The following is a 129,493-nucleotide window of genomic DNA, read 5'->3' as shown; positions in this document are numbered from 1 at the left end:
AGGCTACAGACCTTGTGAGTGACCATTAATAGGCAATATTATTTCTTGTTTTATTTCTGATGGAATAGATGATAAAAGATCCAAGTAGATGGCTCTGGGTTTTTCATTACTTCTGTTTAGTTTTGGAATTCCCTAATTTTGTTAACTATTCTGTAAAACTGCTTGGAGGCAGATATTTTGGGATGTCAAATACAAATACATTTTAACCTGAGGCTTGTAAAAGCAAGCAGCAGATGGGCCAGAGGTGCCCTGGCTCTGTCAGCGCCGCCGTCCCGAGCTCTGGAGCTCTGCAGGCTGCAGAGGGCAGCAGCCTCTCACCAACCCCAGCAGGGCAGGACAAACCAGGAGCTGCCGTGTGTGCCCCTGGGCTGGATCCACTCCTGCACACCGGCTGCTGGGCAGGCTGAACGATTCCAGCCAGAGCTTTCCATCTTAGCACAACCTGCTCATGGAACACTCACGTGCATCCTAGTTTTTGATTTTATGACATTGCTGTCTACATATCACACTCACAATCTCAACAACTGGAGTTGTACATAGTTAAATTTACATGGAACTTGTGTAAATTGCTCTTTGGCCAGCACCATCCTCATCAAGACACCAGGCACACAGAAAAGCTGCTTTATCCTTTGTGCAAGTCAGAGCACAGGGAATGCTCTTTCTCTAAGTGCAACCTCTTTTCTGGCAGATTCTTTGTTAAGTGCTCTAGAAGTTCAATGAAGGAAAAGAGGTAAGAAAAGACACGATTGTGAACTATAAAAGAGGAATATATGTTCTCTTATAAAATGTAATTCTTTACCTACCAGGCAGGTGAAGCGATCTTCCAAGAAAATCTCAGTGTATAAATTCCAAGAACACTTTGCATTTCCAGGGATTTACTGGCTGGGATTTGTATGGCAGTAATTCAGCCATTAACCTGCCACAACTACCAGCAGCTGTGCTGAGCTCTTTCCATCCTTTCTCTCACAGGAACGATGCTCTACCCAGCTGCTCCTTTCAAATGAGGAAATTGAAGCAAGGTCCAGATGCTCAAGATTTAAATTTAATTCTCTTGGAAAGAAAAAGAAAAAAGCCTAATTTTCAGATAATTTTGTTTGCTTCCAGAAGCTGACACAAAATATTGCAGGTTGGAAGTGAACTATGAGGATCATCAAATCCAGCTCTCTGCTCTTCACAGGACTGCCTAAAATTAAACCTAGGAATCACAGACGTAAAAAAAAATCAAACCAAAAAAGTCCATCTCAACTCATAAACTATGGATGCTCAAAATAAACAAAAGGGTGCATTTGCCATTGCAGAGCCCCACGCAGGGACTAAGGTTAATTACTGCCCCAGTTAATTAGAGCCCTCCAGAGTCTTTGGGAGCCTCCCCCAGGCTGAACCCGCTGCAGCTCCCTTAGCTCAGGCTCCTCCTGGCTGCAGGAACTTGCAGCCCCTCTGCTGAGAGGGATCAGGCACTGGCACTCTGTGGTTTGAGCCTTTTGCATCCTTAGACCTTGTGGTGGAAGAGAGGAGAGCACTCACCCCTCTGTGTACAGCAGCATTCCCTGGGGGAAGCAGCTTTTAAAACATTTGGATTGCACTTGCAAAGGCTGTGCAAAGTCAGCACAGTCACATCTTGGCCTGTTTAAACTGTGCTCAATCTCCTTTCCACGTTGTCCACTTGTATAATTAAAATAAAACAGAGTTCTAGGGACAGCTGGAATCCTGAGATTCTTATTCCTGTGGTGCACCATAGTGTGCAATTAGACAATAATTCAGGCCTCTGACCACACACTGTTTCTTACATCAGAAACATCCCACACTTGCAAGCCAGCTGTGCTGATCAGCTCCTTCCAGCATCTCAGCCCTCACCACTGAAGTTAATTAGCTGGATGTGGATAATGAACTTCCCAAATGACCCTGAGGGTTAAGGGTCCACTGCTCTTCCTTCCCAGATCAGCATGATGATCTAGAAGGTGTTTTTTTCATGTGCACCATGCAGGTGGCAATCCTGTTGATTCCCATTGTTAGAGAAATCTGAAATCCCTTTAATTCAAGCAGAAAATGTGACACCTCTTGGACATGCCAGGCACAGCCCAGCTGTATAATCAGCACTGTCAGCACCACAGTCACGTCAGCAGAGCAGCCTTTGTTCTCCCTGCATGAAATTTCACAATTCCCCTTTTTTTTCCAGTCTGTGAGTCTAATCCTTCATGATTCTGGCTCTAGCAGTTGTTAAGGTGTGATAATAACCAGGAGATGCAATCCCAGGCTGTGGCAGGGTGGCTGCTGGGGTTTCACACTGTGCTCCATCACCCCAGGGCTCAGCAGTGACCTCGCAGCTCCCACTGCAGCTCTGCCTGCCCTGCCCACACCAAACTCTGCTCCAGGCTGAAAGCACAAGAATTTCTCTCAGTGGCAGGGGTGTATTTGCAGAAAATTAGAATTTGTTATGAGTGCAAGGGCTTCTCACCTAACAGAACAGTCTCCACTTGAAAACCATTAACAGCCACGGTGGTCAAAAAGAGCAAAAAATTTTTTTAAATGAATAAATTTTGTAATGTTCTCACTGACTTTTCCCATGTATTGTTTCAAAACTTTTCAAATACCAAGATAGGATTGTGGATTTTTTTCAAAATCCAAAATAAAAATAAGAAAACAATACTTTTTATAAAGGTATTCCTTGCAAACCAAGAGGGACATTCACTCATTTCCCTTTGATTCAATCATTAATTTTGAATTAAACTGTTAAGTGTTTTCTGCCTCACATAATCAATGAGCAAGACTACATGGATGTATAACCATCCTCTGACACCAAGCTCAGAGCTTTTAGAACTGTTATTTTAAAAGGAACCAAAAAAAAAAAAAAAAGAAGGAACCCATGACAATGTGCTGTTAAGAAAACTGGCCAATGGCTGAGGTCTCAGATCAGATGAGTTGCAGAGGGTACAGTGATTTTTCAGATTCCTGCATGATGTCATGATGTGCTGTAGGTGCTCTTTCTACATCTTATTTCAGTAAGCAAATTACCAGAAGAAGCCAGCACCCCATTTGTCATGCTGGAGATAATTTTTCATGTGGAAAGCATTGCACAGAAGTGGTTTCTGCTTTAAGCTCTGTGCCACGTGTCACCCAAATATTTACTTTGCACATTAAAGTGACTCATCTCTAGATCTTATCAGAGAAGAATAGTGTTTCATATTTGAGTCACTCTTACCCTTCTTGTGTAATCAGTGCTCCAAGAAAATGCTGCATTCAGATCCTGAGCAGGACAGGTGAGTTCCAGCCAGGGGCAGCTGGGTTCACCTGTACTGAACTGCATTTTACCAGGGAAAGGAATTCTTCCTCCCTGCACTGTATTTATGGCAGACAATAGCAGGGATATTCACAGACACTGAATTTCTTGAATTACAACACACAGCTCCAGATCCCACTGGCTGCACACAAATACCTGCTGGTGTAAGCAGGGGGGAATTGCACAAGGGTTCTGCTTTCTGTAACTGGAAAAGTGGTTCAGATTTTTCTCCAAGCTTTATTAGCTGAAGACCTGTACCCATTGTTAGTTTTCCAGTAACAGAGAAGCCTTATCAAAACATGAGTTATCTGTAATAAGATCTCTATTCAACTTTATTTTTGTCATGCTTTAACACAAGATGCAGTCAGCTGGGCTAGACCTGAGCACAAAACAGCAAGAAAGAGGCAATCTCACTTCAAAGAATATATGAACTATTTAATGGGATCAAAGAGAGAATTAAATCTCAGTTTCACCCACCTACAAGTCAGAAGCACAGCATGAGCCACTTGTCTGAGGCCCCCCTTAAAGTCAATGGAGAGCCACAAAAATCTCCTTTGTGAGGAGATTTTTGCACAGGTTTTGCACAGATTTCTGCACAGGTGGGTGATCAGGCCCTGTCCTGCCCTGGGCCAGGTTCCAAACCTCCCAGAGCCTCCCCAGGGGCAGCTTCCCCTCCCTGGGTTGGGTAGGGGTTGATATCCAGCCGTGCTCTGCAGCAATCCCCAGGTGAGAATTGACAATTGTCAGTCTTTATCTCACACTGAGATCCTTCTATCTTAACTCCACAGTTACAATATCCACAGTCAGAAACAGGGCTACCAACTTCATGCAAGAAAACAAACAAACAAACATAAAAAATCTCGAATCCAGTTTTCCCATCCTATGAGAAACTGTAAGCAAAAAAGGGAAAGAAGCCACCAATAATGGTGAACAGCTCCTAGATGCAGTGGTTTTGGGTTTTTTTACAAGGATAGGAAAAGCAGTCATCACCTGATGGACTAATTTATAATGATCATTGCACCCTGGTTTGTCCCTGATAGCACACATGATATTCAGGGGGCTGATAGCATCTCTCCCCTCCCAAGCCTCACAGTGTTTCTCCCAGAGCAAGCACTGTAATCAGGGTTGGGAAACAAAGCCAGTGATACACATGTAAACCAAAGTTTAAAACCCCCACTTCCCCCACAGGCTGGGGCATCACTGGCAGGGCAGCACAGAGGGACAAAAGCAGCTTGGCAGGAGGCAGGAGGATCTCTGCACCCTCCAGCTCAGCTGCACCAAAGGCTGGGGGTGACAGAGCAGCCAGGGCCAGCAGGAGCAGGGCACAGAGCTGGCACTGCCCTGCACCAAAGGCTGGGGGTGACAGAGCAGCCAGGGCCACCAGGGGCAGGGCACAGAGCTGGCACTGCCCCTGCACCAAAGGCTGGGGGTGACAGAGCAGCCAGGGCCAGCAGGAGCAGGGCACAGAGCTGGCACTGCCCTGCACCAAAGGCTGGGGGTGACAGAGCAGCCAGGGCCAGCAGGAGCAGGGCACAGAGCTGGCACTGCCCCTGCAGCAAAGGCTGGGGGTGACAGAGCAGCCAGGGCCACCAGGAGCAGGGCACAGAGCTGGCACTGCCCCTGCACAGAGCCCTGGGAGCTGCAGCCAGGGCAGGGCCTTGCCCAGGTGCCAGCTGGGCAGCAGACTGAGGGAATTAAAGCTGCTGGAAATATTTAAGCACTTAAACCATCCTACATCAGAGCCAGAATTTCTTGTGCATGAGTACTTCTGGATGCACTCATGGTTTCATCATTTCTTCTCCTCTGCTGTTCAAGGACAAGGAAAGACACCCAACCCCTAAGAAATGGCCCCTTTCCCCCACACTGATTTCCTGATAAATAAATATATAAAAGGACTCTTCTTAAATCCATTTTTTTCTACAGATATTACTATTTTGACACTTCTCCCTTTTTTTTTTCTTCCTGTTTTCCCTAGACCTTAAAGCACCTCTTTAAGAAATTGTAGTATGAACATGCAGTGACTTTCCTAAGAAAATATTGTCAAAATAAAGCCTTTCCACAAAGTGTTTGAGTTTCAATAAAGCAGCATCTTAACACTTCTACCGAAATTGATTTATTACAATCAGTCTATTATTTTTCTTTCTATGAAGACAACACAGAGGAGTGAATAACTTTCCCAATATCACATAAGAAACCTATGAAAGAGCAAAGATCTGAAAGGCAGAAATGGGATCAGCCACAGCTACTGTCAGCCATGCTTTCATATTTTTGGTTTAGCCTGGAGATGTGACTCTTGGGAGGTGAGTCTGCAGCTGCTCTGATGATGTGTGCTGTGCACTGAGCCTCCTCTTTGGCAGGGAAGCAAATCTGAGTAAGGGCTCTGTACCTGTCCTTCGTGTCTGGGGAGAGGCAGGTGATGTGCTGTCACCATCAGCAGCCTCCAAACCCACCAAAACTTCCACAACAACAACAAAAAATCTGTTTCCAGAGTGCCCAAGTTGTGGTGATAAAAGGGACATGAAAACTTGGAGTCCACAGCAGTTCCCTCTCTTCCTCCTGTTCCCATGGCAGTTTCCCAGCTGTACTGGGAAATATAAAATTCTATTTTGCTAATTATTGTGCAATCCTGACTTTCCAAGCTCAGGGGCTTCCTGCACTGCTGCAGCCCTTTCTTAAACAGGATTTTACCCATGTTCTGTGCTGGAGATGTGAGTCTGCCAGACAAACCCAGGGCATCCTGCTCCATCCTTGCAGGGAGCTCTGGGGATGGGCTCCTGCTGTGGAGGAAGATCTTGTGCAAAACAGTTCTGCAGGAGGTTCAGATGAATAAAAACAATTCTTACTGAGAGGGTCACAGGGCCACTTTATACTTGGAGGTGCCAGATGTGTGGCATCTGAGGGAGATGGTTTTGTCTCTGTTTCTTGCTTTTCAAATCTATTTTAACTGGTAATAAATTCAATTAGTTTTCCTCAAGTCAAGTCTGCTTTGCCTGGGATGGGGATTGGTATGTGACTTCATCTCACCTGAAGAGCATTTCTATCTTATTTTCACTGAAGAACATTTCCATCTTATTTTCACTGTTGAAGAGGAGAACAAGAGCATCTGGGTGGGCATCTGGCAACCTACCACAAAGCATCTATTTAACAAAAACCCAGTTCAGCCACAGACCTGGTTACCAGGAATATCCCAGCTAAAATATCAATATTTACCAGCCTGCCCAGAGATCCTTGCTGATCTAAGCACACTTAATTGGTCAGAAATTTAAAGTGATCACTGATCTCAGTAATAAAATACCAGAGCCCCAGATCCACCTGTACCTGTGGTTTTTCATCCTTCTTTTCTCATAGAGATGTACACACTTGGGTGGGACACACACTTTTCTCTCCCATTCCCTCAAGTTATTTCTGTGCTGCTTCTCAGCACGTCCTTCAGCTTAGCACAAAGGGAAATTTCTGGGATATTGGGAATAAAACCAACCAACAAAAACAACCTCTGGTGGAAGCCAGTCCCACAGCATTCCTTGTGTGACAGAGCAGGTGTGAGCAGAGGCTGGGGCAGTGACAAACTGGGCTAATTACAGCCTGTGCAGGGCTGGCTGTCACAGCACAGTGGGGCCATGTCCCTGCCCTGCTGTGGCTCTGTCCCCACGCACAGCCAGGCACAGACATGGCTGGAGTGAGCCCCTTCTGAAGCTTTCCCCTCCCTGGATTTGCCAGAGCTGCAGAAAGGTAAGAGCTGCCAGATGGGCTGGGATCATCCTGTGCTTGCTCCTGGGGAGGCAGAGGAGGGGAGGGACAGGGCTGGGGCAGGCACTGAGCTGGGCACTGCGGCACCTCTGGCTCTCCCTTGACACTGTTCACTTTTCCTGATTAAATTGGCAAGCTCTCTGAAAATCTACAATCTCTTGTTCCTAAAATCTGGAGGCAAAGATTTTTCTCAGGATATTGTCTCTTTCTCCTAGAACAGATCAGAGATGGAAGGGAGGAAAAGGAGCTTTTCTGAGAAGGTGGAAATGAGCAGTAATAAGGATAGAAATTCAAACTAATGCACCATAGGAAAGATCTTAGCTCACACCTAAAAGCAGGGCACACACCTGCTTGCTTTAAGTGAATTTATTCATAATAACTTTGTAAGAGTTGCTAAACCAGCTCCAGATGCTGTAGGACACATGACTTGGGCTGCTCTATCAGCTTTCATTTGAAGGACAGGTTATGGACATTATTTTTAAAAGGGTGTAAATGAAATGCTGGCTGCCCATGAGTCAATGCTGCTGGTAAGGGAATGTTCATCTATAAAGGAATTAAATTAAAAGTTGGCAAACATCAAGTTTTAAAGTAATGATGAAGTGCTGGAAACAACTGTGTGAGGCTGCCCTCAACTTTGAAAGCTAAAAGGGAACGTGAAAGACAAAATCGTGTTCATAGAGGACAAAGGCTGAATCTAAACTCAGCATTTCCCATCTTCTGTTGGGTCCAGCTTTAAGGCATAATCAAATGTGACCATGTCACAGCAGAATTGATGTAATATCTCCCCAAAACAGCATTTCTGTCCCCAACAGAGCTAAGGAAAACCAGGATTAATTAACTGTTAAACGTCACTGTGGCAGAACAGGAACTGAGCCCATTTTTTTTTCTCCAGTCCAGGTTAATGCACAAACCATTGGACAATACTTCCCTTTGGTGGTTATTACTCTATTTTTGGAATGGTAATTAGGGAGGGACCAGTTCTAATGCAATCCCAGAGCTCAGCTGCGCTCACCCTTCACAGCAAGTGCCCTTTAAATGTGAATAAAGTTGGTCATCTCAAGGGAACAAGGGATTATACTTCAAACAGTAAACTAAGGAACAAGGTTTAATAGATAAACCTGGTTGGCATCAAAGGTTAGCACAGGAAGCAGTGATGGATCTTATTCAGTATTTTAATTAATAACCTTGGCAGAAATACAGGAGTGGCTAATAAAATGTATGACTTGAGAAACAAATTATGGAAGCAGAAAATCTATAACACAGAACAAGAAAAGTCAGAGACCTGCTGTGGCAGTATTTGTGTGCATTATAATGCAACAAAGCAGCCCACTTAAAAAACTACCCCAAATTTCAGCTGCAAGCTGGGAGTTCATTAGTACAGAATGACATTGGAGGAGAAGGACCTGCTGCTGGTTAATGACAACTTAAATACAAACGACCAGCGTGAGGTGGCTGGGAAAAGGAAATAAGTGCTGTTGGGTTATTCTGCAGACAACTTTTCCATTAAACACAAGATGACATTCATGCCATTCCATGGGCTGAGGACAGAGGTCACCAATCACTCATGGACAAGAAGGATGAATTCACTGTACAGAAATGAAAAGGACTCAAACCTTGCTCATTCCTGTGAGGGACAGGAATGTTCTCTGAGCAGGCTCGAGGGGAGGAGGTTTTCTGTAAAAGCATGATGCTGGCACAAAAGCACACAGCAAGAAACTACTATTAATAATTCCAGACTAGAAGGCTTGTGAAAGTTTACAGTGGTTTGAATTGCTTTAAGGAGAGAGCAACAGGAGCAGTAAATGTGCTGAATTATAGACCAGGGCTCCCTTTGTGAGGGACTAACATAACACAAACATCTGATGTGGGACAGGACTGGAAAACCCAGGCAGTGCCTGCCTTTGCAGAGCCCTGGGAGTGCACATAGCAGGGAGAGAGCCAAGGCAGTCAGCAGACAAGGACAGGGAAGCAGGTGAAGGGTTTGCACCAGGAGATATGGTGCATATTCAGCCAGTCCCCCTCAGCTACATCCTCTCCATTTGAAGAGGCTGGTAACCTGATTCAGGCTTAAAAGCCAGAATAAATGTAATATTAAAAAATTAATTTCATGAGTAAAGAATGGGGAATTGGCAGAGTGTTCATCTCCTTGAAAAGCTTGTCTACTCCAGATACAATGAATGCTTTCTAAAGTCAAAATTCTCATTTGCTGCCAGCAGTCCTCTCTTTTAGCTTCTATTTAAGAAAGAAAATAGGCAAATACCTGAGTCCTGCTCCCCAATTATGTTTGTCTGTATGAGAGCTGGAACTATTCCTTTTTGAACATCTGAAAACCCTCAGCACATTGTGAATGTTACCTGAAATGACCAACTCTGGACTAAAGGGAAAAGAACTCTCCACTGAGGAATTCAGTGTTTCATTGCTAGCCAAAAACTGGAATTATCTGCTTCAATCAGGTGAAACAGGCCCTTGATATTGTTCAAGCCCTGAATGCAATTGCATGCCAGCAATGGCATTTTATGGCCACTCTTCAAAATAGCAGAAATTTAAATTGCCTCATAAACACAGCTGGAAGGGCTAAATGCCCAGGAAAACATTAAACTAGTGAGGGCAGGAGAACCAGAACACACTCAGCAAACTGAAAGCCTTTGGGCCAGTGTCCTGGAAGCCAACAGGAGAAAACTGCTATTCCTCCACACGTCCATGAAATGTGGAGATCATTTACTATAATCTTTTAATGCTAATCTTCCAAAATACCAAACTTTTGAATGTAGCACCCTATATCCTTCAAACACCCGAATGTTAGAGTTTCCTCCCAAATTCCATGCTCCCTTTTTTCTGTCTCTGAACACTGAACACCAAATCCCACACTGACAGCAGATGAAGCTGGAATGGAGATCAAACCCTTCTGATAAAGCCACTGATGGCTGAGATGCCATCCTGGCCAGCCAGGTATGACCCTGGAAGAAGGATGAGCACTGCAGGGAACTTTGGTTTTCAAATGAAACCCCTTTCCAAGCAGAGATGAGTCTGAGTGAATCCCGTGCGGGGTCATTGAGCCAGCAGGGGCATCCAGGGGGGACTGCAGAGCTGCGGGTGGAGGCAGAGCGGGGCTGAGACCTGGAATTTCACAGCCCATCAGCCTCGCCTGCCTGCACTAGGCTGCTCCCCACACCCCACACCAGATCCTGGAGCAAATCAGAGGAAGGTGATGGAAACTGCCCGCCCATCCTTCCCTGGGGTCTCTCCTTCCCGAACAGAGAGGAGAGATCGGCGCTTGCTTGCTCTGAGCTGGCTCTGTGCACATCCCTCAGGCTGTGAGTTACTTCTTGTTTTAAATACTGATTTGCACAGGACTTAAAGTCAGCTTCATTTTCCCGTGCAAACCGGTTTATATCCATGTGTAGACAAGATTAAAACTTGAGAGAACACCGGGAACTGTTTGAGTGCCCCTGGACGATGCAGCTCTGCCGCAAATCGAGCAGTTTGCAGGAGTTTGAGTCAATCTGTTGGACAAACCCAGGCCCACGCCAGGAGAGCCCCAGGGGCTCTGCCCTTGCTCTGTTTGCTCAGGGTGACTGCAGAGAGGGAGCTCACATCACCCTGAGCCGTCCATTGTGACCCTCCTGGCTGTCACTGCAGGCCAGTTTAGAGGGCATTTTCCTGCTCTTCAGGAACTGCTACCTGGTATTTCCCCTTATGAGCTTTTTTCTGGGGCTACTCACACTGCTCTCTCCCGTATCTTCCTCTCCAACATCTGAAAAAGAGGGAAATCCCTTTCTCTAATTTATGGCAACAACAGCTGCAGGTCTGGGAGTCGCAGCCCTGAAGGGGCTCTCGGGCACTTTGTGCACGGCTGGGGCCAAGAGCTGTGAGTGAGCGCTTCTATAGCGAATCAAAGGGTCTGCAGAGCTGCATAAACAACCCTAAAAATGCCTTTCCCGATCTCTGGACGCTCAGCATTCAGGCCCAGAGGGTGCCCGAGCCCCTGGTGCTGTCTGAGCCCTCCCAGCTCACAGAGCTGCTGCAGGGGAACAAGGCAGCGAAAGGAGCGAATTCAAATACAGCCTCAGCCCCCGTCCCTGTGCTCGGCAGCTCCAACAGATCCAACACAAACCCGGCACCCCCAGCATTCCCCGCTCTGCTGCCGGCTCCTTTTGCACCTCGTGTCCTGCACATTCCCCCGTGGTGTTGTCCCATCCCTGCCGGGTGGAGCCGGGATTGCTCCGAGTTGTGCTTGCCAGGCTCTCACCGTGTGAGCCGTCATTACTGCCTCCTACCCCTGCCTCTTGCAGGCTCCTGCCTGGGCTCACAGGCACTGGATGCAATTCAAAAGCTCTTCCCTCTTTTTCCTGTTTCGCAGCGAGAGGAATTCTGCAAAAGTGTCACCCAAATGGACACCACCCAGTATTTAGTGCACCAAGATAGGAATAAGACAAAAACTTGGAGACTCCCTGTAATTTTCCCCACTAATCCCTGTCCCAGGGGAGCAGCTCTTGGCCAACACCGGATAATGTAACATTCATTATCTATCGCTGCTGACAAACTCCTTCTCTTCTCCCTTGCTTCTCTCAGCTTCATCCTACCCAAATTCTCTTGACTCGCCTCTTTTCTTCTCGGTGGGATCCTCACGAAGCTTCATCAATGGCCTGTTAACACCTCTGCCATTCCCAACGCCCTGGTTTAGCTCCTTTGTAACAATTATAATGAGATGCACCTTTGTCCAGCCATCCTCTCCAGTCCATGTATTTACAATTTCCTTTGGTATCTTTGGCCTTATCATGGCCAATGCTTTATTTCTGATTTTTTCTCCACACCATCCTACCTATTCCCTCGGTGATTCATTCTGCTACCATTTTTCATATCACCTGCAATTCACTCAGATTTGTGAAAATTGGGGCACATCTTCCCTGGTGATATTTTCAAATCCCTTTTTGTTTGTTTTTTTTCTTCTCCCTGAGGGGCTGATGCTTTAACTCAGCACTACTGATCCTCCCTGTTTTGTCCTGCCCCTCCAACACCCCTTGCAAACAGACCTGTTGGCACCATCCTGCCTTGCCCAGCCATTCCTCTGCTGCTTTTCTTTGATCTCACACATTCGGGCAGTTTGTGCATCTGTGCTCCTTTTTCTCCCCAAAACTTCCCTTTTCCCCCAGAACACTCACTGACTTGTGCAAAAAGGCTGTCCCTTTTTTCTGCAAAGGACTCTTCCAGTAAATATTGATTAGTAGGAAATCAACCAGTTAATACTGCTTGAAGGGGCAGCTAGGAATAATTATCGCCTTTCCGCTGGCAGGGATACAAACACACATCTCTGTCCCTGTCCTCTTCCTCCCACCCGCATTTATTGCGAGGATCAGCTCCTGCTAACACCTGCAAAACACACATTTTGTGGTTTCATCCTGCTCAGAGCCTCAGGCAGCGCAGTCACCCATAATAAGGATGTTTCCCAACAAAAGCCTGTCACCTACCGATGAGCCAATAGTTTCACAGGACAAAACTGGTCACGATAACAGCGCTGATAAGTTTGCACAACAACCCGAAGAAAGACGGATCCAAATTGCCGCTGATTGCGCTGACTTAATCACACGTGAAGGTTTTTCACAGGGGCTCCAAGTGTGCTCTTCCCTTTTTTTGATTACTTGAAAAAAAAAAAAAAGCTTCTTTTCTGCACAGGTAACTCTTTCAGTCCCGAGTTTGCACTCTTTGAATAGCGTTTTCTGGGGAAACACCCTTAGCTTCCCAGCACAAAGAAATGCTGGTATTTCTTTTATTAAGATGGTATTTTCTGCCTTCCACCTTCCTCATCACGAAGTGTTACAGGAGCTGACTGCTCTCTCTCCACCCTACAAAAAACCAGTGTGAGAACTGCTAATTCCCCTCTGAGCAGCACCCCAGTGTGAGAAGCAGGAGCTACAGGAGCACTGGCAAACCTAGAGCAGGGAGAATCAGGCAGGGAAGGTTTTCTTTTGCCCTTCTCTCAGCAGGTGAGCCTCAGGGAAGGTTTTCTTTTGCCCTTCTCTGGCAGGTGAGCCTCAGGGGAGGTTTTCTTTTGCCCTTCTCTGGCAGGTGAGCCGCGGGATGGCGGCGGAGAAGCAGCAGCCGCAGGTGCCCGTGGTGATGTACGAGCCGCACCCCGAGCGGTACCCGGAGCCCTCGGCGCCACCGCTGGGCCAGGACGGTGAGCGGGGCTGGGAGGGCATCCCGGGGGCTCCCTGGGGTTGGTGTCCAGTGTTGGCATTCCATTGCAAGGGTTCTATTGTCATTCCATTGCAAGGGTTCCATATTGCTGGGGTTTTGTACCTCTGTGATGTTTCTTGTAGGCAGCTCCTCCAGGCACTGACTTCCTCATCCTCACAGCACCCAACTGGCTCCAGTTCCCCCTTGGCCAACCAATCCACTCTTTTACAACACTCTTCTTATTGGCTACAGCTGTGGCCTGTTAATATCAGGCCTGCTCCTAATCTTTAGTAATTGGTTCAGCTGCAACTCTTTAGGGATAAGATTACATTTTTACATATTGCTAACATTTTTTTCACCTTTGCCACTATATTTTATCCCACTCTGGAAAATCCTGGTTTTATATTCCACTGTATCCCTGTGGGCTCATTCATTCCCTGGTTGCACCCACATCCTTTGTGAAAGGTTTGAGCATAGGCTGGATTTAGGGCTGCTCTGCCTTGGGGTGAGAGTTTCTCCAATGCTGTCCAGGCTTGACCAACCAAGATTTCTCTCAGATTTTGTCCTCCTGTCCCAGAGCAGCCCTGTTTGGTACCACATCCACGCCAGCTGGCTGTAAAGCTTTTTACTTAGATTTATTTTGAATGTATTCATGAATGTATTTTTTTAATACAGTCATTTATTTCACCTCAGGTAGGCTGATTGCATTCTTAATTTGAAAGATTAGCAAAAGAACTGAAAAAGCTTGAGGTGTCTTAGTCACCAGCTTCCCTTCTCCCAAACCAAAAGGAAAAAGATATTTTAACATTTTTTTTCTTTCTAGAACAGAGTGTGAGGAAATATCTTTGTTGAAAGCTGATAAAGTTTCAACTAGTAAAAAGGCTCTAAATACTAAATAAGGGTAATTACCACTGAAGGTAGAAGTGGTAATTCTACCACTAGAAGGTAGGCTGTGGGTCCTTTATCAGTGGAATCCTTAAATTAAGATTGAGTATCATGACAGTGTTATGCTGCAATGATGGAGTTGCTGCCTTTCATAAGAAATCATTTGGTTTCTCAGCTTTTATAAAAGTGAGGCCAGCAGCCACTGCAGCTCTTCTGTGGCTGCTTCCCCCTGTGCTGGACTTGGCACTCCCTGCAGGCCCCTCTTGTCTCACCCCAAGGGTTTTTGGGAGCCAGAAGCTGCTGTTCCTTACACATTTTGCCCTGTTTTTCTTTGCACAGGGAGCTATGAGTATCCTTCTCCCCCACCTTACTCCTACCGAGAAACCACCATCGTGGAGGAGCCGGGTAAGGCCAGGGCTGTGCTCTGACAGGGCAGGACAGCAGGGAAATGGGCTTGGTGTGAACATCCACACACAGGGTGGGACTTTGCTGACACAACCACAACCTCACAAGCTGGAAAATTTCCACAGAAATGTCAAAATATAAGCTAAGGATAATAATGCAAGGAATTCAGACTTGATTGTCCAGCATTAGCCAATCTACACAAGTACCCAAAAACCCCAAAAACAAACCAAACCAAAAAGGCCAGAAGCCAGGGCTCTCAGAACAAATAATTTTAAGGCCAATGTTCCTGTTCTAGTCACTTTTATGAAGTGGAGAATCTCAAAGGATTTGCTGAGGAGAGGCTTTGAAGAACAGTCAGTAACACCTCATACAGGAGGAAAGGAGACACATTTTTAAATATCCCTAAAACCAGAAGGCACTTGAACTCAGACATGCTCTATCCTATCTATCTAACAGATACCTTCCCACTCCTCACATTTTGCCTCAGGCTACAGTGTGAAGTTGTACCCTAAACATGATTTAGGATCCTTAAAATGGTATTTTTTTACTGAAAACATTTCTGAAAAAAATATCCTTCATGTATCTACAAGGGGTGTGCCCCTCAGGGAATAAGACAGTCAAGTCTAGACTGCAAAAACATGAGCTAGAGACTAAGTGAGAACAGCACCAGCAGCTGTAGCTACAAACACCTACAGCTGTTTTGTAGGTGTAAGAGAAACTGCTTTGATGACTTTCTCATAACTACTGAAAAGCTGATCCAGAAAGTTCTCCAACCTCCTTCAAATCTCTTCTTCAGGGAGAACAAGGATTTTCATTTCATTTTAAATATCAGAAGAGAAACCCTCAGAGTCAGAGTACATCCACAGAGGGTGGTGGGGACACACAAAAACAGCACAGTGGTTCTTAGAAATACACCTGAAATCAACAATAATAACATGCATGCCAAGTTAAGAACCCACATTCTCTGAATTTAGGCTTTTTAACTTGCAAAATATTTCCCGTGCTTCTAATTTGGCTGCTTCTCCTCTCCTCCTGAACTCAGTTTATTTGGTGCCCCAGCCTCCCATCATCGTGGCAGGGATCTTCTCCAGCAAACCAACATCCACAATCTGTCCTTCCTGCCGCCAGCACATCACCACCCAGGTCACCTACAGACTGGGCAAGCTCTCCTACCTCCTGTGCACCAGCCTCTGCATGGTTGGGTAAGTTTTCACGGTCACTGTGCAGATTCAGCACAGCAGAAGGTTAAAAATGAGTAATTAAAAATCAAAGTTCTAGTTAGTGCCTATACAGACTGCCCTTCTCCACTTGATGAGAAGCCATCCTGTCCTTTCTAGATACAGTGATCATGGCTACAGGGGATGCAAACTTGCTAAATTTATCCCAGTATGTTTCACTTTCCATAAAACAAGCAGAAATTAGTACAACACTGTCTCTTTCCCAACTGTAATTTAGAATCAGGAACAGACTCATGAATACGTCAGAAGCGAAGATAAATTTTTTGGAAGATATTTTAAACCTTAATAGACTTGGGAAAGAAGAGGATTCACACAGTGAAAAGGCAGACAGAACAAGGCAGGGGGAAATCACAGCTGTGGCCAGCAGGAAAGGGAAGGCAGAAATCATTCTGTGCATGTCCATCTCCCCTTTGGCTCCAGGTGCTGCTTCGGATGCTGCTTCGTCCCTCTCTTCATCAAGATCTTCAAGGATGCAGATCATTACTGCCCATACTGCCAATTTCACATTTATAGATACAAAAGACTATAGAAACAAACTTTATGCAACCAGATGCTGTAAAGCCTCTATTTCCTAATGGCATAAGATTCTGCACATAAAACTACTGCTAGGAAACTCCCAGGACTATGCTTAGGTTCTGCAGCTCCCTTGCTGGTGAACCCACCTGGTAAACTCCAGTTTAGCACCATATGGTTGGACTGGCTATAAAACAAAAAAACACTTCAAGACTAATTTGCACTATCATTTAATTTATGCTCTGTTTGATTCGCTGCCCTGTGCTGTGAAGTTTCCAGCTGGTGAGTTCTTCAGATCCTCTCAAATCTCCCACCCAGCTGGGACACAGACTCCTCTGGACCTCCCAGCCCACCACTACCCAAGGTTTGGACATGGATGTTTCAGAGAAGCTTTTACCTTCTTTGCACTGGAACTGACTGGCTGGGATTTCATTTCTCTCTGCTCTTCTCCCTGCAGGATCTACCCCTGCAGGGCTGTGGGTGGTACAGTGTAGCTGATTATTTATTAACAAAACACTAAGTTATGAGACTGTCTTTACTCTGTTATGTATGAGGTAAGAAAATAAACCTGTTATTGTTCACAAGACTGGCAAATCTGCTGTGTGCATTGCTGCCATGCCCTGTTGCACCCAGAGCAGAGATGCAGGTCACTGGGACACCCCCTTCACATTAACAAGGTACAATGCAAAAGGCAAACACACAAAGAAGAAAAATCAGCAAGCACAGCTTGAAAAAAGTCATCACAACACAAGGCCTTTATTTTACCTCTCAGCCTTCTCACTGCAGTGCATCATCTCCCAAAGCAGGATTTATTAGACTTCACCTTCACACAGAACTTCACAGTCCCTTACCTTGTGCAATCAAATACCTGCAATTACAATGCCCAGGAGGTGCCCAGACCCTTCTCAACACTGACAGCAGCAGCAGCTTATTGCTGGCTGGAAAAATAAACAGAGGAAGAGAAGAAACTCGTGCATTTCCATGTTATAACATCATCAGTGCTTTCACATTGGCACATGTGAGGGCAGGGGCATGTGGGGCAGCAGCACCGGGGCTGCTCCCCAACCCTGCACTACGGGCACCTAAAGAGCTGAAAGAGATCCTAATCCAAACTGTGCAGGTGTGTGACCACGCTCCCTGTGCTGTGATCGGCGCCCTGTCCCTGGTGTGACCAGTGTCCCTGTCCCTGTGCTGTGATCAGTGCCCTGTCCCTGGTGTGACCAGTGTCCCTGCAATGGCCAGTGTCCCTGTCCCTGCGCAGTGTCGCTGTCCCTGTGCACTGCCCCTGTCCCTGCGCAGTGTCCCTGTGCAGTGCCCCTGTTCCTGTGCAGTGTCCCTGTGCAGTGTCCCTGTGGAGTGACCAGTGCCCCTGTCCCTGTGCAGTGCCCCTGTCCCTGCGCAGTGCCCCTGTCCCTGTCCGGTCACTCACTGGCCGTGGCCGCCGTCCCGGGGCACCGCCCGCCATCGCCCCCTGCCGGGCACGGGGCGCACTGCGCGCTCCACCCGCGGGACACCGGGACAGGAACACCGGGACAGGGACACCGGGACAGGGACACCGGGACAGGGACACCGGGACAGGGACACCGGGACAGGGGCAGGAACACCGAGTCAGGTCAGAGCCCCCAGCGGCTCCTCCGGCGGCTGGCACAGGACACAGCAAAGGCAAGTCCTGGCTGCTGGACTGGGGTTGAAGGCAACTGTTAGAAAAGAGCTTCAGGAACGGCGCTGCCACCGGTCCTGCGACCCTAAGCCATCTGTCACAGCCTGCACCACAAACTGCCCCTACTGAGCTGATCCCAGCTCAGTTAAGCTAGGCTGGGCATATGCACGATTTTTATTTCAACACCTGCACCACTGCAGCCTTTAGACCACAGAAACCCCAGACTTCAGACAGTGAGAGGTGAAAAACCATAATCAATACATGTAAAAACTGTTTAACAACGTTTTCCCAGCCCTACATGAAACCCAGAGCCAACATTCCACAGCCCCCTCAACACCCAGCCATCCCCAGAGCAGCTGCCACAGATTTCCCTCCTCTGTACCAAGGTCAGGGACTGTCCCCCCCAGCCACCCAACCTGCTGTGACCTGATGGAACACAAACCCTCAAGGATGGAAGGCACACAGATGGCAGCACAACAGGTTTTACCAATTCACACATTTTTTTAGGATGTTAAGATTTTTCTCTATTTTAAAATGTGGCTGTGAAACCACAAGTGTTGCTGTTAATTAGTGGTAAATAATGCACCAAGTCAGTGACATAATCAGGAAAGGTGCAAACCCCAAATCCACACGTAGATACATACAGCAAAGAAATTACATAAATATATGACTTGAGATGTGCAAGAGGTATTTAACAGAAGTAGCCAGGACATTTTTACACCACTATTTATAAGTACAATAGTTTTACACAACTATTTAATAAAAAATAAAAGTTTCCAGCATAGCAAATTTAATTTCCTGCTGTGCTTGGTATACAGCTAACTTCAACATCACCTGGGACAGAAATTAAATAGAACACAGATTTGGAGCTAGATTAGGACATATCACATGTGAACATTTCCCCCTTTTTCTGATCCCTAAGACCAGGCAGGTTTAACAGCCAACAATCAATGACACTTGCTGCTCTCACACCAAACAGTGGCACTCTGCACCTCAGTACCAAAATGCTTCAGGAAAAACACAGGCTCAAAATGTGGAAGCTGAAGTACAAGTCAGAATTTACCTTCTTGTAGGGGCATAGAATATAAGTAAATAAAGGTAATACAGCAAGTAATCTTACCTGCTAAAGAGTTGCAGCTGGGTTAATTATTAAAGATTAGGAGGCCTGACTTTAACAGGCCACAGCTGTAGCCAATAAGAAGAGTGTTATAAAAGAGTGGGGATTGGTGGGTTGAGGGGAACTGGAGTCAGTTGGATACTGTGAGAAGAAGGAAGAGTCAGTGCCCAGAGCTGCCTACAAGAAACATCACAGAGGTATGAAACTCCAGCAATATGGAACCTCTGCAATAAAATGACAATAGAACCCTTGCAATAGAATGACAACACCTTCTGGCCAGCACACCTTACATTATTAATGCCACTCCTAACACACAATTGAGCTGAATTTTGTAAACGTCATCTACTCGATCTAACCAAAATCTCCCTGAGTTCTGAGCGACCCAAGAGCTGTAACTCCCACTCCTGTCCAGAACGAAGAGCCGAGACACCAAAGCAGTGCTTACCCCGGGCTATTTTATTTACAATATGTACAGTTCCTACAGAAAACGATTGCTCACAGAGGATTTCACACAGCAACCCCCCGGCGTGGCTCCGATGGGCGCTGCCGCCAGCGCAGCCCCGCGCTCCGGGGCCGGGTGGGGACACTGCTGGCACAGGTGGGGACGCTGCTGGCACGGGTGGGGACGCCGCTGGCACGGGTGGGGACGCCGCTGGCACGGGTGGGGACGCCGCTGGCACGGGGATCCTGGAGGAGCTGGAGGGCAGCAGCTGAGGTAGATCCGGGGTGCGGGAGGCGCTCGCTCTGCTCGTCCTGCCCGGGTGGCTGTGCCAGCCTGGGCCAGCCTGGGCGGGTGAAGGGGCTGGGGCTGGCAGCACTCTCTGGTCAGCAACTCTCACTGGTGTGATCTGCTCAGATTGCACAGAATGCTTTGGACTCCTTTAGGATAAAAGGCACTATGTAAATCTACAGGAACCACGCTCTGTTTTGCTAGGGAGAATTTGGATGGGCTGTTAACATGTTGCTCTGATGTTGTGTACCATGAAATTACATCCTTATTGCTTAATACTTATATTACCATTACCTTAATTTAATGCATTCACTGTCTACTATCCAGATAATTCCAAAATCTAAATAAAGAAATGGAAAGCATGGCAATTTTGAAGAATGTATTCTTGTAAATTTTTTTCAATGAACTAAACAAACATACTGCACCTGAGAAACCTTCCTGTCCTCCTCTTCATAGGTATTTCCACATTTCAGTAACCAGTTACTTGTGCTCCAAAACATTTTTTTTTCCAGAAAATCCTTCAGTAATTGAAAACTGCATATGGAATGCCTCAAAGTATGGACATCACCAAACTAGTGTAGGAATAGCACAAATACTGAAGCACATAAAATCCAGTCATCTAAAACCCAAAAGGCACCCAAAATCTACTGTTAGCGGCTTTTTCTTCTGAAACAGGAAGGATTACGTTTCTTAAGATAGTCCCTAAAAACTGCCACCATCCCATAAATGAATGTGAAAACTTAGTGACATTCAGATACAAGCTCAATTTCCTATCAGTCTAAACAATGCTGAATAGAATTAGGGCTTACTACTGCTGACCAGAGCCTCTGATTCACAGGAACAGTTTGGAAACCAATCCTGACATTTACTGAAAGCCTGCAGAGACAATCCAAGTACCAGTAAAACCAGCCCTGGGATGGTGCAGTTGTCACCAGCCTGTGGAAATGCAAAGCAAAGAAAGCTTTCTCACTTAAGGCATGCCAGATAAGCACTTCCCTCTATGCTAACCTACACACACAGACAGCAAAACAAAAGTAAACAACTAGTTTGCCTTGACTGGAAATAAGAGACAGTTAAAAGCACTGCAAGAAACAAACTAAAACAAGAATCAAACATTCCTAGAACTTGCACCTTCTGTTTTGGTTATGAATACAGGGAACACGTTACAGAGGGAATCTATTACTCTATGAAGTGACCTTACCTTTAGAGACTCCAGATTTCACTTTACACCATTTATAATATTAGACTTGAGAATCTGGACCACAAAATTTTTTACAGGCAGGCAGAGTCCAGTCTACCACAAAGACTCTACTACAAGCTTTACAAACAAACTAGTAAAATAATTTTTCCATTTGTCTTTTTTGTACATGGCTCCTTTCCTGGAAAACCTTTTATTTGTTAAGCTCAAATGTGACTAGTTAGGATGTAAAAAAACCAAACCCCACAAAAACCTCCAAACCCCAAAACTATTAAACAGAAACCCCCACAAAGTTTCCCCAAAACAACAAATGAGAATTATACAATTGTCAACACTTAAGGAAAAAGAAAACCACACCTTTAGCAAAATCTCATTAATGAAAACATTTCCCAAAACTCTATTTCCACGGAAAGGAGAAATCTTCTTCAATGTCCATGTCATCACTCATCAAAAAAAATTTTATAGAAAATTTTATTCAACATACAACATTTTCCAGCAAAAAAAGGCAATATACAGGAAGAGGAGTTGTACACTGCGGCTACAGAAACAAAATAAAATACTGGAAAAGAATGTAAAATTAAGTGTGAATTGCTGATTCTATCTTTACTGCACTCAAAACTAGACACGCGGCTGGCATTAGCTCCAAAGAAAAGGAAGCAGTCTGGGGACTGAAATAAAACTACACACAATGAATATCAACATCAGTGAAATTCACTTGCAGACTCACCCAATAAAATTAACCTCCAAGTGTTAAATTGTACATGTTCATTCATTAAATATACAATTGCTTTTTTCAGTTTTTTTTTCTTCTTTTTTCATTTTTTTTCCTCCTTTTTTATACAAAGTCAACAGCTTACTAAACACTAGTGAGCATGCCCTCTGTGCTAAAAGGCTAGTTCTTGTGTTTTCCCCATCTCTTCCCATGGTAACTAAATTAATGATATTTATAATCTTTTCACTTGCTTTTGCCAACTTTTGAGTGTCATTCTATTTGCCAGGAGATGGCATAATCAATCACAACGGTATTTCTCAGTGGTTGGAAATTTCATAAAAAGACCCAAATATCTCTTTTTAGGACTCGGGGCATCCACTTGGTAAAACGGGATGCACAGTATTGACTAAATTAAATGAAAACTAGTTTATTAAAAAAGATTCTATGAAGCTGGAGGAGACAAAAATCCCGAATAAGTGCCAACAATGTACACAATAAAGTAGAGATTGCTATTTATTGATGATGTGAGTTTTTCTTTTGCATTTACAAATGCACAAAAATGTCATTTAAAGTATAACTGAAGGAAATAAATCTGATGTGAGTCTAAACATAAGACTTACTAGCTGCAGTGATGGTGAACACCACATGGGAAGGGCAGCCAGTCAGCTTATGCCATCTATAAACGTACTACAGACAAATAATTTTGCCAATGTCAACTGTTCTACTAAACTCTTCCCTCATTATGCTGACAATTGCCTTGCATTACGTTTACCATAAAATAACTCTCATTGGCATCCAAGCTTTTATAAAAACACCTTCATTTTGCTCAAAAAGGGCAGTCAATAGATACAGAGAAGCCAAACTGAACAGCCTCAACAAAATAAAATTAACATCAGCAGCAAATCCTCTTGCTGAAGACTTCAGATATAGTGCACGTGTACCAAAGTTCTACAGTTGTTAAAAAGGTGCACACACACACTTATTTTTGTCCCTTGCCTTGACAATCTGGTTAAGTAAGTCAGTTATGGATTTTAATAGCTTTTTCAAGGTAAGTGTAGCGACTTCTCTTTGGGGCTTTATTGAAATGGTCAAGCCCTAGCCATGGCCTTGGATGAGACATGTTGCCTAGAAAAGAAAAGAGAAAAAAATAATGAAGTTTTAAGACTAAATTGGAAAAATGTTTCCATTACACAACCTAGTCCTGTGTGCCCTGCCCACAGTGTCCACAGGGAGCGCAGAGGAGTGCACAGCCAGAGGGGCAGGGTTTTCCTTCCAGCAGCACATTCACAGCTCCTTCTGCAGCAGGTACCTGCTTTTTGTCTTCTTCAGCCACCTACAGGACTTCACAGCAGTGAAGGCTGTGCTAAAGCAAGATAAGCACTGTTATGGCCAGAGGCACATCACAGTACCAGCTCTCACCGAAGTGCTGAGCCTGTTTCAAACAGGGAGGATCTGCCATTGAAACAGTATTTGACAACCAACAGTATTTGCCATAATCTCTGCTATCCCTATCACCTGGTTTTACTGGAAATATCTGTTTAATTCATGTAAAATGCAAATAATGCTAATTAAGAAATCATGAAACTGACCCTCCTCTTTATTTTCTAAGAAAAAACCCTAGTCACTTAGATTGCAAAGAAAATATACAGATTTTTTTTTCATTTGTTCAACCCAATATTATTTATTCTACTGCTAATTTTAATGAAAAACCACAGTCTACATACTTCTTGCAAATGGGAGAAATTCTCTTTTAAGATGTTCTCAATGCAGAGCATCAATATTCTTTGAAGTGAAATGATAAAGGCAGAAACTAAAGAGGCCCCCAGCAAGGAAAGTACATTCTACATTCAAAGCCATCAGCTGCAACCACTAAAGCATAAAACATGTGACCTTGTTGGTTGCCTGCATCTGCATTTTGTGATATATTTTCTTCAATCAAAATTATTTTGGGTTTTTTTTTTCTTGTTTGACATAATGGTCAATATCAAATTAAAAGAGAACTGCCAATCTTAGTGGGAGAATTTGAATGTTTCTGAAGAAAGAAATGAGATCCTACATGGCTGGTGCCAGCACAGTCACAGCTATACTTGATGTACCTTGGCAACAGCAGAGGGACACTACTGACATCAGCTACACCAATCAAACTGTGCAGTGCCCCAGCTTTGGTTCCATCAGTCCAGTGTGTGCTAAAAGCTGGCATTTGTAGAAATTAATTCTATCAAAGCAATATTTTCTCACAGGGGTGAATTCCATGAACTCTCAAATAAAAACCTTTTGCTCTCACATTCCTTACAATTCCTACAAACAGTTCAAGTTCTCCCTTCTCCACATTCTGTGCCTCTGACCTGGTCACTGGTTGGTTTTTCAAGCTGTTTTGGCACCACTGGCTCTGCCTTGCTCACCAAGGCCAGCAGCTCATTCCAGACTATTGCCTTTCCCTCCCTGACCCATGAGGGATGGATAAAATCAGGACTCTGCCTGCTCTGACCACAGCAGAGAGAGTTTGTCTGTCTGTGGAGAAATGCCCACCTCCAAGGTGACCATCCAGAGAGCCTCCACCAGCAGTGCCCAGAGGTGACTGTGACACACTCCTGGGCTCTGGGGTGACTTGTGCAGCTGCAGACACTCAGCTCTGGCAAGCCAAAGCCTGCCTGTGCTACCCACACAACAAAAGGACTGTTTGCTAGGCTCCTGCAAGTAATAACACACGTCTAACTCTCTGCAGGTTTTGAAATAAATGGACAGTTACAGGATTTCTTTACAGCTGTTACACCAAACCAGAGCACAGCTGGGGAAAAATGGAGAAAGCTCAACCCTAGCAAAACCTGCCAATAAAAAATCAGAATTCCTAATTGTCAGAAAAACAGAACTGCAGAGAGTCAGTGCAACTCACAGAGAGGAACACTCAGCTAAGCTGGCAGAAGAAACCCCAGTGAATTCAAGGGTTTCAATGGATCCCTGATTGTGGATGCAAAGGTGCCATTCCCAAATAGAACTCTCCAAAGAGGAACAGGAGAGATTTGGATTTAGAAGCACTGCTGCAGGTTGCCCAGAGGAGCTGCAGCTGTCCCAGCCCTGGAAGTGTCCAAGGCCAGGTTTGATGGGGCCCTGTGTGACTGGTCTGGTGTGTGGCATCTTGCAGCAGGCTGGAATGGGATGATCTTTAAGGCACCTCCCAGCCCAACCCATGCTATGGCTATGAAAACACTCCTGTGGTGGAACACCTGAAGGATTAACCTGGTTTCTCCCATGTGTAAATATCTAAGAAAACAGAGGTTTAAATGTCAGTCAAGTAAACTAGATGACAGCCAATCCAGAGACAAATTTAGAATGGAGCTGAATTTGTACCTTGGTGACTCATTTCTTATGGAAAAAAAATCTAAACAGCATCTAATTGACATATTTAATGTTCTTATTAGAATCTTCAGATTCATTGAGGATACAAAGAATAAACAAGAATCAAATATGCAAGGGGGCAGATGAACAATAAAGACAAGGTGCAACTGATGCTGTATAAGTGTGTTATACTGACACTGGACCCATTTGGTGATGCACATGCAATCTCTGAACTCAAAAGGAAACAGATTATTTATCTATATGCCTATAAAATACATTTTCTTGGACTAACACATTCATGTAACACTGCTCAGTGTGCACACTGGTGTATATAAATACTTGCTTGGTCACTACATCTCATGTAATTCATGCTAAAAGAACAAACTCTTCCTGCATCCTGAGTTAAGGATGAACACATTATAACAAGTGGCAGAGCAGCTTCAGCAGACCAAAAGAAAAGTGAGGTTGTTTGACAACTTACCAGGTTGGGACTCAAAATCTTTCAAGTTCACTTCATACTCATCTTCATTGAGATACTGGTGTCGGCCCATCATTACAATGGCAAATTTAAACTGTGCAAAGAAAAAAAATACTCAAAAACCAAGTGGTAGGATATGACACTAAAATTAAGTCTTCAAGCCTAAGTTCACAGTCTAACTTGCAGCTGGTTATAAGTAGAAAACTTGTAACTTCAATTTATAACTTTCAGCTTCAGGAATTGAAAAAGGCCAATCCTGGTTAAAACCCTCATCAACAACCTGGATAATGGGACAAAATAAATGCTCAGGAAATCATGAACCCACATCCTGGAATACTGTGTCCAGGTTCAAGCCCTCCAGGGAAAAAGACAGGGCAACAAACTGCAGCAAGTGCAGCAACAGTCCAGTGAGGCTGTGAGAGGACTGGGGGGAACCTGGCATTCAGGAATCTCTGGGAAATGGCTTCTGCTCAGCCCAGAGAAGAAAAGGCTGACAGGCTATCTACAGTTTTCCACCACCTGGAGGATGGTGCACAGGAGCAGGCTCTTCTCAAAAAACTGCACAGAGGTGACCTCCACAAGTTGCAAAATGAAACATTCTGATTATTTGCATTTCCTTTGCAAGGAAAGCAAAGGCTTCCCAGTGATAGTGGAATACTCTAAAACACAGTGTCCAGAACAGGGCAGAATTCCCACCCTTGGGAGTTTGCAAATTGCAACTAAAAAGCCCTGCACAACCTGACTGAGTCACGTTCTGCTCTGAACAGGAATGTGATCTGGGGGTGGCTTCTAAAGGTCCCACACCAGCTACACTTTTCTGGGTTACTTTGTTTTGCAGAATATTTCTCTTGATGCAGTACAGAAATACTGATCCTACCCATTCTAACTAATTAGTCCTAGAAAAAGCATTATTTCAGTCAGGCAGCTGTTCTATCCCACAAAATCTACACTTATCCCAAGTCTGGGGTGTTCCAACCTACTACAATAAACTCATTTAGGGTTTACAGTCAGCAATAAAAACTCTCCCAGTTTGAAATTACCTTCTCAAATTCTTTTTCTTGTATGTCCAGCATTGTTTGAATCCGCTTCATAACCTCTCTGAAGTGTTCACCCTAATAATTACAACAAGATTTTTAATGTCAAAAAAATCTAGGAAAAAGAAAGGAAGCTGTTAGTATCTCCTGCTTTAAACTTCATTGAAATAGACTGCCTCAATGTCTCTGCTATTTACAAAATTACACAAGTGTCAACATCATTCTCTACAATATGGAACAACAGCAGGCAACTTGCTCTACATTCAGAAACTTTAAGTTTATTGATCTATCATTATGCAAACTGCCCCATAAACTGGTCAGGCACTGCCACTGATATGTGCAAGTCAGGTTAAAGTAAAGTAGCAAAATCAGAAAATTAGCAGCAAAATAGGAATTTGTAAAAAAACCCCATATTCTTGCTAAACTTGTTGCTACTTTTTGTATGTTTCTGCTCCCTGTCTATGTAAAGTGCCCAAAAAAGTGACAGATACTGTCAACTTAAAGATGAACAAAATATATTAACTGTTGGAACAAGGAAATGCAGAACAAATGGTTTTCACCAAAAATCACCAAACAACTGTTACTCTCTGATCAAAAATATGGAAATTAGTAAAATTATAATTTTAGAGATAGAGAAATATGGACACAGTTCTCATTCCCAAATTTTTAAAGTACGTAATTTTCATACAAAGTAACACACATGAACCAGAAAAAGCTTAGAAGGAAATGGTAACTGCTCCCAGAAATACACTTTGATATTAAGAGAATCAGGGTGACATTCAGCTGGAGCAGCACCACAGGAAAAACTTGAGAATTTAAATTAAGCTTTCAAAATTAGCTTTTGTTCTTGTACCAACTTTCAGCCCTAGAAGATAAAGCACATCAAATTACAGAAGGGATGAAATGCAAAGTCATCTCAGAAAGTGATGGAGAAAGCGACCCCATTTTCCATAACCCTGTCTCAGTGAGAGGAACCATGGCAGGGCCACTTTTGCCAACAACTCTGCACTGCAGATACTCAGGTGCTGTTGGAAATAGGGTTCTGCTTTGTTGGGGGATTCTGCAGGGGGCAGGGGATGGCAGCTGCTGCCAAGTGACAGCTTTCTAGGTGTTCACAGGCTCCCTGAAACACTGAACAACCTGGATATGCAAAGGGAACTGAGCTGGGAAATGACTGAACCATAAAAAGGCACAGATTGGGCAGAACCTTTGTGTTTTCCTACTCACTTCATACATTAATGCATTTCTTCAACAGTATTTATAGAAAACATCATCAGTATAATCCCACAGAGGAAAAAGGGAGGGATACTGCACCTGGTGTATCCTCAGCAAGAATGGAATTCCAAATGTCCCGAAAACCTCTTTGTGGAAATGTGCCACTGTGATTAGCATCTCATTTTCTTTATCTATATCTACCTGGTCCAGAGGAATTTCCTAGATCCAGACAGAGAATTGTGACTCCAATCAGCTAAACTTGCACAAAAAGAAACTAATGCTTGAAGTTATTTTTCTAGTTATTAAGAAACTGAAAGCATTATTGATGTACAGTTACTGATTTCAAACAATTCTATTCAAAAACAATTAAAAGAGCCATGTTGTTTGACAGTGTTTTACCAGAGTCCCTCATCCCTGGCATGACAGCACTTCAGCTTCCCCTACTCAGGAAATATTTTCCTGGCTTCCCTGAATGGCTTTTTTGACAAGAAATCTTCTATCAGTGCAGAACTAGCTGACAGTAACACAGGCCTCTTGCCAGCTCCTCATTACAGTTTACACTGGAAACTTTTTTTTTCATTTCTGATCTTTGAAGCAAGTTAGTAGATCTAAATGATGAGATGTTTAGAAAAAACAAATCACATGTTAAGTATCAAATTTGCTTCAAGAACCTCAAGTGTAACAGAAATGGAAACAAAACCTTCTAGAATATTACAGCACAAAAGTGGGTTCTAAGCATAAACACTTCTATCATTAACTCTCAAACAAACCTTGGAATTACTGCCAAGACATTAAATGTCCTTTGGACAGGCTCTTGCAAAGTCTTCACGTATTGTTATAAAAACATTTGTAAAAATGAAATAATGAAACCATTATAGGGAAACAGATGGAACAAAGGACGATCTCTTTAAAAGCATTATCTTAAAATAAATAAATAAATATATATATATATAATATTATCATGTAATCTTAATACAAACATCACAGTATTTGAAGAAAAAGAAAATTACCAGTTGAAAGAGTTTTCTCTCTCCAAGTCAGGTTTTAAAGCTTCTCTAAGACAAGCACAACTTACCTCTATTCGAAACGTTCGACTTGTTGCAGGTGACAAACACTCTAACAGCTCATCCTCCTGATGGACACCAATTATTTTGTAACTTACAATTTCTAGCAGCCTTAAAGATAAACAGAAAAGTATTTTTTAAAAAGTGAATTTAAAAAATTCAATGCAACATTTCTTTCTCAAATCTTAAGAGAGATTAGTGTAGAATGTACACGGATGCTGCTATTGTATTTATAAAATTCTAAATTCAATCTTTAGTAAAAATTAAGCAGTAAAGTCATAAGAGGGTAAATTATTTCTGGCTCATGGCAAAAAGCTAGGATGTGCCATTACAAAATATAGGTTTCTAGTGGAGATTATTTTATATATCCTCTTTAAATGACCTCACTTTTAACCCCTGTAACTCCTGAGAAGTGAATAGCATGAAATGCTTGGATTTGAAACAATTAATAAGTCATGACTAAAAAAATGCAACTGATGAAACTCAAGGATGTAACTTTATTAAATACAGAATAAATAACTGTGTAAAATCATATTTATAGTTAAGAAGAACTCTTAACAGTGACAATCTGGAAGATTTTAACACAATATTACACTTCATCTGTTAATAATGGTATCTACAGTATTTTAAATTCTACAGACACTTTGCTGCATAAAATCTACACGTTGACATAGAAGAAATCAGAGTCTTCCAGCTTTACCTTAATTTCCCTGAACCTTTTTCAGAGAGTTCTACAACTTTTTTACATTCTTCTAACAGGTCCCGCACACACCCATGCTTATCTGGATATACTGTTATTTCCTGTGGAATTTGAAACACAAAAATCATTAGAAAAGCTGAAAAAGTAAACAACCACATTAAAGCACAGAACACATTGGATTGTTCCCCTTAACCACCCATCTTGAAAAGATAACTGAAGTCAACACCTATGTCATCTTCAACATTTCTGTTAAGGAATGTGATTTTTTTTTAACATCTTTTTGTGCTCTTTGGGGTTTTTTTGCTGTTGTTTTCATAAGGTTTTTTTACATCATGTACAGCTTTGTTCTAATTCTCAGGGGTTACTCAGGGGGAGACCCATATCCACAGCCATAACAGCTCTGACACAGAAATAACAGCAACTGTGAAATGGCTTCACTCACCTCTTCCCTAAACTGGCTATTTAGCCATATGCATTTAAAACTTCTTCTGTTTTCAAAATCAGTTATCTTCATTTTGAGCTAAAGAAATAAAAGAAAAACACTTTAGGCATACTTTGAATAGGGCAGAATTATTTTTCATAACTCACCCCAATAAAAAGAAGAGACTCTTACCTGTTGATAGTAGAGTTTTTTCGGTTGCCTAGGCTTGAAGAACTGCAGAAGATCTCTTAAAGTACCTTCATAATTATGTCTAAGAGGATTACCAGGGCCATCCCTATAACTACAGAAAGAAAGAAAACACGTTCTTAAAATCCATCTCTTCAAAATCCATTACTGCTCAGCAAATTGAAGCACCAAGAACATTTTTATTACTGGCTTTCAGTTTCACATAATTGCAAACACAGCCTAAGCAGCACAACACCCAGAACTTTAGTGATTTTTAAACACAGCTGGGCTGTGGGAACAGAAAACCATTCAGGGTGTGTGTTAACTCTCCTGGATGTTTACAAGCTCACTGATGTCAGTGCTGCAGGCTGGCAGACCCACATTCCTCTGAAATTACTGGCATAGCAGCACATGCTTTAGATTGTGAAAGGTTAATTTGTGGAGCCATATGACACAGCAAATTCCACAGTGACCACAGCACTGCAAACTACAAAGAGCTACTCAAATTCTCACTGATGATGAAGGGAGATAGCCTCAGGTAACTAAAGAGCATTTACACTTGCATGAATACAGAGAGCTGTAAGTTTTGTGTGTGCATTATTCCTGAAGCATGTACACAGAGCTATAATACACTACTTTCTGCTCTAGTTTTATACAGATTCAAGACTAGTTTTACATAAACATGTGTAAAACCACCACTTTAACCAGAAATATCCCTTTGAGCAACTGAGAACTTGTTAGATTGTTGTCATCTTCATAAAACCTCATTTGCAGACTTTGAGGGAGGAGAATTCAGTGAAGTAACTCCTGCATTTAAACTTGCAAAATCAGCAAAAATACTGCTTTTATGTGCATTTGTTTCTGCTCTCCTCCACTCTAGAAATCTGCATTCACTGAAACAGCACTTGAATTAGCTTAGCAATTTATCCCACAGCACCAGGCTTTGAAGTAATTAATGATTTTTAAAATGACATTTACTAGAACTCTTCTAAAACATGCAATTCTTTGAGGCTCTAGAGACAGACATTGCAATACTTCAACTGTCAAAGCAACCTGCTGTGCTTGCCAGAAAGGTAACATCTTACTGGTACAGAATTAGTTAATGACCTGGAAAAGGCTAATTTTTGAGGAGCAGCTTAGACAAAGAATACTAAGGAATTTGTCTTACCCTTGGGACTTGAAAAATTGTAATAGCATTGGATCCGTGTTAAGTCTCTGAGCGACTGTCTTTGCAACCTGAAAATAAATTTTTGGTAAGTTCTGAATTGTTTCACACAGTTATGACATTGCTCTACAATCATACAGTCATTATTTCATGAGACTGTAATTTCCCTGATAGAGCAGAATGGTCTACAAAGAAAGAATCCAATTATCAAATAACTAATTTTTAATTACTGGGGGGTTTATAGTATTTTTTCCCCACATGCCTTAGTGTCTTCCTTAAATTTTTCATCTAAAATGAAATCTACACAATGCAAAAAACACAGGCAGTTTAAGAACTTTTCTAAAAGTATGTATAATGCATTTGTGAGCCAGTGCAAAAATTCCTTTCCAAACAGGGAAACAAAAGAGAAACAGGAGACATGCCTGAAAGTAATTCATCCTATTGGATAAAGTAACAACAAAGCCTGGGTCATTGGGGATGGTTTTGTCACAGAAAATGACATCCACACGGTGATAGAGGTCTCGGAAGTATTCCTTAGCTGTGGGGAGCTCGCTGTTATCATTTTCTGGGTCATCCCTACAAGAGCAAACAAATGGTGATACCATTACACATCCCATTGTTACACACACAGGCAGCTGGAGCTTTAAAAACATGTTCTACAGTGAGTCAGCAACAGTGAAGAGATACAGAGATGAAGTTTAGAAACCTTCTGCAAGAGCCACCGCTGGCACCCAGTAGGACTGGTGCAGTCAGCAGTGACCCAGAGCCCGCCATGGCTGTGTGCTGCAGCCCTTGCCTGCTCTGCTGGGCTCCTGGGGGTTCACAGCACCACTGCAGCAGGAGCTGGCCCTCCCTCCCACCCTGCACATCCCTGTGTGTCTGTACTAATGCTGCACAGCTTTCCATGAACCCCTGTATCGACCGCTTTGCACAGAGGACAGATGGACGGCATTCCTTGGCACAGAGAGGCAGAACAGTGGGCACAGGGGCTGGTTTGGGTCACTCCTGACTGGTACCCCAACTTCTCTGCAGAGAAATAGCACCAGGGTACAAGCTGTGCACTTACCCAGGAGTCAGCAGCCAGCCAAGGGTGCATAACACCAACTGGGTCAACTGGGACTGCGAGTTCCAAGGCATGACATGAGAAATACATTCATCTCACATAATCTGGGGTAAGAGTGCTGAAGATAGACTAGCTGGCTTCCACCCACTGTCAGCCCATGGAGAGAAACAGAGCAACACAGTTGGGTGTGACCATCAGGAGTGAGAGCATAGAAATGCTGATTTATAGCCCTGCCAAGCTTATGAAAGATCCCTTCATTGGATACAAGATGCAGGAGCTCCCCTTTTGCCTTGGAGAAATCTCCAGCTGAAGCACCAGTACACCTAGGAGTGGCACCTCAGGCAAACTAGGAGCATCTCATCACTGCAGACCAGTAAGGACCTGACTGTGAGCACAGGGGAGAGGCAAAAAGGGAAAGCAGTTCAGTGTAGTTCTGGGCTGAAAGAGCTCCAAGAGCCTTGTCCAGTGGCCATGGTATCTGAAATGCTGGAAGGCTCTTCAGTATCTGTGTTAGAGTGGCTCCAGTACAAAGCTGCACAAATCAGATGCATTGCTGAACACACTCTGGTAATATTATGAACTATTTTACGTTACTGGTTTTCTGAACTAGGAGGACACCTGTTCCTTAAGTAATGTGGCACATGATACCCAAACAGGACTGATATTTGCTCATTTCCCCTTTGAATAAACAAATGAGAACTGCAGAGAACACATCTACTATTGGAATGTAATACTTAGCTCTTGATAAAAAAGCTTAAAGGAAGTTCAGCTTTCAAAGTGATTTTTCCAGGTGATAAAATTGCAATAAGGTGCCCCCTTACAATACATACTTCTGAAACACTATGATGTCACCATCCATGAGTTCATCGAGAGCTTTATCAAGAGATACATCATAGTCTTGAATCCTTTCTGTTAAATTGGGTTTAACTTCCTGCAACAAAGAACAAAAATTATTGATCACAAAATAAAAGACAAAAATAAATGTCACAAATAAGTCACCATAGTGAAGAAATCATCAGCTAAGGTAACCTGTACATTCTTTTAACTGAAACAAATGGATAGTTGTGTATCTATTCAAATCCAATGCATGTATTATTAAATATCTATATGCATATTACATATTTCTACTTGCAGGCTGAGCTCTGGGCTGACCCAGGGATAAAAGCACCTGTGCAAACAAACTGGAATGGCACTGTAACCCTGGCCTGCCCAGAACAAGTACAGCTTTGCTTTCTAGGATAGCTCTGTGTGTGCTGCCCTGGAACCACCAGAGAGAGCAGCAGGGCTGCTACCAGAAATTGCAGCAAAAACCAAATTCCTTGTTCTTACTCTAGCAAGGACTTGGCCTTGGCAAGATCTGCATCATCAGCACTCAATAAATGTAGCAGTTATGAAGATTCACTGCTTTGGGCAGAAACAGCCTAGCAGTGTTTGCTGGCTTTGGCTTGGGAAAGGAAGGAGAAGATGCAACATTTTCTCATCCTCACTAAGGTGGGCATTGAAAACACAATGGCCAATAATGTCAGCAGCATCAGCTCTTCTAACTCAGCAACACAAGTCTAGCACAACAAAGCTGCTCATATAGGACTCTCATGGAGACAGTTTTTGGTTTTAAAGCTTTACACTTCTTTCTGTTTAATATAAAATCTGTTTTTACGTTAACTCTCTGCTGCTACTCTTTTGCAGCACTGTAGACTTCAAAGTTACAGATTACAGTACTGATAATTTATAAATTACCATTGTTATGAGCAACTTTTTTAAATTATTTTTTTTTCTTTACAGCATGCAAAAGACAAAAAAGTTACAAAAAGTCTATCAATCCAAACCTCATAGAGGATAAGGTTAGTTTCTTGTGGAAATCCTGCTCTCTCACACATAACTGGAAGCAAGTCACCTGTTGGAGAAAAAAGAAGGAATGTGAAATGTGTAGCACTAATTGCTAGTGAGACCAACCACAGAAAGGAGAGAATCCCTTTCTTTACCCTGGGTAGGTGGTAAAGATGCCTAAGAAAGAGCCTTCCTTAAGCTTCCCTTGTTGACATTCAACCAGACACACATTTATGGTTCCTTTCCACTTCATCTGAACAACAAAAATATGTGCGAGTTCACTGAAAATCCAAGAGATTAAATAACACTGCTCCATCCCCAGAAAAAAGGTTTAGTATCTTCAAAAAACCCCAAAAACTAGCTAAAATATAGAATTAAAAATATGTATAGGTTAACAAATGAGACATTCAAAACAAAAAACAAAAATATTTTTAGTCAGTGGGTATTTGCTGAATTCCTTAAATGGACCCATACGAAAATCCAGGCTCACACACAATTCAGGCTGAGCAGCTGCTCAGGCTGCCATAGTGAAAGGCTGTAAAAGAGTTGCATGAAAAGCTGTTGGGAGGGAAATATCACATCCCAAAGCTTTACAACAGGTCTGAAACAGCTGTAACACCTGGTGAGTAGAGCAACAATGAACTGACCACCTGTGGGGTTTTGAGGCTCAGACCTGCAGAAAATGTCACTGACACCACATGGGGGAAAAAAATAAGGATTTGCTTCTCTGGTGTAACTTTGGTTTCAATGATGGAATTATTATTAAAGGCAAAGTATGTGTCAATCTACTTTTAAAACTTCAATGATCAGAATGAAATTGAAATTCAGAACTCACGTATTTTACAGGATATAGGGGTGTAGATATGTCCACAATAATTCAAACTCCGAGTTTTCGGATCATACATCTTCAAAAACAACATTACATCATCTACAAAGTAAAAAACAAGATTTAATTTTAAGTAAGGCTTGGGGAGGGGGAAGGAGATCACCTAGATCTTTTTATTTACACAAGAACAAATATGTGTCTTTATTATCAGTGCCCTTAAAATATAGAGAGAAAATTATTCAGTGAGTTTAAAAACATGCAAAGCATGCCTTCCACTTCAAGAGAAATGAAGGAAAAACTGCATGAGAAAAACTAATTTCAGTCCTGTAGTAGTTTGATGGATACATCAATGACATTGTTGAAGAAAAGGAGTGCACAGTGTTTTTGGAGATACACCCAACATAAAAGCATTTTGTATTTTACAAATGTTTAGCCCATATGCTTACGATCTTTATCAAATTTGGGTAATGTTGCTCCAGTAGCAGCCATCTCTGGATCTACTGTTTCCAAAAATATTGTCCATGGATTCTCATTGTCACTGAGCTCAATCATCTATGTAGAAAGAGAGAAGAAAAAAAAGTCTCTGAAGAACTTAATACAACCTGGTATCAGCATTTTAATCAGATTCCAGAACTTTATGACATTGTACAAATGGGAGAGGCTTTTTTTTTAAGTTGTGTTAAAGGAAGTTTATGAAATTTATTAAGACAAACAAATATGGATATAAAACCACCAAAAACTTTGATGAAGCAGTAACAGTAGGTTTTACTTAAAATGAACCCACTTCTTTATCTTTCACAAGTTTACCTACAGCTATCTTTATAATGGCAAGGACATGACTCAATTTGAGAATAAAAGGAAGGTGAAACCATCCTGTGGTATTTAGACACATTTTACATTTTAAGCAATAGAATTCCTTAAATCCAGAGGGTTTGCCCCTTTTGTCAAAGGAACATTTCTGTTTTAATCTACTGTAAGAAATCATGATTACACCTTTTTTTCCACAGCAGAAAAAATATGCACCAACAAGACTCCTGCTTCCTATCCAAACCAATCCACTAAACACCAAGTCTTCCCCAAGGATCAAACTTCACCAGATACACTGAAATGAATTTTAAATTAAAAGCCTGAAAAATCTTATGTCTCACAGTTAGATATTCTTCAAGAGAACTAAGAATCTCAGGAGATGTAAGAAGTACTATCATCTCTCAGTGGCTGCTTACCGTTTTATTGCCATCTGCTTCATTATCTAACATTGCAGGTCTTTTTGTTCCATTACTTCTAGCTTGCATTGGCCATAATCTGATTTGATCCTGGGGAAATCCCTAAAAAAATAAAAATTGTGACAGGAAACTAAATCAAAACAAGAGAAAAACAGGCTAAGATGTTTTCATGAAACTCAAACAGATATTTTGGTTTAAAAGTTCTAAATTGCGATTGCTGTCAATATGTGGAGAAGGTAAGAGCTAGAACACAACCATAATGTAACAAAATAAATACATGCAGATATTCAGCTACAGAAAACTCACCATTGTTTGAGAGAGGTTTTGAACAAATTCTGTAAGTGTGGAGTTTTTTAATACTTTGAAAACAGTGTATTTCACTTTTTCTTCATCATACATATCATTGCCTTGGTGACCACAGAACTGATCCTCTGCCACTATCTGAAAAATGACATTTAAAAGTTACTTTTCAGATTAGCCCAGGTAATACCTTCTCAGGATGCTTTACTATGCAACCTCCCTGGCCCTCTGGCACAGTGCTAACACAATTCATGTTCTCAGGGAACAAATTTGCAAGAACACAGATTACAATGAAATTAAAAAATCGTGATTGATAATCTCATCAGTGCAAGTAATTAAAATACATTAATTCTTACAAATCCCGAGCAATTAAAAACCAGTCGTGCTAGGATCCCAAGTCTTGGAATGTGCTCTAACAATCCTGACACTTGGAGAAAATAAAAAGGCTACATAATTCTGTGACTGGGGAATGCAAGGAGGCCAGTGAACCCTCTCCCTGTACTTCCCACAGCTCCCCTGCACTCTTTGGTAACAGAAGCACAAACAGTGCAATGCTGCCAGTGTCCCACTGCAAACTCAGTGCAAATGCAGGGCAGAACAAGCTGGGCCTGACCAGTATCTCTGCTTATCAACACCAGAGAGAACAGGCAAGGAAACATGGAGGCACATGGAAAATGGGTTCTATTTCCCTGTGCCAGATGGGCTCTGGAAAGAGCCATAAACAGGGTTTCTTAAGGCAATTCATAACAATCTTGTCCATCTGGCTTTTCCAAAAAGATAATTGCAAATATAAACACTCTCTCCTCCTGCTTCTACTTGATGAGCTCCATTTGGCAATAGTCCAGACCTGCAGCCTATGGCTAGATACATTCTAATTTTAGAAAATAATTCCTGAAGGAGATAAAAGTGCAGTGGCAGGGCAGCCATTTGAAATAACCTGGTCCTTCTCCCTTTCACCTGAACTTACTATATTTACTCACAAGCACAATAAATTCTAAAGAAAACAGAAATGTTTATAACATACAGTACTGTGTGTTTTATTACAATTTGTTGCATATGTAAATATACCTAAAAGCACTAAAATTATAATTTCTCTTCAAACACTACTTCAGAAGAAAAATTAAAAAGAAAAAAAAAGGAAAAAAAAAAAAAAAGAAAATCAAGGTTTGCCTCCAGGGTGGTTCAATATTCTAAATTTTCATGGTAAAGTAGCTGTAACTTAATCTGTTTCAAAAGCTGACCTGCACTTGCATATAGAGGTGAGCTTCCTGCCTCTCCTTCCTCTTCTGAGCTTCTATCCTCTTCTCTTCTTGTAGCCTTTCTACAAGTTGTTGAGGAATATCATGGTCGGTTACAGGCTGCAAAACTTCACCTATAAAACAGATTTTATGATGTTATTTCAAGATCTACATCAAACAGTTTCTTCTTCATACACACTTGACTTCCCTCTGATTTGAAGTCAAAACCAACTTTCCTTCATCTTTCACTTAAAAATATGGTTTGATATCATCATACTTTGGCAAAAGAAGCACTTCTACAACAAACCAAAGTGCACTACTCCCATGAAATATGTATCATAGACTTTTGAATGAAATATTCAGTTCAGAATTAAAAAAATATTTGCCACTACTCCCTTTTTAGAGCATCTATGTATCTACACATTTACATTCAATTTGATTTAATTCCATTATTGTAAATCAAAGGCGACTCTGACGAAGGGGAGAGAATGATGCATCTGACTCCATCATCAGAAGGCTAATTAATTACTTTATTATACTATACTATAAACATTTCATCTAAACTGAATCTGCCAAGCACTCACTCTGCACACAACTGCTCACACTGCACTGAATCTCAGAAATCCTTGGGAAGAATTGTGCCTTGCTTTTCTCTGCGAAGAGAAATGTGGCAACATTCCATGACCCAAGTCAGTTCACTAAGTCTTCCATCCCATAAAGCAGCCAAGGTTGATGCTCTTTGCAGGTGCTTTACTGAGCTAAAAGGTGACCCAGAGCAGCACACACTCTCCCCAAGTGAGAGAACGGCAGGTTGATCCTGTAGGATCGCTACCTTCCCTCTGTAAATAAGGCAGCCCTGTTGTGCAGGACCACAACCAACAATCCAGAGGTCAAGCAGCCCTGCCTGCCAGGGCCCTTGGAGCACAGAGAGGACACGTACTGAGCTTGGACTCCCTGATGTAGACCAGCATGTAGGCGTTGGTGCAGTGCCGCACGGACAGGTCGTCGTCGTGCCCGCCGTAGTTGTGCTCGATCGCCTCCTCCTTCGTGCACCTCGACACGACGTCGTCATCGAATTTACACCACTAGGGAGCAAGTTTTACAGAAAAGTGATTTTACACGTAAAAATATGCTCCTGAATGATAAATTAATCCTATTTCTGGCATGTCTTTCAGCTCTTTGAAGTAACTAAAATTACCTTCGAGCGGCGTGACTTTTAAAAGGAAATCTAGTTCAGTATAATTTGTGCTACCTGCTACTTGTGCTCAGCATAAGGAAGTCCATAAATACCAAACCTTTACTGAACATTTTACAGTGAGAATCAAAAGCACAATAATTATTCCAATTATTCCAATTATTTCTTAAGATTTCAAATATCTAATATTTCTGTAGGAAAGAGAAAATTGATTTTATCTGTTGTAAAATGAAATAAAAAGCAGAGATACACAAGACAACCAATAATTCTTTGTACATGTAGAGCAATATACATCAAATTTCAAATTAAAACAATAAAGTCAATTAAGAATCAATTACAAATAGCAACAAATCCACAGTAAAATCTGACTTCTACTCTTACTGTGAACAATCATGTACACACAAAACCAGTCAACTCAACGGAAGAGGCACCTGACCTATAAATGTCCAATCCAATCAAGTCACCTAAACCTGGAACAGTGGGACATACACAAACATGCTGAACTTCTGAGTCACAGGAACACTGGAAATGCTCATATTTGCTTTAGCAAAGTCAGTCTCAAAAAAATGCTGGATAAAATCTGATTGCAGAACTTCAACACATAGAAGAGAAGGGATTTCCTCAGTTAAAAAGTCTTTTGTTAAAAGCTAAGTGTGCATGCACTCTTCTTTTAGGGAAAGAAAATACTGAAGATTTGCCCATTATAAAAACTGCAAGTATGCATTTACAACACACAAATACTTTTAGATGCTTTTCAATACTCACTTTGCCATCGCCCTTTGGATTTAAGTAAACAACATAATGTCCACCATGGTTATCTCCACTGTGTACTAGAACTGCATGGAGAATGTAATTTGCAGGATCTTTAGGATCTGTTTTTTGCAAAAATTCATCTAGTGGCAACTGTTCAGGAAATTCAAACCTAGTTTCAAAAAGAATGGAGACAATTGTATTTGTAGTTAAGATAGACACACATTCTTAGGCACTATTATGGAACACTATGTGTATTCTAAAGCAAAGAATAAAAATTGAACATGTTACTGTTACAATGCCACTTCTAACCAGGACATGCTGCATACAGTGGCAGAATTTATACTGTTTAAATATGGAATAAAATAAACTTTTCAAGCAGCTCAGGAAAGCATGCCCGCAGTAACAAAGGCAAGAGCACTTCAACTGAATTAGAGCTGGTTTGGATTCACTGTGTCAAGGCAAAAGCTTTAAAATCTGTTATTTTCTAGCAGACAGATGAGCTTCCCTAGCACAGGTACCACTGGACTGGAACATTACTCTGAAATATCTCACCTTGGTGAGAATGAGATAATTGCAATAAACATTTAGTTTACAACCAACCATGTATCTCCTGGAGAAATTATCAGCCTCTGCCTACAGTGAGGGGGCAAATGGCTCTCTATCCATCCATGGAAACAGAGGGAGGGCAAGCAGGTAACTCCTTACTCATCCTGCTTACTCTGGTGGCAGCCTAGCCACACACTGCACAGTGGAGCTACACAAGCCATTAAAAGATGCAGGCACCTGTTCATGGTCAAAACAATCACTATGGGTTACTAAACATTCAATCTGTCATTCTGAACCTCAAAGTTCAACCTGTGCACCTTTAGGGGACCTCTACTGTGTGTGACTGCACATGCCTGCCTCAGAGCTTAGTCAAAAGCAGGATTTTGGGAAGCTATTTTTTGCTAAAATACATTCACAGGTCTAAATTCTCCAAAAAAACCCCAACCCACACAGTAAACCAACCAACCCACTTACCTATCATTTATCTTGATGTTTTGGTCAGTCTGAGGATCATACATAAACCTCATGAGCTGTAAGTGTAATACTGGTGGCAGTGTTAGGAACTTCACACCTTTCTCTGCCTCCTAGACATTTTAAAGGAAATAGAGGGTTGAAATTGTAGGATTTTTAGCAACTCAAAATATTGTTTGTTGCAGACATTCTTCATATGGACTTTTATAGACTTAACAACACAAAATGCACCAGAATGGTTCAAAATTTGGGTGCAATTTGAGTATCCTAATGCTGCACCAACCTCCTATGAACTACTCCAGTAACACAAAAATTCAAATTAAAATTAGGCCACTGATACAAGGATATGTGGATGCCTCACTGCATTAAGAGCGAGTTACCTGCATAAATAAAATTGGGAGAATATGGAGGCAAAAGCTCATTTTTGATCAATTAAGAATTTCATGTTCATTGCATCCTGCCAACAAGGATTTGGCTACTGTGCTATCCCTTCCTAAGAACAGCTAAAGAATATATAGAACATTACTGACAAAACCTGGTATGTCAAAACTGCAGAAATAAGCTTTAGTAAAACATTATTTATAAAGGACTTCAGTTTACTCCAGTGGGTGCAGCAAAGTGCAACTGAAGAGCTCAGAAACACGTGCACACACATAAATGTTTAATTTCCATGGGTTCACTTGGTTTTCTTGCTGAGAATACAAACATGAGCTCTCCAAAGTTACTTTTAGAGCTATGCTGCTTTTTTACTTGACACATGGAAAAACAGACTACTCATAGAGGAAGAACTTCTCAGTCTTGAGATTGGTGGAAAACTAAACCATTCTAGCAATGGAAGACTTGGACCTATAAAACTCACTACAAATTAAATTGCTATAAAATCTGAGCTCCATTTTAAGAAACCTAACACCAAATAAGAGGAGCTGTATAAAAAGCTTGTCTAAGAAGAAACACCACCAAAATCAATTGATAAAATCTAGAATGGGTTTTGCAACATTGTTATTTTATCAAAGATAAAGAAATAAGATTTAAAACCTGGTTAAAAAAAAATAATACCTGCAAGCCATGTTCTCCTGCATCATACTTGTTATCACCATCCAACTGCTCCACTGCAACGTAGTCAATGAAGGACTCAAAAACTGAATGAAAAAAGATTGGGGAATTGTACAGAAGAAGGAAAAAATGTAAATTTACTCTAGCCTACAGTATATAAATCAAACAAAATATCACTACAGGGGAGTTTGTGTTTGAACATTTCTGTCCTTACTTTAAGTATAATTTTATATTATTTAAGAATATCAAGAAATGCACCATATTGCAAAGGCATATCTAAGAATTCCAGCAGATTTTAAAATCACACAGCTACAGCTGTCTGCCAGAACTCCTCACTTCACAAGCATCCAGCCAATGTCTCTGTTTGCTGGACTCTTACACATCCTTTCCCATGCCCAGTTGCTCAGTAAAGAGATGACAAGGGACCCCTGCTATGAGTAGTTAAGTCTTTTTTTTTCTTATTACTATGGCCAGGTCTAAATAAGAATCTATTTTATCCAAGTTCATCATTATATGTAAATTATAACTACTGTGACAATACCACTGTGATCACCATGGCACAGTCTTATGACACCAGAAAACTCCTGAAGTTCTTAAGAGTTTTATGAAAAGATACCAGTGAGAGAATGAGGGAGAAAGAAGCAGGGAAAGGAAAGGGAATAAGGAAAAAAAAGAAATGTAATGCAGGCAGAAACATTCTCTGCATTGAAAATGTTTTCTATAAGGTGTCCTAAAGCACAGATTTCCAATCACTGTGTACCAACTAACCCAGTTGAAAACAAGAGGCACTGAATTTGTCCAACATGCTGAAGTATTGGATGGGTGCATATCACAATGTATCACTTACTGTTTTTCTTTCCCTTTATACTTAGCTGGATGTCATAATAATCTTCTATTCGTTCAGATCGATAGTCTACGTGCTTGCACTGGATATAAGACTGCAAACAAAACCAAAACAACAGAGGTTCAGTTTTACAAAAGTAACAAGAACTAATTTAAATTATTTTTGAGAAAGGTATAAAATACATACCACCATCTTCCCTCTGAACAATTTAGGGATAGTGCCTTCTACACATGTGCCTTTCATTTTATTTTCCACATTATCAAGCAGCTGAAAGAAAAATCAGTTTTCACACAAGATAAACTTGCAGTTTTTAAATTTATTCATCACACACACGACTACTTAACTGATTAGATGCTAAGTCACTTGGACAGAAATGAAATGTTAGTCCATTTGTACTGGCATCTCCTTTCTAGCCCTTTAAATCCTCCTCCTTCCCCTAAACTGAGGGCTACTCCAGCTACTCCATTCCTTTGAGTCTGGAAACCCCCACAGATGTAACAATGCATTTCATCTTCAAAAACTGCACTTCTCTCCATGGCTATAAGAGTACCACTAGCACATGTTCCAGCAACTTTCAAGCTTCACTACTCTTTAAAAATTCCTCACCCAAAAGGCCACAGGCAATCCCATTCTTAAAGAGAAACCAAGGCAAAAACTCTGCCTTTGAGACCTAATTTAAATTAATCAGGGCCACTATTAACTCTGATAGTTCCTAAACTATATTACATATATATATATATACACACACACACACACATACAGAATATCAAGAGAAATGCATAAATCAGAGACCAGCAAGAAATAGTATAAACATACCACTCGACATAATTCCTGGACATCATGTTGCATGAAGCTGTCTAAAGTTTCCCACCTTTGTAAGGCAAATAAATAAAAAATTACTAATTAGGGAAAAAAACCACCTCAATTTGCAGATCAAGAATGTAATACACAGCAAGCTGTACAGACTGAGATTTAGGACTGGCTGATGCACAGGTTCTCTAACTGTGTAGGAAGAAGGGGCAGTGAACTTGTAGGAGATTTTGGCAGCTGTTCTGAGCCCAGCCCACTTCTCCTGGTGGGACTGGGGCAGGGACAGCAAAGGCTCGGGGTGACAAGGCCACAGCCAGGCTGCTGCCTTTCCAGTCTACAATCCAGCCTCAGTTCATGCCAAAAAACCTCTTAAATAAAAGTTTGGGAGCAATTCAATGCCATCAGTTTCCACAGCAGGTTTCCAGCTGCCTCTCTTCTGAGGGCCCTTCAGGTGCAGTCAAGTGGTGTTCAGGGATTATTTCAGCACAGGAAAGGAAGAGAATGGATTTATAGGAAAGACTGGCTCCTTTGTGCTCATCTAAACAGTTAATCCTGGGCATGCAGTAACCCAAGGAGGCATTCAGCTTTCTGAGCTGTCCATGTGCAAACACAGGCTGTGAAGCAGGGGTGAGGGCAGCAGGATCTAAATGCCTCACAGCCAGCATGGCACACTGCACTGAGGGTGTTCAGCACTCCTGCCTTCAATAAAACAAGAAGCACAAAGTGTTTCTAGTTCCAGCATTAAATACACCTGTGAGAATGTAATTTCAACTCAAAGCTTTTTAAATTCTAAGTCTCTGACAACTTTTTTTGCAGCAGTCACCACTCCCAGCTGTATAAAGTAAACTGTGCTGACTGTAGGCTCCAGGTTCAGTGAGATGCTCCACCCTGCCCCTGGAAGCAGCAGCAGGGTGATGAGGAGCAGGGCTGACTTTATCCTCCCTCCTACTCTCTTCTCACTGACTCACCCCCTCTGTCACATGGCAGCAAACTCATTTCTAAAGTGTGCCAACAACTGTGTGGGGTCCACATTAAACAAGCTGAATCAAGTGGCCTGTCAGATAATTAAGAATAGAAAATAATGCCCTGACTCTCTAGGCTTTAAACACTAGCCAGCTCATAGGACAAACCAAAGAAAAAGGTCACACACTAAAATTAGGATAAAGAAGGGCACCTTCAGACATGGCATCATTTTCTACTTAAAGAAGTCAAACCTAGAAATTCACACTCATTAGAAAGTAGTACCTGAGCACCTAGGGCTCACAAGGCCAAAAACCCCTCTCTGATTCAATGATGGTGGAAGAGGGAAACCTAAATCTTCAAACACCTTCTAAAATTCTTTTCCAAGAACAAAAGCAGGCATGAACACATTTGTTAAACCCTGCTGTTGGATACAAAATTAAGCACCTGCAACACCCTTGGGAGAGGCCTCTTCAAGCCACTGAATATGACACAGTTGGGATCTTAACTGGAGATGAAATATTTACTTTATCACCAAGTCCTGTCCTGTTACAGGACAGCAGGAGCACTGATACACCAAATATACAGTGTGCTAGTAGGAAGAGTTTATGACCAGACAAACAGACAACACTGAGGCTACAGATTTCCTTTTAAGATTCCCCTAAAGGGGAAGAGTCAAGGTTGCAAAGAGGTTGTTTTGGGACAGAGCACAACTACAGGTTGTAGCAGCAGATGCAGGATGAACAACTGTATGAAAAAGATGATACAAAGTGTGCTTTGAAATAAGATGTGTTCCTAATGTGTTTTGAAATAAAACAGTGCTTGTCAGTATTACTACAAGACTAGCCTATAAATACAGTGAGACAAAATAATACAAAATAAAGTGTTTTAGAATGGATTTTAATAAAATCCTACTCCACACTTACAAGACATGCAAAGAGAAGACTTGCAAAGGTTATACTAAAGTTAATCTTTCTGTCCTAACTTGTGTCTTCAGTACATTGTAGGAAAATGTTACAGCAGCCATCAGTGTTCAACAGCACGGACATGCAAATTACTGCTATTGCACTAAATCTAAAACAGATTCCATTTTTTAAAGACATTAACAATACATGAACTGCAATGTTTCAATGACTATTTTCTTTCAATTTTACTTAAGTCAAATGCATCATACAATGTTCAGGTAAATGATTACTCTGCTTTTAGCAGCTCTGTTTCTGTACCATTCCCCTTCCCAAAAAAATCTGACTTTTGGACCAGCTGTCTTAGTACTGGCTACAAATAAGGACCTATGCAAGTAAACTACAGAAAGTTAACAATTAACACCATGTCACATTAACACTTCTCTGCACCTCCTTAAAAGTAACCTTATTTAAACAGTATCTTTTTCAAGAAAAGCTTTATGAAGTCCAAGTTCAATAAATAGTCCAAATTTCTGAAACTTACCCAAATGATTTTGTTAGCTTTTTAGTTCCAACTGGTTTGTCACTATGTTGCAGCTCATAAAACACTCTTTGCAATGCTAAAGGAACACTTTTGGATGAATCATCTCCTTCTGTGGGCATCATGTACACAGCCTGAAAAAGCATTTAGTTCAATTAGTATCAGAAAAGTTTATTGCTCATCCTGTTTAATGCATTCTTTCCTCTTCAGTGACTTCCTTCATAGAACTCAATTTAATCAACACTTCAAAAAAGTCTGAAAAAAATCTTGTACTGTAGTGTAAAAACATTAATTGTCTGGAACAACTCTTCTTAGAGCACAGTGGTTAGAAAAATGTGAGCAACAGATTCCATTCATAGTTATTTTATCTAAGTAGCTCCCTTATTGCAGCCTAGAACAGTAAATGCACTAAAGCATTTAACACCTTCAAAGACCTTCTCATGCCCAGTATGTCTCTGCAATCATCACAGTAGGACCAGATATAGCAGTCAATACCACAGACTTGAAAATAACTGGTTTTGTGAAAAAGCAACCACATGAAACCATAAAGGGCAACAAGTGAACAAGACCAGAAAGGGTCCACATGGAGAAAGATGTCAGAGGAAGCTCTGAGAGTCCCTGATTCATTCATTCATTCATTCCTACTTAACATCATTGCTGTCCAGCAAATAAACAGCTTAACAATTCAATTCACTGATTATACTGATCTGGGAAGGATTTGGAACAAAGAAATTACACAAATACACCAAACAAGGATTAGGAGAGTTCAATAGTCACTGAGATGAGATTTACTTTTTAAAAAGTGTACAGCAATACATCTAGGGGAAAGGAAGAGCAAACAAAAGGGAGACGTTCATTTGAGAAGCGTAAATATAAAAAGGAACAGACAGCCCTGGAAGGAGATTAGGCAACAAATGAAACTAAAAAAGACTCCAATATTAAGGAGCATATGAGAAAATAACCTGTTAAAAGGAAAAAAAAATTGCCATCTGAATTTCTGCCTGTGAAACACCAGGGAATGATCCATTTCTGTGAGGTGGGCAGCACATCTGGCTGACCCAGGGCTCCCGAGGTGGGCAGCACATCTGGCTGACCCTGGGCCCCAGCTCCCCACACACAGCAAGGGCAGCAGTGCCCACAGGCAGCTGGGAACTCTGGGCAGGCACTGCTGCAGGACAGCTCAGGGCACAGGGATGGGAACCACACGGGACAGGCACCAGGGTAAGGAAAAACTGACACAGAAACAATACGAGTGTGTGGCAAAAGACAAAATAAGAAAGAAAATGACAAAAGAAGTGCCTAAAATGTTGCCAGGTCAGCTCTCTAGTCCAGTTCTGAGGATCCACTACATTTTCCAAAAGTACAGCAACAGAAATACTTCAAAGAATAAAGAATACCATCAGAATGAGTACAGTAAGATGTAATAAGAGAAACAATTTCATTAAGAAGGCAAATCCCTTCTGACAGAAAAAACAATGGTTAATTATGCAATTGCAAACTAATATGATAATTCACATGACTATCTTCAAGATTTTTAATTTAATTTTCAGAAGGTACCAATTAATAGAGATGATCTAAACAGATCTAAACCAGATCTAAACCAATTAATAGAGATGATCTAAACAGTAACTTCCAAATTTTATTTCTCCTCAGTTGCGAGCTACACTGTTAGTAGAACTTACACATATTAAAAGGAAGCATAAAAATTCAAAATTTATCAACTTTCTTCTAAAGGACAGGCAACAGAAGTCTTTGCTAGGGTAATTTAAAGAACAATAGCCCAACCTCACCCTAATGACAGCCAAAAAAAAGTTTTCTTTTGCTCCACTTTGAGATTTGTTTAAATTTCTTTTATGAATTTTATAAATTGAAGAAAATTGCACCTTCGATTTTATCACTGGCAACAGGTTTTAACTGTTGAAATTCAATAAACCTTCAGTGTGTTAGGCACTGCTTCAAGAGCTTCTAGTGATGCAGTCTGGAAGAGAACTCTGTAGGTTCTGATCTCTGTTTCTGCCTACAGGTGCCAAGGTCAGACTGGGGTGCAGCTGCTCAGGATCAGATCCAGTTAAGCTCTGAGCATCCCCAGGAATGGAGATCCCACCACCTCTCCACACACCCTAATATAAAGCTGGACCACCCTGATTATGAAAATTTCCTTCCTAAAATCAGAACATTCAATTTAAGAACTATCCAAATAAGCTAATAAAGTCAATAATTCCCAATTGCTTTACTTGTATCCTCCCAATGCAGAATCCCAGTTAACCAGGTCGATCTGGGCAAACCCAAATATCACTAGATAAGACTTACAGCTTCAATTTCACAAGCCAAAGTTATTTCTTGTTTTAAAATACCAACACCAGAACAAGTCAGCACCTTGAAGAGTCAACTTTAAACCTCTTCCTGCACCTGGTTTATGAACCTTTTAAAGAGTGGGTGTCACTAGCTAAAGGTAGAAACAGAAGTAGTTGAATGACCAAGTCTCAGATCTTCCAAAATTCTATCATCACCCCCTATTAATTTTTTTGAACATCTTATAAATGCTTTTTTAAAAAACAAATATATAGATACTTGCTATGGTTAAACAAATAGAAACAAGGCATGAAAATCAAGTCATGAAAGAATGCAAATATAGGCAGTGTTGATATATTCAAAAAATAAATACTAATATGCTAAACCTGCATCAGGCTAAAAATCAATCTTGTGATTGACTCTTCCTTCAAAAATGCATAAACTGGAGTTCATAATACCTTGATAATTAATAAAGTTCTTTGCTTTTAGTTCCCATTTTTTAAAATGCTTTTCTCATATACCATCTGGACAATTAATTCCCTTCCTATATCTCTCAAGTAACACTCAAATAATAATTTACAATTTACTTATAATTACTATATTCCAGCTGTCATTGAATAAAAACACCAGTTTTATTTCTTTGGAAATTCTACATGTGTTATGACAAAGCAGACATTTAACACAGCCTTTCTTGGCTCTTTATTCTGCTTCTGTATTTAGGTAATATTGGAGCTCATTTCTCTAAGTTTAAGTGTTTCTCCACACTACCACTTTTTAAATATTATTCTCTTCAAATCTTTATTTTTTGCCTTACACCCCCAGATTCTGAAAGCTTGACCTCTTGATAAAGGAGTGAGGCATTCTGATCCATGTAAAAGAGCAGGGTCTCTTATTTAACACCTGAGAAGTTCCCTCAGGAAATGAACATTAAAGAGGGATAGGGACATGTACAGGCATATTGAGAGATATGAGAAAAATTTTAGATATTTATATAATAATAGAATGCTACAGATAACTTTGAACACATTGCTTAAAAACAGGAATTACTTAAAGAAAGGAAAAAAATACTGTGCATGGAATTCTAAGGTTAGGTAAAATATATTGGATAACTTGAGTAGAACCAGATCAGGGAGAAATGGACAAGCATTTATTATTTTAATGTATTTATATAAACATTCTGTAATGTTCTCATGAGCTGTAGGGACTTTTACAAGGGAACCAGCAGAAAGTTCCAAAAGGTAACAGAGCCCAGGGTCAGACCTGGGCCCTCTGGGAAGTCACCCCTGCCCCTTGCCTACTGGACTGTGATAAAACACACATTTATCACTCCCAAACAACAAATAACAATGTGCTCTAATGTCAAAGTTCCTTTCTTTATTCCCTGCCACTGAAGCCACCTCTTGTTGCTTAAAAGGGAGGTCTCATTTCCAAGCAGAGCCTCCCATGTGCCATGTGGAAGCAGAGCAGAGAAGAAAGGACCTCTCCATCATCCTCACCCACGCTTCCCCAGGGCCTGACTTGCCACAGGTACGTGCCTGCCTTTGCTATTGTTCATTGCTTCCCCAGCTCTGCTCCTGACAGCAGCTTCTCTGTGAACAAAGCTGAAGTAACAGCAACAGGAATCATTGTTTCTTCCAAGGAAGGAGGATTCACTGAAATTATGGAAATGGTGAAAAGCAAACCAAGGATACTGCGCGTTTTGTTTTATTTTACTTTGGTTTAAGAAGAACAAGTTTGGTCAAAGTGAAAACAAAAATGTAAAAAAAATACTTTTTTCAGACAAGGCAACAACTGCTTCTTCCTGATCTGCACCAATGGCAGATAAGTGCTAAAGCTGTCTAAAACTGACACTCTCACCTGTTCTGTTTGGAGGGGCTCTGAAAGCCTGAGGAATGAGCAAGGAATTGAACATTCCAGCTGATGTCCAGGAACACTTCCATAAAGGAAGATGCAGCTACCAACTCTATAAATTAAGTTTTCTCACATGGTCACTAGCCATATACTAAGAGATGCTAAAAGTTGCTTTTATTTTGGGGCTGGGGAAGAAGTGCAGGGGAATGCCTGGTAAGAATAGTTCAGTTGAAACCAATCTGTATTACAAAAAGAATTTCTTCTTCACTACTTCATGGTACATACTGATTTAGTGACTACAAGACAGTCTTCAACAAACTACTCAACTGCATTAGATGGAGCTATTACAAAACCACTTTTTTCTCTTCAGAGCAAAGTGAGTTATCCAAAAGAGTAAAATACACAAACACTGAGTGCTGAGCAAAAAGAACAGGCACTATAATGAATGATAAACTGAATGAGTAAATTCTACCTCCTGCAAAAAAGGAACAGGTGCATCATGTAAAACAAGTCAAGTATTTATCTGTTGTCCATGGCATTAGGAAGATCTCAGTTACATTCTATTCGAGTTTAAAGTGTTATTTTTTTTGCAGTGCTTCAGAGTAAACAGCATTACAAAGAGAAAAAAGAAATGCCAACTGGGACACTTACCACAGGGATACAAAAAGTAAGATGGTGGGAAATTACAAACAGTGGAAAGCAGGTACATCAAAAAGAGAAAAGAAAGCTTAACTGAACTGCAACTAGTCTACATAAGAGAAAGTCCAAGTTAGAACAGTTCATCTGCACTAAGAGAGACAGACAGTAAGTGCAGAAATGCACAGAAGGATGAATTAGGATCAATAGCAAACTCCAATACACTGAATAATGACAAGTTGTTTTTTTCTCCAAGTACATCCCCTCTTCTAAATAGCCACCTCCAATATCTAGCCATCACCTCTGTTTTTAATCCCAGTAAGGGTATTGCACTGTTTTAAAATGATACTTTATCTAGTGTATTTTATCCTGGCTTTAGATGAGATATTTATTAAAAAGGTATTTAAAGAAGTTCTTTCCAGCAAAGAAATAGCATCTACAGTAAACAAAAAATTCTACTAAAGTAAATCTATAATTATGTTGTTTAAACTACTGAAAATACAATGTCTTCCATCACTACAGAATGGCAACCATAATAACAAAAAAATTCCACTGCATAATAGCAATTTCAAGATGGAGCAAATGTGTATCTTTGTGCATTGTTTATGGGCTGAGAAGTCATAATTCCCTATTTTAACTATTTCAGAAAAGGGAAATTGCTTCCATCTTTTATCTGCAAGATTAAACTGCTTCCCCTGCCCCCAGCAATTCCTAGCAATATTAACATATAATACAGAATATAGAAACACCCCCTAAGCTCAGGTCTTCTTCAGGTGCTCTGCCTGCTTCCACAGAAAACAAAAGCTTGAGTTCCACCAACTACAAAAAGGAGCTTCCTGTACTCTGCCTGCACTAAGACAGGCATCACCATATAAGTCACAACTCCTCTGAAAGGATAAAGGAGGCAAAAGGATCACACAGGTCTGTTTTGAAGCATTTAGAAATGCTAATTGAAACAGCCAATGTTATAATCTCATGTTCTTTCATGTACTGCTTACCTTTCGTAGCTGATTTGTGAAAAATAAAGTCTGTAACAAACTGTTCATGTAACAAGTTGCTCCCTGGTTCTTTAAGCCAACATATCCTGTGTGCTTCTTTGAATCCCACCTAGAAAATAGTTTGTGGTTAAAAACAAGGAAGTTCTGTATTCCAACAATAAAGAGTGTTTGTTCTAAGGTGGTGCTGCTGGTAGGTATCAGCTACTCTCCACTGCTACTTAAGGTTCAAATAAACTCCACTACTGCCTGCCAGTACCAACAGGCTTGCAATTAGATGCTTAGTGATTTTATTACCTCTTTTTTAAAAGTATGTTCTATATGGCAGAACTATGATGTCCTGTGAGAGTGTCCTGGAGCTCAGAGCTGTACTTTCAAGAGCAAGTCTGCACTTCTGTACAACCCCATTGTTTACAAGTGCCATGAAGGAGAACAACTGAGACGAAGCAGTTTTACAACTGTAAACCAAGGCAAGTTAGCCAGCACTTGGCTGCACATGAAACCCCATCAGCTCCCACACCACAAATGCTCAGGCCACAACTGCAGAGGTGTTCAACCACAAACCAACTCACACAGAAGTTGAGGCTCCACAGCATTTTTCTGACTGATGCAAACAGAAATTTAAGCTATACAAAATCTCTATGTGACTATGAAAAAATTGCCATGTAAGAATTTATCAAAAAGTAGTGACAAAGTGAGAATGTCTGATGGGAGTTACAAATGACAGTAACACAGAATACTTGAATGATCACAAGCAACATAAAAATATTAGAATTAAGAATTTTTAACACTGCTTTGTTTTTAATCAAAGATACTTACGCTACTCCATGTGGAGCATCTGCTTGAACATAGACTTCAAAAGTAACTTTGTCCTCTTCTATAAAGCCTTTTTCAGGATCAGTAACTTCCTGTAAAACACCAATGACACAGGAACATGAAAAGTGGAACATGCAACATGACTGCAGTGAAGCATCCTGTTAGACATCACTTTCTCATTTCCAAGCCTGAGTTATCAGTAGTAATAAACTGAAAAAGAAAAACTGAAGAACATCAAAGCAGTTGCCTTTCAGCTTATTAGATTTTAATTCTTTTTTAGGGTCTCAATGAAGGAAACTTGTTCCTGCCTTCTAAGATTTTGCAGTAGTTTTTTGGTTTTTCGATGATGTAAGAGTTGGTAATCAAATATTCTACTTCTTCTGGACAATATTCCAAAACTTCTGCAAATGCTTAAAAAGCTCTCACAATTCAAAAGAAACGTTAATAGTATTATTAGGGCATTAAATATACATGTACATATACACAAAGAACATATGGAAATGCAAGCAAATTTATGTTGCTTCAGAATGTCAGTGACTATCACTTAGTGATAACAAAACACAAGCACTCAGGCAGAAAATAGTAATGAGGGAATATTTAAATTACAACATAAGTAAAAGCACTCTAAAAAAATCAAATTAACAGAGTAAGAAATTGAAAAGAAATCTACAGCAATGATAGAAAAAAAAACAACAGCTTGGGGGAAAAATCCCTTTGCTATCAGCATCTCAGTATGCAGGAGGAGAGGTACAAAACTGCTCCTACCTAGCAATAGATTAATATTTGTCCAGTTACTTACACTCCAGGCCATGAAGTTAGAAAAGCCCCAGTCATTCTCCTTATGAAAGAACAAGTGACTAATACGACGACTGAATGATTTTTCATCATCCTTGTAGTTTATTATCTTGAGAACTGCTTGTGCATGACAGGACCATGACCTATAAATACAGAAGAAACACTTGAAACTCTTTCAAAACCAAGCTTTTTATAGCCGTTACATAATTTTTTTTGTTCGGGATTTTTGGTACATTACTTTCACACATCTGATTTTTTTCCTTATTAGATGTTAATTGTTATCGAGGGCATGAACCTCTGGGGCTTTCTGAAGCCACAATTATGAACCTGGAATGGAGATTTTCTTATGGCAACAGTGTTGACAAGGAAGTGTGTCAGTGGCTTGCAGGTTGTTTAAAAAGCTGAGGGCTCCCCCAGGTGAGTCAGTTCTGATCTGCCTCACTGCAGAGGGATGGGCAGCTCCAAGTGCTCTTGGTGTCCACAGAGTGGGAGGTCTCAGCCTTTGGGAAGCAAAGGATGAGGAGCTTCTACCCTCCCTCCCACAAATAAACTCCCCAACACTAATTGTCCCAGCAGCACTTCTTCATGACCACTGGTGTTCAAAACCACCACTTGTGCAAGGCAATCAGTGTGGACAGAGCTCAGACCAGGTCCTGTCACTGCCTCATGCAGTGGCACTGCTTGCTCAGCTCCACCAGCTGCACCTTGGTTGGTACTTCTGAAGATCACCCTTTTTCTGTAAATGCTTGGATGTGAATCACATGTCCTGTGACTTGTTAACTTTTTCTTTACATTCTGCCCTCAGCACTCACCTCTAAATTCTAAAAATGATGAAGAAGTGGAATTTATTATTCAGAGTAAACAACCAGCTTTGTGAGATTCAGGGCCAGAATGGATTGACCATATTGGAAAGGACACCTGAGGGGTCTGCGCTGTTCCTGGATAAGCTACAGGAATGCTCCAGAAATTTGCAGTTATCTTTTAAATTTTTTCTGTTATTTACAAAAGTGATCAAAGGTAGTCAATGCTGATTAGCATGCAGGACCCTAAGAACACACACATGTTCAGATCTTTCTGGATGAGTGATGGACTCCACTTAAGGAGAGCACTCGTGCCCTGCTCTGCCTGCACTGTAGCAGTTACCTGCTCACACGCTTCACTGGGCAGCATTTATAGCTTGGCATGGTTAGAGAAGCTCCATTTTCATTAGAAATAAACCCAGAACTTTTTCCATGCCAAGAAAACTGTCAGTCAAGGGCTTCTCCTTCAGCAAGCATATATCTAAATTCTACCACAAACTTCTAGTCACACAAGCTGATTTTAGTTCATGCTAAAGAGGGGATTATTCTTATGCTTTGAGATTTAGAAAGGTGGGGGGTAAAGGGCACTCAAACCCTTGCAATTCTCTCCTCTTGCAGAAAGCAAGGGTTTGTTTGTGTTTCTTGCAATAGAGTAACCCTGTACAAGAATTAAAAGGCTCTTACGTGGAATCAGACTCAGCATTGCACTGAAGGAAGAATCCTACACTCTTCTGGTGTGGTCTGTCCGGGTAGAGCCGAGGCATCACCATGATCTTCCATGGCAAATTCCGAACGAAGCACGGAGGGCTGAGCACTGACTCACTCAACCTGTTGAAGCGTTCCACTGTAAACTGAAATGTTGCTTCTGATCGCCAACTTGTATCTGTAACACACACACACACACACCATTGCTTCAAACACCTCACCTTCTTCACTCCAAAATGACCAACAGCATGTAACATGAGCATGTTTCATGTAGTGGAATATTGGCAGCAACAAAAACATCCCCATCCCACAGGACTTAATTACTGACATCTCAATTTTTTCATTTTGAAAAACACTGCAGCTCCATTCAGGCAAACATGGCACTGCAAGACACATTCCTTTTGTACACTATTTCCTTAAATGCTTCTTTAGGATTTGTTACCACTCCAGCTTCTTCTAAAGCAGCAGGTGCAGTAAGACAGAGACATCAAATGCTCTACAACTAAATCACAGCCCACTCTAACTCTTCTTGTTGTGTAGCATCTCCACAGCCCAGTTTAAGTCACTTCTCTGCGTGAACCCATATGCACAATGGAGTTTCACAATCTGTTCAAATGCCCTGTTGTGATATCATGTCACCATTTAGTTGCTTTTGGCTTGCAATAGTAGATTTTAAAACAGATGAATGCCAGAGGATGGTTGTTGGATTTCTGTAAAATCCTATCAGTTTGCTGAAAATCAGCTCAAGTGTAGGGTCCTGTTTCTTTGTGCTACACAAAGACTTTAGAGATTTTTAGTGGTCTAGCACTATATCAAATGAGACTATTTTTTTTCAAAGAGCTTATTTTGACACACACAATTAAAGTAATTTTGCCTTCTTCCCACATACCCAGTTCTTCACCTACCACAATCTGTTCTGCTTCTGTAGTACACAGCTATAACAGGGTGCTGGAGACTGTGACAGCTTCAGCAAGGCGCAAGGCCAGGCTCTCTTTACTGTGACATGCCTCATATTGCACTCAGAGAAAAAACCTGCAACTTATCCCAATAACTTGACAGGCCAGGGATGCACAAGACAGTCCCATGGTTCCAGTCTGACACTGGTGTAACAGGGAATCCTCCTGGCTCTAAGGAGCTTGGATGAGCACAGGGCAGCAGGCAGCAGCCATGGTCACCCTGCTGCTCTCCCTGCACCCACAGGGGATGCACAACCACACGTGTGTCACACATGCAGTGACACTGAAATCAAACAGCACTGAGGGACAACACCACTGAGGCAGAGGTCAGAGTGTGAGCTGTGACAAGGCACAGAGTACAACAAAGGTGTCCCTGCCATACAGGGAGAGCAGTGGTTTGCTCAGCTTGGCACGGCACCAGACACTGTGCTGAATCATTTTTCCAAAACACAGGTGAGTCCTGATTGCTACCTTAATTTAAAAATGGAACACTCTTGATTACAACATGCAACAGGGTAAAGATTATACATTTCATACAGAAAATTACCAAGTTTTAGCCACAACTGCCAGGGAGCTATGACAGATTTCATTCTTCTCCCTTGTGAAGCAGTTTTTAAGCAGTTGTCCTACTCCTGAACTACAGCACACAATATTTTTTTGTGTATGGCCTGACAGCCCCAAGCACTCCAATTACCTCTTGGAGGTACTACAGCCCAAATCTGCTTCCTGTCCCCTCCACTCCTGCAAAGACCTTCGTGTTGCCCTGTGCTGTCAGCTTCCTCAGTAACACCAGAGTTCAGAGGATTACTTTCTCCTTTTTCCCTGCCTGGAAGTGCAGCTAACTACAGTCTGTCACCTACTTATAAAATGCTCTCTTCCCAGTTTCACTACTCACTGCCCGTTGACAGAGTGAAGAGCTGATCTTCTACACCTAAGAACCTGACAGGCTGCAGACAGAGGAGCTCTAACTTGATTTACAGCCAGGATGAAACAAATCTGTAACACACCTAACAATTTAAAATCAGTCTTGTATCACACGTGTATCTCAAACCAACTTGAGGCCACCTCCCTACTCACAATCATGATATCAGTGCTTCTGGGCTCAGTTTGAGCTTCCAAAAAACGAGCCAAGTTTGCTTTCTGCCTCCTTTGATGCAGCTTTCAAAGCACTTCAGCACAAGGATGCAGCAGTGCTGCTACAGTGTCAGCTAAAAAATGCAGCCCACGCAGCATCTGCAGATGCTTCAGAGAAAGTTTGCCTGTATTTCTTGATTTCTTTTCAGGAAAGCCTGTGCATGAGAGCTCACCAGGGAATGGGAACTCTTCTCTGTAAAATATTGGAGCAAGCACTAGTAACTGCTCCATAAAAATGCAGCCTTGTAACACAGGTCAACCCTAAAATAGAAGTTATTTTAAAAATAACAACCTTCCTTTCCTGTCAGTAAGCCTATTTTTTCTTAGGAAGTATAATGGATTAAAGGATGAATTTTAAAAGAAGTTTACACAGCAAATGTGAAAATTATTTTCAGTACCCCAATAAATAAAGCCTTTTTTTGCTATCATGAACATGTCCTCCAGATGCCAGTTAAAGTCTGCAACTGGCAGCAGGATAATTTAGTAGTGACTGGCAAGTGAAAATTTTCTAAATCCCAGAAATTGAACACAAGGTCAAAAGGACTGATCCAGCTGAAAATACTTGGACAAATTACATGCAATGGACTGTCTTTGCTATGTGGAAAACATTTTTTTCATTGATGTGATGAATGTCACATTCAACATCTTCACAGAAGAAAGATCCTTCAAATCAGAGATCCAAATACTGAATAGGATCCATTTTAAAGCTGAAACACATATTTAAATGTTGATACTTTGGGGAAAAGCAGATTTCTTTATTCTCTTAGTAAACGTTGCTACCTTGAAAGTGCACTGGAGTTATTAAAATATTCTGAACCTGAATTATTAATGGAGAAACTGGCTGAATATTCTATGAATATTTTAATAATGATCCAAATACAGCATGCAATACCAGCATATGGCTAAGACTGATGCTTCTGAAAGCCTTCTTGCCTCTGCAATTCTTCACAGAAATGAGACTTCAGGAGGCAATGGCAAAGCTGTGAGTTTATGTTCAGCTAGGGACCTTCTGTTTGAACTTTAACTTCTAAGAGAGTTTACTCTCTATGTTGCTTTGAATACTGATGCACTTGCAAACAAGTTTTGATCAGAGCCTTGTTTTTAATATTTTTTGCTTTATTTGCAGAGGCTGCTATTCCAGCTTTTAAAGTCTGGTTCATTTAAGTCCTTCTCCATACAAAGCACAGCACAGTCCTTCTGCTGTTTTTTTTTAATTGCTAAGACTTCACACAGAGCAGCAACAGGTACTGGTCACAGCCTTGAGAGAACACAGCCTTATCTGAAAGTCCTGCTGCAGGTCCACTGCTGCTCCCATTCCCTGTGCCTCACAATGCCTGCAGCCTGTTGCCTAGCAAAGGGGATGAGAGATGCACTTTTTTTTTTCCCAATCTTATCAGTCATTTCTTTATGTGCTAAGCTGGAAGAACAAAACCAGCTCAAAAGTTTCTTGAACTCAGAAAATCACCAAAAAGCCAATTTCTATGATCCAGCTGGCCACATCAACCTTTCATTTTGCTGTTCATCTCTCTCACAGGAACCATTAAATTCATTAATTTTGCTGAAGAGGTATCTAAATTCTCCTCGTGCATTCTGTATCAGCTAAGATTGATGCCCCTTGCTATGAGTAACAGCAAAGGAAAACTGCATGTTTATCAGAGAAGCCTATATCTCCCATTTTCCCTGTCTTTGTAATCTCTGAGCTGTCCATTACCCATGCACATCATACTGCAAACCAGGTTAGCAAGAGCACAAACAGCAAGAGAACAATTGCACTGATGTGTAAATAATGCAACAGCAAGCAATTAATCTGATTTACAAGACTTGGAAAAGAGGCACCATCCACTTACATTATGCAAGTCTTCAGGAATGTTTTTGCAACTCTAACATTTTGCAATAACACTCTTCTCTATGTGTGTCAATGCACAGCTGTAGCAGCACCAACATGTAGCCAGACACTCCTTATTCAAATATAATGAGGAACTATTAAGAGGATTGCTTAACAATCACACTTGCAGCCTGAAGGGTGTCCCACTGCAGAGTGGGGCCAAGCTCCTGACCATGCTGGAAGTCCTTAAAGGCACAAGAAGCTTTCACAAACCTTCTGTCAAATGCCTTCAGGTACTTTTTCTCCCTAGTGCAACACCTTCAATACCCAGTTCTGAGAGGAGTCAAACAGTTGGGAATTGATACAAACAGGTTCACAGCAGTTTTTTGACTAATGGGTCAACATCTTCTGAATGAAGAGGTGAATATCTGATTACTTGCCAGCCCTGACACAGCCTGGCTTTCATCAGCTATTCCTGCAGTTTAAGTCCCTATTTTGGCTAATTTGTACAAGTATATACAGACCAACCAGTGGACAAATTATTTTTCTAATTCACCAATGTTTTATGCATTGATTGTATCAACAGCAAACACTATCAGGCTATATATACATATATATAAACATCCCTACCAAGAACAGAGCTCAAACAGATCTGTTCTAGCCAGTTGGTGTCAACCCATGTGGCCTTCTCTTGCCACCCTCTAAATACCAGGGCCTAACAGACATTTAACATCTTTTATAACAGCTTTTGATAAGAAAAGACCCTGAGCAATAAATCAAAACCCTCTGAATGAGATTAGGTAATCCCACAAATAAAATTCATAGGCTAAGCACATTTTTCTTTAATAGCAAGACTCTGGTCATTGAAAACTTTATCTTTGCCAATGATACAGAGGTGATTCAACCATGATATGCTTTTGTTCTGAATTTAAACCCTATTCTCTTCATGGAACATCACTATTTTCTATAGTATTCTACATTCCTTGAACACATTAAAGTAAGCACTTTTTTGACCTTTAACCTCAAATTCTGATTTTTCTGAAAAAAATCACCCAACATTTTTGCACAAATCTAACTAAAAGTTTAAGCCTAGTCCTAAATGCACTCTCACAAGACAGCACAAAATATGGAACAAATCCCACTCATGTGATGTTTCCCTTCTCCCAACTCAATTTTACTTCATTCTTCAAAATGAGCAGTCCCTGTCCATATCCTTCCCCAAGAAAAGAAATATCACTGCACATTTTCCTCACTAAACAGAACAGATTTACAAACTTCTTACCTTTGTTTAAATATACCCAGAGTTATGGTTATTTGATCCTCTGCAACAAACTGTACACCCTTACTTTCATTTAATGGACCAAGAAAAAGACTTCAAAAACACATGTCCCTTTTATTAACAGGACATTAATACATAATTTTTCTTTTGCTTTTGCAAGTAAAATTAGGTGTCAGAACTGAGAACAAAAGATGTTCATCAACAGAATAGTTACCACTGACTTACCACACAAAGACAAAACCAGATCACAGCTGCCACCTGACAAGAGAGCAGGACAGATAAGGATTCTAAACACCCTGAAGGAATTGCATAACTGATAAAATTACTATTCAGCAAAGCCCAGCTGCAGCACCTTTAAAGGGCTGTATCACAAAACATGACAATGGACAGTAGCACTTTCAGCAATTTTTAAATGAGTACCTAGAAAGAGTACAAGAAAAAAATCCCAAGCCTTCAGAAGTCTAATCTTATTGTACAGCTATGCCAAAAGGATGCCTACACAGAAAACCAGCAGCCATAACTACAGAGGGATTCATTTTTTTTAATGAGCTGCAGATCACAGGACACAGGTAAGAGATGGACTGTTTTCTCCTCAAAATCATACAATTAAAGAAGCCAAATAAACCACATGTTTATCAAATATTTACTTACCATCTTCCATGTCTTCCTCAGTGTTGTTATGTCCGTCAGCCATCGCTACATTCCCATTAATGACAGGATTTTGAGTAATTCTTGGAGGATCATCTGTATCTCCAGCTAAGACAGAAAAAAAGTATGTAAAAATTAAACATGTAATTAATAATCAGAAATTAACTTTTTTGTCTCAGGTAGTGTTTATGAGACAGATGAATAGTGCACACTTGCACAGATCAGTATTTATTTAAATTATTGCTCAAAAGTTGTACTGGTATGTGTCTAAAAAAAATCCCCAGATAGGTGAATATTTATGGATGCAGAAAAAAGTCCACATTAATGTGGAATACAGACACAAAGAACATAAACCGACTTTTAAGTTTCCAGATTGCCTTGCAATCAGTATCTCATAATCAAGTCTCATTAAATAAGAACTTTATATTTACTTTCTCTTGCATTCTTAGAATGCAAGAAATTTTTACACAAGTTCAAGTTTCTAAGAGCAGACTTTCTAAACTAACAAGTTGCTTTAAGACTTCTTCAGTGTTGCTGGTTTTAAGAAAAAACCTCAATCTCTAATCAAATGTAACTGTAAGATTTAAATCTTGGGTAAAAATTGCAAAGGAAATCTTTTAGGATTAAGGAACATTTTAGACATAACATTTTCCAGTTTCTGGCCAACACTGCCATTATGTTTTGCTCCAGTGACCATTACATATGTAAATGCCACTAAACCAAGAGATATGAGACAACTTGATGAACTGGAACCCCACTATTTCCAAGTTGCATTGCCTTGATTGAACAAGCACATTCCTGATTCCTCCAACAACTGAGCAACACCTCCTTCCATTGCTTCCACACCAAAAGCCAGTGGAGAGCATGACTCCAGCAAAGTGGGTATGTTCTTGGATAAACTAAACTGCCTTGTATCATCAAACTGCAAAACCTATAAGCCCTTGCAACCATCTCAAGGACAAGCACTACTTAAAAGACACTCTAATTTAAAAGGTCTGCTGAGTTTCTCATTGCTGTACAAGACATGCTATTAACTTATATATTCCACTACCCCTCAAAAGCCCCAAGGTCACTGATTTGTGTAGCCAGGAGCAGTTTTATACCTAAAAGCTCCACACAATATCAATCAGTAACACAAGTTACTGACAATGTGCACTGCTGGGGATGCAGGCAACCTGTGCCACAGGATGGAAAGCGCTCCCAAGGGACACAGCACGATCCCAGCTGCAGCACAGCAGCCCGGCCGTGCCCTCGCCCGTCAGCACCCTGGACAGAGCCGGCCTGGCCAGCGGCCCTGCCGAGCTCCCGGGCGGCTCCGTGCTCCTCACAGGCACGCAGGGATGGATGGATGGATGCCCACAGACCGGGTGCCACGGGCCGGGGTGCCCGGCTGCTTGCAAGAACTGCCAACCAGCCCGGACACTTGCCTTCTACCAGACTGCAGCTGAGTTTCTCCTGGGCAAACAAACAAAAGCGACGACAGGAATCGCTGTGTGATCGTCTCTGAGTCTTTGAAAAGCCAGCGAGCTCCCACCAAAGGCAGGACAAGGCACGGGATAAGCGCAGCAGGAGCTTCGGAGCGCTCCCTCTCCTCAGAGCACACACCATGCTTCTGCAGCCTCATTCCAATTCACAGCACACAGGAAGATACTTTCACACCCAGCACTTCTATTCTGATTGTTTACTCTCCCAGTAAATCCGCACAAGTAGTAACCTCTGCCCTCAGCACCACAGAAACAGCTCAGGTTAGAGACTTACTCCTGGATTAGAGCTACGCTAGATCACAACTCAATGCTCACCCACGGCTTCTGGACACTTCGTAGGGTGCAGCAGATCTCACTGAGGTACCAGTGAAAAGGGTACTGGGAAACACACACTGCAGCACTAACACGTGCACTTTGCTAAATTCTCAGCTTTAGAACAAAAGCAAAATCAAGTATGACTTGAAGTTTTGACTTTGTAAGGAGAAGGTTAGCAGAAGATTGGGTCAGGTGTGGCAGAGCCTCAGGGGTCCCTCAGCAGCAATTGGCACTGGCAATGCTGCAGCAGAACAACAAGTTAAAGATTTACTACAACAAAATTATGGGGGGACAGGTTTGAACTCCTGCAACTTAAGAGTGGGAAAAATGACAAAAATCAAGAGTGAGAAGGAAAGATCTCCAATTTCATTTCAACATCCTGCCTTCCCCCCTGTTTTTTGAACCTTTTAACAGCACGTGCTGGTCTAAACAGAAAGCTGTCCTCTGGGTCACTGCATTCTAGAAGCATACAGCATGTTCTCAAAATGCAACAATTGTTTACACTAAATTAATACTAACTTTTTTTAAACTTATTTTTCTTCCTAAAGTTATCATCAGTGCAACTTAGTATCTGGAAACAAACTGAAGCCAACACCTTAGGAATAGTTTTGTTCTTCACTAAAAGCATATCCGATATCATCTTTAAACAGGGAATTTGAGTATTGACACTATGTTTCATGGGGAAGAACTGATCTTAATTAAGAAAATAAAAAGCTTTCTATGAGATACTGCTCTAAATTATCTGAAAGTATGAGGAGTTAGAGATCATAGCAACAGCAATCAACTTAAACAGAGACAGCTTCTGAGACACTGTTTAGTGATAAGACAAATGAACCATGATGAATGCCCCTGCTGCTTCTTCTGACATGGATGGACACAAAGTTTGTGATACAGCTTTCAGATATGGAAACCAGATAACACCAATCAATGTTTCTGGCTACTGTGAACAAAGGAAATGTTTTAACTGCTAATAAAAGTGAAGTAATCCTTTACACAAACAAAACACAACCCCTCTTCAACAGATGTACTAGCAAGCAGTATAACAAAATACATTTTCTAGTAGAGCATTGAAAACCTGTAATTTGTGTTTTTCTCTCTTTTCCTTAAGAGCTCATAGGAAAGAACTGTAAAATCATACCCAGGTTTAATTAAGAAACATGTTTTCCTTTGCCTCAAGCAGAGGCAATGCCAAAGACTTATTCAAATTATACATTACAGGATTAAGAAAAAGAAAAAATACCTGTCCACACTGGCCAGGAAAACCTTCCTACCAAACATACTACCTAATACACTGCTGTCTTTAATGCAGCTTAAACCAGTGTGTCAACATCACTCCAGTCATGTCATCTGTCCATTCTCACATCAGAATTCCCAGTTTTAATGACAGCCCTGGAATAAATTTGAGATGCAGTCTATGAATCAACTGAAAGTTAACATAAACCACATCAATTAAGGAAGCATCACAACAAAGTGACTTTAGGAATAGGAAATGTTTTTAACTCTTTAAATACATTACTGCAATGTTCAATGAATACAGCTTTCAATAGCAAAATTGTAGACATTAAAAGACTGTTTTGTAAGCATTTATTTTTCACCTCCTCAAAATGCAACACATGAACCTCTGTAGATATTCTTTTGTTACAAAAAGGAATGCAAGGCAACATGAAAAATAGTAATGACAATTTCTTCTGAAACATTTAACATCACATACCTTTTTCTCTCTGCCCATGGCACTGTGTTACAAATGAAAAATACAAAGAGTTTACAGGGGGTCTCTGAGTTTGGAGGCTAGGACAACTTCCAAGAAGAGACATTTCAGATATTAGTGAGTTAGTGCACAAAAAAGAGCTTTCACTTATTTCAGCATTCATGATATTTCAGTAACTAAGTCTAAACATTGAGATGCGCAACTGGAACAAAACTGGAGCGTGATGCCACAGTTTGGGACGCTGATAAGAAGTGTCAGTCATCTTAGACAAAAAATTACTGGATTATATATAAGTGACTCTGCAGGTGCACACTCCTCATCCCCCATTGACTAAGTCTGTCACTGAAGTGCTGAGATGAAAACCTGAAAGCAAAATGATTGTGGCAATTGCTGCAGGGGAAAGAGGGATGGAGAAGGAAAAAACCCATTTATAAACTTGCCATATAATGACAGACCCTACAGAAAGTATATATATGAAAAAAAATCTGCTTGTTATGGACTATGAGATCAGTATCATCATATATAAATACTCACACTATTAAGCAATCAGAATTAAAACAGCAGCACTGATTTTTAAAATGACCTCTGTATTCAAAAAAAAGCTTTTCTGATGGATTCAGCCTGTTCAATAATATGAACTCAAGTGTCACAGTAAGATACATTGCTCTGTTGTTCTACTGTTCCCAACAATTCAAATCTACAAGGAAGGAATCTCAGTTTGCCATTTTTTTTTCCTACTGATGAGAAAGTGGAAAAAAATTTTGTCAAGTTCATGTGGCTTCTGGCATAACTTAAATGCAGTTCTAGTAGAGGAGCAGAGCAGAGTGCTCTGTCCCTAAGCTGCAGGACACAGCTCAGCACAAACACGTGTTTGCAGTCACGTGTGGCCAAAAGCTACAGAATGACTGCACAAGCACAGCAATTCCACTACAGCAGGAACTGCCTCTATTGAACACGATCACAGCAAGCTATAGCTTCACTAAGCTTTCAGTCATGACTCACATCACAGCCATAGTCAAAGTCTGAAAGCTTTTCCATAATGTTTGTCATTAGCTTCTGGAGCTGGCAGCCACAGAGGAGAAACTGAAGGAGTCTGGGCAGCAGGTTATGAAACATTTGTTTCCTTTTGAGGTTAAGGAGACCACAGCGGAGGAGTAATAGTGATACTAAAAACTTGGTTACAGTTATCACACACATCCGCCTCACGCTGGAAATCGCTGGCACTGAGGGCTTTCACAGTCCCTGCACAGCTCCCCATGCAGCAGGGTCACAGCAACCCCAAAACGAGCAGGGAGCTGTACCAAGGGCATCTTCAGCAGCCTGAAGGGAGTCAGTCATTCACTGCTGGCAGCAGCCTGGAGAATACCATGAACTTTCACATCCAGGGTCTTGCTTTTAGTGAGGGAAAGCAGAAAACAACACAACTTTCTCCTCTTCTGCTGGACTAAATGGACATTCCAGAATCAAAGCCTTCATGAAAGTTTTAAAAGGGCATTTTTCTTTTCAAATACAAATACAACACTATATACAGATATGATAAGGGGGGGGGGTGTGGGGGGGGGGGTGTGAATTCCAGTGGATGAGCAAAGCTGCCATAAACACTGGGACAAGAACTTACTGAGCAAAAATATCAGGTGGCCGGAGATAAGAATAAAGTCATAGAATGCAAATGAGCAAAATCCACGCTGTAACAGTCAACCTACATCAGCATCAAGGATATCCACTGCATGCTCAACACACAGCCCAGGTCTAGCTTTGCATCTCAGTGTCAGGACCCAAAGCTGTTACACCCCTTCAGGGCAGCCCAGCAAAGCCATGGTCCTCTGCACTCACTACAACATCTACTGTGGAACAAACCATAATCTCTTCAAAAGTTTCTAACAATTATTATTTTTAAATGTAGCAGTATTTTAAATAAATCAATATCTAAAAGTTTACTTCAGTGCTTAGTTTAAAATACCAGCCTAACATGGATAATAGCACACAAGCAAAAAAAAAAATGAAGAAATCATCACTGCTAGAAATCATAATGAATAAACATTCCGTGATTTCAAGTGCTATAATAAATATCACCTCTTCAATCACCAACTTGATCCTTGCTATTGTAGCTATTGGGCAGCATATCAAAATACATAATTGAAAAATTTCTAAAGCAAGCAGTAAATGCCAAGCTTTCCGAAGCAGTTACTGAACTGTAGTGCTGCAAAAAAGACACTAAAGAGACTCAACCAGAAAGCAAGAAAATTGCTTCTTCAGAGCAAACAAGAAAGTTTGAAAAATATGAAAAAGATGATGAACATATACCTGCCCTGAGCTGGAAGTAACAATGCCAAGAGGTTACTTCAGCACTCTGGACACAGACTGCCCAGGCCATGCTGGAAGGGGCTGCAGGCACCCCTGTGGAACAGGTTTCCATGTGGCTCTAACAGCTCACAGGAAACTTCTGGGCTCCAGCAGCTTGTTTCTCCCAAAGTCTGGAAAGCACTGCTCTGAAAGCCAGATGAATAGAGTGGCTCCCAGGAGGGTAGGGCAGGGTTTAAAAAGAACAATCAAAAACCAACCAAACAAAAAGCCTATTACCCAGGCCAAAAACTAAAACCAAAACAACCACACATACCAAAATAAGCCAAACAAGCTCCCAACTCCATGATCTGAATGGAATTCATTTATAGAAGTCAATCTTTGAACTACTAGAAGTGTTCTGTGCAAAAATTTCCCCTCACTTGCTCTGAAAGAACTCAGCTTTTCCAAAGTAAGAGAAACTATTTGGCCTCTAATCCCTACCTGCAGTTAGAATACAAACAGCACTTATTGCACAAAGGGACTCAAGAGAAAAGGAATTAAATGAAAAGCATTCCACACAGTTTCATTTTTACAAGACACTCCTAGGTTGCTATAACGAAAAATCTGAAGAGGAATCAAGCAATTTCTGTACTGTGGCTGCCTTTCAAAAGGCATCCAAAAATAAAGCAATTTACCTGAAACACTTCAAATGTATCAAATAGGAACAGAGACTGAGATTAGTTTGGCCAGAAGAATGGGAGAAGGGAAAAGGGAAGTACAGAAACCCCCATGATCTTATGGATCAAGATGTAGATAACTGCTGTCGTGGATGTTTCCATTACTTGTAAATATTATTTATCATTTGTCTTAGTTAAAAGTTAATTCTCCCATTAGCAAAGCTGGGGAAAATTTGCTTTGGTTGGTTTCATTTATTATTTTTCTTTTTTCATGGTTCATTACTTGATCCAGTCAAAAGGTGTACCTAGGAATGTATGTACCTCAACAAGAAAGTTATGAAGGACAATGACTAAGTCTTCAGGGGGAAAAGCTTCTAGAGAAGTATCAGGAGGCAGAGCCAAACTTACAGACTAAGGGAAAGAGGAATTAGGGGCATAGGAAGCAAGTGGACTTCTAGCTAGGGAAATGAGGTTTAAAGATCTTCAATCCTTTCAAAATTTGCTCTATCACATTTAGAAAGAAAGGAGAAAAGACATTTATTTACTGAAGAGCAAGCAGTCAACATTACATCTTAAAAAAAACAAACCAAAACAAAAATGAAGCAGTATTATACGCAAGTCTCTTGCTCTCTAATTGTCATCCGAAACAAGTAATTATTGCATTATTGACTGGGAATTGCAAGTCTCCCACAGAAGATGATGTTACACAAGACAGCAAATGAAGAACTGGGATGGGACACCTTCCTGGAAGCAGCCTCATCTCTGCCATGCCCACAGAATATGTAGCAATGACTAGACAGACAGTAACAACACTGCAGCCACCACTTATTATCACACTGATCAATCATTATGCTGCTGCTGCCTTGCATTCCCATCACTGGCTCTGCCTGGCCAAAGAGGACATTTTGACAAAGCACAGAATGGCCAGACTGGTTTCTAACTGTGCCAATGTAACTAATGGATGGGAACAAAACTGTATTAATAGAGTACATGATTATTCTATTCTTAGATAAAACAAAGCAGTTACATTCTAAGAAGCCCCTGAACACTGTACAACATGCATGAACAATACCAGTCTGTAAGGTAAAGAGTATCAGAAGCTTCACCCCACTGATACAGTTATCTTCATGGGAAAATAAATGCGAGGTACAATGTAACTTTGTGGACAGAAAACCAGCTGAGAACAAATAGCCTATGCAGAACCTGCTCTATAACTAAGCAGTTTGCTGCAGCAACTTATTTATCTGCTAATCTTCAAAGACAGGAGCAGTCTGATGGCACTTTACAAAACAAAACTCTTAAAATGCCTTAAAAATGTGATTAACTTCCTACTGACACATTAAAAGCATTTAAGGTATTATCAATACAACTTCTCAGTGGACTTTAAGCTGCCATTGAAGAAGTCATCCCAAAAATTTACTGATACCAAGAGTGACTAAATTACCTGCTTTCATTAGTTTAACCCTTTGCTTTATGAATTCATTCAGTGTCAGATGAAAGACTGCATGAACCAGAGTTCAGTTTGGACACTAACAACACACCCATAATTATCCAACAAAATTACAACTTGATGCTCTTGGTGAAGAGTGTGTATAGGCAGCCTTCACATTTCAAAGGATCTTTCAAAAGCTTTTTAAGTCCCAGGTGTTTAATAACTGGGGTAGACAGCAGCACTAGCGTGAGCTTTTCTTCAGTACAGTGAAATTATTTAGCAGAAGATACCAACCTGCCTGTCTTATTATCCTGGCTTTATGCAGTGTACAGTGTCACAACCTCTTGGCAGTCATCAGGGCAAGAGAAGGCCTGCTGAAAAATCTTTCACAGTTCCCTTTCTTAGTCTGAAGAGCTTTTTTAGCTTAGGCTATGCTTCTAGAAAACTATCAGGTCAGGAAGAAAGGCAGGAAGACTGCTTCTGGCTACCCTGTAATACTCAAAAACCACTAACTAGAACAGTTGACAAGAGAAATTATTTTCTTCCATGATCAGTAAAGGCCGAAACATCAGAAGTGTCATGACCTATTATGGCAGCAGCTCCTGGACTTGCACTACCTTCTCCTGGCTGTATCTAGAGCAGCAAGGCTACAGAAGCAGCTTCCCCAACTCGTCAGGTCTTGTCTCTGCACATTCCAGAGATGGCAGTGTGATTACATCTCTGCTGCGGCTGGGGCACTCGGTCCCAACCCACCGAACACACCCTGAACAATGTGTTTTTCCAGTATCACACCCCTCCTCGTGTTTTACTGCTCTGCTAAGTAATAGCCTTCTCTACTGCAACAACAAAGGCTGCCATCTGTGGCACCACTAGAGAGGCTGCAAAACTACTCCCAGAAAAAATGAAGTTCTGAAAGAGGGAAGAAAAGGATGCAGCCTCAGCTGGAGGCAGGGCAGTCCAAGGGCCACAGAGTATTTACATTTGTGTGACACTATACCCAGCATGCTACAGTGCTGTGGACATGTTCTTGGTGTGTTAAAGACAGACAATTAAAAAGCAATTAAAATGAGTACATTTGGATAATAATATAAGCACGTTATGTAATTAGTGATTGTGCTCCCATTAGCACCTCCCTCTCCTTGTGGAAGTCCAGAAAAGCACACCACCTGGACCAGCACAATTTCTATCACTCAGATACAAAAATTTTTCAGAACTCACTTCTGTATGATTTCAGAAGAGTGCAACCCACAGTCTCAGAGAATCTTGGGGTACATCTATTTAATTAAATACAATAACTGAACACTCACCATATGCTTGAGCAGCAAAAAGGTTTTGCACATTTACCAGTAGCACAAAACATTGCCTTACATGGGTATGATCACACACACCACTTGCCCAAACCAGCTCTGAAGGTACACTGCTTCTGCGCAGTAACTTTGCTACAGAGTCAAAATATTATTCATCACAATTCAGATTCTGTAACTCTGTTTTGAGACCAGATTCATCCTTGCAGCAAATGCTAATTGCACTGCTCACTCCTGAACTCAGCCTTGGAGCATGCTGAGTTTTGCTCACACTAGCAGTAGCACAGGAAGGTAGCTTGAATGTATTTTCCTAATAGTGATATGATTTTTTAACTGTTGAAACACAGTTGATCTGTCCATGTTGGAGTTAAAAAGCCAAATGAATTTCCTAGTAGAGAAGAATACTAGATAACAATATGGATTTGCATTGGAATTAATTTTATAGGCACTAGGAGCAGAAAATATAAATCACCTACTTTAGTCCCATCTTTTAATTTATCTCTTAACAGAAAAGATCACTGCAAGCCACAGGAACTGTGCAATGTGCCCAAATCCCTCACATTTAGGGATCTAACACCTCCAGCACTTCTTCCTGTTATTTTCAGTAATGCTTTTAAAGGTCTTCCTTTATTACTGGAGATTTGCTAACACTGATCTTGTTTTCCCTCTTCTTCCTTATGCTCCCAGCTGTGCAGAGAAATGGATAGATACTTAAGGTATTCCAGGCTCATGGAATCTGACTCAGTGGTTGCAGGTAGCTGGTAGTTCTAGACTAGGCTTTGCTGAGAAGAGGGAAAGGCAAATAAATCAGATTCAGGAAAATAACATTTAAAACTATATAAAAGTGTGAAAAAGCAGGCAAGCACAGTTAATCATATTTCCTTCTCACCTGACAACACAAACAAGCTTAAATCCAGGCTTCTTTGCTGCATAGTAAAGGAGTCAGCATCAAATACACTCACAAGAAAGTACTCCTTTGAGGATAACTATGGAACATGTTTCAGAGGTGGCTGTTACAGCAAAGCAGCCTGAAATCCCTGGCCAAAGCATCCCCAAGTTCATCTGGCTAATCCAGAAAAATGCAAACACTGTGTCCCTGAGGAGACAAGGAGTGGTGATCTCTGCCATGCCACTGGACGTGTGTACACTGCCCAGGGGAAGCACAACTGGAAGAGCTCAATAGCACAGTACCTTTTATGTTTTCCTTGAGGTGGTGGCTTCTACAGGCTCTACTTAGCACAGTGCACTGAGCAATCTGAAATGCAGTATGGAACCAGAAAGGTATTGTTTATACAGAAGAACTGTAAATCAAGACTGTCATGTGTGCTGGTTTGGCTTCTTAATGAGTAGAGGAGGATATGGGATTTTCTACTCCTTAGAATACACAAGGGACTTTGTACTAAATTACCAGAATGCAAGTTTAAAGAAACAAAATCTGCTCTCCAGACTTTTAGCACATCTTTCCTCAGTTATCCAGGACCCTTTCTAGTCTACTCAGATAATACCTCTAAACAGCCACTTGATACCTTGTACCATCTTTATTTTCCTTGTTGAAACTTCTTTACTTCTCCTATATCTTTTCAAGATGGAGGAGGGAAGCAAGCTGTTAACCAGGCTGCACTCAGTGCAGCAGCACAGTGAACTTACACAAAGCTTTTATTATTCCCAGTTCACTTCCAAAGGCAATGCAGTGAATGGAAGAAGATTCTATGAGGAGCAGTGAAAAGGTACAGAGGCAGTGTGGCCAGGCTCAGACAGCCTCGGGGTGTGCACAGCAGAGAAGGGAACTCACCATCCCTCCCCTGCACTCATGGTTAACATCAGCATCTGCCACTCACACACCTCAACACACCAGGTTAAACAATTTTTGCTCAATCCAGGAGGGCTAATCTTATGCAAATATTCAGGGTTTCCATAAGGAACTTTAGAACAATCATACAAAAAAACTGTTACTAGCCATTAAAAAAAAACCCAAAATTCTTGACTGAGAACAGTTTTGCAGAATCTATAAAACTTTACTGTAGAAAAGAAATGCCTATTGCCAAAGTGTCTGGCACTTTTCATTCAGAACAAAGAGCAGGCCCAAGTCATACTTGTCGTGCACTCCAGGAAAGCCATTCCCAGTTGTGGAGAAGCACGCAGGCAGTGTGGGGCTGGGAGCAGCATCAGCCCCACACTCCAGGTGTGTTTCCTCCTGGTTTGAGCAGGGAACTGCTCCCAGCAGCTGTGCTCTGAAGAAGCACCTCGGCAGTGAAGTGCAGAGCTGAACCAATTAGTGTGGGGTGCCCGGTGCTGATAAATCCTAACCTCACATCAGGGTCGCTTTTACAAGTGTAGATTAACCGTGGGGAAAACGACAACAACAATTAAACCATTCAAGGCCTGAGGTTTGAGGTGGCTTTGTTAAGTCCTTTATGTGAACTGATACACACACGTGCACAGCCTGGTAACACAGGAGCATTTACTGCTTCCTGCCAGCCTTACAGGGAGCACTGCTGACTAAATCATTCTTCTCCACTGCAATTCCTTTTTACTGTGTTTACTAACAGATACATTTCAAATATAATAGTAAACCATGACTTTAAGAGGTTCCTACTACCAAAAAAAAAATCTAAACTTTAGGTTAAATTTAACATTTGTTTTCGATGTAATTAACAAGAAGTAATTATGCTCTCATCTAAAATTAACTGCAAAATAAGCAAAACAAAAAATGTTCCTTTTTTCAAATGGGATGATGTGGAAAAGCAGTTGCTTTCTTGTTCTCTAAGACACAGATCTCAGAGTTCTTATTCTCCCCTAGTTTCCCAAATTCCTAAAAGCCATGTTTCCCAGGAGCTTTTGAGGTTGCTCCTTAACAAGCTCAATTTTCCAGCCTCGCCTGTTAGTGCTGTGCCACATCCTACAAAAGCTTCCCTGACCAAAGAGGACAAGCACAGAATGGCTGTGCATGGAAGGGGTGCCCAGCTGGGATGGGAGATTTGGTGATGTCCCTGCCTTGAACACGAAAAGGGCTCAGGGCTGGTGCCCCAGGGAGCAGAGACTGTGGGGTGCTTTACCCCATTCTGCTCCCATTTGGAAATCCCCTTCCCTCCAACAGTGTCCCCGTTTTGACTGGAGTCTCCATGAAGATTTTTGGGGTCTAGACACTCCCAAGAAATCTCAACTATTAAATTTCTGGCCAGCCTTAATCTACTGAATTGTCTGCCAGGTGGCTGCTTTCTTCTACTTTGTAGCATGAACACTAGCAATCATTAAAATAATTTTAGAAGCCTTAACAGAGCACTGATTCAAGAGTTTTCCTCAGTCTTTAACACAGAACCATTAAATCCCAAAGCAGTTTACACTTTCTTCAGCGTTCGTTTTAACTAAGATTTAACCTTTATTTTCCCTTTCCATTCTGACAGCAACCTTTCTACCCCCAAGTGTTAATGGAAGAAAATTATTACTTAGGCTCTAAGAAAGAGCTGATTATTGTTGTAAAATGTTCTGAAGATCAGCTTCACTTCACTGCTTTGAAGATGAAAGTTACTGTACTGAAAACATCTAAATGTTAGCAGACACCAAAATTAGCACTAAACAGTGTTAATTATTTAATACTGCCTACATGGAGAACAACTTTCTTCAAAGAAATAACACAGCTGAAAAACTGTTTTGTATGGAATCTCGGGTGTCAGTCTCCACTATTTACCATGGAATTCTTAAAAGAATGCAGAACAGGAACTTTATAATCCTCAGTTAAGCACTCCACTGACAATTTTATCACTTTTTCTTTGTCAGCAATTTTAAGTCGCATTCTTTTCTTACTGAAAACAAAAGGAAACTTTTAAGTGACTGAGAAAGCTTTTCCTGTTTAACTATTCAGTGTTAAATAGCCAACCAGCTGTTCTGGTGCCAAACAGGCTGCCATGGGACCTCAGAACCAAGTCCCTGCTTCCCCAGGCCTATTAGTTAAGCAATCACAATCAGGAATGAAGTAATACTCTGTATTCTAGAGAAAACAGCACACAGACCCAGCCATATACAGATTTTGAGGCTAACTTGCTTTTCCAAATCCTAACACAAACACACTGAAATCCACGAGGCAAAGAAACTGCTGTGTACGGCACAGGCACACGAGCTGTGAACAGCCAAATTCACATCTCCAAACCTGAGCAACTGGTAATACAAACAAGAAAAAAGAAAAACCCACTGATATACACTGGAGCACCTCTAAACCAGCAAGTTTTTAGAACCTCATCACAGACAGAGCTTTTTGAACCCTGTACCTCATACAGTAACATCTGCAGCTGCAAACTTCAAAACGACATGGTTTATGCAAACAACTATTTCAGAAACAGAAATTTGAGAAATGCCCTCAAGAAGGAAGACCTCACACCTATGTAATTTTATTTTAATTTCATTTTAAAGAGCAGCTGAATGGCAGGAGTGGAGGGATAATGATGCTTCTGACAGAGTTTATTGCATATGGTGTGGCTCTTGGATATTTCAGTGCTCACAGTAATGTCCTGATGTGTCACCATCCCAAATAATCACTCTAATTACTTTTCCCTTGTAAAGGGAGACAAAACAAGTTGGTCAAAATTCTCCTTTTGCTTTGGAAAACCGAGTTAGTTCACATGTGGCAGCAATTATAATTAGCACATTTTTCATCAGAAATACATTCTGAAGAGGAAATTGTATTTCACTGTTCACATGTTTGTTGCATATTTACTTTCTTACTACATATTACATTCATTTTTTGTTTCATGAGCCAAATCCTCAGACAGTATTTCAATAGCTTTCTGGTCAACTATTCTTAGAATATAAAGGCAACAAAACAGACTTGAAAACACATTTTAGGACAGTTGGCTACTGCGTGTCACTCAGTGAATTACATCTTTCTTATGCTTTGTTTCCAGAAACACACTCCCAATCTCAATACCCTATTCTTCCTGGCAAATCTTCCCAACTACTTCTATTTTCACTCCACTGCTGGTGTCACTCATCTGAAGCAAACTTTGAGGACTTCCAAAATTAATTACTGCCTTCCTGCTTTGCCTCTGGCTAGAAGCCGGTATAAACACCATCACTGAACTAAGCTGTATCTCAAATTCCTTATTCTGTTATTGATGAATGATTTTTCCTTTGTCTCAGGACAACACAAAGTCCCTCAAGTTTACTCCACATGCTGTATTTTTGTCTCTTAATAATGCAGTGTTTTGTGGTGTGTGTCATCATCAGCCACTACAACCTCACTCACAGCTGGGATGGAAACCCTCACTACTCACACTTCTTCTGCTCCATTCACATGTCCTGCCACGACTCTCACCCCACAAATGCTCTCACTATTTGGAGTGTATCTTTGGAGCATACAAAAGTAGATTTTTTTGGTCAGTCCTCCCCGGTACTGGATCCTCATTGCCCCTCTTTTTCCTGGACTACTTTTCCACGACTTTAAAACTGCTAACAGTTTTCCTTGAAGGGGTGTGAGCATGGGATAATGCATGGCAGTGGATCACAGGGGAGAAGAGAAAAATAAACCCAAACACAGAGGTACACCACAAACTGTCTAGTATGTAATTCCTGGCACTTCCTTATCTCCAGACCTTTTTCACCAAAAAAATTCAATTAAGAAGCCATAAGGATGTTCCTCTTTCAGAAGCAGAGAGGACTTGATTTAAGAGATCTTGCTGAAGAAACAGAATTACATACAAAAAAAAAGTATCTGCAATTAATGTGCATTATTTGCAAGTTTTTCCACTGAAAAGTGACTAATTTTTTTTATTCAATAAACTAACTGAACTGAAGCAGAGAGCTCCAATTTAAATGCCACTGCAGTCAGGTCTGACCCAAACCTCAAATAAGCTCCAGATGTCACTGGTCAAAATCAGAATTAGAGCAGGATTTAAGAATTACTGAGACAGTAATAATTTAACTGCAACTGTTATCCCTTCCGGAGGGGGAAACTTTTTCTCTGAAAGAAAGGAAGAGACACACTGTGCCTTTGCAATAAAGAATAAGAAGAGATATAAAAGACTATTTTATCTTCTCCTATTTTAAAATTGACAGGGACTGAAAAGAGAATGGTTACTTTAGTGGTTATTTTGCTGGAGGTTATCAGGGGGGAGAAGCTGCTCTCTGGGACACAGCTCTCAGACCAGCAAAGGAACCAAACCAACCTTTTCAAAGAATATTGAGTTATTTTACCTACAGCAGCCAGGTGGCTACAAGTGGCAGTGCTGGGTTTATCTGGGTGGTAACACAACACTGGCACACTTCAAACAGCAAAGCTACACAACAGGAAATTTATCTGTGCACATGTAACAGGAGAGTCTTTACCTGTTTAAGCTTGTTCACAAACTCCATCAGACACAACACAATTGTCTAGATTTTTACCTAGCAGATGTACCTTTTCCCCCCCATTACAACCTTTGACCATAAAAATGTTAAAATAAACATACACTGTTCATTCATATGGCCAAGCTCAGGTATTTTCATGTCCCTGTGGATGTTTTATTATTGATGCATTTTCAACAAGCTTTAAGATCAAAGAAACCCCACAAGACCAAAAAGAAAAACAGACAAGGGGACAGTGTGAGTACATCTCTGGCTCACTTTGACTTGGACAATCTGGGTAAACAAGGTATTTCACCAAACATCTAGATGATAATCTGTGGGATGCTAGAGATCTCTGGAATTTTATCAGGAAACTTCTGTCAAGCTGTAGGATCCCCCATCTTCTCAAGGCAGGGCCCTGGGATTGAAGCCACTTGCAGCTGAACTGCAGGAGAGAGGAAATGCAGCCCAAGGACCAGGCTGCACACACAGGGAAATACTACATCCACTCTGGCTGGGCTGCACAATGCAAGATAAAAAGGTGCTCTTCAGTGTTCAAAACACTGCAAATGCCACTCTCTCTTCTTTGAAAATTAAAATATTTACTTCAAAGTACTAACACAGAATAAATGTCCCCAGAACAAAGATAAACACCTTTCAATTAACTTAGAGGTATCTGGTTTTAACTTTTGCTATTGCCATCATACCTAACACATGCAAGTGTTCACAGCCAAATTTGGGGTTGCAATTGGAGGGAAGAGTGTTTTCATTATTTTCTGCAAATCCTATTAGCAATCAACTCCACGAATTTCTCAAGCAAACAGAAAGGCTACAAATGTAAGGATTTCAATGCCAATAGTGCTTATTCCCTCTGCCTAAATACAATCCAGCATCCCTGAATCTGAGCACACTCCCAATCCCTGCAAGCTTCCTTCTCAGGCACTGCTTTGAACTCACCCTGCTGAGCTGTACAGGGAACTCCCACCTGAATGCTGAGCTCCAGCTACTGGGGAAGAGGAAGGATTAATCCACACCTACCAAAAAATGCATCATTTGCACACATGCAGACAAAGTAAGACACTGGTCCCAAGCACTCCATGAGAATCCTGGCACTCCCCTGCAGCTGAGGTGACAAACTCCTGCTACACAGCAGCACTGCCTGCACTGCATGAACTGCATGTTACAACTGCTCTTCCAGGGACAATTATGATTTTATTTTTTAGGAAAAAAGTCTGCTGGACTTGCAGAGTTTCCATGAGATTTTTGTTATCATTTTTAACAACTATGCAATCAGATTGGCTCAACAAGATAGAGCTTTCACACTTTCTGTTCTGTAAGCAAGGACTAAATCAGAAACAGAAGTATTGGTATTATTTATAGAATTTGTAATACTTGATTTACATAAATATTTTATCTGAGATCAAAGAAATGACCCTACATTTTATTTCATACACTAATGTACTTGATCTGGCCAGATTTTGAACAGGATCAGCAATCCAAGTGCCAGCAATACAGTTTCTCAATATCCAACAATCAGAATCTATGCTTACACAGGTCCAAAACCTTCATGATGCTTTATCTTCAGGGGGAAACAGAAAGAAAAGCAGGAGTTCTAGGGCATTAAGGGTTTTGAGTTTTGTTCAGAAATACAGAGGATGAGCAGGTCCATGATGCACAGGGAAGGCAGGTACATGATGTGCACACTACAGCTGCTCCTGCCACTGCTGGCTCCTGCTATCTCACTGGTGCTCCATAAACTCTTTAAAATGGTAACATGCACTTCAATATAGCTCCAACAACTTAACTCCAATCCTTGTATTTATCATTGCTTGAAAGAACACATGTCAAAGAGCTGGTAGAAGTCTGTGGAAAGGAGAAAGTATTTCTCACCCCTACAAGTGGCATGTCTACAGCAATTTGTATTTTCTCCCAAACCTTACAACACAAAAAGCGATTAAGCAATCTGGGGAGGCCATAAATCAAATTATTCAGGTATATTCAGGTGCTGGACTACCATTAAAACAGGATCTTAAAATAGGTTTTGCTACTGCTGAAGATTACAGAGACAGTAGAAATTTCCCTGCAGATCAAGGAGGCAGCTGCATACATTTAACCACTACAGGACTTACAGATCTTGGTGAGTGAATCAACATGGGAAAGAAAAACAGTGTGGTGAGGAAAGCATTCCAGCTCCCAGAAAATTCAAGGCCACTCAACACAGCCAAGTATACAGCTATCTTCAGCTATCTTATGAATATAAGCTGAACTTCTGAAGTGAACATATACCACTAAGAATTCCATGTGAGCTGAGTGCTGGCAGCACTCCCTGCCTGGCAGGCAGCTAACACACCATCTTCTTTCTCTGTGGCAGCAGGAAAGAGGAGCAGGTACCCCTGCAGCCTCTCCTCTGCTCAGGCCCAAGGAGCACCTGGACAAGGCTGCAGCCAAGAACAAGGCCCCTCTTCCCAGCTGCCCCCTTCTCCAGGTGTCCTCCTGAGCTGGAGCAGGAGGTGGGCACAGCTTTTCTTCTGGAAGCAGTTACACATTTTCAAAGCTTCTCCTGCCAAGGCAGCCCTTCCTGTCCCTTTGGTGCACCCTGCCCTGGGAAGCACAGGGGCACAGAGCAGTGTCCTGTCATCCCAAGGGGTCCCCAGCTGGGACATGGCTCCCCAGGAAGGGAGTGCTGTCAGGAACAAGACTGCTCTGGGCTGCAGTGCATCCCCTCTGCAGAAACAAGGTATCAAATGAATAACCCCCCCCAAATCTCTGAGCAAGATGTAGAAATCAACCCACTACCAGCAGTGGGCTTCCAATACCAAGAGTTTAACTAGCTTCTCACAGAAGGTAGCAGTCCATATTTAGGGTAGAAATCAACCATAATTGCTCAACAACTCCACTTACTTTAAAAAAATTCTTACTCCAGAAAACACAGATATCTATTTACAAAACTGTATGCTGCCAAAATTTTAAGTACTTCTATTGTACACCCATCCTTTGATTTAATAAACTATGCATCTGAGGCGGTTAATGTGCATTTCAAGGTATATTAAAAACGAGAGATCAAAAATTAGCATTAGCCCAGGTAATCTCTGCCAACATTTTGCTCCAGCTATGCTAACTAGACCCTGTCTAGCATTAAGCTCATCAGTTCTAAGCCACTTTTACCCTCTTAGGTCTAACCTGTGAATGTGATGCTAATAGCAATAGGCACACTTTAAGCTGAATTCAAAATGACAGAAATTTCACGCATCTTCTTCTGCAAACTTTCCAGATCAGGAAGCAGGTTAACTCTGAAACTCTCTGCTTCTAACACACCTGCTAAAAACCTTTATTATCCAACCATCTTCCAGAAATCAGTGTCTCCTGTTTAAATTAATACCATTACAGTGGCCAGAAACCTTGGCTGATCAAACAGCTGCAGTAAACACCAAATACAGGTCTGAATGCAAGCTGAAAATTTTCATCCCACACAAAAGGACAACTTGGACAGGAGACTAAAACCATCACAAATACATTTAGATCATTATTTAATTTAAGTTATTATTTAAATTTATAATATTAATTGGGTAACTGTTTGACTTTTTAATGTGTACTTGAATCAGAAAATAGTAACCCACTTTATACAGGTGAAAAAACTGAAGACCCTTCAGATGTATCTCCAAGCTGGAAAATGCAAGAAACTATACAAAGGCACAAGGAATACCCTTGTGGGAAGAAAAGAAAAAAATAAGTAAAAGAAATGAAGACATGCAGAAGCAGACCTGTAAGAGGAACAACTTCATCCCCAGAAGTGGTTTGCATCTGAACAACATTCAATTTTTATAATGGTAAAACCATGTGTCTGCACCAAGAGCTCTGTAAACTTGGATTTTATACCTTTGGAACTTTGCTACGGCCCTGCAATGCATTTTTGGGGGAAGACAGGCCCAGGTGTCCAATAAAGGGTCTTGGGTATGTTTTAAAAACAAATTCTAGAAGCCATTAATGGCTTAAGATTTTTCTCATCCTCCTCCCTCCTCAGTACAGTTGACCCACTTGTCTGTGGGGCCAAACAATAAAGCAGACCAGTGAACTGAGCTAGGTTAAAAATAAACACAAAATAAGGAAGTTATTTTAAATTCAGATCTCTTCATTCATCTCCTTATGAGCAAGGAGGCAAAAGGGAAGCACAGAGTCAAAACCCCTGTTCTAGAAGACAACCTCTTCTCTGCAGCAACACTGAAGTGAATTAGACACAACTCTTCCCCTGGCTCTCAGCAGCATGTAAAAGTCATCTGATATCATCAAGTCTGGTGCCCAGACCAAAATCAAGGACCTTCTGTGCAGCTTTTGGGTGCTCAATTTTGGGTTAAGCTCCCCTTTCTTGCAGGCATTATTCTCAGCTGGACTGCTGCACAGCCACCTGACACTGCAGCAGCCAAGAGACTCCTGGGATGGGGGAGATGTTTGATGCCTCTGGCTCCACAGAGGTCAAGCACACACACCTGCTAAGTGGGCTTCTGCTGGACTAATTTAAATAAAAGCCAGGTGACAAAAATAATAATAATAATAATAATAATAATAATAATAATAATAATAATAATAATAATAATAATAATAATAATAATCTCAAACAAAATGGGCCTTCAAGATGCAGTTCTGTGTTGAATTCAGTGCTACTGGTACAACTTCAGCAGCAAAATCACATGTTTACACATTTGGATATGTAAGGCTCCCATGGCTCATGTTCAGATCTTGAGTAAGCTTCACTTCAAGCAATCACACACTACTCTTGGAATTGACCTCAGTTTTGTTCTTCAAATGTGGCATAAAGTATCTAAATTTTTATTCATCTTAATTATTAGTTGAAATACAGATTTACACAAACACTGCTGGGGTATGTATGAACTGAAAGACAACAAACAGATAAACATACTGAGGGAACCACTTGAGGCATGGGCTCTCACTGCACTCAGTTCATTGTAACTGCAGGATGCTCAAAGGTCTTTTAGAATTAGTTGGAATGTTTTCTTAATCCAGCAAGAGAGGTCACTGACCAATAAAGCTGAATGGTTTTATCCAGAGTTGAAAAGCCTAAAGACAGATGCTGAGGTTACACACACCCTTCTGCAGTGGCAATGCCACAGTCCCACCTCCAACCTGCCCCAGAGCCAGCTCAGCTCCTGCTCAGCTGCAGGGACTGGAGAGCTCCTGGCTCTGAGTCCTGATCTCAGCACAGGGGACACAGCAGCTATGGCTCATCAACAACGAGATCCATTCTTGTGAAACTTTCTAATTACTTTCCCATTAATCTGTGCTATTATCAAAATCAAGAGGGTTTCCCCAGCAGAGCTCTGCTGATAAGCAAAGGAGCTGCACAGCTCTCCCTCCTTCAGAGGAAGCCACAAGAATCCTTTCCAGTCAGGATCACATCCTTCCCACACCACCCTCTCTCCTGCTTTGGGTAATACACTCCAGGGCACAGTATTAGGTCAAAGCATAAGCCTGATGAACAAAGTAAGTTGAAAAAACAAGACAAACCTGCTGAGGATAAGGAAATACTTTTAAATCAATATGGAACTGAAGCGGTATATTTGAAGGAAAAAAACAATTATTATAAAATTCTGTGGTTAAGCTTTCAGAACTAACTACTTTTAAAGAAATTATAAGTCAGTTTTTAGTTCTGGCAGATTTGGGGTTGATTTTACTGTTGCTCATTTTTAAATCCTCAGCCATAAGGACACTTTTAGGAAGAAGAAGGAAAAAAAAAAGAAAAAAACCGAACACTTAAGCTTATGGCTACCTTTGTGGCATGACAGAAATACTACAAAGTGTTAAATTAGTTTTCAAGGGGACTGGTTTTTTGATGCAGAGTGCAAGAAGTATTTGAAGCAGTCTGAAATAGAGGAGGTGAAAGCCACACAGGAAGAATGAGAAGGAGAGGAAAGCAGATGAAAACTGAAACACCACCACTCTAATTGCTATTAGCAGGGAGGGTTTTGCATGTGCCCTGTGACCCACTATTTCATTCCTACCATATACAGACACATTCGAGTTATCTCTGTGTTCAACTTCTAAGAGTTTCTCCTGTTCTCTAGAATTAGGTTCACCCCTTGATATTATTAAGCAACTAACACTAAACCAGGTGAAAAATTCTTTAGAAGAGGTCAGTTCCTTGCTATTCCCAATGGAGAAGGAAATATAACTAATCCTTAGCTTGATTTAATGAACAATAAAAGGTTCACACAGACTCTGCTTGTGCAAATTTCCTTTTACAACAAGTACACCTGACACTGTCTTAGGACCTGAAGCCTGTATCCCCACACAGCAGCATGTGAGTGTCCAGTCAGCTCCATCTGAAGCTGAATTAAGAAGCAAATTAATCATTTATCTAACTGGAAAACTTAAGATATGCTCTGAAGGAAAACTTGTGCCTAAAAAATTGTTACCTGATTGCAGTTACCAGAAATATCTGGTGATAAGTAACTGAGACACATTTCACACTACTGAGCAGCAAAGAGGCAGCTGCATCAAGGGAACTGCCTGGATTTGTGAGCAGGAAGGGAGAATCCAAGTTCTGCCCCAACTCCAAATGAAGTCATCTCTGGTCTTGAAAAAACCAATGAAGCAGAAATCACCATGGCCCTGTACCAGGATTCAGAATTCCACCTTGACTAAGACAATATGCATTTTTAGATGGGAGGGGAAGGAAAGAAATAATAAAAAATAAATGTTCACTCCCCAAACATTTCTTAATCTCTTCATTCTTTTCCAGCAGAGACTGTCAAGACTAAAAAATGCAACAGGTTACAGTCCAAACCAGCATACTGCTGAGGAGCACAGCCATACAGGGGGCTGAGGCAGCCTGGTAGGACTGAATTTATAATGCTCCCTTATCCCAGCTGATGGGCAAAACAGCAATGAAAAGAAACAAAGATGCCAGGCACAGGGGGGCCACCTTTAGACCCCAATCCCTGCACACTGGAACACAACATTGCTGGTAAACCAGCCTCTGTCACTGCCACAGCCATGTCCAGCACGGTGGGAGAACAGCAGAACATGGGCAAGTTCAAAGCACCTCCCCAGAAGTCCTCCTCCTCCTCCTCCTCCTCCTCCTCCTCCTCTGCTGAGGGATGAGGGCTCAGCTGCACACAGCAGCAACAAGAGGGGGTGGCACAGCTGCCCCAGTGCCTGGACAGGGTGGCTTCCTCCCACAACAATGGGTTGGCTGTATATTGAGAAGTCTGTTTCTCTACTTAAAAAGGTAATTTCTCCCTTCTTAAATGTTATATATTAAAATAAATAATATAATTTATTACCTTATCTACTAAAGAGAGATGTAACATCTGTACATTTTTGATTCACTGTCTAGGTATTTTATGAAACCAATTTACACCACTAATGTCTGATCTATTTATCAGAAAGAAAATTAACCTCCTAAGCTGTATTTGGAGTTTAAAACCCTCACCAAGTTTTAATGTACTCTCACATTTAATCAAAATCTCCAAAGTTCTGCTGAACAATATCAGGAATATCAGAAAACTCACTGAAATGCACAGGGAGGAAAATCTCTGTTGTGGGAATACACAACCATTCCTTGTTTTAAAGGTGGCAGAAATTAATCCAATTGTTGCATTAGAGTAACATCACAATTAGAACCCTAAACCAGAACTGTCCTTAGACCTTTACCAAAACACACATGCACAGCTGGAGATGCCATAGTCTTAAAAACATCCTTACATTGAACCTGTGAAATCATCAGATGATCAAGATTAGAGCTCAGTGAACACCAATGATACTCCTACACACCCTTTGCTATTTACACTAGGAAAAGGGAAATTATGAAAAGTGACCTTAATAATTTTCACAGATTTCTGCATTTAAATCATGTTCTACTGGAATGCATTAAATCACTTAACACACAACATATAGAGCTCCAGGTTCTGTTTCCCAGCAATTTTATGTTTCATATCAAAGAGATGCGACTATATTAAAAAAACTCATCACCTCTCCTCAGCTTCAAAATACTGCAGTACTGCTAAAAAAAAATTCTATTTTGAACTTTCTCCTCATACAACATCCCAGCTCACTATCCACATCATCTTCCTCTGGCTTGCAGTATGCTTTGGAGTGCCAGCTGAGGGGCTGGTTCTGCTGCAGAGGACCTGGAAGGACTGTCTAGACCCACACAGCAGCACATATGCAAGAACAGGCTGAGGGAACAGTGGTTTTCCTTGCCCAAGTTCAGTAGGATGCTCCTGGCACACCTTCTCTGAGTGGCATCGCTCTGGAGCTCACTGTACAGCTGCAGTCAGGGAGAACTCAGGTTTGCAGACAGTGAACATCCTGTTCTCCTAAGACATTTGATGCTACAGAGCATGATGGTTTTGTTTAAATCCTCACTATTATATGGGTCAGGAATGACTTGTTTTGGTCATGTTTCAAACAGCTGCCAAACAGCAGCTAAAAACACTAACTGAGCTATGCTGTATTGATTGCAGCATGGAATTTAAATTTTCTCAAAATTTATCACCTTATCTCAATATTTTTAATAAATTTTGCCTAACAAATATGATCATGCTGTTACACTGGGCAATCAAGTGGTGATATTCTAGATTATATCAAGTCCAATATAAAACAATTTTCAAATGTATTTTTAAGTTCTGAAGAAAATACCCAAGACTCTTAGACACTACAGTAACAGTGTCTTCCCCAAACTGGAAATAGTTAGCACAGTATTTTCAGTAACAGTGTCTTCCTCAAACTGGAAATAGTTAGCACAGTATTTTCAAAATCCATCTACTAATTTCCAGAAGCCTAATTATTTCTAGTGGAGAAAATCTCAGCCTTCTAGAGAATCCAGGCAAATCAAAGTCAGAATAGGACACTATTTCCAAGCTGACCATTCTTCATTTTGCCAGAAAGTCACATAAACCCTATTCAGTGTTTCTAAACTTATAGAAATAGTTTTACTACAATCAGCAAGGCAAGATGAAAAATAAATGGATTAGCAGAAATGTTAAAATGTTGCAGTTTAAGCCTGCAACAATATGCACAGATTGTGCTACAGCCATTGCCACTGATTAGGTGCACTTTTACTCTTTTTGCTACTATATGAAATTAAAATGCTATAACCACTGCAGCAAAATACATTAGAATGACCAATGGAAATGTTTCAGAAAACAACACTATATATTTAATAACTTGATAAATAAGATAGCCCATCTCCAGCCCCCCTTCTATTTGTCAGAACACTTTTTAATAACTGTTAATCTTGTTGCTGGTAATGTCAAATCAGTATGTAGCAGATTTTGAATATATTAATACACATATGTATTTCAGGGGGAAAAGCATACTTGCTATGGATTACTAATAACTTGTATTGGAAGCCACCCAGTATTTTACTCCCTCACAATCAACAGCCCTGAGCCCTACAGCCCCAAGATACAAAGTCAAACTAAAGCAACTGATCTGAGCCACCTCAAAGCACAAACTAAAGCAAACAATGCCCTATTTTAAATTTATTATCATTCAAGAAGAATTGGATGCTTCACAAGCTTTAAACCAGTTCATTTTCACCCTTACCCCAAATATCAGATGATGTCATGCAAGATGTACTGGCTAAACTGGTTTAACTGCTACAAGCTGGATGCACTGTTTAGATTTTCTTGTGATAAATTACTTTGCAGCAATGAAACTGATTCAGTTAGTTTTAAACAACTATCTTCACCTGCTTTTTTAAAGTAGCTTGGGCTGTTATTGCTCCTCCTCACACAACTTGACAGCTTGCTACTTTACTTTGTTTAACTCCCTAGGAACAACAGGGAGCAGTTTTCACCACTTCTGAATTCAGTCCACAGCATGAACAACTGGAGTGCTGTAAGGAAGTCTGAGATACACAGCTCATCCTGAGGAGTGTGGGATCTGCACTTCCCTCTGAAGCTTGCACACATTTTCCACTATTCCACTATTTCCACTTCTTCCCAGAGAATTTACTAAATCTGACAACTTACTGAGAATCCACAGTGGAGATTTATGGAGGATGCACAGAAGGAACTCCAGACGTGGCCTGCACTCTGCAGAAGCCACCAAGGCTGTTCTCCTGGTCGGCATGAAGTGGCTACTTGAGAATGATCAATGCACATCTTCTCCTAAGGCCAAGCAAGCTGTTTCCAGAGCTACCAAACATGATCATTATTGCAAGTAAGAGGCCAGGCCTGGTTCTCTGCTCTAGGTATAACCCCAGAATTAACCTAATTTTGCTCGTTGTCCACTGCATCAGCATTTTTATACTTCCTTGCTTGACCATCATCTCTTTCATGGAAAATGCTGGAGAAGGGAAGGGGCAGGAAGAACACATAAACGACCAGATACCTACAGCTGTATAATGAAATTAGTCTGCATTTTCTCCTCTCAAACACACAGCCTCATTTTATCACCACCTGGCTAAAGGCAACATAGAAGACAGCAAAGGAACACAGGGAAAGAGAGGGATACAGGTCTTCAGGAGGAAGGCATAGAAGCAAGCAGAAAAGAAGTGAACACTGGATTAGGTATGCAAATGACATTAAATTGCCAGGAATTGAGAATACTAACGAGGACAAAATATGAGAGGGAAGCAAGCATTCAGAAGTCAGGCAAAAATAAGTTAAGTATTTGAGACCAGTATTTCACAGTGGGACTGAAATCTAGCAAATTCTGTCAGTAATGAGCAAAACAGGAATGAACAAGGAGCACAAACTTTCAGCTGCATGGAAACAGCAAAATAGTGTGATTTTAAACTTTTCACATACTCACAGACATGTTGGGTTTTTCCCGGGTTTTTTTTTTTGTACAAATGCTGCATTATTTCATCTGCAATTCAAGTCTCAATTTTAAATTGCCCAAACTAAGGGAAAACTCAAAAGATGGCATTGCCTGAGAGGCTGCAGAGCTGACACAAGGACAGAACACAACAATGCAACCTAAACAACCAGTCACTGCAGGTTCCCTGCCTGTGACACTGTGTAGCTAAGCCTGCACTGGCTACTTTAGGAAAGAAACTTCCCTAATGAGAAACACACGTACCTATGGAACTATGGGCAGAGGCTGAACCTACAAAAAACCAGATTCAAATTATAAACAAGGCAAACTTACAGTTATTAAGCTGCAAATGAGACTTTTCATGAAAGAACTCTATGCAACATGTAACTGTAGATTTGTATTAAGCAGAGTTCTTTGAAGCTCAGGCATTTGTGAAAAGATGTTACAGAGGAAGCATATATAAAGTATCAGACTTGGATTCAATTACACTTTATAGAGCAACTCACTAGCAACGCTACAGCCCTAATTCCTTGCACGATAAAGCAAACTACACACCCTACTTACAGTACAGAAAAAACTATTATTTCTTTCTTCCACTAAATTTATTTAGCATACAAATAAACTTCAAAATTTCCACAGGATAATTTACTAATCACCACCCCAAACTGTTAATTTATCTAATACCCAGGCACCAACGGCTCATCTGCACACTCCCACTCTGTTTCGGCCCAAAGGCAGCCAAGGCAGCCAGAATCACATGCTCTTGTGCAGCAGAAAATAAATGAGTGGTGCACACAGAATGCAGGAGCAGTGACAGAATTTGGCCAGGTAACTGTCACCACCTGTGCCACCTCAAGCTGCCCGTCTTGTTCCTTCCTGCCCCAATGCCCCCACCACATTCACACAGCACTAAATGGGACTGCAAGGTGAACCCAATTAACAACCTGAACTACATCTTAACCCCCCACTTTCTGTTTGTAATAGTCCCAGGGAGGTGCAGTAGCCCAGCAGCTGCTGTGTCACCTGAGGGGACAGCCAGAAGCAGCAAACACTGTGCTGTCCAAGTGTCCCCTCAGCTCTGGCAGTAGCTGCCTTCAGCTAGAGGGACACAACCCCTACTGAGCTCTGAAATTTAAAGTTTCCCTGTCCACATATCACCAGTGCCAAGCCCCAGTAAGGCTAAAGCTGATTACTGACACCCACGGTAACAGGACTAAATGCACAGGGGGGTGACAGGTGACACACAGCACTGCAGGCAGCTGAGGCTGCATCCATGCCCTGGTGCTGCTGAGTGTGTACCTGGCCCTTACCGTGGCTGGCACTGCTGCTTTCCTCCCTGATGCAGAGATTAAGGTTCCTTTCTAAAGCAAATGTCTTCATCCCTTGTGAAGCCCAAAAGCCCTGTCCAGTAGTACTTTCACTTACACAGAGTGTCCATAAGGTCATCAAGGAAAAGCAAATTAGTCATAAGGGAAAGGAGAGAGGAAAAAAATAGGGACATGAGAGCAAACACTCAAAATACCATATCTGATTCAACCCTGAAGAGTTTAATTCCACACTTCGATTACTACATCTAAAATTGTTATTTCACTCTTTAAAAATTGTTCATCTAGTGTAGCTGTACACAGACTGAGCAAACCTTCAAGTAATTTCAAATCAAGATGTGCAATTTTCCACTGTGCATTCTTCACATGCCTCCTAAATCTAATGTGATCACTCACTGAAGAATGGCATCCAATACTGCTCTGTGCATGTTAAAATTAAGCTAACTACATGTTATTAAGCATTTTCCTCACTGCTTGAAAACATCTCTAAAGAAAACACTAACACCCATATATTAAGATGACAAACATTGTTTTACACATTAAATTAATGTATACCCATGATGTCAACTTTTATTAAAAGTTAGCAATAAGCTGATCTCTGCATTCCAGTAAAATTAACATGTTTCTCTAAGAAAAATCAAGTATGGGAAAAAACCTCCACAGGCTAAACTTTTCTGGCTTTGTTTTTATATAAATGGACAATTCTGTAAAGTCTCAAAAATTACCAAGTTTGTCATATCAGTTGGAATCAGCTGTGTGTGTTCTAATAGATTACAAATAGATTTCTGAGACAATGATGTATTCTTAGTGTCACTGTGTTGACATGTGCAGAGACTCTTTCCTCCAATGGAAGTGGTCCTCAGCATGATTTTCACAACCATCAGTGATTTCTGCATGTATTTTGGACTCCTGTATTCCCAGTGGCAGAGGGGGCGCAATCCAGAGAAGTTCAGAACATCCTTAAACTGCATAAAAATGTCCAGCATGTCACAGTGAGTCCAGAATGGCAGAGCATCCAGCCCACAAAATTCAAAATAAACACAGTAAATACAGTCAATATTCTAAAGGACTTAAAAAGGACACTGAGAAAATAGAGATTACTAATGACTGTCAAACAATCTGCTGGAAGCTGTAACCCACAAGACACCAATACTTGTATGTATACAAATAAGAGGTATATTTCCAATCAACTCCTTTTACTTATTTGTCTCATTGTATAGAAACATCACTCTGGAGATTTTACTAAAACAGAACCTAAGAGTAACTTAGATAGTAAATAACTTCTAGCCATTATTGTATGAAATAGACATCTATGTTTTAAAAAGTCAGGCTTTATGTAATGACCTTCTAAAATTGAAATGCAATCTCACAGTCACTGTGACAAACTTCCACTGAAGCACCTTCACTCCTCCCAATTTCAGTGGTTATTATTTACCAGAAAGGTACATGTGCCAAGTCGATTGTCCCGTTTTCAAGCAAAATATCCTGTGCTAGTGGGTATTTATGTCAGGCTGAATGAGAATTGTCATCTTCACAGCCAGGCGTTCTAAACGATATTTAGGTACTTGGTGATTTTGACCTCCAAGTCAATCGGTACGAGTAGCTAGCTCACTGTGGCCGTCCTTCCTTTGGGAACGAAACCCCGCCGTACGTTTGCCCAAAATAATTTTACAGCGTTGAATTCAGATGGAAGGTGTTGTTCAGAGGAGGGGAGGGCGTGCAAAAACAACACCACAACGCAAAAAAGAGAAAGAAAAAAATAAAAAAAAGGCCCCGCTAAAGGCACCACTGGAGACTACACCGGACGGGGGTAGGGAACATGCAAACGTAGTGCCTCCTTTATGGAACCAGCGCAACTGCATGACGGTGCAGGATGCGGGCCGCGGGCTGTGCAGGCGCTACACATGGCCAGCGCTGCCCGCCGACCCGCGCAGGCCCGGCCGGCAGCGGGTTCTGTAAATAACCCTCGGAGGAGGGTTAATTAAAAATGGCGAGCAGCGTAGCTGCCTGCATACAATGAGCGGCCGGGCAGGGCAGGGCTGCAGCCCCCAGCCCGCCCCGCCGGGGAGCCCCGCGACAGCCGCGTCCCCTTCGCCCGCCCCAGGCAAAACCCTGCCCCGGAATCACGGCAACTACTTTGCCCGGACCCCCCATGCCCCCCCCGGCTCGCCCCACGCCCGGCGGGAGGCTCCGAGGGTCCGGGGGCGCGGGGCTCCTTTTGTAGCGGCGCTTCCCCCGCGCCCTCCCCCTCCCGCGGTGCGAATTCCTGCGGAGCCCCCCGAGCCGTCTCCCCCCGGCCCCGCACCGCAACTTTCCCCGGCGTCCCCCCGCAGCCCCGCCGAGCAGCGCTCCCCGCGCCCCGGAGCCAGCAGGAGCGGCCCGGGCAGAGCGTGTTTACCGCGGAGAGCGGCCCAGGATCCCCGAGGGGACGCGGCGGTGGGGGAGCCCCGGGAGCGGGGCAGAGGAGCGAGGGGGAAACTCTCCGCGGAGTTGAGGGCGCGGGCCCTGGCCGGCTTTACCTTCCATCTCCATGTCCTCGGGCTCGCTCAGCTGCTGCTCCCCGGGCTTCTGGTGCTGCTGCTGCTGCTGATGGTGGTTCATGTCGGGCTGGGGCTGGGGCTCGGCGGCGGCGGGCTGGGCCTTTCCCGCGGGGGGCTGCGGGCCTGTGTCGGGAGGGGAAGGGGCGGAGGAGCGGCGGGGCCTCGGCAGCGGCCGGGACTGAGCGCCCGGCTCGAGGGGCTGCGGCGGGGCTCCGGCGAGTAGGGAGCGGGGCGCCGGCGGAGGCAGCGAGACGCGCACGTATTTACTCGCTATTCGCCCAATCTCGGCGGCGGCACCCGGTCGGGGAAAAGGGGCTGGGAGGAGGGTCCGGCCGGGGGCGGCGGCTTCCCCGGGGGCCGGAGGGGAGGGGACCGGGAGGGGGGGACGGGAGACCCGGAGTCAGGGCCCGGCGGCGCTCGGCGCTTCCCCTTCCCCCGGCGAGGTGTCCGCGGCGCTGCGAAGTCGGGGAGGCGCCGCGGGGCCCCTGCCGTGCCCTCCCGCCCCCCCCGGCGCCCCGGCACCGCCGCTGGCCGACGCCCGGCTCGCCGCTCCCGGCCCGCGGGCCGCCCCCGTCGCCCGAGCCCCGGCGCGCTGCTGCCGCTCCGCCGCCGCCAGCGCTCTGTGCCTCAAAATGGCGGCTGCGGTAACGCCGTGAAATGTCACATCCGCATGAGGGGGAACAGCCCGCAGCCGGGGAGGGAGGGAGCGAGCGAGAGAGGGAGGGGAAAGCGCCGCGGCCGCCGCCGCCGCCCCAGGAGGCCGGAGGGGCGGGGACAGGGGCCGGGCGCCGCTGCCGCCGCGGCCTCCCCGCAGGGCCGCCGCCGCCACCTGCGCGGGGAGCGCTGCGGCCGCCGCTCTGCGCTGCCCGCCGGGCCCTTCGCGGCCGCTGCGCCGGGCTGAGACCCCGCTGCTCGCCCCGGCTCTGGCTGGCGGGGGTCGCGCCCCGTGCTCGCCGTGCGGGCCCGGGCAGGGAGCGGAGGGAGCCCCGCACGGCCGCGCACCGACACCGGCCGGCTCGCGCGGGACCGCGGGGCCCGTGGGCTCGGTTGCCTCTTGCGCCCGGGCCCGCGGGTGTGTGGCTGTGCGGGGCTCATGGCGAACCTGCCCCGCCCGGGCCTGCAGCCGGAGCCGGGCTGGCCGGGCCGGGGGCTCTGGACCGGGGGCTCTGGACCGGGGTGGGCCCGTCCCGTCCCCGGCGGGCACTCACTGCTTGTGCGGCATGGGCCGGCGGGTAAAGGACGGGTTTGTGGCATGTGTGGGAAGGGAAGAATCTGCTGTAAACAAGACTGTTCCTCGCCTGTATGCCGCTGTTTTATCATGGGCCTTGTCCGGAGGATGTAGTGGCTCCCAGGGAAGAGACCTGTCTGTTTTCCCAGGATGGATGGAGAAAGCAGGGGTGCGGGTGGATCAATATTATCTGCTCCGTCCAGGCTGCGGTTAGAGCAATGAAGGAAGCAACTTCATTTCAGGATGAAAGTGTAGTTGGAAGGTCGTGCAGAGTTCCATTAAACAGTCCAGTGTTTACTTCAGGCTCCTGGGAAACAGGCAACAGGACAGGCTCCAAAGGGAAGGACTCAGAACATGCACAACTGGGACTCCTGAAGGGACTGAAAATGTTCCTAAGCAGACAGTGCTGGTCTGCCTGCAAGTAGATAAATGAATTTTTTAAAATTACTTTTTTTTTTTTTTAGTTTATAAAATGAGCGAAGCAAAACCGTTCTGAGGGGAACATTCAACATTGGCTTCTCAGCAGCACAGGAGTCTAGAGGGGTGGGCAGGGGAGGAAATTAATTTCCAACTGTGGTGTGTGAAGCCCTGCCTTAAGAAGTAAATTCTAGGTCTAGAAAATGGAAAAATAAGGAAAGACAAGGATAGTAGTGGGAGGATCAGGTTTTACAAGCACTTCATTTGATAGTTTGCTTCTCAAAAAGTATATTCTGACTTTCCCTGTTCCTCTGAATTTTCAAAAGCTTTTTAAAGGAAAGTGAATTCCAGATCTGGAAGTTATTTGTTGGTATTGATCCAGTCAAAAAACATGACAAATCTGCCAAATCTGGGTTTACAGTGTCTCAGCAAAAGAGGGAGATTAGGACAGATGTTCAGACAGAGATTGATGCACGTATCTTTAGTCTTATGTCCTAAACTTTGAATTCCCCACTGCCAGGCTTTCCCTATAATTACCTCTCAGAAGAATTACTCTTTCCTAATGACTTCCATTCCAACCTCCTAAATCATACACAGGTTTAAACTCATCCCTCCATCCTCCCTTCCAAGTGATCCCCAATACAGGATGAACCAGTATGTCACAACAGGAAGGTGGCTACAGGTATTATCTGATTTTTCAGCCACGGACACTGGGCTTGTGGGCAAGAATGAGTCCCTAAAATTAACTGTAGGCTGATGTTAACATGAACCTTAAAAACATTATTTTGTATGCAAAAACTTCTCTGAGCTTCTGTTCATTCTAAGGTAGATATTTTTCCAAAATTGTTGAAATAATGTTCCAAAAATCCTCCTATTTTAGGGGAGTAAAAATTGTGCAAAATTCATCTGTACAAATCCTTTACTGTGGAAAAGTGTAAAATGTAGTATTGAAGAGAGAGGCAGGAATTTTCCTGCCATTAACTGTGTGTGAGAGCAATGCATCATCAGTTTGTGAAGGCAAAATATCAAAATCTAGCACTTGACTGTATATTCCTAATTTAAGTCAACTTTATCTTTTGAGAGTCCAGCTACAATAAAGGTCTAAAGTACCTTAAGATGTTTTGAAAAGATATATGAAAATGTGTCATTTATATTGTGCAAAAATAGCAACATTATATTAAGAATTTATTCAAGTATTTATATTTAAGAGGGAATAAATTTTGAGCATATAGTAATGTTAAATGCATTTATGAAATAATTAAAAAGTCATTTTATACCTCATCAGCCAGTGATTGTAGCAGTGTGATTTGATTGTTTCTAAGCAGGAAATATAAATCTTATTAACTGTTGAGCCTAAGGTGAAGTCCAGATCTCAACATATGCTAACACTTTATCCTAAATACATGAATAATATGTCTGCTGAATGTTCCTGGCCCTTTAGCACTCCCTCCTGAAATTTTCTGCTCTCCAGCACAGGACACAAAGGCTCTGTCCTTTGAAGGAAAGGATGGTCACCTTCGTACAACCACCTGACTATGTCACTGCTGCCAGCACTTCACACTGCCTCCATTCCAGCACTGATTCCAAATCACTCATCCAGCTGATCCAGAAATTCCTCCTGTTTTCTTACAAATCTGTTTCTGCACTGCACACCACATCCTCCAGTGACTCCTGTCCACTCTAGTTCTGATGGCAAATTCCTTGTGCAGGAAAGTTGGGCAAATCTCTGACATGGGTTAGTGATACTTAAAAAAACTAAATACTACTAGCAGGAATATTGTGATTAGAGTCTAGGTATCCATTCCTTTCATTCTTGTCCTTGATTTCGCACTCCTTCCTTTCATTTCTTACTCCCATAACAGAATCTTCTCTAAAGTTTGGCCTCTATCCTGTCTCCCAGTGCTGTCCCTCTTGGCCAGGTGCCCTGCAGAGCACTGGGCCATCTGGTGAAGCTGCACCTGAGCATGGGATTTCATTTCCCCCATCCAGGCATAGGGCAGCAGGCAAAGGGGATTTCATCTCCCCTGTCCAGGCCATGGGGCAGCAGGCAAAGGGAATTTCATCTCCTCCATCCAGGCATGGGGCAGCAGGCAAAGGGGATTTCATCTCCTCCATCCAGGCATGGGGCAGCAGGCAAAGGGGATTTCATCTCCCAGGTCCAGGCCAGGGGCAGCAGGCAAAGGGGATTTCATCTCCCAGGTCCAGGCCAGGGGCAGCAGGCAAAGGGGATTTCATCTCCCAGGTCCAGGCCAGGGGCAGCAGGCAAAGGGGATTTCATCTCCCCCATCCAGGCCAGGGGCAGCAGGCAAAGGGGATTTCATCTCCCCCATCCAGGCATGGGGCAGCAGGCAAAGGGAATTTCATCTCCCCCATCCAGGTGTGGGGCAGCAGGCAAAGGGGATTTCATTTCCCCTGTCCAGGCCATGGGGCAGCAGGCAAAGGGGATTTCATTTCCCCTGTCCAGGCCATGGGGCAGCAGGCAAAGGGGATTTCATCTCCCAGGTCCAGGCCAGGGGCAGCAGGCAAAGGGGATTTCATCTCCCCCATCCAGGTGTGGGGCAGCAGGCAAAGGGGATCCCCATGTGTGCCCGGGTCAGGAGGGCTGGGGCTGGCTGCAGCCTCTCCACATTCCCTCCACATTACTCATCCTAATGAGATGGAGTTAGAGGTGCTAGCGTCTTTAAAATGCCATTGAAGAGATGGGCTTTGTTTTGTGAGGCTGACCTGCTCCCCAGCCTCCCTGAAATGTAAAAATAAACTCAAGTCGGGCTGTTTATTTTTAAAACACTCACAAGCCATGTCTGTGCACCAGGCTGAGCCTTCAGGACCCAGAGAGAGCCCCGTGTGTCCCTGTGCCTCTGCCCTCCAGGAGAGATCCTGACCGTGGCAGAGCCAGAGAGGTTCATCCTGTCCTGCTCTGGGGTACCCCCATCCTCAGCAGGGCCTGATGGCCACAGCTTGGGAAACCGTGGGAGGGAACTGCAGAAAACTGGAGGAAAGGAGGAGGGTGCTCAGCCCATCCTGTGGCCCGTGCAGAATCAGGCAGACCAGGCGTGTTTCTGCCAGCTTGTTTCCTCCCTGCTGCAGGAAACCTTGCTTCCCACTTGGCTCCATTTGCTGCCCTGGCTCCAGCCTAGAGATGGCCTCTCCTGGCCAGTGCAGAGCTCATTTCCAGCACCACGGATGGTGCTCCATGATGTGTGCAGGTGGCTGTGTCTATAATTAAGAAGATGTATAGCCATTTAATGACAGAAAGGCAATTACACCAGCACACACCCTTAATACAGATTCACTAAACCAGCAGAACTGGGGTTGCTGCTTGTGCAGCTTATTCTGCTATGGTTGTGGATGAATATCCATTAATGCAGACGTGCCTCTGTGCCAGCAGGCACTGACACACTCATGCCACTGAGTGTGCCCCACTCAGGCAGCCTCTTCTGGTCTCTCATAGTTTTTCTCCTCCAGCTCACATCAGGCACATCACAATCAGACACTTGCTGCCACAGTGATAAAAGTAGTTTGAATTATCTCATGGTGGCCAGAAGCCCCCCATTCCATTGTTCTACTGCTTTAACCCATTGCCTTTGCTGCCTGGGTTGCTTTGTACTTGGAAAGAGTGAAAGAAACATTTATTTAGGGACCCAAAGAACCATATCCATTGTCCCAGATGCTCTAGATCAACAGAATGGCAAACCAGAGACTTTCCAGCTGACACAGGTGATCAGTGGCTCTTGCAAACACCTTCAAGCTGAGTGTGGAGAAAGAAACAATCACAAGCCTCCTGCAGCACATGAGACAGGAAGCCAACAGGCAAAAGCCATAAAATGCTGTTAAAGGTTCAAAATGAGCAGGGAAAACTAGGTTATTTGTTTGACTGCTGTGTATGGATTTAGCGATAGCAACTTGTTCCACAAGTAGTGGGATGGATGGAGTTGCATGCCCTGTAAATGTATTTTCTACATTTTGTAACACTCAGTATCCTGCAATAACCTCAGTCTTTTATGGCTTTTCTTTCCAGTGGCAAATGGCTCTGAATAACCCCAGTCTTTCTCTGAGCAAGGGCTGGACTCAGTGACCTCTGAAAGTTGCTCCAAGCTGCAATAATTCCATGGTTCTTTAATGTGCCAGCAATTTCCACAAAGTATGCAGGTATTTCCCACTTCAGTTTTTTGCCCCTTTACTGGTTGGTGGTTTTTTTGAGACTGATGGACAGGAAGACAGTGCAATAACTTAAGCCTTGTTCCCTCAGAAAACTAGGGTAAAATACATAATTACAGCATTTTCAGGGATGTTCTCAATACAGAGATCTTTGGTTTGATGATTTCTCTTTGATCACACAAACATATTTTAAGGAGAGATATAAATCCTTATTCCTTAGTAATAAAAGGTGGTGAACCCATTACAACTGAATACACCATAATTCAAGATTTATATTATTTAAAGTATATTTCATAGTAGTTTTGCAAAGCCAGAATTTTTTATATGGCTTTCACAGGCAATCGAGACATATAATGTCATAACTATTCAAAAAAAGAACTGATACACTTTAATTCTCACAATAAAACCAGGACTGTTTTGCTGAAAACTTGAATGTTTACACCTAAGCTGGTCTCAGTTTACCATCTTTGAAAAGTCCAATGATTCTTTTTTCTCATCATATTTTATTGGACACTGTAAAGTATAAAGTCAAGTATTACAGCAATAGACATCCAAAGTAAAAAGGGAATGGAAGGTACTTTACCAGTCCAGAATGTGAGCTGTGTGTATATTAAAGTGAGTTAGTGGCCTTTTTGGAAAGAATAATGGTTTGTGTGTTCTGTCCATCCCTGTATCGCACACTCCAACAGAGTAGTGGCATCAAAATGAGGTACATTCTTCATTTAGCATAGCAATTGATCACTCTACTGCTAAAAATTTTTTAATTTTTTATTTTCCTGATTTTTGACATTAAAAGCAAGGGTCACCTGTGGCATTTGGCCACTTTTCTATTCAACTGAGAATACCAAAGAATTTCTGTGCATTTTGCCAGAGAGTTCTTGAACACAAGAAGAACAGAAACTTTCAGGTTAAGGTACCACACTGAGACTTAAGAGATGGTGCTTCAGTTCTTGTCTTTGTCACACCTGTGACACCTGTGACACCTGCTCTGTCAAGCACCAAACTGCTGACCCAGAAGACCACAGCACACATTTAAGTTGGCTTTGCCATCTAGAGGCATTAGTTGTGTGTCCACAAATGTATTTCTCTGCTTTGATTGCAGGAAAGGGACACTGAGATAGGCAGGTACTGTCTCTGCTAAACAAAATGCAATTTTTTCTGCCAGGTACTGCTAGGCAAACAAATTATGAAGGAAACTACTATGTTAAAATGAAAATTAATATAAAATAAACCATGAAAAATCTGAGGTTTTAAAATTTGAGCCATTTCTTCTCCCTGAAATGATCTCCCTTCACCTGACTGCACATTACATCCCAACCTGGGTGCTGAGTTTACCTTTTGTGTACTGTGAAGCTGATGGCAGCCCAGGCACCAGCCTGAGACTCACCCTGCCATCTAACTCCAGCAATTTCCTTATCTCCTTCCTATGCATTCTTCCTCAGAAGAAAAACCTGCCTTCACAAATCCCTTCCTACTGTCAAGGCTCCACATTAACGATGACCTCCTCTCTGACTGCTTCCTCTTCACCCTGCTCTTCACTTCATGCCCACACTTTAACAAACCAATGCAGGCCAAGGACAGCATAACCAGGGGATGCCATGGCTACATCCAGTCTGTAGCTGTCATATTAGAATAATCTGTTGTACACTGAGGGGTAGATTTGATTTCTTTTCCAATGTGTTATTTACAATCTGGCAGAGTTCAGTACAAATGTAGGAACTGATCCTGCAATCTGATCAGCCCCTGCAGACCCAGTGAAGTCAGTGGAGTCTGCACGGATGGATCAGATTCCAGTATTGAAGATTATTCTTGTAAACTGTTTCACAAGCAAACCTCACAAAATCTTATACATACATTCACATATACATACATTCACATATACATACATTCACATATACATACATTCACAAAATGACTAAATAAACAAGGCAAGTGACATCTGTAGCTGGCATTTTTACTTCATCTGAGTGTCACAGCATTGGCTGAATTGATCCTTTTTTAAGTGGCAGAGAAAAGACCCTAGAGAGAATAAAATAGAAGAAGTGAAACTGGTAACAGAGAAACTTTTAAAAGATAAGATTGGGAAGGCACACCTTTTGCTTTGAAGTGCATAAAACTAGGTCCTAGAAGACAGAACTCTCTTTCTATCACTTTGAAATGAGAGCCCTGATCCTGCAGGGAGCTCTGGGCAGGAAGATCCAAGAATCAATGCAGTGTCCTTCAGAGTCTCAAGTTTGTATTTCAGGTCAGAAATTCCCAGTAAAATGAACAAAAGTATTTTCCTTTTTTTTTTTTTTTAAATCAGAGTTATGAAGCTTCATAATTCCTACAAGAAACTCATGAAGTAAAAGCCTTTTGGCTTTTGATAAAGATGTGACTGCTGAATTTAACCCAGAGTAAGTTCTCCTATTATTAAAAATTAGAGTTCAGTAGGAGAAGTAGTTTGATTAGAACCCCCTGCCCTCTGATTGTTCAGATATCAGCCTTATTGCCACTGTCACCCTCCTGTTTTTCCTATGCTGTCTGCCAGCCAGCAAAGCTGGAGATCTCAAAGTGCAAGGCAGCCAAAAACCCAGGACAGAATAAAAAATGGTATCTTTAGTCTTTTGTCATAAAGGCTTAGAGAAACAAATGATTTTTTTTTTTTGCCACCTCCTCCTTAAGGTAATTTTCAGAGGTAGATGCTACAGACATTTGAGCAGGAATCGAGCACTAATTCCTAGAAAACTGCTCCTGATGTGTTTTTTGAGGAGGAGTTTCTCACCCCAGCAATGCCTGGGTTTTGCAGCATGTTGCAGAGAGGAGGAAGATACCAATTAGAGTAATAGAGAGAGCAGGGCTTGGAGCACAGAGATAAACATCTGGAGAGCTCCTTCAGGCAATTGCATTTGAAGACTTGAAAATAGGAGGAATTCATTTAACTGCGATTCTGAAATGGAACTGAAACTGGAGTTGTTTGCTGGTGGAATCACATAATTGTACTTCTTCCTATTGTCAGTGGCAGTTTATATTCAGAGGAATTTGGGAAGTTGGGCTTTCAAGAACAAAGAAGGAGAACTGACAATAGTGTGGGAAGCAAGAATTAAGCATGAATTAACATTTCCACGTGGTGAAGTCAAAGCCAACCATGGGATCTGGCTACCTTTATTTGTCCTCAATATTTTTCCATGAATATGAATTGTATTTAATCAAGCTGGTTTGTTACCTGACTAGGAGACATCACAGCTGAGAGCAGGCTGCACTGTTTCAGCACACCCTGCTTTCTGGGCAACCCCTCCTATGGCCACCAGAGAGGGAGTGAAGTGGCCTTTCACTCAGGCTACATTTTGGTTGAGCTTGGGTTTTAACAATAAAAAACCATTTGATTCTATTGAGAAAACTTGTGGGGAGGGTCAGAGGAAGATATCTGGAGCAGTTTTAGATATACTGTATTTGAAACACTTCTTATGGTGTGGTCAGTAGAAGGGAAGGAAAAAGAATTACCACTTTTATTTTTTAGATTTGCTATGCACAGAAAACAAATTGATAATTTTTTCAGTATAAGTCACTTCTTATTCTGGGATCTTTAGGACAAGATACTTTTCAGTAACTTCTTGGCTTGATCCTGCAGTTGCTGCATTAAACAAAAAGCAGTATTCCTGTGATTCCTATACTCTTTCCAGCAAGCATGTGTACATGTATAGGTGTCTGTATATGTTTATGGAAATTTCATGTCCTCATAATTTCTTCCTGACTGTGCCTGGCAAGGAAGGGCTCACTGTATCACCACAGCTTTGCCAGTGGTGCAGGCTGTTGCCTGGAGTCTTATGATGCATGCAGGAACCTGCTTGGACACTTGATTTCCCTGCCTGCTCTGGAGGCTGCTCTGGTGGTTTTTGGCAGACTGGTGGTGCTCATTGTACCTCTTGCCTCAATGCTCAGAGTGCATTGATACTTCAAAAAGCTTTTTTTTAATAGCTTAACAATCAGAATCTTCTACAAAGCCTTAGTTTGGTACTTCTAAAGGCTCAGTAGCACAGCTTTTCATGGTTTGGTCCATAGGCCAAATAAACTCTCACCATCAAACTGGATGTTTCTACCAAGGGTTTACTCACAGAGTCATCTGAATGCTCAGGGACAGGGGTTCTTGCTTATTAATAGGATTTTATACTTCTGAGTAGCTTCAAGGATATCAGTCTCAGGGATCCTCCACAGCAGAAGCTGAAGGAGCAAAAGCCATCTTTCAGCACAGCCCAAGCACCAGGAGGCTGGGATATTTGAAGTTCTTGTCAGGAGAGTTCTATCAAACACAAACCTTTTGCTTCTGCCCTTTGATCAGAATGAGAAGATTTTTGAGTGGTGATCAGTTGGGTTTCAAACTTGACAAGACTACAGCTGCAAGTGAAGAAGAACTGGTGCTCTCATTTGATGATTCCTAGGTGATTTAGCCCATCACAGCACAAAGTTAAGGCACTGACCTTCCCCAGTGCATGTGGGAAGCAGTCCAGGCAGTCTGGCTCCTTGATGTAAAAATGCCAACAACTTTTACCTGAACTGAATTACTCCAAGGTGGACTCTTAAGATTTGTTGTGAGTTCATCTGGCAATGGGTATTTTTGAAACCTCCTACACAAAGGTCTGTTCTAGGGTCTTTATGAGGGTCTGCTATTGCTGACTTCCTTGGATCCAATCATTGTCTGGTTTCTCAAAGAGTTTTTTGCTGACAGCAAGTGAGTTTCATGCATTAGTCACTCCTTTATCACCTTTCAGATTTTAAATGGTAGAGTGCTGCAGAGAACTCATCTGAGAGTCCCTGCAAAGAGGAGAATTGAAACACTTTGCCATTTTTACCCTGAAATAAGATTCAGGGTATAGTGAAGCCCTGTTCTAAATTTTTGTTAACAACCAGAGGTAAAGTTGTAAAGGCCACTGAAGCTGAGCTATGTGGACTTTCTCCATGCCTCTACAAAACCATTATGCTTTAGATTTGGTTTACAGCAAGAAATCCTATTTTAGTCTGATTATAGAAATCAAGCTTTTCAAGCCAGTAGAAACTTCATCTGCTTCAGGATAACATTCCTTATCTCTGAGTTGCTTTTGCTGTAACCTTGCATGCATCTTTCAGAGAATGCAATGCTGTGATGGAAATCTCTCTGAGCTACCACACCTTTTGTTTCAAATATGACTTGGCTTCTCTAGCTTTCCCTTTCTCCCAAAAACTCCATCCTGACATGGTTTTTCTCACAGTTGTAGCTTCTTTTTTGTCACCTCCTGATACTGCAGGGGTAAGAGTCCAGCAGCCCTCTGGAAAGAGCAGCCGCTCACTAGAGCTGAGCTCCCTGAAGAGGCTCTTCACTCCTATCCTTTAGCAACAGGAGAGCCTGATAAGATACTGATTTTGTAACTTCTGTATTGTTCTGTCAGGTTCCCTTCCCACTCTCACCCTCTTTTATTTTTTGCCCTCTGATTTATTTCTCTGGTAAAACATTGACTCCTGCTCAGACTGGGAGCTGCATGGAGCAGCTGATCCAGCTGTGGAGGGCACCAGTTTGTGCTTGGCACTTGTAGCCAGCCACCACCTCTCTGGGTTGTAAAGGCTTGTGTTTATCTATTCTGAGAAATCGAGGTATAGAACTGAGAATCTTCACTGAAATAAGGATCTGAATGTTCTCCTCCAACAGTAAGTTTTTTCTTAAGGAGTTGATATTCCACAGTCAATATTGTTTGGGTGTTGCTAGTGCACTATAAGATTTCACTAGTCATTCACAGCACTAATACTTAACCAGAATTAAAGAACAGACCAATAATTAGGAAAAAACCATGCATACATTAATTCAGAAATGGGTTATTCTATGGAATATTTCATATTTTCACAGGTACAAAATTAAAAAGAGCTATTATTTGTTCTGGGAATTTGAGTGAAGGTAAGAGAGGAGAAAGAATATTTTCAAAAACTTTAGAATGAGTATATAAAAATGCCTTATTAGTGCTAGGTACTAAATCATGGACATACCTTTCCAGGAAAAAGGTGGAACCCCTTGCCTAAAGGGGTTTAAAATAGTAGGAAGCAGTCCTGCACAGGTTACTCAGCCACTCAGGACCTGAGGAAGGCAGACAATGCCTCAGCCAGCACAGGTACAGATGGAAGAGGGTGAGCCCTGATGCCCTCAGGCTCACACAGCTTTCCAAAGGGGATATTCCTGTGCATAACTTCACACATGGCCATTTGCAGACCTGCAAATCCACTGCAATTGATTTCTTCCTCTCTGTAGCCTATAATTTGAGAGCTGAAAATTACTTATAGTACAGGGAGTGCTGTCTAAATATGAGAGCAACTTGGTGTGTAAATAGGTTGTTTTTTCAAAGATGCTTCCAACTTGCTACTGAGTTGATTGAGACTGATCATCTCCCAGTCCAACAGCTCAGCACTGGTTTCAAGGGAGCAGGACACTTTTTCCAGTGCAATGTCCTCATTTCCTCTGTGTCTGAATAATAATTTATAGCAGTGTCACACAACCCCAGAAATATTACATTGCCAAGGTCAGTATGTTTAAAGATGTCACCACTGTGCTCACCTTTCCTATCCTCTTGCCAGGTGTCACTGCCCTTAAAACAAGGACAGCTTTTTGTGAGTCAGCACTGGGGCTGCTGCAATTCTGTATTAAGGCAAATCCAGGCTGGAGTTATTTTCCTTCAGTGTATTGGGCTGACAGTGACAATCTTGGACCTGGCTCCCCAGGGGATCAGATATCTCTGCCTTGGAGAGGAGCAAGGCTGAAAATGGTGTAACCTCAGATGCTGATTTAATCTGCTGGCCCAAGCATGCCAGAGCCTGGTTCAGCCTCAGATGGTGGCAGTGATGGAGAGGTTCTGGACAATGTGGCAGGGAATAGAGGCCAGGTAGATTGTTGGTCTCTTTGGCTGGTTGTGGAGAGCTTGTGCATGATGATAAGCCAGTTTTGAATCCTGCCAGGCAAAAGCTTGAGGAGTGGCTGTCTGGAAATCCATGGGACACCCTCAGTCTTCTGCCCCAATGGAGAGACAGAAGAGTGAAGCAGAAACACACAGCAGCACAACAGCAAGGAAACGTGGAGGAGTCACAGCTGGAAGGACTCCAGCTGACTCCTGAGGGCCTGTAGGAGCAGCTGTGACTTTGGGAACTGGTGGCTGAGCAGGGGGAGCTGCATCTTGGTGTGGAGGTGGAAGGAGGCAGGAGTGGAAGCCCAGGCCTAAAGGGAAGAGAATCTCCAAGGTTAGGCTGAGGTCCTGGTGTGGATGGGCTGCTGAGAGCAGGGCAGCCCAGGCAGTGCCCAGGGGCTGTGCCAGGGTGCAGCTCCAGGAGGGATCTGTCTGTCTGTCTGTCTGTCTGTCTGTCATGTCCCTCCTGTGGCCACTGGGCAGTGTGTGCTCTCTGCCTCTGGTGGGGCTGGGCACTGCCAGGGAGCTCCACAGGGACACCTGTGCCAGCACATGGGCTTTGAGCACTGCCACTCTCACCTTCTCCTCTTTCTCTGTCACACAAAATTCAGGCTCATTACTTTTCTTTCCCTGTTATTTTGGTTAAAGATCACTTTTTTGATTAAAAAAAAAAATGCAACATTTTGTTACTGTCAAGGAAGCTTTTCAAAGCTTAACTCTTCAGAGCACTTTGGAAATTCCCACCAGAAAACATCGTATGAGGCAGCTGGAGGGAGCCAAGACTGGTTTGGGAGTCATTTCTTGGACTTCAAGGAAAACAAAATAGCAATAACCTGTGAGAAGGACAAAGGCCCATTGTTCCTCCTGTTCTGGCTCCACCAGCTCTCTGACTGTTCCTGCCCAAAGGAGCTTCCTCGTTTTTTCACAGTTATTTTTCAATCCACTTCTTTCCATTTCCAAAAGACAGAATGTGAGGTGGATCAATTAAAAAATAACAAATCTCAGGTTTTCTGACACCAAGCAAATACTGCCAGAGCCCATCTGACAATGCCCAGGACTGGAAGATCCCTTTGGGAGCAGCAGCTGGCACAGAGGGGAGCAGGAGATGACCAGACCCAGCAGCAGCAAGGCTGGCAGAGCTCTCTGTCTCCTCTTGAGACTGAGGGAATTAAGTCTTTTTACAAAACTTTGTGGAGAGAATCTTATTTTCATTTGTTTTCCTAGATTGATGGTGTGTGATTCTTCCTGCTTTATTTATGGAGAGATGATTTAGCCACATGATTAACTAACAGAACAACCAATTACACACATATTGTAGTAATTGTGTGTTTGCATACAGAAAACTCACCATGGAAATTACATGAAACAGGCTCATGTCAGTGAAAAGGAGGAAGACTGGCTGTTAGAGCAGGAAGAGTGTCGACCACATCCTCCCATACAGACCTGTCACCTTGCTTTACTTTAGCACTCATGGGGATTCTTTTCCCAAAACCACTTTAGGTGACATTTTAAACCCCCTGCAGTTTAATAGATGCTCACGTTTGACATTTATTGTGTCGGACAGTGACTCACATAAACTCCTTGTGACCTCATTGCTAAATGCTTTTACTGTGCAAAAGACACTTGAATGGGGATGTTACAAATGGGAGGTGTTTGTGTGGTGGCTTGCAGCCAGCAGAGCCAGTGTAGCCTCTGCTGCTTGGGACACTTCCTTAACCCTTGCACTGGAAATAAATAAATACATAAAGGTATTGCAGAGGCCCTGTAGATCAGCTGCTCCTTAGAAATACAAGTCTTTGAATATCAATGGCATCCCTGTTAGGAAGTTTGAATCATTCTTTGAAGGACTGGATAGCTTAATGGTTGAATCCAGGAAGCAGAAAAATAGGTTAAGTAAGTGAAAGAAGCACAAAATGATAGCAGTAACCTGTAGGCAATCTCAGTTTGTCCCAGAGGAATATTGTCACAGTAAGGCAAAATGGTTCTGAGATATATCTGGAATTAAAAATTCACAAATTCAGAGTACCTACACCCACTCCCAGATTAATTTGCTGTAAGGTTTATCATCATCTCAGCACACTGATGGTGAGCTAGGAAAAATGCCAGCTAATTCATGAACAGAGGGGACTGGGCAGGAGCATAAAGAAAATTAAGAGTTCTGTGATTCGTATCTCACTCTAATGAAAAAGCCAACACCAAAATAGCAGTTGTAAGTCTAATTTTTCTTTATGGATTTAAAGTCATTGTTGTACACCAAGGGGGCAAATACATCTGTGTATCTACACTTTTACTGTCAGTGATACTGAGAGAAGGAAAAGCATTTGTTACAGTCACCAGAAATATAAATATATAATTAAGGTTAAAGATGGATGGTGAAAACTGATAAAGGGAACCAATAAAATTACTAGAGCATGTCCTCTGAATACCCTGGTCCTTCACAGAGAGCACAGGCTGGAGCAGCAGAGCAGAGGATCACACAGCAGCTGCTCATCCTGCAGGAGAGCCCAGGACAGCCATGGGTGGGCACAAACCCCCTCCCAGGAGCTACAGGAGACTGATAACAAAATAAATGCAAAGCTCACATAGCTAACACGCTGTGCAAGAGACATCCTCAAGTTCTGTGGCAGGAGCAGCTCAGCACAGCCCATGCATTAATTCAGTGCACTGGAGGCTCTGGGGCTGTTACACACCCCTGGATGCATCTGGCAAATCTCAGGTGGCCCCACATTGCTGGAGAAGCACAGCAAAGGGAAAAACAACGTGCCATAAACCATGGTCATGTTCAGCCTCAGGTGGCTTTTCATGCAGCCTTTACAGCAGCCACAAAGCAGGGCTGTGTCACCCACCCTGCTGTGGGACCTGTGGGGACACTGACACCTTCCCTGCAGAGCCAGCCCTGCCCTTTGGGTGTTTATTTGCACAGTCAGGAGTGATCTGTTCACTCAGAGCCTTACCAGGGTATGTGCTGGGGTTCTCACTGGGTGACCTGGGTGTTCTCAGTAGTGTGGGATGAACCAGGAGTGCTGGGAAGGGCTCCCTGCCTCCCTGGCCATGCACGCTCTGCGTGCTTGGAGAAGGGCCATGGGAAACCTGTTAGGGAAAAGCTTCCTGTTTGCCTTGTAAAAGCACAGGTGAGCCCATGTTTGGCATGTGCTGTCACTTGGTATTGCCTGCAACCAAGGTCGGGTGTGCCACCCTCTTGCAGCAGTGAGGAAGTGCCCTCTGTGCTGGTCCTCAGCGTGCCTGTGAGGGGTCAGGCTGTGCCCTACACATTTGTCATTTTCTCCAAAAGCAGCAAGGAGATTAGCTCCCAAATGAATGCATCCAGAGTGCTCCATGTGCCACTCCAATAGTGTGCTGTGCAGGGGAGAATCCCACCATGCCTCCCCAAGGATAAAAGCTGCAAGGAGAGCACAACTGTGCTGTCAGACCTCAGAGAATCTGATCTGCACGGGACAGCGTGCAGAAACCATGTCTCATCATTTCTGGTGTTCCTAGAGCATTGCTTATTAGCAACATTTCTCCCTTTTGTAGAGTCCTCAGACATAATTGATTGCATTTTATCAAGTTTCTTGTCTGTCTTGCCTTGTTTCTCAATGGGTTGCCTTGCTGAGAGCATAGGAAGCAGCCTCCTCCATTCCTTTCCCTCCTGCTCCCCTGGGGATCTTTCCCTCCCCAAATTGCAAGCAGATTGAGACGTCTGGCATCCAGAGAAGTGGGAAAACAAACGACTCTCTCACAGTCCCCATTGCACTCCCTGTGAGCCCAGCTGGGCTGTGTGTGCTGGCTGTGCACAGGCCATGAGCTGCTGCAGCCAGCCAGCCCTGCAGGGCCCTGTGGAGCTTTGTCCCAGTGCTCCTGTGAGAGACACGTGCTTTGACACTCAGTCTGGCCCCTGGGAGAGAGCTCAGACTCCTGAAAAACTGCCTACCTTAACTTTACTACTTTTTATTTTTTCCTGTTCAACAGGCTGCAGCATAGTGGATTAAACATCCAGAAAATAGTGCTGTTGGAATTTTTTACAGCTCTCAGTGGTTCAGATGAGACAAGCAATCAAAGGGCAAAGCAGAGGCATGGCTTTTCATTGCTGCTATAAACAATCAAACTCAGACTTTGCACCATGTAGAAGGCTGTGTTATAAACAAGCATGGCTGCTATCATATTACCATCCCCAGGCTGATTTATTTAAACTGCCTTCTGAGCTCTGATTAGTTTCAAACACACGTGCTCTATAGGCACAGCAGATTGCAGGAATAAAATTTTCAATAAGACTTCTAATTATTCAGGTGCCTACTAGTGAGAAATCTCTGTTCCATGGAAGTTGCATGCAGTTTCTGAAGTGTTTTAGGGGGAAGGTGGTTAAGCAAATGAAGATGGAGTGGTATTTCTCTCTGAGGAGGCTGGATCTCCGTGCTGTTCAGGCTGTACACCAGTCAGGAGCAGTAATTGTTCTGTAGATTGCTGGAGGGGCAAATAAATGCGTTGTAAAGCTAAGGTAGAATGCAAACATCTGTATCAGGCCCTTTTAATTTATTCTATGAAAGGAATATTTACAGCTAGTGAAATCCAAGGAGTTTTCAGGCATTTGTTCAGAGGTCATGATCAGGACTGCTGTAAGTGAACATGCACAGCTCAAACTCCACTACAAAAAGACTTTCTGTCAAGGCATGTCATAGAAAGAACACTATTCCTTCCACTCAGGAGTTCAGAAATCACACAAGCCCTCGATTATAGACTTATATCCCGTGATATAAACCCCTCTTCCCCATAAAGATTTCTGAGGCAAAGACTCCCTCTGTTTTTATGTGCAGAGCCAGACCTACCTATGGTCGGCAATATATAAACTCCTGCCTGTTCAAATGGCAGTGCAGCGAGGCTGGGGGCACAAGAATTAAGCATTATAGTGGAGGGGTAGATGCTTAGAAAAGTGCTGCAAATGGCTAGGAAACAGCTGTCCCAAAATAAACTGGGGAAGGTGCAGCGCAGCGCTGCAGCTGAGCCCTGCGCTAGCAGAGCAGCGCAAATGTGCGAAATGGGCGAGCCTTTATCAGGCAGAGGTCCCCGCTGGCCTGGATTCCCCTGCAATTGAAAGCAGAGTCATCTGCAACAATGGGAGCTTTATTTATCCCGCACAATCGCTGCCAAAGCAGTCCTGGGACGTCCATGAGCCCGCTATGAATATGTTTGGAGCGGGATGGATCTGGCAGCGCTGCGAAACTGCTGCATCACCAGTCTCAGGGCTGCCGGCTGGCTGCACTCACTGGCAGCTTTTGGGCAGGGCTGCCGAGGAAATGTTAAAGCTTTTAGGAGCCTGCAATGGCACTGTTCAGCCTGCCTGCCCCTGTGCAGACTCATGATTGCTCTACCCTCTAGAGGCAGTGGCGAGGATGCAATCGCTGCTGCTCTGGGAGATGATGGAGCCTGGCAGTGGGGCTGGGGATGTGCCCGGCCCGCAGCGCTCGCAGCTCCCGCTCTGCTGCCGGCTGTTTCCAGCAGTAATGCAGAAAGAGACAAGTCAAGGGTAAAACGGGAGTCGTTTTACATCCTTTGTCTGAGGGCTCCCCGGATCCCATCGTGAGATTGCCCGGATTTGTTCTTTATTCAAGGTAGAAGTAGGTATGTACCAAAGGAAAGAGCATTTAAGTTTTTCCTTTGTTAGGGATGTTTGGTGCTCCTGATGCGCTGCCAGCAGGGCAGAAATCCGTGGCCATCTGAGTGTCCTACTGAACTGTGCTTAATCCTGTTAGCCTCGCTAATACGACCTACTTCTTCCCAGGACTAAGAGTCATCCGGGCTTCATGGGAAACAATCATGAAACTAAATCTGCTTCCAACATGGAGCACTCCTGAAAGAAGAGTCTGACTTACTGACAAGCCAGGACTCGGTACCAGGGAGGCAGCAGGAGTGATCAGCTCACACCAGAGAGCAGCTCAGCAGGTTGGAAGACTTTTCACTGGACATTATTACCAAGTTTGCAGGGCTAGGGAGCAGAGAGAATTTGGGAGCATCAAACTGATAACTTATCTGAAAGACCACTGATTGCATCAGGAAAGATGGAGCCCTTACAGCAGAAGGACTCAATGTTCTACAAGAGCTTGGGAAGAGACTTGGGAAAATACTTCACTGCCTCGTGGCCGGGGTCTTTCTGTAGGAGAATTTTCAAATCTTTTTTCTCTGAAAATAAAGTAACATGAAGAATTTAAAGGGGAATAACCTTTCCTGTTTTGTGAATGTGCCTTTTCTTTATGCAGTCTTCCTGGCTCCTCACTATGCGAACCCTCCAGATGTGAGGGCTGAGGCAAAGCTCAGACAAGATCAGGATGGCTTTTGGTGAACAATAAGAAGTAGGGGACAGCAAAACAGCATGACAGGTACTCTCTGAGGTCATGCTGACCTTATTTCCTAATGGGCTGAAAAGAGAGAGGCAATAAGCAAATATAAAAGGATGAAAGGAAGTTTTATATTAACTGTCTACTTGATCTCTTCCCAGAGTGAAGGTGAGAACCTTCTTGGCAGCTTCCAAGTACCCGGGGTTCTGCTCCTGGCTAAATGTAAGTGATGCATTGTGGAAAAGCCACTCAATTCCAAGGTTTGAATTTGGCTAATTAGAGGAAGCCTGTTTCTTAACGTGTGACCCTTCCCATGAGAGGGGCACACTCAGAACTGGTACAGCAGAGCAAATGCAGATGCCGGGTACAGCCTGAACCTGAGACCCAGTCCCCAGTGCGTGGTTACCCTGCTCCTCAGGAGAAAGGCTTCTGTCTTGCACTGCAGCCCAAGCACAGCCGAGGGGATGGAAAGGCAAACCTGGAGATTACTGCCCGAGCACAAGGAGCTTGGATAGACCCGGAATTAAAGCCCAGAGTACTGCAGTGGCAAGCCCCTAACATTCCAGATGTCACACACCTCTCACAATGCTCAGAGACGTAACCAAGGTTTCTGTGCATTGTTCAGTTGTCATTTCTCTCTGGAGACATGCAGGAGGACACTGTCACAGCCTGCAGGGCCACCAATGTGAGCTGTGCAGGGCATGGGAGACCATGGAAGAGTCTCCTTCATTATCAGAGGCTTGAGAGAGTCTTTGTCATCCTGATACCAAGAGCAATAAATTGATAAATCAATGGAAAGCAAAGCTTGTAGGTTGATGGTGGCTCAAAAAATATCTGGCAGCCCCCAAAGTGTTCATCTTCCCCTCCCATCATCACCTCCAGTTTGCTTAGTGCTGGTTAATTCTGAGTTTGGTTTAACCTTCCATTAGCTCTGGCATTGTGGCAAACTGTGGGGCCATTCCAAACCAACCTTACCTCTTGCCTGGGCTCCTAGATCCCAAACTGTGAGGCATCTTGCAGGGGGAAGAACAAAATGTGCTGCTTTATGGGGAGGCTGTAGGGATCCACAGTGCTGCAGGGAAAAAATGAGAGGCAAAGCTCAGCAGTGGAGGAGGGTGGAAGGGCTGGCAGGAGTTTGGGGGAAGGCTCAATAGCAGAGAGCAGAGCCCATCTCTGCCCCCTTGTTTTAGGCAAATCACTCTCTAAATGTGTGCTGCAGGACTGTCCTGAGCAGCTCAGTCTGTGCCACAGGCAGCTGTGAAACAACACTCAAATATCGAGGTGGTTGCTGGACAGTGGTAACACAGCTCAGTGGTGGGAAATGGATTTGTGGAGGGAATGGCAGGGGAGATAAAAGGTCCTGAATGCTGAACTAGAAATGCTGCTCTTGGTGTGCAAAAGGATATAAACCAATCTCTTAATATGAAAACGTGATAAAAGAATGTAATTTTCATTGAGCAAAGTAACACAGGGACCTATTTGGAACCTCTCTTCAGTCCCCCCAGATTCAGAAGTATTAGACAAGTAATTTCATTTCCCTGTCACAGCTCATTATGAGAGGACATGGCATGCTCTGTACCCTCTCTGGTTCTAAGTTTGGTCTTTATCTCATAATGTTCTGTATGTGAAAGTATCCTGATCTTTGATCAGCATTAGACCTACACAAATAAAGTTAGAGCAATTTCACTGGACGTTATCTCCAGAGAAGGCAGGATTAGGAACAAAAGATCAATTTAAGGTGCAGTGACAGAGCTGGATGCTGAGCTGTGTCTGAGTGTTTCTCTGAACTCTGAACAAGAGCAACACATGGCTTCTGTGCTGTTTTCCAGCTGGTTCTGCTCTGCCTGGTGACTAATGTTACACTGATCTGGTGGAATAACATCGAGGATCATATGAAAATATTAAATCCTTGAAGTACAGTTTGCTACCAATCAAGTGGCAAATGGGGTGAAAAGCTTGAAAGAAACATTGACTCACCAAGCCAAAGCTGTTTGGGCTTCGCCCAAAAGTTCCTTTAAAAACAAAAACTGCTTGAAGAGTCCTCAAATCTCTACCAGTGTGCCCCAAATCAAGAAAGTGTGCAGAGTGATAGAGACTGTGCAGTAGCAGGATTGCTTGTGTGTGTCACTGCTGCCCAGCAGCCAGATTGGGTCTGCTCCTCCAGAGGCTGCCCCTGGGCTCCTTTGGAGCTCTGCTCTGGATCAGGGATGCTGCCCAGGGCCTCAGGGGCTGCTGTCAGGCACTGGTGAGATAAGTGGGATGACTCACTCTGCTCTGCTCAAGAAGGGTGTAAATATTATACAGCTTCTCTCGAGTCTAAAAGAAAGAAAAGGAGATTTTATGGGGTTTCTGAGCAGAGCACATGGCAGAGCCACAGGCAGACTGCATTGCATCCCTGTGAACTCAGATTCACTTCTATTTTATGGGAGATATCTTTCATTTCCTCCACCAAGTCAGGGGAGAATCATCTTCCTGTCCACCTCCCATTCAGTCCTCCTCCCATTCTGTCCTCCACAAAAACGTTTCACTAGAACTTTTCTGATGCTGCCAAAACCTGATAAATGGCACATAAAATGCAGCACTATCAAAATATGAATCAGTCACAAAGCACGTCACTCACAGTGAGGTGACACAGATTAAAAACCAGGCTGGGGAATTCCTGATGGATTTTCTGGAGCTTCATCTGGAGCTTCAAACTTCTTTTACTGTTATGCAAAGAATAAAACAAAGAATATCTTTATTTGTGGAACGTATCAAATTGCTTCAAACAATACAAGCAAATGAAAACACAGCACTGCCTCCTTTTTTTAGTAAGTTTGCAAACCAGCATGGTCTAGCTATTCATCCAAGAAAATTCAGGAATTTGAAACCCATTCCCTTGGCAGCAGAATGGAGGACTGAATTAAATGGGAAAGGCAGCTCCTGACAGCAGAGGAGTTCCCTTCTGGTATGAGACATGAAGCTCACATCCTCAGCTGCTGAAACAGGTTTATACTACACCAGGAACTTTCTTTCTTTCTCAGGTTGGCTCCAAAAGTGAAGATGAAAGAAAATAGGAACCAAAATACAAATATTGTTATTTAAGCACTGGCCTATGACTGATTTGGACAAATAAACTGCTGTCACCAGATGTCCTGGTGTGTGAAGGTGCCAGGTGCCAGTGAAAGGCGTTGGGCTGGGGCTGTTTGTAACCAGAGGCACAAGAAGCCCCCCAAGAGACCCTGGGCACCCCTAAAGCAGAGCCCTTGGCCCCTCTGCAGGTGCCAGGGGACACAGTGGGCAGGAGGGAGCTGCTGAGGTCCCCTGGCTGTGTGCAGCCTGGCAGGACAGCCTGGCCAGGCACCCACTGTGCCCTGCACCAGCCTGGGGCACTGGGAACAGCCAGGCTGGGCTGTCTGGGCAGACTGGGAGGGTGGAGATCCACCTCAGCCTCCTTCCAGTCCCCTCTCCTCTCCAAAATCTCACCCATGGGTGACCCAGTGCATGGCAGCCGTCAGGCCAGGGATCCTTACTCACTCCTGTGCAGTTAGAATCTGATTGATTTCCATCTGGTGATTTCAGAAGTGGTTGCCATACCCAGATTGCCTCAGGTCACACATTTTGTTATTTATATCCTTGCAAAGGAGAAATAAATACAGGTAGATGACATGGGAAAGTGCCCTGAACCGAGCAGAAAGCTTTAGTGATGGCATTTCTGTCATGTCTAATGATAATATTGCAGCAAATGCTAAAAGGGAGAAGAAATGAAAACAATTTGTATCTTTGTGGATGAACTGTAAACTACAACACCAGGGCAGCTCTATCCAGAGAACAAACCCCACCTCCCTCCCTGGTTTCTGTTTCACTCAATGGTTAAAGAGGATGCTGGTGGCAAATCTGGCTGCAGACAGAATCCAGCATGGCCCAGCTGCAGTGCAGAGCTTGTTTCCCTGTCTGTGTGTGCACAGCAGGGCACTCTCTGTAATGAAGGATAATTGTGTCAGTACATAATTAGAGATAAAAAAGCAGGGGGTGAGATGCCAGTGATGAGATCAGCATGGCAATCCTCCTAAAGAGATGGATATCTACTTGCCACGTGTTTTGGGGGCAGCATGGGACCAGGGTCAAGGAACTGCACCTCTCTCTAGGCTGTTGATGAACCTGAGGGGAGCATCTAACTTTTCCTTGTCCCATTTCCCACGTGGTGCCAATGAAAGCTGATTGTTCCAATGGATGTCCCCTCTCTGCAGAGCAGCCATGAAAAATTCGGGCAATAATTGAATCATTTAAAGGTTCTTTCCAAGATACACTGGAGCAAAGTTTACAGAGTAGTTCTAAGACTTGCAAAAAGAGTTTAAAGGGATTATTTATGACTTAGCTAAGCATTGATTAATGGACAGTGAGTCTGGAGGCAGCCAGGATCCATGTCTACAGGGGAAGAGGGAATGGGCAGCAGTGAAAGCATCAGTTATCTTCTCATAGGTCAGGCTGTGACACAATGGCTGGGAGAAGTCTCAGCTGCTCTGTAAATTGTGGTATTGAACATGAGACCTTATTCTAGAGACACAGTGTCAGAAGGGTTAAGGCAGGGAGAGGGATTTGGGAAGAAAAGGGGTTTGCAGAGGAGGATGAGGTGGGAGAAAGTATAAAGGAGACAGTAAGAGACAGCAGGGGCAGAGTTGGTAGAGGCTCTCCCTGGGCATCAAGGATTGCAGAAATCTCTTCAGCCATGCTGGAGGTGGTGGGAGCTCAGAGGTGAGACCCCAGCAGGGCTGGGATGGTCCCTCCTCTCCCTCCTCTGTGACTGCAGTGAGATATAAATGCTTGGTCTGGGCAGCAGCTGGGTCTAAAGGTAAGGTGCTGCCAGGTAAGGACCATCAGTGCTGGAGCCCCAGACAAAGGGGGCTTTGCAGTGCAGGTGTTCCCATGGTCAGTGCCATGAACAGGAGGAAGCCCTGATGGGCAGCACTGCTCTGACTCATGAGGAGTGCTCAGCTGAGAGCCACAGAGCACTTGTTAAAACCACTTCTTTGGGGGACATTCCTTCTTTTAAAGGCCATTCATTTAATCTGGAACAAGAATGGGAAATGCCTTGTCTGGGGCTTCCTGTTGTCAGAGCAAAGAATGATCCAATATCCTCCAAAATCCTGGGCTGGCCCGGGCCCAGAGCTGGGCTGGGGCTGCTCCTCCTGCCCATGGGCACCGTGCCTCCTCCTCCAGCTCGTGTTTCACTTTTAATTCAGCTGCTCAGAGGGATGCAGAGAGGAAGAGGCGGGTGCTGCCCTGGGTGGAAGAAGTCCAAGAGCATTGTTTTCTCATTATGAGCATTGTGTTGCCATCATGGATAATTATAATCTTACATCTCCTTTCATTTTTTGGGTTTTTTTTTTTTTTTTTTTTGAAAACCACACAAAAGCACTGAAGCCAGAAACTTCTTGGTGACAACCTAGGAGATGTCTGTTGTTCTTCCCGACTGTATTTTATCTTATGGGGATTTGAGAGTATTGCTGTGGAAATGCCAGATATTAAAACCTCATTATAGTTCTGTTTGCAAAACAGATCTTAATCACTCGCCATCCTAAACAATTACCCTGGCAGGCAAATTCTGGAAAAATTAACAGCCAAGAAGGATGAAAAATCTTTTCTTTTTACTTTGTTGAAACAGCAAAATCTGCATGTAAATTCACTTAATCAGCCAAAACACCCTGCTAATGCAGCTCTATTCCCAAGGAGGCACTTTTCCAATTTTCTAAAGTGGAGCTACTTTTGTTTCCTAAACCTTGTTCCAGCTATAGCTGTAAAATAAAGTTCAATGTTTTTCTGCAACCTGTCCCAGCATATGGAGCTGTGCTATGAGGCAGAGGGGTGCTCTCCATCCTTGCCCTCCCTGCCTTTCCTGTGCAACTCCCAGGAGAAGAGGGATGTGCAGAGCCCCACTGGTCAGCACTGCAGGTCAGCACAATCCTGGCACTAAGGAACAGCAGGGCAGCACTGCTGATTTCTGCTTTCTCCTTGTCCAACAGCAAAAAAATCCTGTGCACTTTTGCTGAGGCTCCTGAGTGATTCCCACTTCCAAAAATGATGTGGTAGGACTGCCATGGATTCACTGAGAAATAAGTAGGGAAGTCCAATAGGATTGTCTTGGTTTCATGGGGATTCCAGTCCTGGAATTCCTGTTCTTGTGTTTGACTGAGTTCCCTGTGGTCTCTGTTACCCCTTGGGGTCCCAGTTACATCAGCCACAGGTCTCCTACTTGTCAGTTCAGGCTGTGCTTAAAGCAAAACCACTCTCATGAGGTTCAGAGGGTATTGCTTTAATGGCAGCCATTTCACTAAGTGATGAATTTTATTTGAATGCTTCCTTGCCTCGGAGAAGATTAATCTCTTTGGTTGTTTCCCCCTGTAGAGAGCAGCCATTCCTCCACTGTGGAGATCTGACTCCTAAAGAGATTGGAGTGCATGGTCTGAGTGCTGCTGCTCCCAGGCAGGGCTGGGGCACCAGGAAATTGCTGTGTCCCCTCCAGGTGAGCTCCCCCAGCATCTCTGGGAGGGCTGAGGTGAGCTGCAGCCCCTCCCTGGGCTCAGGCAGAGCTCAGCCCCTTTCTGGGGGGCTCCAGAGGAGCCTGGGGTGCCCTGCAGCCCCCGAGGGGAGGGCACAGTGTGCTCTCACTGCCCATCCAGGAGCATTCTGCAATCAAGTACACACACTGCTGGAATCCCTGAGAACTGAGAGTGCAGGACCCCATGCAGGTCTAGGGCTTGGGCTGGCTTTGGTTCAGCCACACCTTGAGGCTGATGTAGGGGTGACAGAGGGAGTGATGTGGGGGTGACATAGGGATGATGTAGGGGTGACAGAGGGAGTGGTGTAGGGGTGACAGAGGGAGTGATGAGGGATGGCAGAGGGTGTGATGTGGGGGTGACAGAGGGACTGTGTAGGGGTGACAGAGGGACTGTGTAGGGGTGACAGAGGGGGTGATGTAGGGGTGACAGAGGGAGTGGTGCAGAGATTACAGAGGGGCTGATGTAACTCCTCTGTCAGACCCTTCTCGCTTCGTCAAGGCTGCACTTCAGCAGGGCACTGACCCTGGGGGTTAGGGAATTTCTGAGATCACTCTGCTTTAGGGGCTGCAACTATTGAAAAATGCCAAAAGATAAATGAACATTACGAATTGTGGAACTTGATGTTTCATGTCTCAGTGCCCGCTGGCCAATATTTATTTCTTTAAAGAGTGAACGTTTAGTACCTTGGTGGGAAAGTGGGGGCAGGTGTGAGTGTTCCAAGCACAGAGCCAGGACCTCTGTGGCTGCTGAAGGCTCCGGGGGGAGCTGGAGCTGGGCACAGGGAGCTGGGGCAGGAGCTGGATGCGGGGAGGAAGGATCTGGATGCTGGATGCTGGGAGCAGGGAGCTGGGGACAAGGAGCTGGATGCTGGGAGCAGGGAGCTGGATGCTGGATGCTGGGCTCTGGAGCAGGGAGCTGGGGACAAGGAGCTGGATGCGGGACTCTGGGGGCAGGGATCTGGATGCAGATACCTCTCCGCCCCGCTCTGAGCTCCGGGCGCTGCTCAGGGCGGCGATTTAATGCTAATTTGAGCTGATGGCCGCAATTTCCAAAGCACTCAGCGTTATTGTGCGCACCTTTTCAATCTCCTCCCTGCGCTCAAGCCACAGGCTGCGGTTTGCATCGGCTCCCAGCTAATCCCGCCGGCCCTGGAGGGGCAGACAGGGCCCAGGAGGCTGCACAGGGAGAAGGAGCCGGAGCAGGAACAGGAGCGGGAGCAGGAGAAAGGAGAAGGAGAAGAGAAGGAGAAGGAGAAGGAGAAGGAGAAGGAGAAGGAGAAGGAGAAGGAGAAGGAGAAGGAGAAGGAGAAGGAGAAGGAGAAGGAGAAGGAGCTGAGCCGAGCCAGGCCAGCTCATCCATCCCCTCTCCCTGCACCCTGACCTCCTCCCCACCTCAGGGCAGATTCTGCTCCCCTGAACAGGTGTTAGACAGAGGTTTTATGTGAAATTGCAGCATGAAGGTCCCTGAAAATTATTTCTACCCAGGAAGAAACACATTCACTGGTTATCCCGGGAACGTCTGCTCCTGAAGCATTTACCACGACATTGGTCATTCAGGGTCTGGTTTGGTTTTCTTGTTTCATTAGAAAGACACAGCTGTAAAGCTGCACAATGAAAAAAACCAAACCAAGCCCAGTCAGGACCATAAGGTGCTCCATTCGAATTCGGGATATTGCACCTTAAATCTGCGGATCCCTCTCTGATGTCAGACAGACAGGAGCTCACAAAGGGGCATCTCTGCTCCCGCTTCTGGAGAAAAGGAAATTTCATTGTTTTGCCCACAGGCGATGGCACTGACACAAACAGTTAGTGTGCACAATGACAAATACTCTGTATCTGAGCACATGCATACTTCAAGAGTCACCAAGAGGGATTTAAGCACATCTGAGCGCTCAGCAGGAATGGGAAGGACAGGACACTGTGCTTAAAACTTGGCAGCCTTGCCTTGACAAGAATTTCTGACAGTCAGAGTCAGCCTGCAAGGAGCTCCTGCCAGGTGTTGTGTGCGAGTCCCCCTTGCTGCAGGAGGATTTTAGCAAAAAAAAAAAAAAAAAAAAAGTCCCTTTATATCAAGCGAGGGGATGCTGCCAGTGGGAACAGAAGGACGAGGCCCAGCGCGGGCACAGGGACGCAATCTCAGGAGCGAGTAAAGCACGATCCATCTCGGTGGAAGCTGAAAACAATGCAGAGCTAAAGCTCTGTAAAGGCCGCGGGTCCGAGGGGAGCTTTGGGGCTGGAAAGGTGAATTTTGTGTGGGAAGGGCGCCGGGGGGAGGGCAGCTGCTGGCCCAGCCCCCAGCCAGGATGGATGGGAGATGTCTGCTTAACAGCCCACATTCCTGCCTCTGCCAGCTCCCCCTAATCTCCCCATTTGAACAACAACCAACTATTTGTCCCTAAAGTGGGCTGGCAGGGGACAGAAAAGGCCTTTCAGGTACACGGATTCCTGCGGCGTTGCTAATTCTCAATTATTATATGGGGCATTTAGCAATATTTGTGTAATTGTTTGCCTTATTTTTTTTTTAAAGCTTCACACACTGGAATTGTGTCAACGTGAGAATTTCAGCCCAAGTTTTAGATAATTTTTTTCGTAACCCGCATCTTGCTCTTTCAGAGGTAGGCGAGGTGATTTGGGAACCTTTGTGCTTTTAGAGGCAGTGCCCGACCAAAGTGCTCCTAATCACGGGCTGAGCTCGGGATCAGCCCGAAGAGCAAATTCCCCAAGAGCCGGGAGTCTGATGAGGCGGGCACACAGAGCACGGTGTCTGACAGAGATAGGAGGGGAAAGCCCCGCAGCTTCCCCTGCATCCTGCAGGGTGGAGGATGGAGCCGAGCCGGGCAGGGTGGCTGCCCTGGGCTGGGCAGAGCCCTCCCTGTGCCCCCAAAGGGCAGCAGCCCATTATTCCGTCATGTCCGGAGTGAGTGTGCCGGTAGGAGTGCAAGCCTCCTTACACCCAGAGGAATTTGGTATTTGGAAAAACTGATTTGGCATCGTCCCATAGAAAAGGCGCTGCCCGCGCATTTCCAGCGTGAGGAGCCAAAGGCGCCGCGGCACCGGCTGGAACGAGAGGGGTGACAGCAACAGCTTGAAATAAGATGCAAAATAAGCGTGGGCCAGAACCTGTGCTAAGATTGCTCCCAACTGCAAATCCCAGGGAACGAGGGGATGCTGGAGATGCCTGCGGGACCCTGCGGGACTCTCCCTCTGCCCACCCTCACAAGCACTAACGATGCCAATCGAGTGCTAAAGTGCAGCCCCATCCCTTCTGTGCCCCACACAAAAGCCGCTGACCTTCCCTCATTAACAGCTGAGAGGGGCTGGATGGCCCCGCCAGTAACCTGGAGCAGTGATGGATGCTCCGGGATTCCTCTCCGTAGTATTTCTCTAAGTCACTCCTTACACAACTCGTTATTTTAACTCCAAAAGGCTTTTCTTTCCTGGAAACAAACACTCTTAAACAGGTTCCCGAAGTTAGAGCTGCGTTAGTGTTTAATAATCTTTGCGGGTAAATTGAATTCCCCCCCTTAAAACAGCAGGGAGAATTTAATCTGATGGTTTCTATTCAAGGAAAAGGTTCCCTGAGAAATTTTGCCGATGCGTTCAGTGGAGTGCGAGAGTCACATTTGTGGTTAGTTATTCGTGTTTTCACTTTGAAGTGTGGGGTGATGGTGTGGTAAACCCCGCAGCGCTGGGAAGCGTTTATTTTGGACGAGAAGTTATTTGTTGGAATTTCTAAATATATTTGGGGTAGATCTTAAAATAATTGACCCTCCCTGGAAGGTCAGTCGGTGAAGCCTGCGGGGAAGCGCGGCCACCCTTCCCCTGCCCCGTGGGTGGGCGCTAAGCTAAAGAAAGGAGGAAATGTTGCTTAGACTGAAGTTACATTAAACAATTTCGAAGTCATCAGAGAAACACTCTTGTCACAGGCAGCGTGTGCCTTCGGGGACAGGAGCCATCCCTGGGAGCTGGGGAAGCTGGGACCGGGCTGGGACAGGGGGCTGGCCTCGGGCAGGGGACAGAGGGGACAATAGCGAGGGACTGGAGCGACGGGCAGGGGACAGCAGCGACAGACAGGAGCTGGCAGCAGCGGGAAGGGGACAACAGGGCAGTAGGGACAGCAGTGATGGGCAGGGGACAGCAGGGGACAGCAGCGGGCTGCAGGGGACAAGAGGGACAGCAGGGGACAGCAGTGACGGGCAGGGGACAGAGGCGGGCAGCAGGGGACAGCAGAGGACAGTCAGTGCCCTGCCATTCACCTTCCCAGATCTCTTCCCGTGGGTTGTGTGAGCACAGCTGCCATTCCCAGCCTCCCTGCCCTCCTCCCCGCTGGGCGCTCCGGCTCCCGGGGCAGCTCCGCTCGCTCGTGTTTTACCCACCCAGGAATCGCCTCTGAGCACCGAACATCAATAGGCAATTTCTAAACTGGGGCAATAATGATTTATTGCTGGTTCCCCGGAGCGCTGTGGGCCCGGAGGGAGCAGGACAGGAGGGCCCGGGGGTGCCACACTGGCCGCGGTCACGGCTGTGTCCTGGGGGACACCAACGAGGTGCAACTTGAATTAAATTCCCATGTCTGCTCTGGCTTCACCTCCCTGAGAGCCGAGAGCGTCCCCGCATCCAGCCTGGCAACCCAAGGCAGCGGCACAGCGGGCAGAGTGCCAGGTGTGCCTGCCCAGGTGTGCCAGGTGTGCCAGCCCCAGGTGTCCCAGGTGTGCCAGCCCCAGGTGTGCCAGGTGTGCCAGCCCCAGGTATGCCAGCCCCAGGTGTGCCAGCCCCAGGTGTGCCTGCCCCAGGTGTGCCACCCCAGGTGTGCCAGCCCCAGGTGTGCCAGCCCAGGTGTGCCAGCCCAGGTGTGCCAGGTGTCCCAGGTGTGCCAGCCCCAGGTGTCCCAGGTGTTCCAGCCCCAGGTGTGCCCCCGGAGCCCGGCGCGCTGTCCGGGCTGGCAGCTGCAGGGACACACCCGGGAGCCTCCGCCGTCCCCCAGCTGGGGCTGGCACCTGAGCACTCCCTGATTGTTAAACAGGCCAGGTAATCCTCAGCACCGTGTGTCACATCAGACCTTCCCAGGCAGATTTATTTACAGCCACAGACACAGGTACAGAGATGCAGACTGTGCCTCCACCAGGAGTGGCTGCTCCTCCTTAGACCCTTGGACCCAATTTCCTCCAGGATGTCTCATCTTTAAGCATTGTCAGAGATTTATGGATTGTATCCAGATAGAAGGTGACAAGCACTATACCACCAAATTATCAAATGAATCAAGCCAGTTGTTATTTGAAAGAAAAAATGCTTCTCCCAGGGCTCATAATTTATTAAAATCTGAAATCAAGAGCTGAATATTTATAGTTTACTTTTGTTGCTCTTTCTGGAGCTCTCTAGACAGACATTTTGTTAAGTTGGCCTAAAAAATTAGATCTGTGTTCAGAATGAAGAAATCTGAGGTGCTCACACAGATTTCTTTCCTTCTGGAAGATATTAAGAGTTTTGCCCATGATTTTTCCATTTAACAAACCCTCTGGCCTTTAGTGACTTTGGGTATGTCCAAAGCACAGCTCACAATGTCATGCCATATCTGTTTTAAATTGCCAACATTGTCCAAAGCACAGCTCACAATGTCATGCCATATCTGTTTTAAATTGCCAACATTGTCCAAAGCACAGCTCACAATGTCATGCCATAACTCTTTTAAATTGCAGTGGTAGAAAGAACAATTATTTCTAGATTATCACCTAAATTGGCATCTGCCTAAGAAATGGGCTTATTTGTTTAAAAATCTCTTTCAGGAGGTTTTTTTCCCAAAGCACAAAGAATAAATCAACACCCACTACAGAAACAGATCACCTACTATCATAAGCACATCTGGGTTTATTACTAAAGCCTGCTTATTCAAATTATGCTCACAAGTAGTTCCTTAAGGAAATGGACTGAAACTAAATCCAGGTAAGATAGTTACAGCAACCCAAACTTCTTGTCTTTCTGCTATTTTAAAGCTTAAACACTAGCAGATCCCCTCCAAAGTCAGCTTGTGTTCAAGGGTGGGAAGCAGCTTTATTCCTCCCATCCCAGTGAAATCCCTACTGAGGAATGAAGCAGATTATATTGAATCCATGGATTTTATACTCACTTTCAAATTAATGGACATGTACCTTTACATGGGACAAAATGAACCCATCCTAATTTTTAACCCTGAGTTGAGGGGTTTGCATACATGGGGTGAGACACACACACACAGCCCTGGCTCTGCAGAGGAGCAGCACAATTCTAAAAGTGAGGTGGAAGTTTTGATATAATTGGTATGGTGTGGGGCAGAAGGCCAAATCAGTAGGAATTCATCTCAGCACAGGCTGGTGCTTGGAGCAGGTCCTACAGATGTTCTTTAGCAGTAAATATTTTATATCTTTTGGTGCATTTCAAAGCCTCCTGACACAGCTGGGAAGTTTAAACCAGAACTCTCTGTAAAGGCACCTGCTCAGGAGAAAAAACAGTGGCAAAAGTGACAGCTGAACCAGCCCCTCTCTGCACTGCTGCAGCTCAGGAATTCTAGTGCAAACATTGGAAAAAAGCTGTTCTATTGACACAGACAGAAGGGCAAAGCCCTGGCTGGGCTGTGTCTGGTGTCCTCAGGGGCAGGACAGGAGGGAGGGCACCAGCCCTGAAGGCAGGGGCAAGCACAGCAGGATCCTGGCTCTTGTGTGAGACCCAGTGCCCAGTTTCCTCACTGCTGGACAGGTTGTTTGGCAGGGTTTGGTATTATGTGACAGCTGAGAGTCATCCAGGGGCTGGCCTTCCAGCTGGACATGGGAGGAGTGCAGGGCTGACAAAATGCAGGCAAGGACTGCACTCCTTCTCTGGGACACAGATACCCCAGTGGCAAGCTCTTCATCCTGATGGAGACACACTCAAAGTATGGTGTTTTCTCCCTGCTGTTGAGATTGTTGCTGACTTGGACAGATTTTTCTCTGTTTAAATAATATCTTAAGTCAGAAGACGGCACTAGGAAAAGCTGCTTAGCACTCAGCAGCAAACTTCTACCCCCAAGTTTTACACAAGGCAGCATGAACTGCCCAGAAAGGCAGAGGATCCACACTTATGCTCCAGGGTAACTGGATTTTCCTCCCAGCACTAAAATGCTCATTTGCCCGTGGGTTATTCAGCAGGGAGGCAGCCATGGGCTCCCTGCAGCCTCTGCAATTATCCAGCAGAGCAGAGCTGTGCAATTACACAGCCTCTGCCATTCTAATGCCACAAATCATTTTGCAAGCACTCATTAAATAACTTGCACAACAACCTTGCTGATAAAGTACACATGCTAATCATGCCTGAGCATCACGGGCTGAGGCACAGAGGATTCAAGGACTTGCTCAGGGTCACACTTTGAGGATCAATAGAAGTCACTGGTGACTTCCCTCTCATTACCCAATGCCAGTTCTTATATGTAACATCCTCCATTTGGATTTTAAATACACATGACTGATGCCTTCTTTCTATTCCTGCTGGAAGGAATCTGAGTGTAAAAATACCATATTTTGATACAAATATATGCCATAAAAGGAGATCATGCTAGTAGAGCTTGCAAATTCATAGCTCTTTTAGTCCTGAAGCATCTCAAGGAGCTCTTCCTGAGTATTTATGTGATTTTCACTTTACCACCTCTCAAGTGGAACATAACATTCCCTTAATAGCACACAGCAATACCCAGTTTTTAGAAAGTGAAGAACCACATCCAAGGATAGGTCTGAAAATGAGGTGGGATTTAAATCCAGAAATAAGGTAGTGCTTCAACAAAAAGCTTGATCTAGAATTCCAATTTATTTTCCCTGCTTACCAGAAACTCTATTATGAAAATCTGATTTTCTGCATATGACAGAGTAGAGGATCTCAGCCACAAAGTTTCAGACCAGGGGAGTGTCACGTGTGCTGAAGGGTGGGGTCCACATACTCATACCTTGGTACCACAGCATCCTTCTGCATCATCAAATTGCACTCACTCCTGGGTCAAACAGAAGGAAACAAGGCTGCTTACAGTCTGGTTTGCTGAAAATGGTCCCACACTATATAACTTCCCAACAGTTTTGTTTTTATTTATAAAGGGGCAGATGAGCATTATTATTATTATTATTGGAAGTGGATGGAGCCATGGACTCAGGAAGCCCACAAACCTTTGCTGTGGGAGTGTGCACCAGGGAAGGGCTGCTCTGTACCTGCCTCTCTGCTGAAGATGGTTGCCAGATTCCTGCAGGTTTTGTAGTGGGAACCTGGGAAATCCCTAAGTCAGAAGCATCCAGACCACTGTGATGCTGCTAATGAATCCATGAATTTCTTTAATCCCTTTATTTTGTTTCTCTTGTACTCCTGATGAGAGCCTGGCAGTTTGCACCTCCCCTTCTGCAGGAGCAGCCTCTCCCAGGGGAGCTGTGGCTGCACAGGGCAGGGCAGCCCCAGGGGCTGGGGCACCCAGGAGTGCCAGGCTCAGTGCCCAGCTGCTGCCCCCTGTGAGTGCCAGGGAATTCCAGCCTGCCTTTGTCTGGTGGGTAGGGCTGAAGGGTGTGCACACCGAGGTGATGGGAGGATCAGGGAAGGTGGGAGAGAACATCTGGAGGGAACACCTGGAGATCCAACTGCTCTGCAGCTGTCAGCTTTGCACAGAGCTCAAATCTCAGTTCTCAAATCTATTTGAGAAAGAGAAAATGAGCTCAAAGCTGGTTCAGAAGCTGTGCAGAAACAACCCCTGCTGTCAGTGACAGGGAGGAGCATTTACTGTCAGCTGTGTGACTTGCACCATGTGAAGCAAGGACACAGCCCTGCTCAGAGCAGAGGTGAGGCCCCATCACAGCCAGGGCTGAGCCTCCTGTCACTGCCTGAGGCTCTGCAGGAGCAGCCTCTGTGCCTTCCACTCCCTTCTCCCCCCTAGATGTCCTTTCCCAACACCTCTGCCTTCCTGGCCTTCCTGGGGAGCAGCACCTTCCACAGACAGGCTTTAGGGGTGGGAGGGAGCTGCCCACAGACAGAGATCTTCCCCCTTGGAGCTTCTTGTCACTGTGATATTTTCTGAAAAATCCCTTCACCGGGATTTCTTCTCCTGGGAAGCTGGGACGCTTCAGCTTCTCCATGTTTTGCTGCTTTGAAATGTGATTTGGAGAATTGTTTATCAAGCATGTGAATTGTTTTAATTCAATGACCAATCACAGCCAGCTGTGTCAGACTCTCTGGTCAGTCACAGGTTTTTATTATTGATTCTTTTGTAGCCTTCTGTCTGGATCCTTTCTCTATAGTTTAGTATAGTTTTAGTATATAATTTCTTATCATATATTATAATAAATATAATAAATATGATATAATATGATGATACAATATAATGATACAATATAATGATACAATATGATATGATATAATGTAATGTAATGTCATTAATATAATATAATATAATATAATATAATATAATAATCAGCCTTCTGAGAACTGGAGTCAAATTCTCATCTCTCACCTCATCCTAGAATCCTCCCAACACCACAGCTTCTCCTGCCAGGGCTGCTCCTGCCATGCAAAGCCTTGGAGTGCTCCCTGCTCCAGGAGTGCAGCACAGGGGGAGGAGGCACCACTGCTCCCTTCTGCCTCCCACACAGCCTTGGTGTAAATGGGGAGTTTCTGTTCTGTTTTTTTAATCTGGTGTCCTCCTGTGAATGCCACTGGGAGTAGAAATTCAGGAAACCAAGTTTTAAATGTTTGGATGTTCAGATCCTGTTAATCAAGGCTGGAGTTTCTTAATGAAGGAAAAAGAGCAGCACATTCATTTCGTTTTCATTTCTGTGCAGAGAAGAGGGCTCCAGAAATTAAGTGATAATTTCATTAAACTATTAACCATAGAAATACACCCAGATTAGTGTGATAACTCAGCTAATGGCATCTGTAATTATTTGATTACACATGCTGAATGATGGATCTATGAATATTAAATATATTAGATACTAATATAAAGCCAAGGGATAATCTAACTGTCATGAATTCAGATAAAACAGCTGTAAAAAGCATATGTGCAGTATTAAGCCCCCCAAATGAAAACCAGCAGTACATCCCTTCCCAGCTCTAACTCAATGTCATGCTTCTAGGCTATTTGGCGAAACATATTGCTTTTTAAAACAGAATAATTATCTTTTCCCCCAAATATTTGAACATCTGTGCACTGACACACACCTTTCCTCCATCCTCAGCCCCAACATCCCTTGAACTGCCAGCTGTGGCACAACATGAGCCAAGACACCGAGTCTGCTCCAGAGAAGAAAATGTTAATACATATCCCATATGTATTTTTACAATCTGTTTCCACTGATTCAGAGGGAAGGACCTGGCACACTGACCTTACGTTGACAGAAATAAATACAAATGAAGCTTTTGAAAGGAATATATGATGATATATGATGGTCGCTCCCCCCAAAATGGAGAAAACATTATGTAGAAAACATGATGTGCCATGTGGAGTTAACAAAGCAACAAAAGAGGGGGCAGCAGGAAAGCACAGCTTCAGAGGAAGAATAGTAAGGATTCCTGGGAAGAAGGGAAATGTATCAAATAGCTGATCTGAGTGCTGTGCTCTGTGACAGCTGTTGGGTTTTGGGTACAGGAAAACCCCAGACCTAAAAACACTTTATAAAATATCCAACAAGACCCATCTGCTGCCCATGAAAACACATCATAGGTACCTTGCAGCTGTACTCACTGCAAAGGTACCAAAACTGCTCTGAGTGGGCAAATTCAGTCCCTTCAAACCTGTGGCAGACTTGAGGCAGCACAGGGAACCAAGCCAGTGCTCCAAGGATGATACAGCCCAGGAATTCCCAGCCTGAGCAGATCCCACAGGCTCTTGTCCCTCTGGCACCCAGCACCCACCCACAGACAGCACCTTCTGCCTGGCTGAGGGTGCTTTATTCCAGATAAACCACCTGGATGGATGGCATGACACCCCTGGGCAGGCAGGGCTCCAGCGGACACCGCCTGCTACAGCCAGTGTGTGCCAGTGGGGGCACAGGGACTTCAAAACAAATTTCAGCTGACTTTTAGAATGCCTTATTTGTTCTACAAGTTGTGCTGGGGTTATTTATGACTTTTCCTCACCATTTCAGCAGACATTTTTACCTCAGGGAAGGCTGATGTTTAAAAAACTCTCCTTCCCTTAGCTTATTCCTTCTTCTTTCCTCCCAAAAGACAAGCTAAAGGTGAAGGCATTTGGCAGCTAATATTTCACCTGCAGAAGAGAAGAATGACTTAGAACACTGTATTTAGCTGCTGTTGCTTAATGACTTTATATTGATTCATGTCTGCTCTGTCCCTGTAATGTGTCTCAGCAGCCCCACACTGCATGAGGCCAATGACCAGCTTGGGGAACCAATCTGACTAAAAACCAGTTCTTTTACAATCACATTAAGATGAAAAAAATGCCTTCAATCTGATCAGTTTTGGCATGTGATGGACCATTGGGGATGCTGACATAAAAGAAATGGAGGGAAACTTCTGGCTGAGGACCTTTTGGTGAGTGCCTGTGCTTTGTCCCTGTTTGGCTGACACTGCCCACAATGAAATGGGGTGAGCTGGAGCAGCAAAGTAGGCTGAGATGACCCAAAATGCTTTGATCTGCAAGGCCAGAACAAGAACTTCAGATCTGGAGTAAAAGGCAAAGAGAAGATAAGGAAAAAAGAAGTTTTTAGAGGAAGCATACCCCATTTCCATGTTTATTGGACTTTAGGGTTTGTTTCTGTCTGTTCCCAGGAGTAAAATACAGGAAGAGTTACAGAACATTTGTTGACAACAACTGACTATAGCAATTGGGGGAGAAAAATGTGCTTTGGAGTAAGTGCTTCAGCATCCTCATAAATCTGCACTGGAATAGACTCTGGCCATTGTGTTTCTGAGGCTGTTACAACAGAGCACAGCGTGGTGGTTGCTCTCACCATGGCAACCCAGAAAACTGCCCCATCACAGAAGGTTTGCACTCTGCAACACCCATCTCTCCCTGCCCCTGCTTCTCAAAGGAGCCTGATGCTTTCAGCACTTGAAGCACCACTTGAAGCCCGAGCCCCAGCTCCAGTGGCACTTAAAGTCTCCTGCACTCCATCCAACAGCAGCCACTGGGAACAGGAGCAGCAGCTCTCTCATCTGCAGAGAGCTATTGAAAAATGGGGTCAAACCTGGGAAAGAGTATTTTCAATTTCTTCAATACACAGCAACCTTTTGGGGCCCAGCACTCACTCTTTGTGGAGAGTATTGGAGAGGTTTGATGACCTGAGCTGAGGTTTTGGTTGGGTTCCTCACAACATTGCCCTTTACCACTGCACCACTGCCCCACTATGAAGAAGGGGGCTCAGGTCATGGCCTGAGCCCTGGGGGAAGTGATTTTAGGCTGCTCTGGGGGAGCTGGAGCTGAGGCTCCTGCCACAGCCCTGCCACCCCTGCTGTTCTAGCTGAGCCTTCTGGCAAGCACCAGCCAGGCAGCCAGAGGTGATAATGTCACATTATATCTACAAACCAGAATTTGTCTGTTAAACTTTGTGTTCTTTAGTATTTCCATTCTGTTTCATTTGAAACATTTTATTAACACCTCATGGCAAAAATCTTATGCAGTCTGCCTGATGAGACAAGGTATTTCATTAAACTCTTCTGGAGTCAGTAGGACATCACCCTCTGTTTCCCTCAGCTAGAAAAGCAGCCACTGCAGAGGAGAAATCACATACATTATCCACTGAGACTGAATGACTCCACTACCTTCCCCAGCTCATGTTCTGCTTGCTCAGGACAAATTGTTAAGAAGATTTTCAAGAACTGACACTATGAGGATCCCTGAAGTGCAGGTATTATTCCATATTTTTGATAAACAGAAGTATTATCTCCTCTGTATAGGTGGAGAATTGAGCAGAGAAGCCAGAGGACCCATTTTGGGAAGTTTTATGCATCCTACTCCCATACAAACTAAATGAAGTCTTCCCTGGCCAGGGTTCCAAGAGATTGCTGGTATTCCAACTGCTCTTGAATCCTCCAATAGCTGAACTGCAGGACTGCAAATAATATATTTAGTACTTGAAATTCTTTAAACTTGAGCAGTCAGTCATTACACACATAACAACATGGGAGTAGGTGGTTTGGATTTTTCCTACTCAGTTGATTAGAAGAGTGTGGGGTGAGATGCACTTTTTGAAAGAAATAATTTGGTGAAGAACTGAAAGGGCATTGAA

General features: G+C 43.2%; 2 protein-coding genes across 5 annotated transcripts; one reads left to right on the top strand and one right to left on the bottom strand.

The window, feature by feature from the left end:
• The first annotated feature begins 13,102 nt into the window (after positions 1-13,102).
• Positions 13,103-16,258, top strand: LITAFD (LITAF domain containing). The gene is made up of 4 exons (XM_071444666.1): positions 13,103-13,202; positions 14,426-14,491; positions 15,534-15,693; positions 16,150-16,258. The coding sequence occupies exons 1-4, from the start codon at positions 13,103-13,105 to the stop codon at positions 16,256-16,258; spliced, it is 435 nt and encodes a 144-aa protein (XP_071300767.1).
• Positions 16,259-19,457: 3,199 nt separating this feature from the next.
• USP7 (ubiquitin specific peptidase 7) lies at positions 19,458-91,358 on the bottom strand. Of its 4 annotated transcripts, none has more exons than XM_071444259.1 (32): positions 90,687-91,358; positions 60,546-60,650; positions 60,120-60,152; positions 54,680-54,878; positions 53,200-53,338; positions 52,404-52,492; positions 51,588-51,696; positions 45,814-45,944; positions 43,414-43,468; positions 42,784-42,864; positions 42,601-42,691; positions 41,757-41,839; positions 40,704-40,813; positions 39,696-39,852; positions 38,676-38,820; positions 37,739-37,869; positions 36,504-36,638; positions 36,198-36,299; positions 35,421-35,526; positions 34,984-35,076; positions 34,148-34,215; positions 33,152-33,252; positions 31,681-31,834; positions 31,262-31,329; positions 30,100-30,208; positions 29,929-30,006; positions 29,487-29,587; positions 28,798-28,897; positions 27,822-27,941; positions 26,514-26,585; positions 25,477-25,567; positions 19,458-19,898 (listed from the first exon to the last, which is right to left on the bottom strand). In XM_071444259.1, the coding sequence occupies exons 1-32, from the start codon at positions 90,766-90,768 to the stop codon at positions 19,855-19,857; spliced, it is 3,282 nt and encodes a 1,093-aa protein (XP_071300360.1). In that variant the 5' UTR covers positions 90,769-91,358; the 3' UTR covers positions 19,458-19,854. The 4 variants fall into 4 exon arrangements, with proteins under 4 accessions (XP_071300360.1, XP_071300357.1, XP_071300361.1 ...); XM_071444256.1 differs by lacking the exon at positions 19,458-19,898 and adding an exon at positions 21,401-22,784 and having other exon boundaries at positions 90,687-91,356; XM_071444260.1 differs by lacking the exons at positions 19,458-19,898; positions 27,822-27,941 and adding an exon at positions 21,401-22,784.
• Between the last annotated feature and the right edge of the window lie 38,135 nt (positions 91,359-129,493).

The sequence above is a fragment of the Agelaius tricolor genome, unplaced genomic scaffold, assembly GCF_023055355.1.
Source record: "Agelaius tricolor isolate 1412-34295 unplaced genomic scaffold, bAgeTri1.0.p SCAF_19, whole genome shotgun sequence".
In the NCBI taxonomy this organism is placed as follows: domain Eukaryota; kingdom Metazoa; phylum Chordata; class Aves; order Passeriformes; family Icteridae; genus Agelaius; species Agelaius tricolor.
Note: the sequence above shows the minus strand (reverse complement) of the source record. Positions and strands in the feature narration are given on the sequence as shown.

What these genes read in the sequence shown, in the direction of transcription:
- LITAFD (XM_071444666.1), top strand. Translation starts at nt 13,103, where the DNA reads ATGGCGGCGGAGAAGCAGCAGCCGCAGGTGCCCGTGGTGATGTACGAG. An exon ending in GCCACCGCTGGGCCAGGACG is followed by an intron (nt 13,203 to 14,425) that starts GTGAGCGGGGCT and finishes TTCTTTGCACAG; the next exon opens with GGAGCTATGAGTATCCTTCT. An exon ending in CACCATCGTGGAGGAGCCGG is followed by an intron (nt 14,492 to 15,533) that starts GTAAGGCCAGGG and finishes TCCTGAACTCAG; the next exon opens with TTTATTTGGTGCCCCAGCCT.
- USP7 (XM_071444256.1), bottom strand. Translation starts at nt 90,768, where the DNA reads ATGAACCACCATCAGCAGCAGCAGCAGCACCAGAAGCCCGGGGAGCAG. An exon ending in TGAGGAAGACATGGAAGATG is followed by an intron (nt 60,153 to 60,545) that starts GTAAGTAAATAT and finishes CTCTCTTGTCAG; the next exon opens with GTGGCAGCTGTGATCTGGTT. An exon ending in AGATTTTGAGTCCCAACCTG is followed by an intron (nt 22,785 to 25,476) that starts GTAAGTTGTCAA and finishes TTTCTTTTCTAG; the next exon opens with GCAACATGTCTCATCCAAGG.